Here is a 116,269-nt window from a genome sequence, read left to right as displayed (position 1 = left end):
TATTGTACCAAGTATTAAATTTCTTCTCTTCACGCCCTTTACAACTCCCTATTTTTTCACACAGTAAAAATAAAATGTTCAGAGAGGCTCAGACATCTGGAAATGATAGAAAAATAAGGATATATGCTGACAAAAAATAAAATAGAGTACGATATTTACTCAAATTGGGAAGTAACTTAACCTTTGAAGCATCTCCCTATTTTTTGGTAAGGAAGAAATCTCGGAGCGCCTTCCCTTCCAAAAGAATAAGAAGATGCTCAAAGCGATGAGGTAGGGATGTCAAGATTGACAAGCTATAACCTTGAGATTTTTGTCCAGCGATAGATATGTCGTTAGAGATGACTTGAAAAATCTTGGTTCTGCCACCTGTCTGGTTGGTATTTTACAGATCGGAGTTCGAATTGAGTTTGCGATCAATATTGGCTTGAAATGAACCATACTTCTGGTAGTAAAATATTGTCGTTTGAAACAATTCATCAGATTCAGAACCCCATGGCTCACTAGGGGGTTTGTAGGGGTTCGAAATACCGTTTTCCCGTTTTCAAAGTTTTGCTTAACCCTGGAATCCCGAAATTTGAAAAAATAATAACACCGTCACACCGGTTTGTAAAGGTTAAAATACCGGAATAATGACAAAATGTAAGGCTAAATACCGTCATCGTCCGATTTTAAAATACCATTTTCCCGTCACTTTTTTCATCAAATCCCGTAATGCCGTACTAAAAAAGGGCCAACCCTGTCACACCGTAAAAGTACAACCCCCCCCCAATACAACTTTCCAAACCACTCTCATGCGACATGTATTTTTATAAGAACCTTTTATAAGGACTATTCTCACGGTCCTGTGTTCAAAGAAAGGCACACTTGCTTATCTATCAAGAATTTCTTCCCGTAATCCCCGGACCCCAAACAAAAGTAGCGTCCTTTTGATTCATTGATATCTCGTAAATCGTTTGTAAATTTGGAAATAAAAGTTATTAGACATATGTCTGGGATATTATTGATATTTGACTTGAAAAATATCAAATGGTTTAGTTTCCATCGGATGTGAACATTTCAGAAAATGAAACGTTTGTAATTTATGTAACTTATGTTATGAGAGTTTTTGATTATATTTTGCAGCATAAAAACGCATAATAAATGAACGAAAGTATAAACAACAAAGGAATCGAAACATTTCATTCTAATTGTACTGTCCAGTTTTCGATATAACCCTCGAAACCAGGGAAATGTCTAAGTGATAACACCCTTTTCACAGAGCCACTGGGACCCCTTCTCACTAAAAGAAATGCCATAAATATCTCCCCGGTGGAAAAATTATCCCCAAACTTTTGTCCTCACTAAAAATAATCAAATAAACCAATCTTCACTGCAAAATATTATTTTTTCCCATCCCCACTGAGTTTTCTGACTTAAGAAAAAAATAATTTTAATACCCAGGCATAAAACATGTGGGAATATCAGTCCCCATCAAGTTTTGGACCGTTATTTTTACCCCCACTGGGTGAAAAAAATCCTACCGTGTCTGTGAGAAGAGAGTGTGTGATAGATATGGAAGTGACTTTTAGACAAAAGACTCTAAATCTCACGTATCAATTTAAACAAATCCAAAATGTGACGCAATCCGAAGGTTTTGCTTTTACTTGATTGAGAAAGGTTAAAAATTTACTCTAGCTTTTTGGATTTTTTATCATTTGATTGATGTTAGTATGGTATGAGGACATGTGAAGAAATTCAAAGAATTTCTTTCCAACTGTCTTCTTTCAGGAGATTTGAGTGGCAGAGCAGCAATTTTTTTTTCCGTACATGGACGGGAGTATCATCGACGGTCGGGAGTATCTCATCTTGACAGTCGGGATTACATCGACGGTCGGGAGTATCTCATCTTGACGGTCGGGAGTATCTTAAACTTATCTTAAATTTTGAAATATCGACCTGACCGGGGTTCAAACCCACCAGATGAAAGAGTTTCTGATCAGAAACCCAGCGCGCTATCTGTTGAGCCACATTCGCACAGCAGAACTCAAAATTTGGAAATACTTATAGAATGACAAAAAAGACGGGGGTAATGTTATTATAATATGGGTAAAATTGCCCCTTTTTTAACCCTGCGGGGCCAAAGGCGCAGAGTATGCACCCGGCACAGTGACAAGCCGTTACTAGCAACCTTGACCTAAGCAATTCCAAACAACAAAACTAAACAACAAAGATGAGATACTCCCGACCGTCAATGATACTCCCGTCCGTGTACGGAAAAAAAATTTGCAGCAGTCCTTATACTGCTACTATGTATTTTTTTTATGAAAAGTACAATTTCCAGGTCACAATAAAAATAACTATATTATATACTAGCCATAGCTTTCACTAACTGCCACCCGCTAGTACAAATGCTTGTAAAAACTAATTAATGCTAATTAAGGCTTTTTAATGCTTTATAATTATAACAAAAGTTTGGAAATGATTTGGTAATAAAGTCTGTCTCGAAATAATTTGCAGCTGGAGAAAAAAATGGCTGTAAATTTTGATAGAATTCGAATCAAGTTGCGGTTTTGTGCTTGTTAAAAAGATATTCGTGAGTGGAATATTATCAAGTAAAAAAATTGAGAAAAAAAAGGAAAAGGAAAATGAAAAATGAAGAAGAAAAAAATCAACTTCTTGTAGAAATGTGGTATAATTATCATTTTCACAGGAGTGACTCTTCGATCTTAGATCATCATCACTGTGAAAAAATTTTTCAAAAATATTCATTTAATCAAAAGATATCAAACAAAGTTTATTGCTGGTTGAATCGACAAAAAGGCAGTTTTTTTCGTTTTTTTTGTCGTTTTTTACTACTTTATAGAGTCAACCAGCAATAAATTTTGTTTGATATCTTTTGATTGAATGAATATTTTTGAAAAATTTTTTGACAGTGATAATGATCTAAGATTGAAGAATCACTCCTGTGAAAATGATAATTATACCACATTTCTACAAGAAGTTGATTTTTTTCTTCTTCATTTTTCATTTTCATTTTCCTTTTTTTTTCTCAATTTTTTTACTTGATAATATTCCACTCACGAATATCTCTTTAACGAGCACAAAACCGCAACTTGATTCGAATTCTATCAAAAGTTACAGCCATTTTTTTCTCCAGCTGCAAATTATTTCGAGACAGACTTTAGTTAGAATGATTCTTCTCAACAGCATTTTCTTTCAGATATTAATGAATAAGCTAACATAAATGAAACATATTTTTTTTCTAAAAATGTGAATTACTTTTTACAAAGAATAAAATACGAATCTTAAAATATTCATTAGGAAAAGTCTCCAGGTAGAATCAATTACAGACAGCTACTTTACATAGATACTAAATCAGTCAAAAGACATGCAACTATATTTATTTCAACCAATTTAAAATATAAATGAAACATAGTAGAACCAAACAGCATAAGAAATGTTGTAGCATAAGAAATGCTATGAGTCAGAAACATAACGAGCAGGAACCAAGAATTGACAGGTAACAACGTTCTTAGGAGTTTTTCCAACGGTTTAACAAAGGATATCGTGATCCAAAATTGTTTACATTAAATGGATTTACCATTAATCTAGAAGCTGTGACAGCGTCGTGTAAAGGATGGAAGATGATGGACTACATGGAAAGTATCAGTAACGAGGCAATATTGATGAGAGGCGCAGGTATTAACAGGAATACTACATTCAGGACTTTTCCAACGTGATAAGGGATCCATGGACAAAATTGTTTACATTAAAAAGATATGCCAGTTATCTTGCAGTTTAACAGCAATATCGTGTAGAAGGATGGAAAATCATGATGTAACGTGGTAATAGTAGCAGTAACAAGGTAATATTGCGTTGTCAAGGTAAACGAATCCACATTCATAAAAAGCTTAAAGGGAAAATAAGAAACATGAAATTAGATGATATATGGTGAGTGTACTGAAATTCCTCAAAACTACTTCACAAAAGTTTCTATCAATCTTTGATAATAATTTCCCAAATAGTGCCTGGTAAGGCAGTCGTCGAAAAATTGTTCTATTCGCATCATTTTCTGCTGATTTTCCGGTGCGGAGATGCGGAAAAAAATCCGGGAAAACCAATTTGTTCTTTCAAAGTATAGCTTTTTTCTCAATTGCTCCGACGACCATCGAAAAATATGATTTTGCTCGCGACACCACCCGCCCCTGAATTACTGACGTGATTTAAAAAAACCTGGGAATTTTTTTGACCGCCCTCCCGCCCGCACAGTTTTAAACAACCACGCGAACAGAGCATTTTTCGTGACGCCTAAGGGGCCGTCGACAAACGATTTTCCTTTTTTTTAACGGCTTCTGGCCGTAAGGGGTGGGAGGCGAGGGGGTCACTGCAATGCCGTTAAAAAAGTTTAAAAAAAAGGAAAGTCTCACTTACAAATTTCATCAGTCCAAAACGTAAACATGTGAAGAAGGCTAAGACCAAAGCAACCACGACATTCACTTATTCCCGATCACCATTAATGCTTCGGAGAAAAATGACTGTACGAAAGTCGGCATTTTTCCCTCCGCCTCGTTGACTCCTTGCTCACCCATCGCCCTGACTTGCTCGGGGCTTGGAGTTTTCAAATTTGAAGGCACGGCTCAAAACCACATGTTTTTTCCGTGCTAAAAAAAGAACTTTGGATACGAATCGAAAGAACATGGCGGCCATGGACCGACCAGTGAAAGTATTTACTTTTGAAGAATTTCTTGGCCGCACGTGGGGGGGGAGGGGGTGAACCTTAACGGCCTCAGGCCGTTAAAAAAGGAAAGTCGTTTGTCGACGGCCCCTAAGTATCAACAAGAACACAGGTTAAACATAAGATTATTAAAACCAAGTCTTATAAAAGTACACAAAGAAAAAAATATTTGTACTTACTGTCGAAGTACCATAACACAGGATTTTTAAGCATTCTTGTTGGGAGTAGAGTATGTTGAATGACGATTGTTGAATAAATCTAGTTACAGTGGAATTTCGTTGCCAATTCAACCACCAACAATAATCACTTTTGTCCATATTCAATCATTGTTCTACTGTTTGGGTCGAAAAATGAATCAATCTGAATGTCTAAGACAGGAGACAGATTGTATAATTTGACTGTCAGCAAATTCACTGATTTATATCTCAATTTTTTGAAAAAAGTGAATGCAATTCGACTGCTGGACTATTGCTCGAGAGCTTTCAGGACGGAAGGACATCTTTAGAAAATCAAGATGGCCTAACTCAACTCATCGAAAATGTGCATAGAATTACCTGCGTTTGAAAACTTAATCCACAAATTAACGCACGACAGAAAAAAACAAAAAACCCCGAAAGGAAAAATAACGAAAAACGTCCGCCGCGCATTTAGCGAAAGCTACTTGCTAGTTTGGTAAGCTATAAACGTTGCCGGATAATTACGGAACACTAATTAACCGGAAGACCGATTACAAAACAAACAAAAATTGAGATTCCTGTCCCATATCCTTGCGTGAAGCTATGTAGGCCACCCTACGCTTCGCAAGCTCGCTACGGGCGGCAAATATTTGTCACAAGAAGATTAGGGCGAGTCTTTGTTATAGGAAAAAAAGGTTTTGTTGTCTATTTTTAGAAGATCGTCATCGCAAAAGTATTGCGTGAAAGCCCGGGGGGGGGTACTAGGGTTGGCGAATGAGGTGTATGTGCGGACGGGACCTCCGAAAACCGACCCTTAGAGAGACTGATTTTTGCTGAAAAGGTGACCCTTAGAGAGACTTTTTGAAAATTTTTTTGATTTTTGAAAAAAGTCATACCCTTAGAGAGACTTTATTACAATTTTTTCTCTGGAAATCAAAAGATTTCCTAAAAATCCTGAATTTTCAAACCCTTAGAGAGACTAATTTAAAACTTTCAGATTTTTCCGACGCTTAGAGAGACTTTGAAAGGTGAAAAAACCGACTCTTACCGTCCGCACATATCCATCATCCATTTTTACCTCCCCCCTCCCCCCCGGGCGTGGAAGCATGGAGGTATAAAGAAACAGGAGAAGTATGCTATTGTAACCAAGCTCGCCCTACGATTAAAAAAGTTACTATTACTTAAATATTTGGACTAAAAAAGGCTTGTAAACTTGGCAATCTCGTCAAATAATAAGCTTTTTCGATCAATGTTTTTTAAGGTGAACTCTATTGCTTGATACTTTCCTCCAGAATTCTCCAGCGACTTTATGTCTACAAATTGAGTCTGAAATTGTGTGTTCTTATAAAGAACTTTTTATTTTCTGGCTTGAGAAAATATCTTTTCAAAACAATATTGAACGGATAAAGAAATGGAACATGAACTTGTGTCGTGGACAAAGTTTTATTTAATTTTCGTATATTAAAAGGCTAGAATCTTCAATACTGATAATTAGAATGTTCAGAGCAAACTTTAGTTCTACACTTCATCGGGTGAGCTTAGAATTTTTTTAATACATTTTATAAACAAGAAATTAAAAGGCTTTAACGACCAATTATTGGCACATTCAACTTCTGTTTTTCTTTATACGTCCATGGTGGAAGGTAAGGATTGATCATATTATCGAAACATCGATATTATTATTAGCTAAAAGCATATCTTTTTCGGTGGTTTGTCCATAGAGGTATAAAGAAAAACAGGAGTCGAATGTGTCGGTAATTGGTCGTTAAAGTCTTTTGATTTCTTTTATGGTAAAATGTATCAAAAGAAATTCTAAGCTCACCCGATGAAATAAGACTTTTTAATAGAAATCAAGTTTGCTCTGAACATTCTAATTATCAGTATGAAAAATTCTAGCCTTTCAATATACGAAAATTAGATAAAACTTCGTCCACGTAACAAGTTTATGTTCCATTTCGTCTCCATCCGTTCAATTTTGTTTTGAAAATATATTTTCTCAAGCCAGAAAATGAAAAGGCATACTTGACTAACAAAAGCGTACCCATCTTGTCTGGGTATTCTTCGCCATTCGGGGCTTATTATCAACTTTTAACTATGTCATTCATTTTTACTCTAGCAACAGGTATAATCGTTTTTAAGACATTGTCTTATCTGTCTTGAGATGTTTAAATTTTCTCCTGACAGTGCAAGATTTAGATTACGGAATTCCGCCGGACCGCGACAAGAATTTTGCGGTGGGAGGCCTGAACAGTACTTTTCGGAGATTGTTCGTTCCAACCAAAATATTTTCAGATGACTGTGACTTACACACAGGGGCCATCGAGCCCGACTGAAGATGTGGCACATCAAAGACCAAATCTTATTCCTCTCCGATGGGGAGTTGACTCGCTTCTTAAGAGCTTTAGCCTGGGCGGTCGCTAATACGCCATCGGAATATTAGTTAAGACATTGTCGTTCAAAGTTCAACTCTGACGCAAGTAGGTAACCTTTGAGACAAGCCACATTTATTTGTAGTAACCAGTACCATGCTTTTACATCCGACAAACAAAAAATTATTTTCATTAAGTTAATATTTAGTTGAATAATTTTTTCCTTGTTTAAGTCTGGACATGTCTTTTGATATTGCCCAACTTATGGGGCGTTTAATTTTATTGTTTTCGAGATCTGTTAACCTTATTTGGAGATTGCTCTATCATGACACAAAAGAGGGTTATTGTCATGCAAATGAAGCCCATTCTTTCTCACTGCAAATGAAATTTAGATAATAAATAGGGAACTTTTGAAGGTTTTAAAATCAGTTTTCACTAATTCAGTAAGTGATTCAGCTGTTATCAAAATGGTCAGAATTGTGCTGCTTGTCGTATTTCTTGTCATTGCTTCTGGTAAGTTCATACAACCTTTGTAATTATTTGACATTTTCAACGGATACGATCTAATAAATCATTCTCTATCCTAGGCATCTGACGAGTAGACGTTTTTTTATAAGAACAATTTTATAAAAACAAGATGCTGAAAATCGATCAAAATCTTGAACCTTAGAACAAATTAAGAACAATCTGGCAATCCTTTAATATATAATTGAACACGTTTAGGTTTCTTTTGGTATAAGTTTTACCTTTCACGAAAATTAATTTCTTATTTTGAAGCTTATGAGTTGGGAAAACATAAGTTCGAATCTTCAAGATTATTATTTTTTGGCTTAATTCTTTAGATATACAAGGAAGAGTACAAGAAAAACGTATTATCCATGGAACCGAGGCTAAACCAGGTGCATGGCCTTGGGTCGTCTTACTGCAAATAAAATCACAAGGCAAAACAAGTAACTGTGGTGGCACTATTTTGTCCAAGACTTGGGTATGTCGTAAGCTTAAAAATTCTAATTATAAAACCCAAAAAATTATGGTTTGAAATTATTACACTTACATTCCCGGAAAAAGGTTGTAGACTTTTCAAAAATACAGGAAAAATTTCAAAATAAGCTCTGAAAACCCATTTTTACCAGGGCCAATGTTGTATTTATTGGATTTGGAGGGTTGGGTGACAAGTCCAGAAGCCAAATCCACTCGACATCGAAGGAAATGCCATTCGTGTGCCTGAAGTTCACCCATTTTCAAGTATTTGGAAGTCTGAATATCACAAGGACTAAAGCCATAGGGATTGCTAGCAAGCCTGTATGTGTCTTCTGCCAAATAACCACTTGTGGTTCATTTGGGGAATGTCCAAAGTGTTAAAAGGGCTTTTTTTTGGCACTATTGAGTAATTTTTGAAAAGTCTACAGACCTTTTGTCCGGGATTGTAGAAATTGGCACATAATGAGAGTTATCGTTGAACCTAGTTTTAATTGGTGGGGGAAAGAGACGACCTAGTCAAGGAACCAATGCCTTCATCTATAATTAACTTAACACTGCTTTTTCTCTTTTGGAATTTATGAATTTTGTATATGAATTTTAGAAAATTTCTGTATACTTTCTTGAAACTTTAAACTTCGCCAATTTTGAATATGAATTCAGAATTTTCGTACCCAGACGGCACACGACGTCAAAACAACGTCCATTTGACATTCATAACGTCCAAATAACGTTATTTGAACGTTAAAACGACATTGTGTGCCAGTTGGGTATCTTCCTGGAAATATAAGTTACAGCCAAAATCAAAATTTTTTCATAGATAATGACAGCCGCTCATTGCTTTAAAAGTAAACCTGCTGCTTCAGATATCCTGGTAGCCGGTGCACAAAATATCAAAGTTCATGAAGAGTCACAACAAAGAATTACGGCTAAAAGATATGTTGTGAACCCAGGATATAATCCCCCCGCTAAAGAAGCAGACATTGCTTTGATCGAACTATCGACTCCCTTGAAATTCAATAAACGAGTTGAACAAGCTCGTATTCAAGCAAAAGACGAGTATCCAAGTCTGGAAAAGACTTGTTTTATCGCTGGTAAGGCCTTGGTATTTAGGTTATTTTAAGACCAACATTTTAACTTTTCCCATTGTCCATTGAGGCTGAGTTAAAGTCAGAATTTTACTTTGTCAGACGATTGAGAAAAAGTTTGATTCACTAGATATAAATTGGCATTATATTATGGCTCACTCTCGAATTTCTCCTGAAAAGTACGCAATAACTACAATTGACGCTCTCGATTTCGATTTTCAAGGAGAATTAGATTTTCATCGAATAAGCAAGCGTATCGAATGTTTATAAGAGTTTTTTGTTCACGGTGACTTTCAATATTATCGAATGATAGAGCGCATCGAATAGTAGAACGTCGGAAACAATCAAAAACAAATCGTAAAAATTTTACTTACGCGCTTAAAAAAAAGAAAGAAAGAATCGTGTTTTTATTCTTACGGTATATTCTAAGGTTAGGATCCAACCCAGCCTAAATCTAGCATGTGATGCATACCTCGAGTAAAGATTGGGCATTTATTTGAAAACTTTTAGCGTTACTGGGGTATGATTGGCAATTTACAGGTAAGATGCTCTAAAAATTGGCATTCTTAGTTTCAGTTGGCAAATTCCGTGGTATTCTTAGCATATTCTTAATTTTTGCCCAATTTCATCATAAATATTCTTATAAAGTATATTCTTTTTTGGATAGGCTGGGGTCGAACCAGCGTTGATCCAATTGTTAGACCTGACACCTTACAAGAAGCACAACTCCCAATCCTTCCAGAACGTTTAGCCTTTGAAGAATTTATCTATGCAGGATTTAAGGACGGTGACACGAAACCTAACGCATGTTATGGTGATTCTGGTGGTCCATTGATGTGTAAAACAACCTTTCTTAGAAGATGGGTTGTTCAAGGACCAATAAGTCATTCGAGTGTAGGAGATTGTATGTATGATACTGCAGTTATACCAGTGGCCAAGTATTTGAGCTGGGTTAAACAATTCGTTAAAGATCTGAAGACTCAGAATTGATTAATATGACATGAAATGAAAATGAACCTACAGTCATATGATTGTTTATACTTTCTATTTTATGACTTAGTTGAAAGATTGAAAGATTTATTAAACATCCACGGTTAAAACGTCAATATTAACTTTCTATTTTTACCCAAATCCTATTTTGTTTAACGTTTCTTTGGCAACTGCAGAACCTAAATCCTCGCAGTATTGTGGTGTATTTTTACAGACATATTTTGTTAAGGAGTGAGCTAAAGGATCAAAGCTATTTCATCTCCAACTATTAAGAAAATTAGATTCGGCTAAATAAATGTCATTTCGAGATATTGTGAATAAGTTACAAATATTTTAATGCTTTACACACCCCTGTGTCACAGACCCGGTGGACCCCCCACCCCGGTGGAAAAATAGGTCAAAAAATCGTCCCCGGTGGAAAAAATATCCTACAATTTCAACCCCACTGCGAAATTTCTCTATGATTTTATCCCCATTGAAAACTGAATGTAAAAAATTGCACTCCAAAACCATCCCCGCTGGAATTTTCAAGCTGGAAACAATAGATTTTCTATCCCCATTGGCATTTTGATAGAAATTTTCATCCTCACTCAAGGAAAAAGTTCTACCGGGGCACTGAGACAGGGGTGTCTTCACGAACCCTCACTCATTTCACAAAATAGTTAAAATAAGAAAATATTAAGAACGGGATCATCGTCTCTTAGAATCTGTCTTTTGCAACAAGACAAACTTTATGCTTGAAACTCAATGAGTTAAGAACATCCGAACGCTTAAATTTTTTTGGGTGTTCCCATGAGAAAAACGTCAACTTTTCCGTCACTTTTAGACATTTGAAGTCCAAAAACCACTAGGAAAATAAACCTACAAAATTGGCGGAATATTCAGAAAAGAAACAGAGAAATAATCGCGAAAATTGGTAAATTGTAATCAGAATCAAGTCTATCAAGGGAAATAGACGCAAAGAATACCGAGCATGATTCTCTGTTGAAACCGAAACGACTTATGAAACAAAATTTTCTCAAATGAACACCGAGAAGCTTGCTCCTGTTATTAAAAAGGTTTTAAGGTGTTTTTCCACTGACGGCTTAAGCTTACAGGATTAACGAAACGTGTAATAAAATTCTGAATAGCCCAAAATCATTCCTATATGGATGAAAAAATATTAATAACTACAACTGGTCAAAATTTTACTTGACAATCTTGAGATTTTAAGGGGGTCCTCGATTAGCGACCCCCGTTTATTGCTCTAAATAGCCTGTTATTAGCGGTTGAAGACCTTTTTAAAAATCTTTCCATTCCTGCTGAAATTTCAGAAAATATCATTCTTTTATTTTAAAAATTCAGTTTCCTTATCAACGAGAAACAGCTCTAAGAAAAGGTTCCTTAACGATCAAACCACACATAGTATTTCAAAGGATAGCGTATGCTTAAAGATTTACTTATTCTCTTGAGTTGAAAAAATTAGATTTTAGGATGTTTTACTTATCTCAAAATATTAACCAAAATGGAAATTTTTCCCTTTTTTTGATTTTTGAACTTATGAAAGAAATGTTTTAGCAATAGATACTCTGAAACTGTACACTGAAAGTTTTTGTTCAATGTTATTCGCTACTTTCACGATTGCGTCTTTATTTTTACTATTTTGGCCTTGTCGTCTAAGTGGAAAGCAAACTTCAATCACTAAAAGATGTCCTTGAAATTTAAGATTTTTGTTAAAAATTATAGAAATTTTAACCAGCTTTTCTGTTACTTTTACAATACCACCTGTCTACTTTTACGACGTTTTGAGAGTTATCCCGTCACATAGAAACACGAAGCGTATAATCCAGTACAGCAATGATGAAAAAGGGGGCTAAAGGGATCCCCTTATAGAGCGCCGGTTTTATTTCGAAGAATTCTGTCTCTCCCTCTGGTGTCATCATAGTTAGCAGACGTATTTTCGTACATGATTCGGATGGCGTCTACTGAGGAGGGATACCGTATGCCTCAAGGATCAGAAACTTTGGGTAATTGAATCGAAGGCTTTTCTGAAGTCTATGAATGATATGAAAGCTTCCTTCTTGTGATTTTTGAGTCCTTCGACAATGTGACGGAGCGCTATAGAACGTGAGCAGCTGTTGATCTTTCTTGTCTGAATCCGTCTGGTTTGGTCAAGGTACTTTGTCGAGAACAGGTCGGATTAGATTCAGTAGGCACCGATTGTACACTTTGGCAACGATCTGGGATAACGAGATACCACGATAGTTGTCAGTCTTGGTGAAATCTCCCTTCTTTGGAACTGGTATGAGTGCAGAGAATCCCCATTCTTTAGTTTAAGTTGATTTATTTGGAAAGTTTGGCTACAGAAATGGTGTAATTTTCCTCCCATCTTTTGAAGTTTCCAGAATTCCGGAGAGGGACCGTTTAGACTAGGGACTTTTCCATTTTTTAGTTGATGGACAGATATATTAACTTCATCTTGAGTGATGGTGGAAACTGAAATTGAATCAAAAGGTTCAAATACCTTAATCACTGGGTTTAGAGTATTTTGATCACGAGGTTCTGCATTTAGAAGGTTTTTGAAGTGTGTTTCCCAAGATTTTTTCCCGCCCTCACCTTCGAATAATACAATTACTGCGGGATATTTTTCCGTTAAGTTTTTTAACGAAATCTCATGCTTTATTTTTGTGTTGATGCATGATAAATGCTGGAATTTCAAATGACCGTAGGATGTTGTTTATTCGATTATCCTCACATTTATCGGGGAGTTGTGCGCAAGTTGACTACTGAGTAGTTTGAATATTTTTAGTTGCAGATCTTAGGGTTGCTTTTTTGAGGCAGCAGTAACTTCGTGATGATCGACTGAGTTTGATGGGATGCTACTTGGTTTTTGGGGAAGTTTCTTCAACTTTGGGGCTTCAGGAAGATCGTCAAACTGCCGGGAACTGGAGATATCGATTCAACGAGCGAGATTCTGGTTCAAGGGAATTGATTACCAAAATATCTTCTTCGACGGGGGAGATTGAGACCGCGTACGCTGAGTTTAACATTCACAGTGACCATTCGATGATCACTATATGCCTGGCATGCATATTGGTTTCTCTAGCTCTTTCGAAATAAGATAAAGTCAATTTGGAAAAGTGATTCGTTTGAGTAAAAATAGGTCCAGAGCTTTGAATGGGTTTTTTGGAAATAAGTGTTCCCGATCAAGTTTGAAGGTTGCGCAGATAATTCGATCGTTGAATGGAAAGAAGTAATGAGAGAAGTTTCAATTGAATACTGATGCCAATAATACTATGAATGGCTGCTGGGCAAAATCAAAAAGATTCTAAAAATGGGGGGGGGGGCTGTACGGGTTCGAAATTCCGTTTTCCCGTCAAAGTTTTTGCTGAATCCCGGAATCCCGAAAATTGAAAAAAATAATAACACCGTCACAAAGGTTTGTAAAAGTTCAAATACCGGCAAAATGACAAAAAATAAGGCCAAATATCGTCACTGTCTGATTTTAAAATACCCTTTTCCCGTCTTTTTTTTTGTCAAATCCCGTAATACCGTACTAAAAAAGGGCCAATCCCGTCACACCGTAAAAGTACAACCCCCCCTAAAAAGGGTGCCACATTATATATGCTTGGCAACCCCAGAAAATATTCCTCGACTCCCACGCTGGGAGCGAGAAAATTAAGCCATTACTTATTTCCTTATCCAATCCAACAACGCGTGACCCACCACACAGTAAAATCCAAAGCCAGATTTTGAAAAACATGTTGCGCAAGAATAAAGAATCTAATTGCGGCTCAAATAGAAAGGTTGAAGATTACTCTCCGCCCTGCTTTATGTCTCCCGCCCGCCGAACTACCAATCTCCCCGCCTCACCCCTTTACTTACACTGCTTGTTCTTCGCCCTGCCTCATCACTTCAGAGGTATGTTTGACTTTTTCATCACTGGACTTTCTAAAAGGAAATTATTTGAATGTTACCATTCTGTATTGAACAATACTTTTCATATTCTACACCCTAATACGGGGCCCCCCAGCGGTTTGCGTGAATGCGTGAATGGGCTTTTTTGGTTGCGTGAATGCGTGAAAATCGAAAAAAAATTACGTGAATGCGTGAATTGAAAAAACTTGCGTGAACGCGAAAATCCATATTTCTATTGCGTGAATGCGTGAATCTGCCCTGTTTTTTGCGCGAACGCGTGAATTTTTCCTTTTCACAGTTTGTAGAAAACCCCAAGGTGCGCACCTATTCCAAATTCAAGGGATGCCAGGTGAAGGTGTACAAAAAAATCAGCAACTTTCAAATTCTCTATTTTATAAAACGATTCATGATTTAGATGCGCTTTCTAGCAATCTAGACACCTTAAATTTCCAGATTTTTTCGCTCGGGCCAAACATGTATTGGCCCTCGAATCTTAAATAACTCTAATTTGCCCCCTTGAAAGTGTTTGTTTAAGATAAAACCATGGTTATGCATGATGAGTGATCCAGGGCCAGGGCCAGCCAGGGCCAGAGCCACTGGGGGCAGGAGGCGGCCATGACTTCACCACGTTTTTGCAAATAAAAAGAAACTTATTTCAAAGAAATTTTTACCCATGATGTAGACTTTCGATAACCTGATTTCTTGGCAAAATTAGTCTGAAATGGAGTCGTATTTAAGCACATCAGAGGGTTAAAATAGAAATTTTCTCCTGTCGGCGCAAAACATGGTTGCGCCTCCTTAGTCACTATGTTTTCGGCCCCTCCACGTTAGGAAATTAATTCGCGAGCCCTGATTAAAACCTTTCTTTTTAAATTTTTTTGATCGCTTCGCTCGCAACAAATGTTCATTCTTTTACCTCATTTTACAAGCTATCAAGCGATCGTACCTTGCCTCTAACGAATTTAGACTACATTCTTTTTCAATGGTGTTAAAGAGAGCATTTTTAGCCAAACGCGAGTGACAGAAATGCAAAAATTTCCTCTCTGCGTAAACCATGGTTGCGCCTCCCTACCCCTGAGCTAAGCATCATGGTGTCATACTCGAGTTTGTTTGACCTATTTTTGATAATGCTTAAGCTATTTTTTGTACAAAAATTCGCCTGCGGCGCATATCTTTTCACTTACTATCGCGATACGTTAACTGCAGAAAGCTTCACCTTTTCAAACGGATCGTACAAGTTAGAAGAATCAAATATTTTGCGTGATGGCAAGTGATTAAAGTTGAAAATTACGTAAAACGCTTTCTATTTGGGGGCTTCTTTGACGCTGCCAAACACGGGTGTTTTATAGTCAGGTCTACAGGAAAAAAATCACTACTGAGTTAAGTTTTTCTCAAAAGTGCATGACCAGATCCGGTCGAATAATATCTCGAGTACAGCCTTGTCATACTTTTTTATGCAAATCGAACGTTTTACTCCATAATGGCGTAAGTTACGTAAATTACGTAACTTAGCGAAATGTGCAAGACCTCTATTTTTGACATTTTCCCCGATTTTTTCCGAAAATTTCCCCATTTCCCAAAAAAATTGGGTTTTGCGTGAATTTCGAGAAAAACTTGCGTGAATGCGTGAATTCATGATATTCATGGACGTAATCTTTTATACGGAAGCACCCGAGATAACCCGGAACTAGTGGCAAAATTTGCCACTAGTCTTCTGTTATTTTGCCACTAGTTCCGGGTTATCTCGGGTGCTTCCGTATAAAAGATTACGTCATGAATATCATGAATTGTGAAAAAATTTTGCGTGAATGCGTGAAATTTGGGGCCGCTGGGGGGCCTCTAAACGCTTCCAAAAAAGGTATGAACACCTCTTGGCGAGTGCTATTGGTGTTTGAAAAATAAGAAAATCTGGGTCTGGACATGCCTTAAAAATGCCTGAGCCCGCCCGCCGCCCCGCCACAGAACGTTAAGCCCCGGCTCTCATTACAAAATTATTACCATGGGAAATCAAGCTAAAGCTGGTGTAAGAAGGTCTTTATTTAAACCTTTTCACAAAAATTACTTTCGTTTTTCATTTCAAATGGCTTGCTTGCTTGAATCGAAAGACTGACTGCTGGACTGGCTGGCAGGACGATCAACAGATCAATGATGTTGATGAATGATATAAACGACATAAAAGTATCAGTATCAGGTATTTTTTTAAAGAGGGATAATTTTTCCTGTCATTAAAAAAAGTTCATCTTTAAGAAATAGACAATAGACCTTTGCTGCCTTCTTCCTCTTAATAAAGCCAAATAACATCATAGTTCAATAAGCACACTAAAGCGAAGCGCGAAGCGAAGCAGTCTAGACTTAATTGTACTTTATCTATATCATCAGGATTAGTAACTAGGCTAGTCTTACCTCTTTTATCTTTCCATTTGCTACTATAGACCTTTTCGCCTTTCCATCCGCCATATTATTGAAATTGTATGCAATAATTATGGTGGCCGAATTGTCGTGGTGAAATTACCTTAGAAAGTATGCAAAACATATGCAAAAAGAAAGTATTAATGTAAAACGTACATGCATAATTGGCATTATATTAAAGTATAATCTTGTAGAATAGAAGAAAGATTAAATTTGCTTCTTTTGAAAACTAGAATTAATCAAATTCGCTCATCTCTTTAGAACAAGCACTTCAAAAAACCATAACATTAGACATAAACTCAAGCTGAAAAATCACCCGCGAAGGACAGAAATATTCCTTATTCGGCTGACGGTAAATTATTCTCATGGGAATAGAACCGTCAGACGATCAAATCAAAACATTGATCTGAACCCGCTGAATGTGTGACGTCATAATTCAGCATAATTACTGCTTTCAGTTTGCGTGCTTTGAAAGTTTGATGTGTGTACTCCGTCTTGGTGGAATTCTTTAATGGCATGTAAACAGAATATGCAATGTCTTTAAGAACAAATTTCTAAAAGGCTTTTGTTGTTCTGTAAATATTTCTTTTTGGATTAAGAAATCTGATCTTTTATTCTTCTAATTTCTTTATAAGATGCTTTTTTGTCTTTTTAATCTTTATGTAAACTTGCATATGTTTTGCATATTTTCCAACTAAATCCAACCACGGCTTTTTCGTTCCTCTATTTTTGCATACAATTCAAGATGGCGGATGGAAAGGCGAAAAGGTCTATACAAATGGCTATTCCATTTTTAAACCATATACAGGGGTTTTGACGAGCTTTTCCAGGGGGGGACTGAGCCTTGATTTTCCAAGGGGCTTTTGGTCATTTTCAGATTTTCCAAGGGGGTTATTAAATGTTAAAGGTTTCCAGGAGGTTCTCTCCTCCTAAACTGGCATCAATAGTCACTTTCCAGGCCCTTTTTCACAAAATTTCAATTTCCAGGGGTGTCAACTCCTAATTTCCAAGGGATAGTTTGTTATCCAAAATTTCCAGGGGGGTTAGTGAAAAAAGTTTCTCAATACCCTTGTACAATTTTTTTTGGAATAGCCCAATGCTGACAACTTGATATTCAACACATTGGCAAGCACCAGCAGTTAGGAACATTTGGCGAGTTCCTGTTTGTACTTACGCAGCAATAAAAAAAATCATAACAACACTCATTAAAAAATGGCGTTTGTGTCTTTTCTCACTTTTTTTTAGCCTAGACGATGTAGCCAACATAGTAAGTACTGTGAATGGTCTAGCCTGGATATCCAAGCTCAAAATTTTAGAAAAAACAAAATTTACCTCAACATACAAAGTTCTAAAATTATAGAGCTTGGTCTCCCTAGAGAATGAAAGTGAAAATCCATGTTTCCTAGCCAACCCAGGGCAGCAAAACAGAAATTAATAAAAAGCAGTCTTACAAGATCTAAAACTATTTAAAACATCCAAAGATTACACCAAAGTCCATAAAAAAGTTTGCATGCATTATCATGACCAACCATGTTTTCTTGGAAAATGAACTCGCCTCTGTTTTCTTTCTTTTCATATTTTCATGTAACAGAAAGCCCTATCTTCACTAGCAAATGGAGGACTATCCTATTTTTTGCTTTAGAATTTATTATTTTTGCTCCACGCGTGTAGATTGGCCCTTACGGTTTTAGTGAAGTGAGCGCAAGCAAGTGGACTGCATTCTCTTAAAAAGAATGCAAATCGCTCTACACAGGAAAAATTTTTCGATTTCCAAGGTTGGAAATTTCAAGTTTTCTTAGTTGGAAAAAAGATAAAATCCAATGGAAAATCCAACCTGAAAATGTGGGACATTCTCCAAGGTTGAAAATTTTGCATTTTCCAAATATTTTGCGTGATGGCAAGTGATTAAAGTTGAAAAATTACGTAACGCTTTCTATTTGGGGGCTTCTTATGACGCTGCCAAACACGGTGTTTTATAGTCAGGTCTACAGGAAAAAATCACTACTGAGTTAAGTTTTTCTCAAAGTGCATGACCAGATCCGGTCGAATAATATCTCGAGTACAGCCTTGTCATACTTTTTTATGCAAATCGAACGTTTTACTCCATAATGGCGTAAGTTACGTAAATTACGTAACTTAGCGAAATGTGCAAGACCTCTATTTTTGACATTTTCCCCGATTTTTTCCGAAAATTTCCCCAATTTCCCAAAAAATTGGGTTTGCGTGAATTTCGAGAAAAACTTGCGTGAATGCGTGAATTCATGATATTCATGACGTAATCTTTTATACGGAAGCACCCGAGATAACCCGGAACTAGTGGCAAAATTTGCCACTAGTCTTCTGTTATTTTGCCACTAGTTCCGGGTTATCTCGGGTGCTTCCGTATAAAAGATTACGTCATGAATATCATGAATTGCGAAAAAATTTTGCGTGAATGCGTGAAATTTGGGTCCGCTGGGGGGCCTCTAATACGCTTCCAAAAAGGTATGAACACCTCTTGGCGAGTGCTATTGGTGTTTAAAAAATAAAGAAAATCTGGTCTGGACATGCCTTAAAATGCCTGAGCCCGCCCGCCGCCCGCCACAGAACGTTAAGCCCGGCTCTCATTACAAAATTATTACCATGGAAATCAAGCTAAAGCTGGTGTAAGAAGGTCTTTATTTAAACATTTTCACAAAAATTACTTTCGTTTTCATTTCAAATGGCTTGCTTGCTTGAATCGAAAGACTGACTGCTGGACTGGCTGGCAGGACGATCAACAGATCAATGATGTTGATGAATGATATAAACGACATAAAAGTATCAGTATCAGGTATTTTTTTAAAGAGGGATAATTTTTCCTGTCATTAAAAAAAGTTCATCTTTAAGAAATAGACAATAGACCTTTGCTGCCTTCTTCCTCTTAATAAAGCCAAATAACATCATAACAATAAGCACACTAAAGCGAAGCGCGAAGCGAAGCAGTCTAGACTTAATTGTACTTTATCTATATCATCAGGATTAGTAACTAGGCTAGTCTTACCTCTTTTATCTTTCCATTTGCTACTATAGACCTTTTCGCCTTTCCATCCGCCATATTATTGAATTGTATGCAATAATTATGGTGGCCGAATTGTCGTGGTGAAATTACCTTAGAAAGTATGCAAAACATATGCAAAAAGAAAGTATTAGCCAACATAGTAAGTACTGTGAGTGGTCTAGCCTGGATATCCAAGCTCAAAATTTTAGAAAAAACTAAATTTACCTCAACATACAAAGTTCTAAAATTATAGAGCTTGGTCTCCCTAGAGAATGAAAGTGAAAATCCATGTTTCCTAGCCAACCCAGGGCAGCAAAACAGAAATTAATAAAAAGCAGTCTTACAAGATCTAAAACTATTTAAAACATCCAAAGATTACACCAAAGTCCATAAAAAAGTTTGCATGCATTATCATGACCAACCATGTTTTCTTGGAAAATGAACTCGCCTCTGTTTTCTTCTTTTTCATATTTTCATGTAACAGAAAGCCCTATCTTCACTAGCAAATGGAGGACTATCCTATTTTTGCTTTAGAATTTATTATTTTTGCTCCACGCCGTGTAGATTGGCCCTTACGGTTTTAGTGAAGTGAGCGCAAGCAAGTGGACTGCATTCTCTTAAAAAGAATGCAAATCGCTCTACACAGGAAAAATTTTTCGATTTCCAAGGTTGGAAATTTCAAGTTTTCTTAGTTGGAAAAAAGATAAAATCCAATGGAAAATCCAACCTGAAAATGTGGGACATTCTCCAAGGTTGAAAATTTTGCATTTTCCATGGCTTGGAATTTACGTAAATCCAGGTTGAAAAATCCAAATTTAACAAGGTTGGAATTTTTTTAAATTCAGGTTGAAAAAAGCCAAAATCCAAATTTAACAAGGTTGGAATTTTCGTAAATCCATGGTTGAAAAAAGCCAAAATCCAAATTTAACAAGGTTGGAATTTTTTAAAATTCAGGTTGAAAAAAGCCAAAATCCAAGCTTAAACAAGGTTGGAGTTTTCGAAAATCGAGGTTGAAAATGCCAAAATCCAAATTTAACAAGGTTGGAATTTTTTTAAATTCACGTTGAAAAAAGTCAAAATCCAAATTTAACAAGGTTGGAATTTTTTTAAATTCACGTTGAAAAAAACCAAAATCCAAATTTAACAAGGTTGGAATTTTCGTAAATCCAGGTTGAAAAAAGCCAAAATCCATATTTAACAAGATTGGAATTTTTTAAAATTCACGTTGAAAAAAGCCAAAATCCAAAAAGTGATGGCAGAGATGTGGAAAAGACAAGGTTTTTGTTTTTGTGAACAGTCACTCGCTAGCCTAGGCTTGATGGCTCCCGGTCAATCTCTCGTTATTGTTCGCACAGATACGTGGTTGATCTTAGATCACTCACACAGCTCAGCAGGGCGCTATTTGAAACTATGACACAAGTACCCTATGTGCTTCACTGTGCGAACTCACTGCGATTGACCGAGGCCACTCCGAAGAGACGCCTCACCTGACGGAAACTTACAGCTTGACTGCTCACATTATAGCCTAATATCTAGGTTAGCTATATATCAAAACAGTTTTGAGCGAAAAATCGCTTGTGGTTTTCCCAAGGACATGCGCATAATATGGTTAGAAAAACGTAATTTCCACATGGATTTTTAACGTTTTACAAACTGTTTGGAAAAACACAAATTTCCAACCCAAAAAGTCTAGTTTTCCAATCGAAAGATTGGATTTTTAACGTTTTCCAAACTGTTCGGAGAAACACAAATTTCCAACCCAAAAAGTCTAGTTTTCCAATCGAAAGATTGGATTTTTAACGTTTTCCAAACTGTTTGGAGAAACACAAATTTCCAACCCAAAAAGTCTAGTTTTCCAATCGAAAGAGTTTCAATTTCACAAAAATGTAATTTCCACATGGATTTTTAACGTTTTCCAAACTGTTTGGAGAAACACAAATTTCCAACCCAAAAAGTCTAGTTTTCCAAGAAAGGGTCTCAATCTTAGAAAAATGTAATTTCCACATGGATTTTTAACGATTTCCAAACTGTTTGGGAGAAACACAAATTTCCGACCCAAAAAGTCTAGTTTTTCAACTTGAGGTATCAAATTTACTAAAATATGTATTTTCACATCGATTTTTGACCTTTTTTTCCAATTCCCAAACTGTTTGGAAAATAAAAATTTCCCACCCAAAAAGTCATGTTTTCCAAACCAGCCTTGGAAAATTGTCATTTCTACATGGGTTTTTTTCACTTGATTTTTCAAGGGCATTGGTTTATTCTACGAAACCTATGGTTCATTTACGTTTTTCAAATCAGCTTAAGGTAATCGCTCAAATTTCCAACCTTCAATTATAAAACCAAAATTTCCAACCCAAAAATATTGAATTTCCAACCTTGGAAATCGAAATTTTTTTCCTGTGTTAGGGAGACCAGGCTGTAAACCAGAACATAAAATATCAAAAACTAGACTGTGAAATAGTTTACAGCCTGGATATCCAGGCTATGAGTGGTCCTAAATCCGACAGCCCTGCCTAAATCCGACCTCCCAAATAACTGCTATGAAAAAAAATTCTATGTTTACAAACAACATTCTCTCTCCAAGTTGAACAATAAACTATTGCAAGAACTCTCGCAAAACAAAACATCTAACAAGATGACTATAATGTCAAGATGTCGATTATTGTGATTGAAAAAGTGTGAGTTGTAAAAATAATTACCTCTATTATTCTGAATCAGTTGCTCGTGTTTAAAATGTTAATAAGGCGACAATCACAAATATCTTCATTTCACCTCCTCGTTGGGACTAAAAAGTGAGTCGGTCGGGCGGTCGTAAAAATTTTCGGGTTTCCTTTTTTCCATCCATTTTGCCAGCCAGCAGCCAAAACAACCGCATGTAATGGGTGGTTTAAAATTATGACCTTTGAACACTATGAACTCCGACCCCAAAATGGCGCATGGGTAATGATAAACAAAATCAAAATGCTGCGAATGCGCTAGAAATCGCTCGCAAAAAATTGGCAATAATAAAATTTGAACGAAGGAAAGGTCATTGACAGAAAAAGTCCGACAAATTACCGACTCAACAACTCGATTGTTATACTCAATTTTCGAAAGTCGGCCGGGCAACGCAAAACGAAGATATTTGTCATTGCCGCCTAATTTTGTAATAAAAAACTATGTTTTGTATAAGAAGCAATTATTGTTATATATATGGTTCAATTGGTTCAGTGTATCAAATCTCTCAGTTTAGTTGACACTTTGGTATCTTCATTGCGTCACAGCGAAAGGTTTGTTTTTATTTTAGTTTGTATCTTTGAAAGACCCCATCGGATTTAGGCAGGGCTGTCGGATTTTGGGACCACTCACGGTATAGACCTTTTTTCAAAGAGGACGTCCTGTTGAATAATTATGTAGTCTATCTATCTATCTATATATTTCAGTAGTTAACAACATAAATGTTTGTTCTCCCTACATATAAAAGCATTAACAAAAATAAGAGAAATGAAATTGGTTTAATAATAAAAAATGTTTGTATGTTTATTCAATAATAAATATGTTAAAAATTCTAAAAAAAATCTAAGTATGTTTGGTTGAGGACAAAGCCTAGGTTATCGAGATTAAGAGTAACGAGCATAAGGCTAAACAAAATGTTCTGAGAATGCCAAGATACGTGGAGGCAAAGTAGTAATGAGAAGTTTGAGCCTCAGGCTTAAGTCATGAGTAGTAATTAATAATATTGACGTTCTAGGCAAACTAAAATGGTGTAAAGTTAAATCAAAAGTTAAATTAAAAGTTAAAAATTTAATTAAATTAAATTTTAAAATAAACCAGTATTGTGCTAAAAAGATTAATAAACTAACTAGAAAAAAGAGACATAGCTAAAGTAAAAATATATTTGGTAAGTAGGCAAGTGACGTCAAAACAAAATTGCTTCAAAGATGATTAAGTGAGTAGAGTGCAAAGATATATGAATTGGATAAAATAGGTTAGGGCAGGGCAATCCGATGATTAAGTGAAGTGAAAAAGAGGCCTGACGTCTGGATTTGATTTAAAAAAACTAATAATCTAATTCTTTAGAAAATAACGAGAAGTTGCATCTTTAAATTCATTCCTATCTTCCATATTCAAAATATTAGCTGGCAATTTATTCCACCAGTTAATAGATGCTGGGATAAATGAGTCCTGGTACGCAATTACACGTCCTGTATTGGTTGGTATTTATTACTATCCCGAACTGGTTTGGGTAAAATACCAGGCATAACAAGTTTCCCTCCTCTTATATCATGTAAAAGAACGACTGAATCGACTTTTCGATGATGCCCTAGAGGTTTCCAGCTCAAGTACTTCATCATTCTAGTGGGACTAGCCTCCCACCTCCAATCAGAATAAACAAACCGGGCCCCTTTTCGTTGGACCATTTCCAGGGGGGGGTCAACATCCAGATACCAGACCCATAGCCGGGTGGTGGTGTCTTTTTTTCCTTTAAAAGTCTGAAAAGTCAAGTTGGTATTGATGGGGGTGGGTCCCCCTTTTTTTAGAAAAAAGAGTTATCCTCAGTTGGTATTGATACCAAAATAGGGGGTGGGTACCCCTTTTTTTTTTAAATATGATTCAGAAAGTTGGTATCCATATCAAAATGACAGCAAAACTTTCCTAATTTTTGCCCTTATAGCTAGAAAATACCCCGGGGTACATATCAGTCTAAACAGGTTTCAATTGTATTTGTTTTGACTGTAAATGAGTAATAAGTTTAAATGACTTTGAAGTTTGTTTATTTTGGACTTTTTCGATATTTTCAAGTTTTATTTTTGATCAAGCCTGAAGCAAAAGCATTTTTTCTGTGATAGCATTTGGTAATGAGTGAATCTATTCTGTTCTAAAATTATGTACTAATAATAGCTTCTCCTAGTTTTTGCACATCAATTATATTCAGATAATATTGATTCAGACAGATTCAGATTGATTTTGCTAGCTTCGTTGGGTTTGTTTTTATTATATTGTCAGTTTTCAGTCATTTTCTATTTTAGCATATGACATTTTTTGTGTTGTGATGAAGAAAGAGCATTTCAAAAATGAGTTTTTTTGAACTTTCTCTTAGTACCCTGTTTGTGTGGGAGGGGGTGGGTTCGCTTTAAACAGCTTTAAACTCAAATTTGTCAGATTGGTATTGGTACTAAATTAGGGGGTGGGTCCCATGATATTTTGTCAAATTCAAAAAGTCATGTTGGTATCGATACCAAATTAAGGGGATGGGTCCCCCTTTTTTCTGAAAATTATGATTTTCAAGTTGGTATCGATACCAAAATAAGGGGGTGGGTCCCCCCTTTTTTTGAAAATTATGATTTTCAAGTTGGTATTGATACCAATTTTGGGGTGGTGGTGTTAACTTAGCTCAAAAGTTCAAAAGTCAGGTTTTTGGGCTATGGGTTGGTATTATAAATGTTGACCCCCCCCTGCCATTTCAAGTTGATCGCAAAGTGATTGATTTGATATAGGATTCCAAACTGGTGAAGCATACGATACGATTGGTCGGACATAAATGTTGAACGCTTTCTCCTTTATTTTACGAGAACATCCTCGCAAATTTCTTTGTAAGAACGATCGTTTTTGGTTGGCTTTCTTACAAATAGCATCGATGTGTGTATTCCACTTAAGCTTCTTGTTTAAAGTCACCCTGAGATATTTGGCATTTGATACTTTCTCGAGGTTCTCGTTATGGATTGAATAAACAGATTCTATGGGTTTGGTTTTGTTCGTGATGGTGAGATGCTTGCATTTTTGTGGGTGGAATTCCATGTCCCAGAGTGTTTCCCATTCTTGTAGAGCTGTAAGATCCTCTTGGAGAATGAGAGGGTCAGCCATGCTTTCTATGGTACAATATAGTCCAGCCATAAAAACAATGATAGAGCCATGTATAATTACTGTATCATGCATTTGTAATAATTATGCATGGTTTTATCATTGTTTTTCTGCTGGACTACATAATTATTCAACAGGGTAGCCTCTTTGAAAAAAGGTCTATAAGCACACTGTGCTTCTTTTAACTGGCTGAATATTTTTGCGTTGGAGGAAAAACTTTTTGAAACTTTCAGCAATGATTGACCACCGAAACTGTTATAATGAAAATCATCCAGCACATTTTTTATCTTCTTCAGTTAGGAACATTTGGCGAGTTCCTGTACAGCCACAATAAAAAAAATCATAACATAACTCATTAAAAAATGGCGTTCTCGTGTCTTTTCTCACTTTTTTAGCCTAGACGATGTAGCAAACAAAGTAAGTATAAGCACAGTGAGCTTTTAATTGGCTGAATTTTTTTTTTCGCGTTGGAAAAACTTCTTCAAACTTTCAGCAATGATTGACCAAACTGTTATAATGAAAATTATCCAGCGCAGTTTTTATCTTCTTACCTTCTTCATTTTCATTGAAGCACTCGAGGTTTACTGAAGTTAAGCACTTAAGAAATTCTTATAATTATTGATATTCACTGAAACACCGTTCGCTGTGCTCTGAGGTGGAGTGTGTGACGTAACTTGCGCGACAACTAACTTGACTTCTGTTGGAAGATCATATTGGGCGTTTTGGTGTTACCACCCTCGAAGCAGCGGGCGCCTTTGTCTTTCCGCAACTCTTTCCACAATTTTAGATGGCCTTAACAATAGATTCAAAAGGGCACCATAGTCTTGGAAGATAATTTGTTTTGGTCTCCGGCTTTAGGAAGTAGCAATGTTTTTGGTTGTTTTCAATGCAAAATGGTAAGAAACTTAAGTTTACAAGTGTCATTTAGTTTTTGCTGGCTTATAGAATGGCAGGATCCTGGATGGTTTCCCTAACTGACTCTTTCCACCATTTTAGATGGCCTTAACAATAGATCCTAAAGGGCGCCATAATCTTGGAAGATTATTTGTTTTGGTCTCCGGCTTTGGGAAGTAGCAATGTTTTTGGTTGTTTTTGATGGGAAATGGTAAGAAACTTTAAAAGTTACAAGTGTCATTTAGTTTTTGCTGGCTTACAGAATGGCAGGATCCTGGATGGTTTCCCTAACTGAATAGCTCTTATGGATGGAGAATGAGTGGTCGAAACATGGAATTGTGGACTGTATTTTTACTTACTGTTAAATCTTTTTGACAACAAGTTTGTTTTGATACGTCAACAGTCTGGGAAATCCTCTTAATTGTTGGCTTAACTTCTGAGATTTAAACGTGGTGCAATCACGTACGGCCATCAAAATTGAAGAATTTATTGAGAGTGCAAATTATCTATATACATGCTTATATCACTGTTTGAATGGTGCTAAGCATGACCATGAGATTGGGTAACTCGCACCAGTGGAGGCTAACATGCATAGCCCTCAAATGCGACCTGGCTGGTCTTAGTTAAATCAAAACAAAAATGGTAGAATTGCGAGCGGAGCTGCGTAGTTCATTTGTTTTGAAATTTTGCTGCTTTGATTGGTCAGTCATTTGATGGCTATGCAAGTTTCTCTCCACTGATGCAAGTGACATGGCTTCACAGTATTTGCACCCTTAACTAGCCTATCATTTAAAAAAACTTTATTTGCTTCTGATCGCTTGGTTGAAATCGGAAAGCCGTGGACTATCTTACTCAAAATTGATCGTAGAAAACGAATGTGTTTAAAACTTTTGCCTGTTTGACCATGTATTCACCCCCCCCCCCAATTTTGAAAAATCTGAACCCTCTAATCTGCTCAAGCAATCTCAACTGGGGTTGGATCATAAGAGTGCAATTGCGCACTGGCGTAAATTTTAACTGTGTAATTTAGGTCTTACAGCCTTGGGAGTCAAGTGCGCAATTAAGAGAATTTCTCAGACTGTTCAACCAGGTTTATCAATCAAACTTTATTCACCCAGTCTAATAGTCGGTTAAAGAGAACATACAGTATTTGGACTAAATGTACCCTATGCTATGCGTGACAACCAATCAGTTTTTTTAAGTTTGCTAAAAAATTGCAGTATGTGAATAGAGCAGTAAAAAATACAACTTTTCTATTTTTCCTTTTTTTTGTAAAAGTTCTAGGAATGAAAATAAAGGGATAATGATAATTGTCTGTAGTATTATCCACTGATGGTCTGCGGCACTATCATAAAGCTAGAATTACTTTGTGTACTCATCGCTTGAGAGAATGATTGACAAGTTGAAGTTTATTCACCTACGCGGGAGCTCACAGGCGTTTTCTGAGCATTCTCGGCTCAATCCTCGGAACGTTGTGACAGATCATTTCAATGGAAGTTGTTTTGTTTACAAGGCTCTTGCCAGAAAATGCTTTGTTTTATTGTCAATCATGACAGTGTCGTTATTAATTTTGTTAGATCATATTGATGTTTGTAAGTGCACTTTATAGTTTTGATTCCCATTGAAGAATCATATTCTAGTTTTTATGTTATTAGATGCTGTTTTAGAGCTTTAGAGCTAGCCGGTTAGTTCCATTTTGATTTGTATTCATAAGGTGAGATGGCCTCAGGGGTATTTATTACACATTATTTGCACTTTTTTTCATACAGAAAAAATAAAAATAAAAAACAAAAACAATCATGAACCATCATAAAGATGATAAGGCAAAAGGATAGACGAAAGAGTAGTCTTTCTTCAAGCAAAGATCCTTCCACTTATCCATTATATCAACAAAAGTATCCAATCAGACTACCGAAATTGGTACCTCAAGAAGACCAAAAGAACAGAACATCTTCTAGTGGAACAAGAAAGTTGGGTAAGAATAACATGTTTAAATCCATGGGTATGGTTTGAAATGAGGTAGGGATTTATAAGGGTTTAGAAAAATCTGTCAAATATTAACGGAATTTTTTTAGGGTGTAATTTATTAAATCCTTTAAAGATTCAGTATTCCAAAGGGCTTTAAAACCTTTGTGGCTTAGAATTCCAATATTATTGGTTAGAGTTCCAAGATGAGTAAAACACTTAAGGTTGGGCCTCAACAATTTGAGATCATATCTCAAAAAATCAGTTTGAATCTTTGCCCTAATTCTTTTCTGTTCTTATACATCTTGTAAACTTCATCAAATTATTACATTTTTATTTTTTTAATGGTATATCAAAAGAAGAGAAAAAGATGGTTGCAACCACCACATCTGATGGATTATTTGCAAAACGGTAAATTTGCTTTATAAATTAAACCTTCAACTAGGGGAAAATTACTAACATTGTAATGAATCTGACTCCCACTTAAAAAAGGCTGAACTTTGAGTCTTCTCCTTTTTTATATTTTCTCACGGTTGATTTTCTTTCGTATAAGAATTCGAAATTATTACTTATAGAGAATTATGGTATCTCCCTAATTATTATCTTTTTCATTATAGGGAAATTACTGAAAATGACAAAGAAAAGGTATAGATAAGACAAAAGTAAAGAATGATTTTGAAGAATTTTTTAATATTTGTATAAAAATAGACCATTGTTTCTAATTTTATTTGTTAGATATTTAGCCCAAAGCATTTTATATCATTCTCCTTTTCTATTTAGATTCTGAAAGAACTGGAGTGTTTACAACTTGAAGAATATCTTGAAGAAGAGGCCATAATCGAACCTTTTGATCTTCCAATGCCACCATGTATGTATTTTCGTTCATTTTGATTACTCCAATACTTCTTTTTGTAGTTGTTTTCCTTTTGTGTACAGTAATCGTCATTCAAATTAATTTCTCTTGAAAATAACATTGAAACACAAATGTCTTTTTCCATATTTTTTTATAAAAAACTAGAGACTTTGTTAACGTTAGTTTTTTAAGATACTAAAGAAATATTCAAGCCATAACTTCTGTTATCAAAATTTGCCTTATTAAAAAATATTTAAATATAAAAAATCCATTTCTACTTAATACCTTTGACAGCTAGCACTACAATCAGATCGCTAAAAGAGAAATCTCGAAAGAACTCGTTATCACCAAAGAACCGTAGAAAGTCTTCCATCTCCAGTGATAATAACAAGGGAACCACTAATGAAACACTTGATATTGATCCACGCAAAAGGTTGAAAAAGAGAAGATCTTCAGTTTCAAAACAACAAAGAACAACAGAACAAGATGAAAAAGATGAAGTACAACTTGCATTGACTCTCTCCAGGAGAGCAACCATTGTTAAAACCAGGACTGGAAGACTACAAGAGGTCACTCACTTTTAAAGTTCAAGCCGTAAACTCTTTTTTAGTCTCTTTATGAGACTTTTGACAAAGAGTTCTTTCTTTAATGATTGTTCTTGCAAAGGGGGAATTTCCCAGACAGTAATGAATGTTCCTTTAGAATATCAATAACATTATTTTGACTCCTCAAAAAGAGACTCTAAACTAAAATAAAAAAGTGGTATATGACTTAATATTTTTATGAAACTTTACTATTTTACATACTATGAAATTCTTATAAATTTATTTTTCAGACAAGGAAGAAAAGTGCTGAAAGACCCAACAGTATGAAATTTCGACCTAGAAGTCCATTCAGTGCCAAAAGTAAACATACCACAGACCCTATTAGAGAGGTTTCAAAAGAATTTATCAAAACATTACGTCAAGAAAGGGAATCAATGCAGATACATAGAGTGAAAAAATCTGTCGTCAAAGAAGCCTTGGCTGTTAGAAGACCTACATCAAGATCACCCCCACCATCGCCTCCCCCTGATACCATTGATTTACCCAGCCCTGGTGAACAGTTTGCAGATTGTAGTATCAAGCTGATGAAATGTGTCAAGTTTATAGATAATGTTTCAAATGGCAGTAAATCTCCTGTTAGTGATTCAGAAGACAAACGGAAGATGTATAATTACAGTCCGATGAAAAGAAATTCAACAGGGAAAAGCATGTGGCAGAATTTCACACTCGGTCAAGATAGGTTGATGAGCTCATTGAGTAATTACAATGCAAGGATGTCACCTTTTCGTGATGAAGATGATAATTTACATGGAAAACCAATAACATATGCTGTGGCTAAGGTAGGCTAAAGTAATTTTTTTTATCAGATATTTGAAGCTTTGCTGATCCCTTCCATTTGATTCTATAAGAAGCATTTTGTTTCATTAGTTTCGGTTTCTTTTAAGGAGTATTGCTGCACTAAGGACACAATTTGAAATGGCTGGTAAAGCTCTTTTTTCGAATCACCGAATGCCTCTCGTGATGTCTAAATGTTTCTTTTGGATTTATTAATTTAATGGGATAAATTGAATGAATTTTCACGTGATTGTAACTTGTGGATTTCATTGAGATCTAATTTAGGTGTTATTCACAAGATTAAGTCCCGATGGAAATCTGAAAAATTCTTTGCCGAGGAAAGAATAGCATGAAATTTAAAGTTATGTTTGAAAACTTCTTTTAGATATTTACTTACACTTACTATTTGCTAGCGCTAAAATTTATATACATATTATTGAACTAAAAAGATGTCAATATGAAAACATACCCCAGTAGCCTCCTCCTTTAAGATTATTAAGCTTCGCCGAAAAACTTTATACAGATTAAGTTAAAAAATACTAAAAAAGTCATGTATTCCAGTTTTCTTAGAATGATCTTTCTTTTAATTTTCCTTTTATTTCAGAATCTACGCCTATTATTGTTTGGTACACTCAGTCATTCTTTCAACATGTTGTGGCGTGAACAAACTATTCAGTTCTGTAAACCTGAACATTATGGACTACGATACTACTTGGTAACATTATTCTTTCTTGATAAGAAGAGATCACAAGTTTTATTCCATGCCAATGCTTGAACGCCAATAACAGATCTAATCGAGGTTGAAAATTTACGAGGGACGGTCAGAGTTTCCTTTATTTACATTTCTCTGTTTAAGTATGGAAATCATCTCGTCATAAATTTTGAACTTCATTTAAGAGTCTTTAAAGTGTTGGGAAAGCTACGTAACTTAATGAAAATTCTTCACTATGAAGAAAACTTTCAAATTTAAAGAGGCATAGGCAAATCAAATGTTTTCTTGAATAATATTGGTGGAAATTACAAATTGCAACCAAATTGGAAAAAGTTCTCCATGCTTTCCAATAAGTTTTCATTCACTCTTGAAGGTAATTTGGAGCTCTAGATCTTTTTATCATCAAGATGTATTTTGTCTACTAAACTTGTTGTTCGTCCCTGAACATCGTGTTCAAAACATCGTGTTCAGACTGACAAAAAAAATTTAACCTGACATGATTAACATTGTATTGATAAAAAACCTTTTTCTATGAAGGATGGTCCAACGGAATTGATGGTTGTTATCCAAGCTCATGTTTTGAAGTACCTTCTCTTCTTGAACACTGAAAATGTTGTCTCTGATCTTGCTGAAAGGTATGAAAATAAATTTAGGGAGTAGCCAATGCTATCTTAAATTTCTCAACTCTTACACGATTCAACTAAAATGTTTTTTATGTATTTACTTCAACAAAAAACAACAAAAGCAATTGTTAGAAAACTGGTAAAGTAGACTCCCTTGCCCAAGTTGAGAAAAATTTATTTCCTCAAAAAATGCTGAAATTCTGGCTATTTATTTCAAAGGCTTTCACCAAACGAATGGTCACAAGATAAAGCTCTAGCATTGGCAATCTGTGATATTCTTTGGAAATGTGGTCAGAAGAAGACTGCAGTGGTTGCTTTGTAAGAAAGTGATTTTTTGCTGTCTTGCGTTACAGCATACCTTTTATCAATTGTTATGATTTTCACGTTTTTCTTGACTTGAAAAGTAATTTTTCCAATTTCTATTTATAAAATAGAATGTAAAGCTTGAATCTTTTGTTTTTATTTCATTTCGAAAGTAGGGTTACAAAGGTTGTTACATTCAATATTATCATATACTCTGTTTTTCAGACCTTTGGGAAGTTGTAAATTTATTGCAGAATCCAAATATAAAGAAGACAAGATTACTGAAAAGGTATCATATTTTTTCAGATAAAAATTGTCCGGCTATTATCCGATTATTATCCGATTATAATGATATCTAAAAACCGATTCACCTTTCATTAAAAATGCTAAATTCGTAAAGCACCACCAATCCTTTCCGTTTTGCTTTGTAAGAAAATAAAGTTCAAAAAATGACCGCTACATAGATTTGGGTTGCCAAGGCTGAAGTGATGTTTTCCTAAATACAAAGAAATTTGAGTCAGAATTTCTGTACTGTACTGATTTCATTTTAGATGGAGATCTTCAAATTCACAAATTCTGATGTGGCAGAAAAGTTCATTAGGCGCAATTTAAAATTGGTAAAGTAGTGCAACATTGTTTCGACTTACATAATGTGATTTCAAAATTTTCAATCTTGAGTGTTCAAAATTTTCAATCTTGAGTGTTATAATATCCTGGCTCTTAGATTTTAAAGAAGAGCAAGGAAAACCTTTTAAATGAACAGTCGAAACATATTTTCCTTTATAGTTGGGCAGATTTTAACACACAAGAATATAACGGTACTTCAAACTATTATGGAGCAACTTTTTGACATTTTTTTTTGAATTTATCACATGTTAATCCATTAAAGGACATCACGTGGGCAAAAAATCAGTTTTAACCATGTATTTTTAAACTTCCTGCTCTAGCTTATTAATGTCTGTACAATTGACCATTGTTTTCTTCAATTTTTCAGTTCAAAGAAGCTGGAGGCTGCATATCATTTCTTTATTCAATGTTGTTATCAAGAGGTCTTTCAAGGTATACAGTAATTCAAATTATAAGAGAATATTAAGCCCTTAGCTCCCTCAGGCTATGTATACAGTATTTGTTATTTTGTTCTCTTCATATATCACTTCATATATCTTGTTTCAGTCTGCGCCACAATTAGTTTTATGGCGTGAGATGCTAGGCAATTTGATCTGCCTAACCAGGGTGCAGTATGCAGTGCTGACGAGTCCTAATAAGAACAAAATGCATATGCTGCTCTGCCACCCAAATCTTCTGAAAGAAGATAGTTGGACAGAAATTCTTTGAATTTCTTCACATATAACATATAGATATAACTGCCCCTCTACTTGGGGTCTGGTATAATTTCAAATAAACATATTTTTAATACATGAACTTTAGCTAGCTTTTTGCGATGAATACAGATGAATATGTAAAATACAGCGTCAATTGGTAGAGAATTTACATGTACTAAGACCACAAGAGCCCCTTAAATTCAAAACTTTGGATGGAATTTAAAGAGGTCAATTTTTGAAAAGCCTGTAGTGATTTTAATTCGTTTAAACGTATAACAAGGATTTTCATTCAAAGGTCAAAAATCGTTATACTGTACAAACTAAGACGTTTTGTTTCATTATGTTTTAGGGTGTACGAAGATTTTTGTGAACTAGGGCGTGGTCTGTTACAATCAAATGATGAATGTCTGAATTACCGGTGTCAGGTAAGGTGATCAATTTAAGTAAGGTTAAGGTTTTAAGGAAGGTTAAGGAAGGTTTTAAAAGTAAGGCGATTTGATCTTCTTAAATTAATCATATCATGGCTTAACTTTTCATCAATATCTCTTATTTTTAGTGGATAGGATATTTTAGGCTTTTTAGAACATTCATGTTCTAACAACCCATTGTAATGGATTTGTATCTATATTGAGACTTGCTAAATTCTTGAAGCAAGTCCTAACCCACTTTTGAGTTAGAGAGTCAGATTTGAACGAAAACATCATATCGTAACTTTTTATACGCAATAATTTGCGGCGACATTTTCAGGCGTTAATCAACCTTGGTATTTATGGTGAAGCAGTTCCCAACATTTTCAATGGTGAATCAGAACACTACGATATCATGAAAAATAGGGTTTGTTTTTGGTTATTGCTTTGATGCTTAGAATCAGGATTATCTTAAAAAAGAAGAGATGTTTTATCATAACTTTATTAAAGAAAAGAAGCAATTTAAGTAGGACACCATATCATAACGTATGTTAATGGATAAAAATCGCTTTCCCATTCTTGGCATACTACATCATTTTCTAGATTCTTCTAGAATAGATCTTATCGGAGTTTTTGGTTTTTCTAAAAAAGTTTTGCATTGTGGGATTGTTTCGGGAGTAGAATAGAATAGAATTCCCTCGAGGAATTTCTCAGAGATTTCTATTGTAATACTCCCGAAACAATCCCACAATGCATCACCTTTTTAGAAAAATCAAAAACTCCGATAAGATCTATTGGAAAACGCAGGAATATTATTTTCGTGGTTACTAATTTTTGCAGCAGCTAATGTTCACGTTTTTGGTTGTCCAGATGCTTGTCTGCCGAAGCTATATTTTCACCCCTAATTACCTTTTCCTCCACAGCACACCTTAGAGAAAGGGTTAAAACGAAGATCAGAGATGGGTTATCTTACACATGAAGAGTTTACTGATAAGAAAAACTACATGGTAAGTCAATTCAATTGCGCTACTGTTGCGGGGAGCAAAATGAACATTTTTTGGAACTTTGCTCAAAGTATTAAACCTTCTTTAAACTGCACGATTGTAGATATTGCGGGTTCGAAATATAATCATAGGGCTCAAAACTGTACACACAATAACAATAGACTGGGTACTTATTTTAGTCAGAGATCAACTATTGAAGCATTCTTATGTTTAGGAAATATCTTATACTTTTCAGGTCGGCAGTTGTTTAAAAACGCCATTCTATCCGATCTGGATTTTGAAGAACAACAACAAATTATGTGTGTTGTTTTCTCTCAAGAAAGAACTTCTCAGTGATTGGTAACTAACCATCTTTTGTTTGTTTGGAATCTTTTTCTTTTTTTTTCGAATGGGTATAACTGATTTTGTATAAAAAATTTTCATAATAGAAGAACAAGGAATTACGGTATTTATGATATGCATGATATGCACCATTGCAATGTCTTCCAGGGACCCAACAGGTGATTGGTTTATGTGACGTAAAGTCAATCAATACATTACTTTCAATCAGTCAGCTGTTGGGTCCCTGGAAAACATTCCAATGGTGCATATTATGAATACTGATTTTTCCTTGCCTAACTTTCGCCATTAGGGGATGCAACGTTCGATTTGCGTAATTATCTCTTCAAATTCGAATATTTTATTCCATGATCGTGGATTATCGCTAAGCTAAGTGACATAACTAATCTTTATTCTCGTTTCCAGGAAATTGGAACGGCATTTTGATCTTTATCACTACCAAGGAATCTCAAGACATGTGGGATCAGTTTCGCTAGATGTTCGGTTGACAATAGGTGAGTAATAGTAAGGAAAGAAGAATGGCTCCACCCATGCGCAGACGACACGATGATTCTATCCCAGGGAAGATACTAATTCAAAGATAGTGGCGCTTACCAGGGGAGCAATACCTTGTCGGTAGAAAATTCGTCAGTGAAAAAATTCGTCGGCAAAAAACTCGTCACTTTTTACCGACTAAAAGTTTTCCCTTTCAATTTCTCCTTTCTATAGTAGAATTAATTTTAGTTTCCAAGGTTTTCTACACATTTTTTGAGATTTTTCTACAGAAGTTTTCCCTAGCTAAAGTTTTGGTCGAAAAAGTAACATTTTAGATTTCCAGAGCTAAAGTAAAGTGTACAATTTTAAGCAGACTTTTTCAAACTATTCCACTATTCCGTAAAATACACAGATACCGTATTACCGTGTAATTTACCGAACGAAGAAGAAGAGGAGGAGAATTCGAGTCTAGAAGAAACCATCCGTACAAAGTAAGATTTATTGTTCGCAATCTTTATGTATGATTATTCATCCACTAGGGGGAAAGGGGGGTTCACGATATTCAATATTTTCGCGCAAAATATGACATTAGATTTGAGGGGTTCAATCAGATTTTCTAAACTTTTAGGGGCGGGGTTCAAGCCAAGTTATGATATTTTCTGAGAAAATTTAGCACGACTTGTCTTATAGGGGACGCTAATAAAATTTACGAATTACGGGGGATTAACAATTTTGACAGAGTAGTAGATGAACAGGTTATAAGGGTTTGTTACCGCCGAAAATTGAGTGAAAATCTGGAAATATGAAGCAATTGAAAGTTTCTTTTTATGCTAATGTTGTAATACTTTTCCGCACTAAACTGTACGATGGTTGTGATGTGTTTGGTATAAGCACTATATTATTTCATTTTTTTTCTTTATCTTTTTATTTTCAGATGGGAAGATTCCTTCATAGATTGGAACGGTGCAATCAGGTTTTGAAATTCCTTTTTTATCTTCATCCCTTTTTCCGGATTGAGTTTGTTCATACCTTAGTTCTGAGTTTGATACTATGTTTGTTCCTCAATTCAAAAAATGTGTAAAATATATTCACTAGAAATTAGTTTGTTTGCCATTGAAGAAATTTATTTTTATACTATATGCTGCTGATGACTGTTTTTAATTGAAATGTTATAAATATTGTACATAATTAATAATAGGGACTTTGAAATTATTATTTTTTGTATAAAATGGGATCATTAAAGATTTGGTTGTGAATAATATTTTTAAGTCAAGAAATAATATCAGAAAGAATTTACTAAAATTTAAGGTCTGATGTTTTGGATGAGAATCAATTGAGTAAAAAAGCTGCTACACTAAAATATATACTGGGTGTCCCAGAAAAATTTCCCCCTGTATTTGAAGTGAATACACTCATTTTTTCGACTTTTTTGAAAAGTAATGTTTGAATATTTAGACCATAAATTTTGATCTCCTTGACCAAAATTGGAGAAGTGATCCCTCAAAATTTAAGTTTATCCTTTTTCTTTTCAATGCGAAAGGATTGATTTTTTAACAGTTCATAAAACTCGAAAAAAATCACTTCAAAGAAGAGGACTTTTTTCTTGGACACTCGGTAGATATTTTATTAAGATTTCAGAGAATTTGAAAGTTTCCACTTATTTGAATTGATTGCCGTTTTGAAACGTTTTTAAAAAGGGTCTAATTGAACCGAGGGGAAAGGTCCGCCCTTTTGGGTTCTGCCCCATCGTTCTTCGTTTTTCACTACCAAATAAAAACTCACAATGACACAGTTTTCAAATTACGTAACAATTCTGTTTACTTACTGAAAAACTTATTTTTAGAGTTGATTTTGAAATTTTACTGTTAAACAAACCGATTCAAGGTCATGCTGGTTAGGTAACAAAAATTCCTACAGTGACTAATTTTTGGGACAAATTATTATTAATTGGCCTCTTGGGTTAGTTTGGAAAAAGGAGAAGAAAAAATATGATAGCTCACTAATTTTTCTTTTCCTGACTGCGCAAACCAGATTTTAATTAGGCTTTTATTTTTGAATGAAACACATTTTTAAAATTTTTGAAAAACACACTCTGGTCTCTCTGCTTCGACACTTTCCCAAAGTTTCTGAGAAACGATTTCGAGATGTTCTCTATATTTCGACAATTTCATAAATATAAGTCTCATTAAATAGATAATAGATAGAATAATAGAATAATCTCAGTAAATTGAGTTTCAAAAAGCTTAAAAACATTAAGACTGAAACGCTGAAATCAGGGCAAATCAAGACCTTATGGTTTACCAATCATTTTTAGCTAGGTGAAGCATTTAGTGTGGCCTTTAAACATGCACAAGATTGAATAATTTGAGAAAGTAAGATATCAATCACGAAGAAACCAAAAATTGACCCTAGAAATAATTTTCATCGAAGCGGATAATGTCCTCTTGAGGTTAGGTCTTTAGATTTCGATCGAAAATTCACATTGATGATATGAGCCCTCCCCACTGGGGAATGTGTCCTACTCCTTGCGAAGTAGGAATTCCTCCTCTTTCGATTTGGAACGCTTAGCTGGTTCTGTGCACGCAAGACACAGATACCATGATGCATAGTGATGACACTCGAACCACGCGGGAAAGCATATAGCTCGTCGCAGGCATGGAACAGGATGAGTGACACCACACACCACAATGTGATCGAAAATTCACATTTCCATGAAACTTTGATCGATTCAAATGATCACTTCGATGGAAAGTCAAATGTTGGTTGGCTTAGACTTTGACTAAAATTCTCACTGGACTGTAATTTTGCTCAAATGGGATCGTAACATATTCGTTACAAAGACATTTCTAAACATCGAGGTACGCTTTTACAAGTTATATTTCTGTTTCCCGGAAAACCTGAGTCAACATTATCCCAAGTTAACAAACTCCCGGGTTCACCATTTTTTGTCACAAACTGAAAACTTTTTGAATAAAACTTTTCTACAAACAAGGAGCCAAAAAGTTTCCTTATTTTCTTTGAAACTCTATGAAATAAAGTTTCGATCTTTGTTATTATCTGACCAAGTTGTCTCCAACATTACTGAATTTTATATGATTTTACAGTTAATGTTTTTTGGAAAGAAAATATAGGAAAGAAAATTTCTCAAGGAAATAAGTTTTAAATTCTAAAAGGATAAAATGAGGCTGTTTAAAATGAAACCCAAGGGTTGTTTAATAGTAATAACATATCGATTCTGTGAAAAGTTGGAACCCTCACCCCGCTGTATTTTTCTTATAAGAATATCATCATTGTTACATCAGTTAAAGTAAGAAGGTTTTTTTTTAATTTTAGAAATCTTTACGGACCCAAATGTAGAAGAAACTTGTATTGGAACACATTGAGAAAATTACCATGTATTGATTTAGTCATTTTCACTGTTAGTCATTTTTTTTTGAGTGTTATTTCACTCTTAAGTTTGACTTTAAATAGTCTTGAAAAGGCCCTTCTTCAAGATTCAGTTATAACTTTCTAGCAAGAAATTGAACTTTTTTTCTAAAAAAAAGAGCAACTGAGTTTCAACAATAAAGGTGGGTATGGCGTCTCATTATAAAATTTTCTGAAAAAAAAACTGAAACCCCTCTCGAATAAAAAAATAAAAAACTGTTGGGTTATTTTTCATCATCTGCTTAAAGAAGAAGAAGAAAGGTTATTATTTTATCTTATTACTTTCTAATACTTTAGGAGAGGATCACAATAAAATAAATTAGATGTTGAACACTAACTAAGGATTAAAATGATCAACCCTCTATGGTGGCTCATTATTTGGACCCTATACATGGGAATGGTACCATCGGTCCAGTAGCACGTCCTACAAACACCTCACCACAACCTTTTTACATACAGTGAAAGGTATACACTTAATTTCTTTTCAGTTTTTATTTCACGATCGTTTAAAGCCAATCTATGCGTATGAAGTTGCTTGCTGATCTTGAAAAAGTAATTGCAAAGTTTACTTGATCCCTCAGGCATCAGAATCGAAGACCATTCGTTTTAATTCTCATTCAACCTTTTGAATGACAAAGCGTTCTAAACTGATAGTCTACATAGTATGTAATGACTGGAAAGAAGACATTCAATTGTCAAATAGTTTTGTCAAATAAATTGTCAAAAAAATTTTCATATAACTGTTGATAAAGCATTGTTAACTGAACGGACCAGAAAACTTGTTCGAATTTAGGAGACATTCGAGTTATAGAGACTCTACTCTGTAGAGCCTACCTATCGAATTGTCGATTTTCGTCGCTTTTGAAAGTTATTTTGCTATGACCACCATTGGACCAATATTGTTGTTCTTTTTCGATTTGCTTTTTTGTTTGTGCTTTTTTTTATCAAGAACCGCAATGGTTTTTTTTATTTCTCCTAGGTCAATCAACCGGGGGGGGGGGGTACTTAGGCAAATGGAGGGTACGGTATGTGCCACCCTTAAGGGTACCTTTTTTGGACTTCCGAAGTCCCGCTAAGGGTTGGAAAAATCAGGAAATCTAATTTCAGTCCCACTAAGGGTCGGAAAAATAGGAAAATTTCAACTCTTTGGACCTACCCCGGTGGGGTGGAGGTCCTATAAATTAACCCGTGTTCGTTAGTTAGTTAGTTAGTTAGTTCGTTCGTTCGTTAGTTACCAACTTTTCTCGAGATTGGCTCATTCAATTTTTCTGATTTTTTGCACAAAGGTGCATTACTATAAACCCTCGAATGTGACGGAGCCCGATTTTCGAAAAAAAATTTTTTCCGGCCGGTAGAACCGGAAATGTCCCGAAAAAAGCGGTTTTTTGAGATTTTCTCGAGATTTTATCATTAGTTTTTTGCGATTTTTTGCACATAGATGCACATTAGTACTGCCGAAAAGGTGTCGAAAACCGTTTGCCGAAAAAAAATTTTTTCCGGTCTGTAGAACCGGAAATGTGCCGGAAATCGTCGTTTTTTCACATTTCCGTCACATTTTTTCAACTTATTTAATTGTTTCTTTACAGAAAAATGTTCTTCATGATGATGCCCAAAACTTAGTATTGTTTGATTTCCAAAAAAATCATCCTTTGAATCCGGAACTCCTTAAAAATCGCCGGAACAGGCGAAAACTGGCGTAAAACGGTTTTCCTTCATTTTTTCAACTTATACTCGACAGATTTTCATGATTTTTTGCACAATGATGTAAAATGGCAATGCCCAAAATGAGACAGAGCCCAATTTTCGAAAAAGAAATTTTTCCGGCCGCTAGAACCGGAAATGTCCCGAAAAAAGCGGTTTTTTGAGATTTTCTCGAGATTTTCTCATTAGTTTTTTGCGATTTTTTGCACATAGATGCACATTAGTACTGCCGAAAAGGTGTCGAAAACCGTTTGCCGAAAAACAATTTTTTCCGGTCTGTAGAACCGGAAATGTGCCGGAAATCGTCGTTTTTCACATTTCCGTCACATTTTTTCAACTTATTTAATTGTTTCTTTACAGAAAAATGTTCTTTGTGATGATGCCCAAAACTTAGCATCGTTTGATTTCCAACAAAATCATCCTTTGAATCCGGAACTCCTTAAAAATCGCCGGAAAACAGCCGAAACCGGCGTAAAAAACGGTTTTCCTTCATTTTTTTTAACTTATACTCGACAGATTTTCATGATTTTTTGCACAATGATGTAAAATGGCGATGCCCAAAATGTGACAGAGCCCAATTTTCGAAAAAGAAATTTTTCCGGCCGCTAGAACCGGAAATGTCCCGAAAAAAGCGGTTTTTTGAGATTTTCTCGAGATGAATGATTGATTAAAGTGTCGATATTATTTTTCTTTCACCGTTAAACATCGATGCGTTTCTTAATTGCTTTCTCCGTTCCAATAGATATATAAATCGAAATTTAAAATTATACATTACTTCCATTAAATTCTAATTATTCGTTTTATAAATAGGTAGGTCCATTAAAGTATTACTTGTTACCCCCTGAAAGATCGAAATTTGGTCAAAATTGGTCAAATTTGTCCCGCTTAGGGTCGTGAAATTCCCAAAATTTTCTTTTGCATTCTCCTTTTTAGTTCCGGTAAGGGTCCAAAGTTCGAAAGTCGGGCGGCAACCCCGTCAGCTCGCAACCCTAGTACCCCCCCCCCCGGGGTCAATCATTATTTTCTGTGTTTTTTAAATTTTTCAAATTTTTGTCGTACAGTTTATTTTTCGATTGTTGTTTTTTAGTTATAAGGGTAACTTTTCAGCTAGAAGGAATTGAATTAAAGGTTTGAAAGAAGTTCATCTGAGAAATTTCTATAAAATCTATTTAAAGTAAATGGAATTACAGTGTCCTTGTTAGAAATAGGCAATACAGGCCAATACATATTTTTGAGAATGTAATTTTACTCTCTGTTTCTGACTTAAAATATCCATTCCAACCTTTTTGATTCTATTTTGATTCCAAACTTATATTGACGTCAGCACTGTCAACTTTCCTTCTTAGAAATCACAAACGTATTTACTTTTGCTCGACGTCAAGCAATGAAAACTTTAGATACACTTCTTTATTTTATCAGCGACCCGATCCGCCCTAGTGGATAATCCGGTAACAAATATTGCATAAAAATGACCTAATTTCAAATCTCGGCTGGGCAATGCCTCGAGGATCCAAGTGGGTTCGTGAGTACAAAAAGAGGGAACTCTTAAGAGAACTCCTCTCGTTTTTACCAAGACTCGAAAAGTTCCTTAGAGGTTTATTAGTGAAATCCAGGGTAATCTAGAAATTAGGACATATCCAGGTATCTAACGATCCAAGAATGTTTCGGCAACACGGGTGGATATCTTTTTTTGTGAAAAGCGATTGATTTGACACTCATCAAGCTGATCATTAATATCTAAACTAGTATCCATGCATCTCTTACCTTTACTATGATCGATCACTTTACTTAAAAGAATATACCATGGGTAACTAGAATCATAAAGTAGGAAAGCCATTTAAATGCAGTGAATTATGTGTGCATATTTTACTTTGTAATAATGGTATGCTTGTTGATGAGGCTAAAGGTTGCCTGTAGCGGTATTTAATTATCCAAGGAAGGATCAATTACCTATAAAAATCGTGTCATTATTCATAGTAGGTTTATAGTACTAATTAAAAGGGATTAAGGATATCACGTCAATTTAGAATACTTAAGCCATTTTTCGTCATGAGCTCGTTTCGCCGTTTTTGAGATTCTGATTTACTTTTTTCAAATAAGGATCAAAATTGTTTGGAGAGTAAATGAGTTTGGTGGTGTTTCAGGTTTAGACTATTTTTATTTTTGTTATTCGGAAATTTGTTTTTTGAAATTCTGTTTTTAAGTTTTTGTTGTTTTTACTTTACTTTTGGCTGTGTGTGACAATATTTCGATCGGCTGCTGTCCTGCTAATTGTTCGGATAGTCCTACTTTTTATTAAAGAGTTTAACTGCAATTTCGAAGGTGGTGATAAATGGACGATGGTCGATGGTCGATGGTCACTTAAAAGAGAATATAATTGCTACAACGAGAATTTAGGTAGAATTGGGTAGTAGTGTCTTAAACGCTTTGAAAAAAATAACGTTCTTGAATCAAAAAGTTGTTTTTCTTCCGTGTTTCTGGATTATCAGTTATGCATAGATTTCTGAAAATGAGATTACAGTATAAAGTGTTGTTTATTTTATATTTGAATATTTCTCTTAATCCGATATCGGATTATTTGTTCACTTCGGATTATGCTAATCGCTAAACAGATCTTCTGGAATAACAAAGTCTATATTCCATAGACTACAAAGCATTTTTTTTAGTTCGTTCGTTTCGTAGCTTCAGTTTCATAGCCTGATAGGGAAATCTAAAATTTCCACTAATTCTTGAAGTTGGTGACATCATTTTAGTGGTTAATTATCAGCTTGTTCAGCAAGGGTCCTTTTAAAAGTTTCTGCGGAACCATCATTCGATACCAGTGATTTGTCAGCTATGGACTATTGACCAGTTTTAGATACATTATTGCATAATTGCTCATGAAGTAACACTAAAGTCAAAAAATCTAGTTGTTGACCTAGTAGAATTTGGCGTTAAAAATAGTCCCTCTTTAATGACGATGGGATGCTGAAAAGCGTTACGGTGACATAATCTAGATGATTTGAATGACCTAAATGTTTTTATCTATATCATTAGCAGTTCCTTGTCTTATAAATCATTTCCTTATCTAAAGTACGACATTTTTTCTATCCCTCTTTCTCTCTCTCTCTTGAAAGCCTTCCTGTGGTTCATATGATAAATTAAGCCTCCTGCAGGTCTTGGCAATTTCAATTCCTATCAAATGTTTATTAGAAATAACTCCACCACATGAGTGCCTTGAGTATCAACATATCCCGTACGGTGTTTTATTCAGTTTTTATATTTAATGAATCATAATCAAAAACACAAATATTCTAGCTTTAATTAATTAAAAACTAATTTTCTTTTCCTTGTTTTATATTTTCTAAAGCTAATTGCCAGTATGTAATGAATACCTGCTCCGTTAAGAATCACTTCTCCATCATTTGGTTTCGAGCAATATTAATATTTTTAGGAGTAGCATTTTTATTGATCACTTTGAAGCTTGGAAGTAGTTGAGTTTTATAATGCATGATTTTAGGATAAAGTGTTGTATTAATATAATCTAACTTTGTTTGTGTTATGGATACTGGCTTAGGTTCTGCTTGAAACTAGTTTAATTACAGAAAACATAATGGCTGATTCTATAATCTCAACCTTGTAAACCTTTTGGAACACAAAAATGACTTGATGTCCAAAGGTTGGATTGCTATTAAGTGATTATCATCTTTAAGTTGGTTCCATACTGTAGTCTTAAGCATTTTTAACTTTTAGGTGGAAAGATATTATGATGACGTACAAAAGCTTGATGATATGTTTAGCTCTGTCCTTGATTGTAAACATCAATATCGTCACTGCTGGTGGGAAGAGAAGGGGTATGAATTATACTTACAACTTTCTCTTTTTGTATTAAAGCATGGATATCTTTTTCCAAGACACGTCTTTCTTTTAAATTTCCCACATAGTCAAGACGGTGTAGACACAATACATCTTTTCGTTCGTAGCCGCCAATTACCGCGCGGGTATTTTTTTTCGTGTTACCACCCTAAAATCGTCCCAGTTTTTTTTCGCAGCTAAAGACAATAGGAAAAAGTGTAAAAAAAGGATTGGAGCAAGTTTAGGGTGGAAAATTAAATATTAAAGTGGCATGCGCCTGACCGCGCGACTACGACCGAAAAGGTGTATACCGCCACTTGTGAATTTCATATTTCACATGAATGGATTTTGATCAAATCGTTGTGGAAAAGTTCATACTAATGCCATTCTCGCCATCCTTAAAAAAGGTTTTATCCTTACAATAGGGGGAATTGTGTTTCGTTCATCTCAACTCCCACGTGATTTTAGGACAGCCTGTTCTAACATGCTTGTGTTCTTTCTTTATTTTTAAAGGTAGCAAAGATGTGATGGTGGAGCGAGAAATTGTAGACACCATCTTAGATGGATATAATCTTGACATTCGACCTGAGATCAAGCATGGTGAACCTTTACATGTTCATTTTGAAATGAAATTACAAAAAATCGTAAGATTGGTAAGTTCTAACACACATGTCGACTCATTCGTCTAGTAGCGTATATGGGCTGATAGGTAATAGAGATAATCCTGAAAAATCCTACCTATTTATTTCAATTTTTTTTCATTCTGAATGGATTTATGTGCAAAAAAGCAAGTTTATTACACTATCCAAGGAATCATTGCTACAATCATTTTGCTACGCAAAATAACAGAACTTTTTTTGAATTTTAAGTTTTCAGGAAGTAAAAGCTAAAATGCGCAATATTTTTCAATATTTTAGAAGAGTAAACACGTCACTTGGACTTTTATTGGTCCTCGAAAAGAGATTATACTTCTTCTGAAAAATGCCCAAGCGATTGTAAAACCTCCGTTTTGAGAACCTTTTACTCTTAGGTTCCAAATAAACGGGCCCACCCGCTTGTTATTTTTCGAAAATTTTCCAACCCCCAGACCTTATTAGGACCTCCCCCCATTTGTTAATTTTTAAGAATTTTTCAGCTTTCAAAAAAGAAGGTCCCTTATTCTGCTAAAAATAGCCTGATTTTAGCCTATATTTACCTTATTTTGGGGTTTTCGCAAATACAATTTCCAACCCCCCGGCAATTAGGCCCCCCCTGTTTATTAGAATTTTGAAAATTTTCCACCCCCCCCCTCGTTTAATCGAACAAACCCCCCCCCCATTTATTCGACCCCCTCGCCGTTTATTTGGAACCTAAGAGTACACGGGACTAGATTAAGATTGACCCAAAGCTGATTGACAGCTTGGAAAATGTTTTTGTTGAAGAAAAGAATTATCAAAAGTTTCTATCCCCACGACTTACCTTTTTAAGGCTTATGCTTCGATTTTCAAAAGTGTTAACATTTAATAATTTTAATGTTAATCAAACTTTTAGGACGTCAAACATCAATTATTCACTATCAACTCCTTCGTTCGTATGGTAAGTCTACCTTTTAAGCGGATGAACCTTACAGTGAAAATTTAACTTCATTGAATAGACCGAATCACTTTTAATACTGTTTTTTTTACATAGAATTCCAAGATACGTGATCAAATTCTTAGAGATAATGTAACAACCACTTCTCACAGACCAACTGGGACCTCCAAAATATGGCCAACAATTATCATCCAATTTTCTCCCCACTGAAGATAATCAAATACACCAATCTTCACTGCAAAATATTATATACTTAATACTTTTTTTTCCATCCCCACTGAAGTTTCTGACTTGAAAACAAATGAATTGAAATCCCAAGCCATAAAAAATATGGGAATATCAATCCCCATTGAGTTTCAGTCCCTTATTTTTACCCCCGCTGGTTGAAAAAATCCTACCGGGTCTATGAGAAGTGGTTGTACTATATAACACAGCTGATGATTGAACAACATGAACCTTCAAATACTATATAGCAAATTGTGTCTTTTTTTCTAAAATTTAACACCATAAATACACCAAGTTGACGAAAAAAATGTTCTATTGCTATCTTAGAAATGGATAGACACACAATTATCATGGAACAAAACAGAATTTGAAAACATCGATAAAACGAACGTCGGTACAGACATGATTTGGACACCTGATGTTGTGCTTTATAATTCGTAAGCAACTTACTTTTTTATAATCAGAATTTACGTTTAAGAGGTACAAGGGAATGGAATCCCTGTTCAAATTTCAAATTAGCTTCTATGAAGTGGTAGTTCGGAAGATTTTGTTCGTTTTGTTACTTTCCCTCGGTGAAGTTTTTTTTAAGACTTGTTAGAAATGTACATGACTTTTCTTGGAGATTTTTTCTTTCGTATTTCTATCCCTTATATTAATACCAAAGGTCTTTTTTCGAGTTGCATTATTTTCGAATGATATGAGTTTGGAAAGCACCAGTTATAATTCACAACTTTATCGTTCTAGCGCTACCGAAGAAAGCTTTGCTCATACCGACCTGTACAAGACGAAAGCGCTTGTTTTTCATGATGGTTTGGTGTTATGGACAGCTCCAGTCACGTGGCAAGTTTCATGCTCTTTTGATGTCACGTGGTTTCCTATTGATAGACAGGTAAGAAGACTTTCACATTTGGCAAACTCGAACCCAGTCCCTTTGTTTGCTTTCTTATGTTTCTGATAGTGCTCACGAAAGCATCATATTAGTGTGAGTGGCTCTGGGTACGATTTAGCTCTTTGATCTATTACATCAAATTTTCCAGTTTTTGACAATATTTAGATTCTTGACTCTTATCTTGGTGCAGGATTATAAATGCGACACCTGACGATTACGCATTTACTCGAAATTTCCTTACCTGGAACAAATTTATGTTTCCCGTGCGTGTTTGAGTTATGGAGACTGCACTACCATCAATAAATAGGCTAACAAATTAATGGACTGGTAATATTTGTGAAGATATCTGATATAAAACAATTTTGTTGGTGTTTTGAACCACAGATGACTAAGTTAAGACCTGTCCTCTCAATATTATTTCCTCCCTTTCAGATTTGTACACTTACATTTGGATCATGGTCATACATGAGCTCACAATTGAAATTATCTTTTTATGAGAATATCAGTCCTGGTGAAATCAACCATGGTATGTACGATTCTTTGTCAAATTTTCCATTATTGCGTTTCTATATAACAAGTACCGTGGGGACATTTGAGCACAAGGGTTGGAAACTTATTGATAAAGCCTATATTGGTTATTGGTATTTGTTTAAATATCATTGGGTCAGTTGTAGCAAAATGTAGTCTTTTACTAAAGGTCGAAGCCATCACGCTTTCAAAACTTGAAAGGACTATTTTACTGTGTCATCAACGAGCATGATTTAAAAAAAGAAGGTTACTTCCAATTGTATCATAATTTCCATTCCCACTTTCTTTTCAGAGCAATTCAGCGTCAAAAGTGGTGAATGGGAGATTGAAGATATCGAAATGTCATCTGGTACAGTCAAATACAGTTGTTGTCCAGACCCTTTCTCAGTCATCAAATATCGTTTCTCGTTGCGTCGAATGGCTTTGTACTATTTTCTATACATTATATTACCGTTGGTTTCGCAGGTATTTTTATTTTTAATGGTGTTTCATATCCCATGTGAAAATGGGGAACGGATGGGATTTGGTGTCACTATTCTGTTGAGTATTACCGTATACCTTTTGGTCATTTCCGAGAAATTACCGGAGAAATCCGATGACCGACCAATGTTGGGAATCTGCTTCATCATTGAATTCTACATTTTGAGTTTTGCTTTGGTTGTTGCAGCGATTATTGTGAAATTATCGAATAGAACTTCAACACCGCCTCACTTTTTGTTGCGTTTTTGCGGTACCAGTAAATCGATTTGTTGTGGAGCTGGCCATCAAACTACAACGAAAAACCACGCGAATAAAAAGGAATCGATTGAAATGCACGAAGCAAATGGTTATTTACATAGCAAAGACGAAGGAACGCGATTCTTACATCAACGCAAAACGCAGCCAGTTGCGGAACAGCAGCCGCCGGTTGTCGCTCAGCCGCTGGAAATGGATGAAGAAGAAATTAATCGTAAACTCTGGAGAAAGATTTGTAATAGCCTCGATCGCATGTGTTTTTATGGGTTTGGTTTTATTTCTATTTTTGCTCCTGTTTTGGTTGTTGCTTTACTGGATCATCGTATGATGGGCGTGTAGATTTTGAGGCCCGGAATAATGAAGATAGGCTGATTGTGATAGAGGGTTGGATTTGAAATTGAAATCGAGGACATGATATTCAGATTCAAAATATAACATGATTTTGATTAAATGTTATGGTTGTAATACACTTTACTCCCCGTGATTAAGATTGGATAATTACTTTCCCATAAAAACAGTACCGTCGATTGTATTCGAATATCTAAAAACATGAACATTTTTCTGAAATGATTTTGCTTTGGAACTGATGTTTCTATCTCATTTTAAATTGAGAAGCCGCTGGAGAAAATGAAATTATAAAATCCTGAACAAACGGTATTACGAAGTGAAATGTTCAAAGTATCTCAAGAAAACATTTATAACATTCAGGAAAATGATTAGTCAACGATGAATTACGTCTAAAATTAAATTATCAAAAAATTTTCTTCAATTTTAGCTTTTTCTTCATATTTTATATATACTTTTTGCCCTTCTTTATTTGGTACAATACTTCTATATTATTATGTTACATGCTAGAAATTATTTAAGAAAAAGAAAATCTATTTTACCATATTTATTTTGCATTGAATATGTAAATTTCATATATTCTATAAAGAAAATAAAGAAAAATCTTTGATTAAGACCGAAATCTATATACTAAAAGTCTAATTTTCTATGAGCCGTGGGGGAGCCATTATGGATTTTGAGATGGGGGTTTGAGAGTTACGTGACCGATTTTTTGGTTGGATGGTTGGGCTTGTGGTTGAAAACGAAAGCGAAAGTGGTCAGGGGAAGAGTGTGAAAATTAGCGTTTTTTTAAAGAAGTCGTTGCAGTGTCAATCTTTCGCAAATTTAAAAACCCACTTTCCCGTGGAAATAATTGACGTTTTTTAGTTTTTTGGGACCCTTGGGGCATAAGCTACCCGTTGACCGCAAAAATTTCAAAATTCGCGAATTGACCGTTGACAACATTAGGGGTAAAGGAACCCAATGACGTCACAGATCTGGGAAAAACTTGAAAATGCGATATCTCGAGTTTGAAAAGGAGTTGAGCGGTCGGTGACCCCTCATTGGATCGAGAATTTTATGGAGAATAAGATGGGAGGGGTTATGAGGCTTAAGTGTGACTTTGAAATTTGACTGAATTTTTAGGCGTTTTCAGTTCATGACGTCATCAAAACAGAAAAAATGCTATATCTAGAGATTGGAAAAGAGTTAGGAGATGGTTGACCCCTCATTGGATCGGAAATTTAATGGAGAATTAGTTGGGAGGAGAGACTTTCAAAAATAAATAAATTCAAATTGAGGCTTTTTGGGTCCGATGACGTCATTAAAAACGGAAAAATACAATATCTTGAGTTTGAGAATATCTTGAGTTTGAGAAGGATTCCAGCAATGATTGACCCCTCATTGGATCGGAAATCGTCAAGAGAATTTTTTTAGTCAATGAAAAAATAGTTTCAGTGAAGTGAAAAGTTTATTACCCTTTCCATGACGTCACTTAGGGGCTCAAATGACGTCACCAAACATGAAATATGCGATTTTTCGAGCTTCGATCAGTAATAAGTGGTAATATTTCGTTCTTTGGGTTTAGAACTCAATCTTATTACCCTCCCCCACCATCCAAAGGGCTTTTGATGTGTTCAACAACACTCTACTCGGCGGGTGCGACGCCGGGTGACGGCTAGTCTATATACTAAAAGTCTAATTCTCTATGAGCCGTGGGGAAGCCATTATGCATTTTTTTCCAAGTCTCTTTTTAAATCGAGCTCCGAGCGGGAAAACAGTACAGTGTTCTTTTTACGAGGCGGAGTACGTTCCTTTTGAGACACGTCACCGGAAAACAAGCTTACGGTTCCTTGCCGATCGGGAAACGTCGCCCGGTTCGGAAGCGTATTTTTGATCGTACCATACTGCTTTCTAACAGTCAAAATAATGATGGCGGCAAAAATAAACAAGTGGTTGCTACTGCACTTTCGCTGTTTTTCTTTGGTTTTTATGCTTTAATGAGTTGAATTGGATCATGATTTTGGTTTGATTGTTACAAGAAATGGTTGATGATGAAGTTTTATTATTAATCTTTCCTGGATTTGATTCTTCGTTTGGTTTGGCATGAGAGATGCAATCTCTTCTATTCTTGAAAAACAGGATGGACATTTTATCAACTTTGACAATGCTAGGTATAATTGAAAAATTAAATACTTGCAACATCAAAAAAGTTTGAACTCACTTTTTTATGATGGTTGTCAGATGGTAGATGCGGCACCCAAATGGTTGTAGTTGGATAAGAACTGTTTAGCTTTTATACAGTAAGTAAACAAGTTTAAACCTACCTGATAATGATTGAATTTCCCTTGATATTTAAAAATGCATTTTAAACGTGGAAAAGTTTTGGTTGTGAATTTAAGGACATTTTCTTGCACGTGCTTTTTAAGATCGACCGACCGCCTCACTTTGTAGACCGACCGGCCACCTCACTTTGTAGACCGATCGACCGCCTCACTTTGTAGAACGACCAACCGCCTCACTTTGTAGAACGACCGACCGCCTCACTTTGTAGACAGACCGACCGCCTCACTTTGTAGACAGACCGACTCACTTTGTAGGCAGACCAACTCACTTTGTAGACAGACCGACTCACCCTTTAGACTGACCGACTCACTTTTTAGACTAACCGACTCACTTTTTAGAGAACGACCGACTCAATTATTAGACCGCCCGACTCACTTTTTAGACCGACCGACTCACTTTTTAGAACGACCGACAGACTCACTTTTTAAACCGACCGACTCACTTTTTAGACCGACCGACCCTCTTTTTAGACCGACCGACTCACTTTTTAGAACGACCGACTCGCTTTTTAGAACGACCGACCGACTCACCTTTTAGAATCTAAATGTCCAAATTCACAACCAAAAGGTTTTTCATGTTTAAAATGCACGTTTGTTTAGATTTAATATTCAAAGATAATCGACCGACATGATACAATATATCATTATCGGTCGACATTTTCTTCCACATGTGTATAAAATGTGGAAAACTTTCCGCTGTGAATTTGGACATTTTCTTCCCCCTGTGCGTGTAAAATGTGGAAAACTTTCACTTTTGTCGGTCATAAACTTGACATTTTCTTTCACGTGCGTTTAAAACGTGGAAAACTTTTGGTTGTGAATTTGGACGTTTTCTTCCCTGTGCGTTTAAAATGTGGAAAACTTTCAATTTTGTCGTAAACTTGACATTTTCTTCCACGTGCGTTTAAAACGTGGAAATTTTTGCTGTGAATTGATGTGTTCAACAACACTCTACTCGGCGGGTGCGACGCCGGGTGACGGCTAGTCTAAGATTCTAAGGGGCTTTCCAAACTTTTTTCAGAACAACAAATAGGTCAAAATTTTAATTGTCCCAATTTTTTACCCAAGTTCTTAAATCTAGCCACATCGATTTAATTTTTTGCCTCGAATTTCTGACGATGTCTGATATTTGACCTTTTCTGAGATACCCTAGGTCTGCTTCATTTTCTTCGCTAGTTTGTCCTAAGGGGTGAAATATACCGCCCGTTGAGCTCCATTCTACATTCTACTATAATTTTTGTTGGAATCATATTTTATACAATTATTATAGAAATAGTAGAATAAAAATATTTAGTTGTTTTATTATTTTTGTTATGTTCGAACTTGATTTGCCCGTAGGATATTTTCTTTGTTTTTAATTTGAACATTGACCTGAACATCATGTTAGTTATCATGAATAACCCAAAAAAATAAAAAAAATATTTCTATGAGGCTAGTTCCTTCAGAAGCTCGAGGCAAAATAAGTCATCATAACTGGTTACACCGTTGAGCAAATCTAATGGCTCCAAACTGGTGGTTTCACTACCTAAATACTTTTACTTTTATATACGTCACCTTTGAATTGGCAAACTGTGATGTTGGACGTAAGTCATTTTTTTATTGCAGTGTCTATCAATTTTATCCAATAAAGATTCTGGCTTTCATTCCTACACCTTGAACGTTTCCCAAATTACGAAATTTCATGGTTAAGCCTGTTCAAAAAACACCCCTGTCTCATAGACCCGCTGGACCTATCGTCCCACTGGAAATAATTTAGCCAAAATTTCGTCTCAGTCGAAAAATACCATACAATATGAACCCCACTGGAAAAATGACTTTGATTTAATTCCCATTGTAAAATTTATGTAAAAAAATTGCACTACAAAATCATACCCATTGGATTTTTATATTTTATTTTATATTGGAACAAAATCTCTTTCTTTTTTTAAAAGACGGGAAGGCGAAAGATGGCAAAGATGTGATTATGGAAAAGGAGATCCACGAGTATATTTTCGATGGAATGAATAAAGATATTCGTCCTGAAATCAAACATGGAGTTCCTACACATGTCCATTTCGATATGAAGCTACAGAAAATTGTCAACTTGGTAAGTGTAATAGATTTGCAACATCATACTCTAAGGTCTCAAATAAGCGTCTTCGCGGTCATTAGATTTTGAAAAAAAAATTAAAAATTTCTTCATATAGCTGATATCAGCTAGATAACTTGATCAGTTATATATATAACTGACCTGGCGATCTAAAGTTTATCGTATGGTGTCCAAAAAAACTTGACTCGATCAACGGCAGAGCAAAATGTTAAAATAGGAAAATACGGAAGCTTTATGATTAACCCAAGTTTGATTTTCTAAGCTAAGCAGGATTAAGCTATTAGTCCTTATTAGACTGATTAGATAGAGAAAAATAATTGAAATATCCTTTGTTGATTTTCAAGGGCTAGTGTCAGCATGCGACTAGTAGTTTTAATTTTAAATCCTTTGACCGTTGTTTTGTCTAGTTGACTTTTAAGTATGACTCAATCTCATAAGCAGATTTAAGGCTTTAAGATCATAAATAACTATTTGAGTGCGTTGTCAATCAATTCAGTTCATACATTAAAAGCATAAAGCATGGAGAGTGTCCCAAAAAACCCATTTGCCCATTTTGGAAATATATGTTTTGCAAATGCTTACGAGTTGAAGTACGTTCATTTGAAAAATACACCTGTTTGAATGTCCGAATCCTCTAAGGTGATTTCCGATGAAGTTCATTATTAAACCGACAACATCTCTGATCAAATGCCAATCTCTGTATCTCCATGACATTTCCTTTGCTTGGCTTCATCTTTCTTACTAATATTTCAGTTTTTCAAAAATCGGATTATAACTCTATCCGTCTATAATCGGATTTGATAAACAAATAAACTACAAATGAAAATATTTTTCTGTTTGTTTATTTAGGATGTCAAGCATCAACAATTTGTTGTCAATACATTCATCAAAATGGTAATTATTTTCCACAAGTCCATGGGTATCTTTTAAATGCTTTTAAAGATGCTTTATTGAATTTAAAATCTCATTAGGGGCTAGAAGTGACTCCTTAGAAATGTAAGATAATTTTAAACGCTCCTTATTTGCCATAATTTACCTAGTCTGAATCGCAGACATCTGTAGATATACTTCCTTTATATCTATAAGAAATCTTTTTCGCTAGAGGATGAGCATCAGAAGCCTATAATTTACCATATCGTTATTAACTATTTAAATATTGTCAGCTCGATCTAAGATTTTAAAGCAGTATACCCAGTTCGTAACTCTTTCCATGCCTCAGCGTTTACATCAGCCTGTCTCAAGAGCTCTCATGTAGTAAGATGATAAAAAAACAAAGACCAAGTCTATGTTGGCGTGGGTCAAGTTTACGTAGGCATGGGTCTCACCACGTCTCTTCGTAAACGTGTAATAGAAAACAATTTTCGCGACACTATGAAATTTCTTCTTCTTTAGAGATGGGTTGATCCACAGTTGCGATGGAACAAGACAAAGTACGAAGGAATCGAATCCATCAATGTTGGATCCAGTCTTATTTGGACGCCCGACATCGTTCTTTATAACGCGTAAGTTTGTAATATTATAGCTTAGACAACCGTTGGTTGCTAGCCCATACCGTGCACGGTTTTTCGGCAGCAAAATAATGAAAGATCGCATGACGGGCTGTACAGATAGAGGGGACCTAGGCAAAGGAGAATTAGAGCATAGCGTAACCGAATCATTTTTCAGATCATGGAGGGAATGGGCTCTTCCAGAAAAAAAATTGTATAAGGGGGGTGGAGGATAACAATTTTCAGTGATTTACCCCCCGGACAAAGTGACTTATGGCCCCCGGACAAGGGGTTTTACCCCCGGAAAAGCTTCAGTTGACCCCCCGGACAATCCAAATTACCCCCTGACAGAGCAAATTTACCCCCGGCCAAGGCAAATTTTGATGATTTTTCTCTACCCCCTTCCGGACAATATATCCTCCACCCGGGGTGTACGACCATTTTCTGGAAGAACCCTATCACAATTCATCCAAACTTCAGATTCACCCTTGATTTGAGTTTATCAAAGAATCCGTTAAAATCTTCTGAGAGAGTCAGTACCTTCCGTGTAGCTGCAGAAAGGTCGTTGAAATTTGAAATCATCGCCATCGGCATTTTCTCTTTTCGTCCTATGTAGAGCCAATGAGGACAGTTTTGCTCATACTGATGTTTACAAGACCAAAGCATTAGTATCTCACACAGGAGAAGTGCTTTGGTCAGCACCCGTCATGTGGAGAGTGTCTTGTGAATTTGATATCACCTGGTTTCCACTTGATCGTCAGGTATGTAGAAACCGCTTTTAGGGCTCTTTTTAACCTCAATAGACCTTTTCATAAATTACGTTACGAACATCACTTGCCTCGTTTTGAAATTATTGCCATGGTGATTAACTTCCAGCGGATTTTATTAAAACTACTTCCTATTCATAAAAAAATCATGTCTCAAGAGACATAATCACCATGGTAATTGTTTGAATACGAAGCAAGTGATGTTCGTGACGTAATTTATGAAAAGGTCAATTTCGAACATTCTATCTGAGTCGTCTTGGGTAGCTCTGTAGCATATATTAGTAAAATTTTGACACAGACAAAAGTGCAAATAGATGTTTTTATGACCCTCTAATTGGTTGTAACGCAAATCGAACCTTCACAAATCAATCCTATAATGGCTCACAATAAGACAATGGTCCCATCAACTGTATCGACTTGGACCTTTTGAAAACAAAATCTTTGTAATCAGAAAGCCAACCCTATTGAAGAGGATTATGCATGCAAATTATTCATGTGAAATTTCCTTAGATATGAATTTGGACTTTTTTCTTACTGACTTTAGTTGGTTAGACATTGTAAAAACGAAATTCAAAATTTCAACTTGTGCTAATAGCGAATTTGTCAGGTGAAATCGTTAAGTAACTCTGATATGTAAATCTCCTGTGCAAGAAGATAAGCAAGTACTTCCTTTCCTATATTCCTTTTCCCAGGAATGTACAATGAAATTTGGATCGTGGTCTTACATGAACAATCAAATGAGATTGTCATTATGGTATGACGTCAGTCAATCAGTCAACGAAATCGGACACAGTAAGTTTTCATGTTATTGACACTGCTGTTTAGCTGGGCGACTAAATTTAAACACCCCTTCTCACAGACCCGGTAGGATCTTTTCAGCCAATGGGGATAAAAAGTCAGAAAATTCAGTGGGGATGGGGAAATAATTATTTTGCAGTGAAGATTGGTTTATTTGATTATTTTCGTTGGGGACAAAAATTGGGGGATAATTTTCCACCGGGGACGATTTTTCAAGTGGGAAGGCGGGTTCTAGTGGGTCTGTGAGAAGGGGGTGTTTTTAAATGTTTGAGTGAATCCTCACCCAAGCATTTCTATTGCCATTATCATGGACCTAATTTGACTCGTGTTGTTTATTGCAACTCTAAAAATATCTTGATTTTTCTTTTGAGATATAAAGGGAATTTCATTTGTTTTTTTCCAAAAATTAAGATATTTGACGTGTTTGACTATAGAATTTTGACTCTAGCTTTCAAATTCTTTCTTCATCTTTTTCAGGTCATTTTATGGTGAAAAGTGGTGAATGGGATATCAATGATGTCGAAATCAACCAAGAAGAAGTTCCTTACCCTTGCTGTCAACAACCTTTCTCCACTATCCAATACACCATCACGTTAAACCGCATGGTGCTATACTATTTCCTATACATCATTATGCCTTTAGTGTCACAGATCTTGGTCTTTTTCTGTATCTTTCATATCCCGTATGGGGTTGGAGATCGGATGAGTTTTGGTGTCACCATTCTTCTTGGAATCACTGTGTATCTGTTGGTGATATCAGAAAAGTTGCCTGAGAAGTCTGATAATAAACCGATGCTGGGTTTATGTTTCATTGCTGAATTCTACATCTTGAGTATCTCACTCATTTTCGCCTGCTTGAATATCAAATTAGCCAGCAAGACCACCCCGCCACCTGTTTTTCTGCTTCATTTATGTTCGCTTAAGGATGTATGTCATTCTGGTGGAAACGGCGTGTCATCAGAGAATTTGTTACAAATGGCACCGATGCATGGTTCATCTGGTTATCTCCATGGTGATGGCGAGTCCCAGTCTCCTGAAGCTCCGATTGTCCAGAAGAAACGTTATTCACCATCGCCAGAGCAATGTAAAGAGCAATGGGAGAAAATTTCATTGTATCTCGATCGTGTATTCTTTTATGTGTTTTGTGGAACAGCTCTTTTGATCCCTCTCATTGTTGCTGCGTCTCTTGACCGAAAGATGCTTGGTGTTGTTTAAACCTTGGTTGGTATTCTCGATAAGATGAAATTCACATACACAATTTAATTTTACACAATACGTTTTATCAACGTACATACAACACTGCTTGGATTCAATGGCAGGTCTCTAACTACTTGTCTAGGTCACACTTCTCATAAAATTGTGCCTAGTCTTTTTCTGGCCACTATTATTTGGATGTATTTGGATTCTTAGACACCAATTTGAAGTTGTGTATGTCCTGGGATGTTGTGATGAAGTTCAAGCGAAATGAAATGGTTCGAGAGTAAAAGTATTAAAAAGCCAAACCTTTACCACGCCTTCTCTCCGGAAACTTCACCCCCAGCCTTGTCGTTTTGGGAAAAATGACAGTTTTACGCTTTCCGTCATAACTTTTGATCTACTAAACCAATTCAAAAAACTAAGCCCATTCTGGAAAGCCCAACTACCCTGCTTTCCAAAAATGTTAAAAAAAAGGATTTTCCTCTATCAATGGTGACATAGTAGTCTTCTGCCTTAGAGTTGAAAAAACTTCAAAACGCAATTTGTCATATTTTTCAAAATTTTAAGTTCAGGTTAAAAAAAAAGTGGGGAAAACATTTGCGATACCATAATTTTCTGGCTTATTGTTTCCACCATTATAACTACAACTGCTAGCCAAAAAACCACAATCATACCTTTACTAGAAAAGGCAGAATTCATTTTTAGAAAACCTTGGTTTTCGAGAAAATTTCCACGTAAATCAGAGGCACGTAAGGCAGAGGCCCCTTGAGGTAATTTTTATGGGAAATATCACTAAAAACAGCTAAAAATGACTTTCCTATCATCAACTAGCATTAAAGCAATAGAAATAACATAGTATATACACTTTGAAACTCTTTGCAGCCTTATCATAAGCCTTAACTTGGGTTTCGGTGACGGTTGATGACGGCCGACAAGCCTCCAGTCCTCACCCTTAATGTACCGTCATACTAAAGAATAAGGAGGCAGAAACTTACCTCAAACACTGACTAAACTGCAAAAAAGCAATACATAACATTTCCAACCAATAAAACAAACCATTTTCCACTAAATAAACATAAAAAGTTAGTCACAGCAGTCCATGAGCTCATAATTTCCCAAAGAATATTTTGCCTGATTTTCCAGTTTGTTTTGACAGTTAAAATCGAAAGTGGGTGGTTTCAAACTATTGAAAATAGTTTGTTTACATTTCTCTCCGTCATATAAGACATTTCCCGGGATATAAAAGCGTCTTTAAGGTGGTAGGGCGGCTTTTCTTAAAACCGCACGAAAAACGTATATTTACGGCCTGCGGCTATCGCTTAAAACGTAAATTTACGGCCTCGGCGTGGTAAAGGTTAAGAAAATTGAAAAATGTAAAAGCTTGGTCCAAATACAAGGAAACAAATTTTTTTTTTAATCTTTTTTTCATCGTACGTGCTGTTTGACATTGGAAAGAATAAACGGGTTAAGATATTTTTTTTGATTTTGATTATCTTTCAATTTAAAAAGCGGTATCTAATCTTAACTAAATTTTTATAAAGAATCTATTTACAAACATGCAACTATTTATTTTAAAAAATACTGACGGAATTTTTCTAGCATTTGGGGCTAAAGGTCTGGTAATGAACGATTATTGTAAATCAGATGATCTTTGGAATTTTGGAAATTATTTAAATTTCAATCTCTTCTAATTATGAGCAAAGACCTAAAAGCAATCTGAACGTCAAATTTCAAAGTTGGTGATTCGATTGATAATCTGGTTTTAGGTTCTTTTTTAAGTTGAAATCTATTATGAAGATATTTTTATTGTATGTAAGCTGACATTGCAGACCCTACTGATCCAAAATTGAAGAAATAATATACTATGATTAGTTAATTATCTCTATGATTCTTTATCGATTTTGTTTTCATTTGCAACATCTTTGGTTTCATTATCATTTTCTATTTCATCCATATCCTCTTTAGTACTAAAGTCATTCAACAAGCTTTCCTTTTCGCCCTCCTCGTTTTCCACGCCACCTGCCCACGGTTGCACTTCACCAGAACCAAAAACAATATAAAATGATGTACCCACAATGAGTGTTAATCCAGAGATGTAAAAGACCAGCATCCAGTCACTCCGCTCCTAAAATTAAACATAAAAAAGAATCAGTATTTTTCTTAGGCTACGTCATATCCTCCTTCGTTTCGAGCGTAAAACTCCTACTCTTCGGGCTATGAGCACTGCTCTTGTTTTGAATATTGAAATTCTCCAGATAAATCGCATGCGCACTGAGGTTTTAATGAAACAATCGAAAGTTTCGAAACCTAAGCCAATCAGCTGTGTTTTAAACATTCTTTTATTTAAAATCTCTATTGATAAACATATTTTGTGAATGTTGTCTATTATGACCGTGAAAAGCACAGCTCAAAATCATATACACTCATTTCGTTTTATAAGCATACGGTAAATTTCGGCTGAAGCTCACTATGCTTAAGCAAAGCTCAATTTTGAGCCTCGACTATGCTTAACCCTATGCTTGGTAAAAAAATTATGAAGGGTGTTGTGCGCAGATTTGTAATACTTGCGCAGATTTGTAATACCTGCGCAGATTTGTAATACTTTCTGCGCAGATTTGTAATACCTGCGCAGATTTGTAATAAACTTTGCGCAAATTTGTAATACTTGAGCTGCGCAGAAATGTAATACTTCTCTGCGCAGATTTGTAATTTGGAATTGATATTTTCATTGGTAAACAAATTCTTTTCTGTGAACAAAATACATTAAAAAATACTTAGAAAATAATACCCAAATAAAGTTGTGTTTATTGAGCACATCGAATAAATAAATAATCAATTAATATTTCTTTTCTAAGCAGTGCTTTTATAAGAAATTTATCTGGTAATATATAAATTGTTTATGAGAATAGCACGAACATTAAAAGAACTGCTTTTATAAAAAACTAATCAATAACTCGTAAAATGAAAATTATTTCTTGTCGGTAATTGTTTATTTCGAAGTGAACAAGGTACGAATAATAACACGAACATATTTATTTTTTGTAAGCACTGCTTTTATAAGAAACTAATCAATAACTCGTAAAATGAAAATTATTTCTTGTCGGTAATTGTTTATTTCGAAGTGAGCAAGGTTCGAATAATAACACGAACATATTTATTTTTATAAGCACTTTGTTATGAAAAAATAATTAATGATATAAAAATATTTTTGTCAACATTTTATCATTTCAAGAGGCAGTACCAAAGTTGATGAACAATTTATAAGATGATATGATAAGAAAACATTGATTTGCTCTAAAACCACCTTTTACCTAGCTAGGAAACCTGTCCCCTCTGACTGAATTTCTTTTATAACCTTTCATAGCACCTACATTACATTCCAGCATGATATCTCAAGTGAAATTATTATGAGTTAACTTTCTTTCAAAAAGAGTTTGATGGTTGAAGCTTCGGTATGTTTTTTGTTGTTGTTAGATAGAAAAAATACATAAAGATGAAAAAAAATAAAACATGATTGAAACAATTTCCATTAGATTAAAAGATATTGATTCGTTTCTTATAAAGTTGAATGCTTATAGAAAAAATGAAAATATTGAAATTGTATTCAAAATCCCATGTTTGTATTGAAAGAACCAACTGCCGAAAGCCAATTTCCATTAGATTGAAAGATATTGATTCGTTTCTTATAAAGTTGATGCTTATAAGAAAAATGAAAATGCTTAAAATTATTCCCAATCCATGTTTGTATTGAAAGAACCAACTGCCAAAAGCCAATTTTCATTAGATTAAAATATATTGATTCGTTTCTTATAAAGTTAATGTTCATACTAAAGATATACAACCTTTGTGTGATTTTCTGATTATTTTTTAAGTCTTTTTTTCGAAACTTTTCTTCGTGGGAAACATATGCCGAAGTAAAAATCTAAATTCCAAATTATAAATCTGCGCAGAGAAGTATTACATTTCTGCGCAGCTCAAGTATTACAAATTTGCGCAAAGTTTATTACAAATCTGCGCAGGTATTACAAATCTACGCAGAAAGTATTACAAATCTGCGCAGGTATTACAAATCTGCGCAAGTATTACAAATCTGCGCACAACAAGGGGGGTAAAAAATTTCGCGCATTTTCCCCTATCTTTAATCTTGAGAGAAATGAAGACATTCTATTGTTTTCGAATGTTGTAGTTATTATAAGTTGTGTTATTTATAAGAGATTAAACAAAAATAAATTCACCAATTTTGTTTGTAGTTCTCTTCTTCATTCTTCTGTTATTTTCTGAAGTTTTGGAAATTATGATTCTAAAAATTTCTTTGGCTGAGCCTCAAGGTATGCTTAGCATATGCTTAATTTTTCTGGAAATTTGAGCTTCAGTATGCTTATAAACGTTATGCTTATAGTGTATTTACGCTGTGCCGACGAATCGAGATTCTATTCATCGCGCAATCAGCGAAGACAAAAGTAACCATGACGACCATCCAAGATCTTGGATGAGCGTCATAGTCGATATTTTTATTCCCGTCGTTGAAAACACAACTTACAAAAAGTCATCAATGCTTTGTAAAAAGAGTCAGTGATAGAGAATCATAACATAAAGTCTGTCTATTATTTCGATTCAATTAAAGTGACATTTCCATAATTAAAAGTTTAGTAATTACTGTTATACATTTGGGGATCATGTAAAAGATTTCTTTCGAAATAAACTCATTTCAACTACACTTGGAGGTTTCTGGGGAATTCGTAAATAGTAAACTGCATACTGATACAGTCTGCTAGACATTAATATGGTAATATTTGCTCTTCATCTTTGATTTTTTCTACAGTGATTAGATTGACACATGCGCGATAAAATTTCTATTATTTGTCTTCAGAGGTTACTATTTTCTTTGAAAACTTAACCTCTGATACTCAGGGTAGTCTATTATGTTTAAACCTATTAATAAGCAATTCCCGGTGGGGGTCACTAGTGGCCGCCTATAGCACTGTTGGAGTGAGACTTCCAGTGAGATTTTTAGAGTTTTCTTGGGAGAGAATTTTTGAGCAATCCTTCTAGTGCAGTGGGTAGAGTTTTGATACTTAGCGTGTCATAAGGCATGAAACCCCTTTCTAAGTAGCTCGCTCTTTAAATTTGATTTGAATTTTACATCAGGTCGGATTAGTTTGGAGTAGTTATAAAAGTTTAACAATTTTGTCTTGATACAACGCTCATTTTTTTATTTAATTTTTCAGTGAACATAAAAGAAATTCAAACAAAGAATGAATTCTTACTCCAGTTTTACTGATGATTCCAACAACAATTGGAACGATAATGTTCGGCACCGTCGCACACGTGTTCGTTATCCCAATCAAAATGGCGGCATATTGGGGTGCAATATCTAAATGGTTGACGCCAAAACCCGCCCATGCTATACCTACATGTTTAAACATAACATAATGTAAGACCAATTGACACTCGATACGTTTTGATTTTGATAGAAAGATAAACTTTGAATGGACGAATTTGAAGCTTTAAAATCTCTTCAAACTATTCAAAAATTAAGATTAAATGTGATAAAGGTCGATGCAGTTTTAGAAAATACAAAATGCTTTTTGAACAAATTAAATGCCTTAATCGAAGCATTCAAAGTTATCTTTCCAACAAGGCATTATTATTAACAATCTTTTTTTCTCAAAAAAAGCGTTTGTCAAAATACACTACTATTTTAAAATGGTAGATGTAGAGTTTTTTGGGAGGGATGATAAAATTTTATTTCTTGTATACAAACTAATAAGCTTTGATGTAATTGAATTTATTTTCAATTTTTACCTTCCAGCCCAGCTCCGAAGATGAGAAGACCCGCAGAAATTTCATGGTAATAAATGTTCGGTGCAATCATGAACGAAAGCGCACTCAAGATGAACCCTGAAAGGAGAAGTTAAACATCAGGTAAAAATAGTTTTTTCTTGACTTTCTTGACTTTGTACGACACGAATAGGATGTTGATCAAAAACTCGTATTAGATATAAAATTGGATTTCATAAAATAGACTCATTGAAAACTTAAAACCTTAAAACCAGCAGGGCTTTTCCCGGTTCGAATCCTTGCATCTTCCAATTCTTTTAGTTTCATTCATTGATAGCCAACCCATCTAACCATGAAAACGATCTAAAGACTGCCCTAGATTACTAGCCTATAAACGTAAAATATCGATTCTATCTGTCTCTGACTTACCTACACCAGTGAATACTTTACGTAGAACTGTTGCCGAAACACCTCGCCTTCTCAAACATGAAGATAGTTGACCAGAGACGAATGTTGAAAATCCCATCAGGAAATATATCAGGCTGGTGTATTGACCGGACTGGGAATGACGAGAAAAAATAATTGAAAATATTTAGTAGAGAGCAAACACTTATAGGACCCGTGACTTCTTTTATGCGACGCGACAAAACCTGGTCCATTTCAAAGAATGAAGTTTTACCAAAAAAATAACAGATACATAATTTTCATCGAACCCTGCAGCGGATCAAAGGGGTGCTCAAAATTTATGATGGGGAGTGTTTATTCCCCCCGTCATAAATTATGAATCCCCTCAGAATCACCACTGGAATCAGCGCTAATCTCTGTCCATCATAAGGAGATTATGCCGTACCTGAACGTCGGTTCAATACCAAAATAAACAGCAGAAAGAATTATGAAGAGAGACCTAAAGTTCTCTTATAAACAGTTGTTAACTTACTTTAAAAATTCTATAATTTAGAGCTTCACTCAAATATTTGGGGAAGGATGTTTGAATCAAACCGAATGCCCATCCTTCGCACGTGTGGGCCACCGCAATTGAAATGAAAGGTAAAGAAGTGAAGATTGAAAACCATGGAAGATCATCTGAAAGCTGAAATGAAAAGTTGTGTTCATAGTAAAGGTAAGATTTTAGTGTCACCTTGAATTGTGAGCTAATGAAAACGAAAGACCAAACTCGGCTTATCCCGCATGTACGGTTTATGCCGTATATAGAAGTTCTTCATGTTTTTTAAAGTTACGTAATTTCCACCATTATGGAAGCAAACGTTCGAATATGTAAAGGTGATCGCTTACGAAAATCGAACGTTTTTTTCCGTCTGACGGAAAGTTTGTAACTCAGCAAATCATGAAAAACTCTATACCTTGTTTTCCGAACTGAGGTAACAAAAGCTAGGTTTTTGTCGTCTTGGAACCAAATGGCGGACTTGTGTTTTAAATTCTATCAGCAAAAAATGATTTCTGCGGTAATATTCATAGGAAGGGACTAAATCTTATACCACACCCCTCACTAATACGCATTTTATCGCTGTCTCTTACCTTTTGTGAAGTGTGCTCTGATTCCAAACTTTCTAAAATCATTCTTCGTTCAACATTTGATATATGGTTATCGTCTTCTGGTGAATCTGATGCAAGGATCTGCCATACAACTACCCAAATTAATGCTAAAATACCTGAAAATGAAATAATTTATCTTTTACACTGGGCTTTCAGTCGTATCCATTTATTTGGAGTGAAAGAAACGTTACTAAACTTCAAAACGTTCCTGGAAAATCCTTAAAAATTTCCATATACGTGGAAACAAAACATATACCAATATAGTTGAACTCGCTACTTCAATTTCAATTTTCCATTATCTTTCTGGTTTGGTAAAAAAAATATGTTCTGTTTTCCCCGATGCAGGCTTCCCAAAGTGCAAGGGTCGAAATGTGAGAACGTGCACTGTAGGGGTGTAATATGAAAATTTTGGAAAATCTGACTATTTTCTGAAGTAAAATACACCATAAGGGTCCATTTTTCGACCAACTTACTCAGTTTTGGCTAAATTTTCTCTGCACTGTAAAGATTCAATCTTGAATAAGTTTTTTCAGTGCATACGGTAGTTTTAAGATCGGGTGCACCCCCAGGTTCAATTTCGATTATATATGTGTGATAATTTTACTTACCAAAGAAATAGAAGACCCAGCTCCATCCACAAACCTCACAGAGGTATCCAGCAAGTAGTGTTCCTGCCACCGATCCTGCATACGATCCTATGATTAAATAAAGATAGAACGGAAATTTTGAAGGAGCAGTCATAAATTAGGTGATACCCTAGGCTAAAAAACTTTTTTTTTAGTTTTTGTTTGATGGTTGTACCTGCTAAACTAGAAACCAAAAGAAGTTCCCAATTGCCCCGATTGGGAAAGATCTAAAAACCTTGTTGCCTTATTGAAATTAAGGCTGTCCAGATATAATTGGCAGTGGAAACAAGAATGCCTGTAACTTTTAATAGTGAAATATAATTCCAAAAACTTTTAATTTCACTGTTCAAAAAAGATAACATAACCACCGTTTTTAGTAAAAATTTGGAGATTTGATATTTCACAGAAAAGTGCTACCAAGGGGTATTTCGGGTCCCATATCTTCCGAAGGACTTTTCCGTTTGCCTTGATATTCAACAACCTTCTTTACCTAAGGTTGAACTACCACTAGTTTAAAAATGAACGTTATAGCATAAAAAGAAAAAAAGCTCAATATTTGCAATCGCAAATTTAACCGCTAAAACTCGCGAATTTTTCAACAAAAAATACATTCAAATATAGCGCTTTTGAATCTCTAAAACAAGCAAAAAAAAATTTTGGAATTATATTTCACTATTAAAAGTTACAGGCATTCTTGTTTCCACTGTCAATTATATCTGGACAGACTTTAGGACTTGTTTGTTGCACAATGACTTCCCATGTGCATTAGTTTGAATGTAAAGTTCAAATTCTACTGAGGGGCAAACAAGGCAATTTTTGGCATTGATAACATTTTGCTGAAGAATTCCATCCATATTTCCCTCTTACCTGAATGAGGTATGGTGACTAGAGCCGCCCTTTCCATGGGTGGCGCCCAACGACTCCATATCGAATACATTGCCGGGTAAATGCAACCCTATAATTAAAAAAGGTGCTTTATCCGCTTTAACCGTGCCAGCATGTATTTTGATTTATTGAATTGTAAACATTCTTTGGCGTATTTTGCTAGATAGCTAGATTGCCTCCATTTCCCTTATAACAGCTTATTAATTTAAAAGTTTGAAGGATATGTCAAATAAAATCAACCATTACTGTCTTTAATAAAACATTCGATTTGTGGAAGTAATGACCGTTTCAAATTCGAATGTTTTCCTCTATAGGCCATTTCACAGTCGCAAAGCGTAATGGGTAATCAGGACCACTGCGTGCTAATGACGACTTACTATTGGTCCAGAGTTTTGAAATTTTTTGAAGATTATTGCGTCTAGCCAACAGAAAGCCGTTACGGAGGCGCAATCAGTCCTGATTACCCATGATCCATTTCGACTGTGAAATAGCCTATAGTGTCTGATTTTTGTTAAATTACGCAATTTCCCAACACTTTTCACACCTCGTCATTTTTGACCAATAAAGCTCTCCTTACCTCACAAAGTCCTTCGACTAGCCGCAACACAAATAACAGCACCCAGTGCTCTTTCGCCGCCAGCGGTGTCAGGAGCGTCAAAAAGCCACTAATCAAGATGGCGAATCCGAACAAATTTTTCCCGCCAAAACGGGCGGCTATATAACCACCAGGAATTTGTGTGATGATGTAACCATAATAAAATGCTGCTAATAAATGACCTGAAATTGGATTGTATACAGATATACAAACGGCGCCGAAATATATTGGGTATTTTAATGCTTTTCAGAATTTAAAGATAGGGCGAGAATTGCAGTTTCAGTACTTCCGCTTTGTTTCATTGAATTTTTTCATTTGGGAGGGGTTAAGTTGCTTCCAGGCTATATTTTCAGCCTTATTGGAACATTTTTGAGCTTTTAGATCCTGAGATCCTATGGTCCTGAGATCCTATGGTCCTAAGTCTTAACTCTCATGTTAAAACTCTACTTTCCAACCGTATTTTAAATGTTTTAAAGCACTTAAAAATCACTTGCGGTTTTCAAATTTGAGTGAATTCACCTTTAGTGCCAAATATTACGGTTGGGATTGTAGTTTTTAATTATTTCCGTGGACACTTCTAGAATTCCGTGGACTTACATCCTGAGTAGTAGGCCTGTATCTCTTATAAGAATTTTTTATGTAGGCTAAGCAGAAGTGTTTCCGCCTAACAGAAAAGATTCATGGGCTTTACCTTGAAGTTCTCTGTTCCATTGAAATTCAGCCAACGCCTAAAAAGTAATAAAGGTGATAATAAAAACACTCAAAACTCATTGTTTTTTTTATTGTATGGCCTCTAGAATTTTACCTACACATAACCCGATATTTTTATCGTTATCAAATAAATGGGCGTTTGTAAGTTTGTCACTGAAAACATTTAATCAAGTCACAGAAAAATATTAGACTGTACTCCAACTTACCGTATATTCCGTCCCATCAGCCCTCACTCGTGTATGATTTGATGTCATGGCAACCAGCGTCACACTCAAATCAACACGTAAACAATAAACATTGAAAAACCCAAAGAAACTCAACAAAGCCAACACATAACGTTTTGGTAAGCATTTGCAAGTCCTCGATTGAAATCGAAAATCATCATTCGTTTCGAGACAGTCTTCGATGGAGGGCGGTTGTTCTAAATAACTCCTCGTCCCGCCCTCACTGTAACTTATACTCAATTTTACTCGAGCAGTATTCTTCTTCCCGTATAAATGTAAAATATCACTAGCCGTAGATCCACCATCCTCAAAAGAGTTCTGATGGTATAGAGGCTGTTTTTTAGACCCATTTGCAGTCACTCTTTTATCAACTTCCAGATTATCTGATAGTGGCATAGGAGTTTCAGCTTCTATGTTGTGAGCCTTCTGATGATATAGCGTCTTCTGTTGTTCATTTTGTTCTTCGCTCATCTTGCTCATACAATGTGGAAACTTCTCAAGTTCTACGTATCCTCAATAATATCTCTGATTTACCATGTCTATTTATTAAACAGTAGAAGTTTATTGTATGGTTGTTATTCGGGCTGTTGTTTGATTTAGAATCCTTGATAAAAATTTTATCCACTGAGATTGGATGAAAATTTACAATCTAATAATAATAACCCCAAAATACACCAATAATATCTGTATCTCCAACAATTAAAAATCACATCACAATCCTAACCTTTATTTGTATAGCGGCATTTCCATGATGCCTGCAGAGCATGCAGATTTCTATCATGCTGAAAATGAGTAAAAAATGGAATGTTCGAAAAAGTCTTGTTTTTCTTTCGAATGTCTGGATCGTGAACTCATTTTCTGAATTTTTCATTTTATAAATCTGTTATTTTTATAGCGGCTGCCTTCATCAAATCTCAAATAAAACAAACAAATTATATGCATGCAAAATATCTAGGTTTTTATCTGTAGGAAATATAAAATCTTTTAACATCCCTAACTAAATCTCCCTTCCCGAAATATCACTGCAGTGAATTTGGTCCTACCCGAATCTAGGTAATCTGACTACTGGCATTTGCCAAAGTTGACGGTCCCCTTATATTCTAAATTAACTTTTGTACAGCGCATTTATTTACTAAAATAGATAAGAACAAACTATATAAGAACATAAGGCCTCGAGTTGAGAACATTGTAAAACTTTACGGACTCTAGAACACCGAATTTTACAGGAAAATGGGTAAAAATACTCAAAAAATGGCAAAAATAAGAACATGTTAAGAACATTTTTTGGCTTGAATTTCAAAAAATTACAAAAACATCCCAAGGCTTCAAATATTTTGGATGTTCTTATAAAAAACGTGTACTGGTATCATTGGTGATCCTCGGGATGATTTGTTATGTGAGATTACAAACACCTCCACTTTCATCTCCACATGTTAAGATTGCGCCAAACACAGCAGAAAAGAACAGGACAGCAACAGGAACAGCGTTATTAAATCCAGAAAAATACTGGAACATTTCTGGAGCAAAAATAACGTACGGAAACTCAATATGAATCGATATTCCCATATGCTTTTTATGGCTGGGGATTTGAATTCCATCAATCAATCAGAAAATTCAGCGAGGATAGGAAAAATAGCATTACATTTTGCAGTGAGAATTGGTTTTCTTGATTATTATCAGGGGGGACAAAAATCTGATTTTTCCAATGGGAATGATATTTTTGCCACTGGTTCTGTGAGAATAGGGAATTAGTCAATCTTTTAGAAAATTTTGGGAGATTATTATTTTCATCAAATATGAAATAAATTTTCTCGACCCACAAACATTTCATTTCATTTCTAGAACAAAGCAATCAGTTCACTACTGTCTCTTATTATAATTTTAAATATTTGTATTTTCGAAACGGGATGAAAGACTTCTGGAATAGGAGGAGCATTTCAGACTTCGGATGAAAAGATGGTCAAACTGAAGATATTTTACTTAATAAAACAAGGTTTATGAATTCACACTTAACTATATGATTATATTGCCTACTATACCTTTAAGAAAGTAATTTCGGTGAAAATTGGCAAAATGAAGCTTCTCAAACAAACATTTGAGATTAATTTAAAAAAATATATACGAAGAAACTTTAGCAGTTTTGCCTTGAACTTGAAATTCGTCAAAATTAGGTAAAATTATAACAAATGCAAAGTGTAGTAATAAGACTTGTTTGGAACTTTTTATAACTTTTACTGAGCTTTGACCTGGCTGGGTTTATAATGAAAAATTTGTTAGAGTTGTTTTGAAAGTTATCCGAGTTTGATTTGTGTACTTTAATAATGTTAGTTGATAAATGTGAACTGACAGATGTAATGGGAAAATCAGATGTGTTGAGAAAAAACATATGTAAAAGCAGCTCAAATTTCGGAAGAAATGTATTAGGAATTTATTTAAAACTTACAATATTTTTCTTAGGAATTTTATTAATTGAAATTATCTATTTGACTGGCTGAAAATACTGGTATAGGTCTTCGAGGGTGTGGATTGATAAAATTGATCAAGAAGTGCCCTTATACTTTTTTACCAATGTAGTTTTTGAATAAATTCCTTAAATATTGCATTTTTGGAGAGTTTTTAAATGTTTTTTCAATTCATTATGAATTATTCTTAACTTTTTGAGGAAAATCATCCTAAAATATTCTTACGGTACACGTTTTTTTTTTATAAGGAACCTTAACTTTGCTCTGAGCCTGGAGTTCCTTATGTTTACAGAGAAATTCAGCCTCAAAGTTCCTTATCGAGTTCCTTATTTACATAGCTGCTAGGTCAAAGGAAACTATGAAAATGGGTGGTTTTATGGAAACATCGACTATTTCAACAAAGAACTCGGAGAATACAAGATAATTGCCGAGATAATTGCTAGTTCAAGTGAAAACTCTTACTGTTCCTTAAGATTTGTTTTCTTATCCTCAGCCTGGGCAGTTCCTTAACAATTCCTTATTTTTTGGACCATTTTCAGCCTCGAGTTCCTTATAAACGTGTTCCTTATATAAAAAAAACGTGTATTCTTAGGTTTGGATCCAATACCAGCCGAAACCTGTAAGCATGTAATACTCCTACTTCAAGCAAAAAATTGGCATTTTTGTTGAACCTTTTAGCATTTCTTGATAATAATTGGCAATTTAACGGTAAAATGCTCTAAAAATGACATTCTAAGGGTTTAATTGCCAATTTCCATGGTGGTAGTATTCTTACCACATTCTCAATTATTTGGCCAATCCATCACAAATATTCTTGTAAAGTATGTTCTTATAAAAAAAGTGTGTACAGTTTGTTTTCAAAAAATGGGCACAAGAGCATAGCGTAGCCGAGGTGTGAATACTGTTTCATGCAAAATGTACTTCTCAAGGTATTAGATCATATGCCAAAAGGAATAATGCAAGTGTTAGCAGACATATATGGTCAAGATGTTATACAGTAAGATTTGTTAACTTATCAAATGACGATTTATTTTATGCAATCAAAGCGATATTACAAGATGACCATTTTAAAATAAACATTGGAAGATGACACATGTGTAAACATCCTTGTATGCAAGCAAGCAAGCTTAGAGCGTATGGTACCCTCAACAAAATGTAATACAGCTTAGTTAGTTTGTGTTATGCTATGGTTTTGACTTGTAGATTTTATTATGGCACTATTTTTAAATGGATCCATTCTCCGCTTTTTTAGATACGATGAATATTGAAGGAACACATTTCTCTCTCATACATTCCCGTCTTATATACCGGGTAGGAAAATTGGCTAAATAAATTTCACCGATGAATCGAATACCCTGAATTTTTATCTATTGATAAATCCACTGAACGAAAGTTCTGAACGAAAGTTCAGTGGGACACCCTTAATAATGTTTCTAATCAAAATAAAAGCACGTAAAACTAGACAAGGTCACCCTAAAAAATTGGAAAGATCGGATTCAACAAACGCGTTTATGTCGCCAAGCTCAGGACTAGGTCTTTAATGGTCCTTAGCATCTTGAGAAGATTGTATTGATGTATGCAACGGAAATTGATCATCTTATCGTTCGAAACTCGAAAAGTTCTACTGTTCATCTAGCCGATTATATCGTCTTCGCAAGATCACTAAAAAAGGGATGAATTCGAAAACGGTGGTTAACTCGGGGCGGAGTAAGCAGTGGTGTAAACCGCCCTGACGCCCTGACTCTGCGCATATATATTTTCCCGCGTTTACTGACCCTCTCTAACGGACGATAGCATTGTTACTGTTCATCGTGTGTTTCCTCTTTATATCCGTCATGATTTCATGATTAATTCACTGAACTGAAAAGACACGGAACAGATCAGATTACAAAAATCCAGTCATGACAACACATAAACCATACTGCTAAGTTAAGGGTTATGTCACTTTTCCGTTCCTTTGCTTGGCAAGGAGTATAGAACAACTATCTAATTTCTTGATACTGCTTTTTTTGAATACCTTTTTCTTACATTGGATGCTCCTGAAATGAATTTTCTTTTTCCAATTAACCATTTGAGGACAGTGACCTACCTAATGTGCAGCCCTTTATTTTAAGGTTCTAAAATTGTGCTGTAATAATAAAAGACGGAATCGAAATTGCATGAAATATTAAGGTTAGGCAAAAGGATAATTTTGGACCGAAAAAAGGGACAGTTATAGTCACTGTAAGTGATCTGTTTTGGGTTTTAGATATTGTTATTTCAAGCTCGAAACCCCGGAAAGCCATTTCACGTCAACTGTGTATCAATTTTTGACACTTTCTTACAATTTTGTGATTGTGACGTCGACACATTTCTTTATTTGGAAAATACATAACGACGTGACGGAATATGAGATTCTTGAGAATTTTTTTCCTTCATTTCGTCACTGAGCGACGATTTTATAAGATAACCAAACAAAAAATATTTCCCTACAATAACAAACCACTTTATGTTATAAACAGAATATCAAAGGATCAAGAATATCAAGTGGAATCCTCTCTAATATAGTTTTTTTAAGTCAAAAGTGTTGAAACGTAACGGGTTCAATGATTTTCCAATATATTTGGAATTGGGATTTTTAAATTTAGTGTAAAGTTAAGCGTCTTAGGCTTAAATTAGGATCAATTAAATCTAACTATGTTTTGAAATTCATTCAGTCGTTTTGATCCTTAATAACCAAGGTCTTATTACTTCCGATTTCTCCTTTGAGTGCTCAAAAACTATAGACCAACAGTGCTGGTTTTCTAAGGTTATAGTAGTATTCTAAACTTGGGAATAAAATATATTTATGATGGACCAGCTATAATTGATTTCCAGGTATATTTCGATTTTTCGTTATCATTTTCAGGAGCAACTGCTATATATAATGCGAAAATGTTTGGCTATAATCCTCAGTGGATTGATAGTATTACAGAATCTTCTAACAGTTTCCTCGCAATCATGCAATGGTGAATCTATCCAAGACCTGAATGCAACGTATATCATTGGAGGTTTGTTTCCCGTCCATTATCGTGTTTCGGAAACAAATCAATATATATTCAACATTCTATCTATTGTATGGGTCGAAGCGTTTTTGTTCGCTTTACGTGAAATCAACAATATCAAAGATCTGCTACCAGGTATTAAGCTAGGATACGATATCAAAGACACGTGTAATGATGGTATGGTTGCTGAAAATCATGTCCTTGACCTGATGACAGATCGTAAATTCTTTCAATCATCACATCAAGCGTTTAGTAATTGGTACGCCCCATGTGAATGTTACGATGAGCAACAGTCAAAGATGATTGGAGTTGTTGGTAAGATATTGTTCATATTTCTTGAAGTAACTTTTTAATATCTAATTTGATTTTGGCAAGGAAGAATTGTCTTAAGCGTTATTTTACTTTGGAAACTGAAAAATGAAAATGTTGACTATCCGTAATTTGAACTCGAACAGGGAATTTTATATGTTCGAATTACAGAGAGATTCGAATTATAGAGAGTATTTTAAGAGGGTTTCTCCCTGACGGGAACTGGAAATAGGTTCGAATTATAGAGAGATTCGAAAAAAAATATAATAGAAGCTCAAATAAGCAAAATTGACTGTACTTTTAAATGAATTTTGCTTCGATCTTTTAAAAAACCTGTAGTATATTTCCTGCATTAAATTACTTTTGCAGGTGGTGCATCATCAACGATCTCGTCCATCGCTGCCCATACCCTAATTGCTGGCAACATACCACAGATATCCTATGCCTCCACCAGTCCATTGCTATCCAACTCCAGGACGTATCCCAACTTCTTGAGGACCATACCCTCAGATTTACAACAAGTATCAGTGGTAACTGAGCTTCTCCAAGTCATGGATTGGACTTACGTTTCTTTGTTAGCCACTGATGATGATTTTGGGAGACTTGCTTTAAATCTTGTCCAAGAGAACTTCAAACAGAACAATATTTGTATCGCGTTAGAATATCTGTATAGTTCCAATCTTTCCACTGGAGATTTAGCTGAGATCACTAGAGGATTGTCTAAATACCAGAATAGAACCAAAGTTGTTATCATATGGGCAACGGAGTTTTGGAATATCGAAAAGATCATCACTAATACATCTAATGATGGCCTGGACGATATGTTATGGATAGTTTTAAGCGAAAGTTGGATAACGAAGTTCCAATCAAATCTTCCTAGACGTCAGCATGTTATAATGTTGCAATTAGAAGATTTTCAAGTAGAGAGTTTTGTAGATCATATGAATAAACTATCATTTGGATCAGACCTTGGCAATATATGGATGCCACAATATTGGACAAGTCTTGGAATATGTCCTGAGAATGAGGGTGAGAGAACAAAATATTGTTACGATCATTGGATTCCCGAAGGTCGAGTTTTAGGTCGAAAATACAGTGAAAACGTAATAGCGTCTGTTTACGCGTTTGCATACGGTCTTCATAAGACATTGGATTGTAATGAAAAGAACTGCGAACAGAAACCATTTCTTGACTATGAAGCATTGAAATTGAACATCTTGGCAAATACATTTATACTACCGTCGACGAATTTGAGTATTGAATTTCAACCTAATGGAGACGTCAATGCAAACTCGTATCAAATCCGAATGTTCTCATTTGAAAAAAATGTTCTCCTTGGCTCTTGGTCTAAAACTAACAATATTCAAATCAATCAAACTGAATTCTGGCTTCATTATGATAATGAAAACCAATCTTCAACCAACATACCAGCTACTTGCTCAACGCCTTGTAAACCTGGTTTCTATAAAAGACAAGAATCACAAACATGTTGTTGGAGTTGTATACAATGTCCATACGATGAAGTCAGCTTAGGTATTGATTCGCTTGGCTGTCAAAAATGCGGACCACTGGAAATCGCCAATAAACAACAAGACAAATGCGTACCATTACCAAATAAAGAATTCTCACTGACTGCACAAACCGGATTAATAATTGGGATTATTTCTCTTGTCGGATTCATGTTCACATTATTTACGATTCTGGTATACATGATATTATGGGAAACGCCAGGTGTCAAATCCACAAATCGTGAATTATCTTTAATACAGCTGGTCTGTATTTTATTACTGTTCTGCTTTCCGGTCCTGAATTTATACACGCACAAGTCACTCTGCATTGCACGGCAAGTGATATTCGGCAGTCTTCATTCGTTAATTCTGGTCCTTGTTTTATTAAAAACTTATAGACTATTTAAACTGTTTCAACCACAATTCTTTAAGAAACACACACGTATGTTTCTAACTATTTCAGCACAAATTTTCTTCGCTTTTTTTCTATTACTCATTGAAACAACAGTCCTGGCTATGTGGTATACAGTACATCAACCAAGTATGATTTTATACAGTAGTAAAGGAGAAGGTGGTTATATTTACCATTGTGGCGATCACGAGAGTTACGTTTTATACGCTATTATCATTTACGTCATTTTACTGTCCTTGGCTAGTGGGTTTATAGCATTTCGAGCACGTAGCTTACCAGCCAATTTCAACGAAGCGCAATACATTTGGCTGGCTATGTTCACTTATTGTATTATTTGGTGTGCTTTCTTTCCACTCCATTTGAGTTCGAATAAACTTTACAAATCGACTATATTATTATCGATGAACTTAGCAAGTACTTTTAGTTTGATTGCCATTTTGTTTGGTAATAAGATTCGAATGTTGGTATGCTTGCCGCACTTGAACAATAGGTTGCATTTCACCGGGTTGGCCGCTAATGCTTACATTCGAACGTTCTCGTTACGTCAGAGTGAGTCACCGGGAAAGAACAAGAAGAAGAAGATGAGGGATAAGAAACGTGTGATCAGTTTTAGTTTTGAACTGGAAAATAATGTTTAATTTTTAATTGTGATGATATTTCCTATTTTAGACCAAACCTTGTAAAACATTAACCCAAATGAAACTTCTTGTTTTTTTCCAATAAAATTTTTGAATTTTTGACTCAACCCGCTCGTTGTTCTTATTTTCTTCAAAATTTGCCAGGTTTAACCATAGGAATAGTCCTACTAGGGGGAGCTGTTTTTGTTCGGGGGTCGCAAACTAATTTTAATAGCCCCTGAAATAATAGAGCATTTGGCATGTAAATTCCTAACTTTTATTCAGCTTCAAAATAAAAATTTTCACACCTTGAGCATTATGACATTTCTGACAGTAAGGTGTCACAAAAATTGACACATTTCCAATACGAATTTATTTTTTATGTCAAATATATCGTTTAAACCGTAATTTATTAATTTATTGAATATATAGGATATAATAAGCATTTTAGAATCAGGGAACTTTTTTCTAAAGCCTTTGTTAGAATACAATAGCTATTTATAAGAACAAAGGAAATTTTCTTTTTGTTTTTTCTTTTTTTGAGTGACGTTATCATAAAAAAATTTGTCAAAAGTTACTTTATATGACAAGCATCTTGTGTGCCAAATATTATCCAAAAAGATCGACTAGATCAAAAGTAAAGTAGTTGTACAGGAACCCCCCCCCTAGTTCTGAACCGTCTTTAAAATGAATAGGGTTAAATTAATGTTCTTGAGATGTTCGATATACTCATTTTGCCTTTCGGTTTACTTTAACTCTATTAGCCCCAAGCTTTTTAAATTTGTCTAGCCCCAGAAGGGGATAATCTACCACCCTCAAAAGTTTCAAATCGTTTCAAAAATTTTCCATCCGAGATATACACAAGGAGCTAAGGGGGCTAATAGGCTTTAAATATAGAAAATTGTATAGAAACATAAATGCAGTAGAATTATCTGTAATAAAATGAGTTTTTTAGCATTAATAGCATAAACAATCATCACGCAATACAAATATTTTTGTGTGCTTTATAAATGAAAATTGGTATCAACATTTTCAACTTTTCTTTATTTCCTCCACGTTCTTGAATTTAGTTGAACATTTACATTATTGTTGAGCGTGCATGTAGTGAATAATCAAACAAAATGTTGCAAAACTAAAGCTTAAATAAATGCTAAAATAACATACGAACAAATATTTCTTAAATAATTTTCAATATATTACAGTGAAAATTTAATGTTTCGGACTAAATTTTTAGAAATAGAGTACTCAGTCCATTTGCCTACGGGCCTAGTTGATTTTTTTAAACTTCTTCACTTGTGTTTAGTTGCTGGCGAAGAAAGCAGGCATTTTCTTGTATTTGAAATCTTCCTTGAATTCACACGCAAATTCATCATCATCAACATCTTTACCTTCTTCCACGCTCAATTTCTTGGCTGTTTTGGCGCCCGATGACTTGCCCGCGCGTTTGTTGGCGCGCTTTCTCTTCAAGTGTGGTGAAACATTACGGAGATAAGCCAAAAGGATGGCGATGAATCCGAGATAGAATCCGATTCCGATAAACATTACAACCAATGGGATATATTTGAAAAACATATCTGAGAAGATGCTGATCGGGATCATAGCAAAATGGTAGATACAGTATGGGAGGATGAGCAATTTTCGTCGGGGATAAGAAAGGGCTGAGTCGGAGACTCCAAAGAGAGTTGCAACTGATAGGATAATCGAGATCAGGTTTGCGACGATTGCAACGATGTTCATGATGTAGGCTTTATCGTGGTGTCGCTCACATGCGATCTGGGCATCGGTAGCATTTGGCAGACCAGAATCTTGGTAGTATTGTTTGGAATGTCGGCATGATTTGTGTTCAAATTCTTCTTTTGACCAGGAGAATAAAGCCCATAATTGCAAGGATCCGATAACGATGGTCAGGATCGGTGCACTGAGAGTGAGCACTTTCCGAGCTGAGCAGAAAGAAGACATTTTCACCTGAGAATAAATAAAATCTTAAACGATTATGTTTTATCAGAAAATTATTAAATTTAGGTTTTGTTCAATTTTGAGAGTAAAGTACAAATAAGTTTTTGGGTTTCTTCAAAGTAAGTAAGTTTAAAATATTTTTTCATTTCTTCCATGATGAGATAATAGTGAGGTTAAGTATACCGGGATAATCACGACGACGGACGAAAAATGTAATAGGCTAGTGGAAATACGAAATTTGATTGGTTGAAACTCACTAGCCTGTTAAATTTTCGTTCGTCGTCGTGATTTTACCGATTTACTTAACCTCACTAATAATTGGCAACGTTGTATAAACGTTAAAAGTCATTAGAGAACTTTAGATTGTAAAACGTATTTAAAAGATTTTTGATTTGAAATTTTTTACCTTTCTTCAGTAACCAGTAAAAACATCTAATTGAAAAATCGTGAGGGAAAAACAAGTCGTTTTTCGAAAATATCAAAAATAGCTATTTTGAATAGGAAACACAGAAAAAAATTGAATCGGGAAAAAAATTAAATCAATTGAAACTTATAGGTAAAACTAGTGACAAAATTTTAATTTTGAATTATTTATAATGATTTTCTCAATTTGAATTTCTAACGGTCAGCGTTGCCGTTGTTACATTTGAATTAACAAATTAATGACCACCTGTATAACCCGATAGTTATTATTGAATAGTCAATTTGAATCGCCATCTTTTTATTCATTTTAAAAACGTTAGTTTTCCGTTTTCATGTATGAAAATTAAGACACCTAATACACCTTTTCGATCGTAGTCGCACGGTCAGGTGCGTGTCTCTTTATTATTCAATTTACTCCTCCCCTAAACTTGATTCAATCCTTTTTTACACTTTTTTCTATTGTCTTTAGGTGCGAAAAAAGGACTGGGACGATTTTAGGGTGGTAAAACGGACAAAAAAATTCCCGTGCGGCAATTGGCGGCTACAGTCGAAAAGGTGTATTAAGATACATAATCAAAATCAGCAATTTTCAAATTTATTTCAAATATTATAAAAAATGACGACTGCGACAACAATCCTTTTTACGCTAACATAGGAAATCCTGATACTTATGGTCCTTTTTGAACTGATTTTGGCTCGGAACCTATCCCTTATCAATAATATTTAAGGACCTATCACTTTTCCCCACCAGATATAAACTTTAACGACAAGAAGGCCGAATTGTTTTGAACATTATCCGCTCCTCCAAATTAGGAATATGAAATTTCAAAACAGTCAAAATAGGGTTTTTCCACTCCCCATCTAACAAACTAACTTCTAGAGACTGTATCTTTCAAATCAAAATTGTGGTAGTAGCTAACATGGGAAAGGCTTCGAAGTAATCGTGATTAAGTTACTTTAATCGTAGAAATTTTAGCGAGACTAATTTTAGCGTTTTAGCGAGTTTTCCCTACTTTCGATAAAATAAATCTCGCTAAAACACGCCGAATCGACAGATCGCTAAAATTTATCCGCGCGAAATTTCTGGTTTTATTGCATTGATACGTTTTTATCAATACAAAGGGTTTCAGTGCAGAGAAATGCTAGAAAACAAACTCAGTCAATAATGTACAGTATAAACCCCCGTTCTTAGTAATAAGTTGGAGATTTGATATTCCACAGAAAAGTGCTACCAAGGGGTATTTCGGCTCCCATGTCTTCCGAAGGACTTTTCTGTTTTCCTTGAAATTTAACAAACTTCTTAATCTAAGGTTGAACTACCACTGGTGTAAAAATGAAAGTTATAGCATAAGTAGAAAAAAAGCTCAATTTTTGCAATCGCAAATTTAACCGCTAAAAATCGCGAATTTTGCAACCAAAAATACAATCAAATATAGCGCTTTTGATTCTCTAAAACAAGCAAAAACAATTTCCATAATTATATTTGACTATAAAAAGTTACAGGCATTCTTGTTTCCACTGCCAATTATATCTGGACAGACTTTAGTATTTGAACATAAAGTTATGTTTTAGGTTCTTTAACACTTTTAACAAAGAATTCGTCTTTATAAATTGCTTTTTAATGTCTTTAATCAAATCCTTTAAGAGTGATTAAGAACTTAATTGCAAAAATGACCCTATGAACTTTAAAAAGACGTTAATGATATGTTACATTACCTTTTTTTACAAAAAGTGCTAAGTTTTAATGGGTAATTAACTTTTTTGTTTCGAATTTTTTTTCAAACTCTCTGCAAAGAATTGAACTGTTTTAAATATTTCGGAAAAAGTTTCTAAATTAATGCATCAAAAGTTATGGATGTTTTTCTATGAGAAATTGGGATGAAAAATTGGTCAAAAAGCACTATTTTCAAGATTTTTAGAAGAGTTTTCCGAAAATCTACTTTTAGTTCGGTATAAGATACACCATCTACTGCAAAAAAAATTTCAAAGCTGGAATACTCTTCGTCGCAAAAGTCTTCATTTTCTTCTTCATCAAATATTTTCATTACGATTCTTAAATTTTCAGACTTAAGCTACGGGGACACGGAAACAATTTTTATGCGATTGCAACAAAAACATTTTTTTGTTGCAATCGCATAAATATGTTTCACTGTGTCCCCACATTAAATCTCCTTGATTGGCAACTTTTTTCACTCAAAGTTTTTGTTGCTGAAACAAAAATAAAATTCAAATCGATTTGAATTTTATTTTTGTTTCAGCAACAAAAGTTTCATTCTCATAAATTTTGTTTCACGTTCTGGAACCCATGCGACATGGAAACAAATTTTCATGCGATTGCAACAAAAAAAATTTGTTGCGATTGCATGAAAATTTGTTTCCGTGTCCCCGAAGCTTTATGGATAATTGGTATAACAGAAAATGTATAACATGCCATAGTTTAGTGGGCTACATCAAGTAGAAATTTATATTTTTTACGTGGCAACTATTAAAAATTCACTATGGTCAGAGCCCTAAGTTAAAGATAAAAAATACCGTGCACCGAAAACATGCTCCTTGTAAATTCATTACTAGTCCCCTAAAAAGCCGACCGTGTAGAAAAAATGGACTATTATTTATCATATATTAAGATATTAAGATCATCTTATATCCTTTTACAAGGATATTTCCAGGTAATTTAAGGTTGGTATACCTAATATTATAGGCATGTTTACACAGTACACAGAAAAGCAAGAGGTTGGGTGGTTAAACAAATTAAACGCCGAACAAAGAGAAAGTAAACGTACTTGTCAAGTCACGATGAATAGATAACACTCAAGTCTCAAGATCTAGCCTGTGGTGTGGAGAACACCTAACCTCCAGACCTCGCTCACCTGCGTATTATCGGCTTTTTTATGGCTATTGATAGCGTTTTTTAATAAGAACAAACTATATAAGAACATTAATTAGGCTGCGATTGTCGAAATATTAAGAACAACTTAAGAACATTTTATTTAAGGCTTTGCGGACTCCAAAACACCTGATTTCTTAGGAAAATGGACAAAAATACTCAAAAAATCGCGAAAATAAGAACATTGTAAGAACATTTTCAGGTTTAAAACTCATAAAGTTAAGAACATCCCAAGGCTTCAAAAATTTTGGATGTTCTTATATATACGTCTGAGTAACGTAAATTGAACACCAAGAAACAATAAAAGTTACTGATTATTAGTGAGGGTTCCTCTACTCTAGATTAGAAATTTTCTGTCAATATCGAAATTATAATACCACCATTAAAAGGGGGTAGTCATATGAGAAATTTGAAATGTCATTTTTTAAACTTTTTGTTATATCTTGTGAAGTAGTAAATATTTATCAATGAAACTTTCCACAATTGTAGCACAACTATAAAGGATATGAAAAATTTAAAAAAAATTCTAAAAATAGCAAAGACGGGGGTAATATCGTCCAGGGGGTAAAAGCTATAAAAATATTGTGTCAACCTTTTAAGAAAAGCTAAGAAAGCTATTCAAAAAATTTTTTCTGGTGAAGGTTAGTATTATGAAAGTCTCCAGAATGAGTGGAAAAATTTTTCAAAATTTCAAGCCAGGGGGTCTGGAACCTAAAATTTGTACTTTTTCAGTTTAAAAGCCAAAAAATGATTTGTTTGAAAAACTGCTTCATTCATCCTGAGGCTTACCATAATGGAAAACTACCCTGAAAATTTCAAGTCAATAGCTTTTCTCATTCCTGAGAAAAGGCTGACAAGGTGCGCGAAAACCCCTAAAACGTGTTTTGAGAAAACGGCGCAGAAAGTTGAAAATAGAGGTTTTTCTCAATTTTTCTGCGATACATAGACCGTTTTACAAAATTTTTGCTGTGGTTGACCAAAATGGATTGACACATAACTTTTAATGTTGAAAAGGTACTGGAAATACTAAATTAGTCCAAGTTTTTTGAAAAAAATGGCCTTCCACGTGCTCCGGGAATCTCCAGGTATTTTGCATCAACTCTGCGTACAACGCGTAAACATGGCTTTAAGTCAATAAAAGTGCATTTTCTCATCAAAAAACATATCACCAACAAAATATATCATCCTTGTGCTCTCTCGAATCTGTTTATATCATTTACAGTTGAATTTCAGTGCTGATCTTAGGGAAACGTGTCTTCAGGTTGAACGTCAATCATGCATAGTTTTACTTAATTTTCCAGGATCGCCTCTGGCGCCATGAGTGCCATGACTCATGAAAGACTAGATTTCCACTGGATTTAAGAATCATAATGGATACATCATTGAATGTGTTTGGTTCCTTGCTTCAAACTTTATTCAAAGTCTATAATCCATCACTTTGAAAAGTTTTTTTCGGTGTACAAGTTTTACTGTTCGAAAACATCAGTTCGCAGAATCAAATTGTTGCTTTCACTCAAATTAAAGGCTTCCAAAGCTTTCCCAGATGTGAGAAATGAAATAAAACATTCAATAATATCATAATTCAATCCAAAACAATACATAAGCTCAGTTTCCATGTCAAAAACACAGCTGACTGCCCCCAAAATGTGAATGTTTTTGCAAATACCACTTCCTGCCTAATCTTACTCACAATCAAACCCCTCCCAATAAACTGACACATTTGTTTCGTTGAAAGGCATTGTCTTGTGGTTCCGGTTAGCAGTGGTTACATGTTTCTAGTATATATAATTATATAATATAAAAATTAATAATAACTAGTTTGAGTTATCATTTATATTATGGGTTGGTCGCGTAAGTAGTTGGTCGATGGCCGTGCAATCGTTTCTTGTGTGTCTCTTTTCTTGGCACGTAGTCGGCAAGCATCTGTGTTTTGGCATATCTCGCCGGGAAAAGTTTTGGGCTGATAATCGCGTTGTCGATATTCCGAAATGTTACACGATGTTGGATAGTAAGTTGTTCCTTCCCTAATAGAGAATTTTCTTATAATTGACTTAAAAAATATTTATACGATTAAAATTTTAACCCCTATGGATGAGGACTGATCTTTTGTGATAGTCCTGATGCATCAGGTGAAAAACTCTTGCCCTAAATAGCGAAACAAGGTGTTCTCTGAGGAGCCAAACGTAGAGAACGTGCAAGAGAAAACTGTTGCGCCAAACCGAAGTTCCATCCAAATAAATATAACAAGTTTTATAACTGACAAAAAAAAAATATATATATATATATATAAAATTTCTTCTTTTTTGTGGTCTTGGCGCTTGTTCGATGGTATTGATGACATTCTTTTGTTGCTTTTTGTCCTTTGTCACGTATTGATGTAAACATGAAGAAAGAAAAAATTGGATATAATTGAAATGGTCGCAAATATTTGCTAAGTATGCTAACCAGAGTCGAAAGACCGAGTGATCTACACACGGCTTGTCAGCCCTTTTGAATAGTCCCAGACTCCATGCTTACGCATGCGTAGAAAACATGTTCGCATAGAAACGGAAGGAAAACAATTTCCAACTATCTTCGAACGTCGGAAATTTAATTTCCTGCCTAATCTTACTCACAATCAAACCCCTCCCAATAAACTGACACATTTGTTTCGTTGAAAGGCATTGTCTTGTGGTTCCGAGTGGAAAAAAGAATGGTAGGTGGTAGATAAAGAAAATAAGTAATAATCACAAGCCTAAGGATTTAGAAATACTCATTCTAGTGGCCATACTATCTTTGATATAACCGTCTCTGGCTTTTTCGGATTTCCAACGTCCGTGTTTTGATATCAATCTGTCGCTTACTCCGTTGTTGGCTGCGGCCGAGGCTCCGCCTGATCTCAAACCGTGCAAACCGTACCGAACACCTTCTTCTTTAAAAGGAGTGACAAATTTCAAGAAAATCTCTCTTGCTCTAGAATAACCGAACCCTAAAGTCTTGGAAACTCTGTGGCCTTTTTTGCATTTGAAAATTCTTGGGATTAAATAACATTGTTTGTCCTTTGAAATATCAAGTTCGGCTTTTTGCAAAAATTCTTCAAAGATATTAACTGGGCAGTACTTCGAGTTCAATCTAGCAATTGGAATTTTGTTACCTTCATGATGTTGGTCATTCTTTGACTTTTCTACGATAATTTCTAACCTGTCGGGTTTGATGCGTACGTCTCCGAGTTTCAATTCCAGAATTTCCTCTACTCTCATGAATCCGGTGAAACCTATCGTCGCAAGTACTAAGAATCGAAGATTTGGAATTGTGTGGTCTTCTCTGTATTTGTCGACTAGCTTTCTGATTACTTCTGGTTCTAATGGTTCCATTTTTTCCTTTGGGGTTGCTGTGAGTCTTGAACATCCTTCAAGGACTGACTGTAGGAATGGGTCTTCGGTTGGAGAATTTAATCCTGCCATAATATGAGCCCATCGGATACCGTAGAATGCGGAAATGACTGATCCTTTCGTTGATCTGGTGAGTCTCAGGTGGTTAAGATAAAGAGCGACGTCGAGTGGTTTTGCTGGTATTGCTTGAATTTCTGGTTTTGTTGATGTCCATTCTATCCATTTTTGCCAGGCTTTGGAGTATTTATCGTTTGTTGATTTTGCGTGTGAAGCTTCGAGCACCGTCGTTAGCGAGTATTTGAGGTTGTTAAGTTCTGTGTTCTCAAATGACTGATTCCACCAGGATTTTGTGTCTAAAACGAAAATCTCTAAGGACATGAAAAACTGTTACACAATCTAAAGATGCTCGTATCTTTTAATTCTAGTTAGAAACTCGTATTAAGTTCGATTTGATTTAATGTTCGATGTTACCATACTACGGTACCTAGGTCGTATTTGCCTCTTCATGCTCTCAGCTTTCCATACTACGGAACTTAGGCCTTCTTGCCTCTTTATGCTCTCAGCTTTCCGTACTACGGAACTTAGGCCTTCTTGCCTTTTCATGCTCTCAGCTTTCCATACTACGGAACTTAGGCCTTCTTGCCTTTTCATGCTCTCAGCTTTCCATACTACGGAACTTAGGCCTTCTTGCCTTTACATGCTCTTAGCTTTCCATACTACGGAACTTAGGCCTTCTTGCCTTTACATGCTCTCAGCTTTCCATACTACGAAACTTAGGCCTTATTGCCTTTTCATGCTCTCAGTAATAATTGTTTTTAAACGTTTGTAAGTGTAGCTAGCTTTAAATTTCTCTTATTTTATTTCAGTATACCAATCTAAAAAATACAAATTTTTTACCTCAAGCAGAGTCGCGTTGTCTCTTCTCTTCTACTATTCTGTGTTAGTACAAGTCAAAATAAGTGTCTTACTTATATTTTTTAGTGTTGTCATATTAATTAAAGTCGTAACAAGTGAACGTAAAAGGTAAAAGATAAAAGGGTAGATAAAAGAAAAAAGTTAATCACCGTTTGGTTAATTATAGTATGCAATTGATTCTTAACACGAAACGATAGCTATTAAAAAGATAATTTGCTACGAAAATGAAACTTTTAACGCAATACAATCGAATCTGGTATAACCATGAAAAATGTTACTTTTGTTTGAAATAAAAAATGGTTTTACAATCTTGAAGTCTTTAATAAATGAAGCCATTTGAATTCCATTAGGGAATAATATTGGCCAAAAATAAGCGGATCTCCAGACAGGCACCAAAAGAGTTCCACTAGCCTTGCATAATTTGAGATGTTTTATTGTAGAACCCACAAGAGAAATAGGGGGACATAGCCAATTATTATCTTTGCTCCAATCTTCTGTGAATGCGTTTACGTTTTCTGTCCCTGGGCAATAAAATTTGGAATTGAATCTTTTAAGTTTCGAATTGTTATTATCTGCAAAGCGGTCTATTGTGAAAGGTCCGAAATGACGAGAGATAAATTGAAAACACGAATGATTGACTGACCAATTGTCTGAATCGTTAACGTGAGTGAGATAATCGGCAAGTTCGTTTTCTTCTCGAGGAATCCACTTAGGACTTAAAATGATGTCGTTTTTCGTTGTTAAATGAAAAATATCAAGAGATAGTTGATGCAAATCTGTTTTTGTACTTCCTATAGTTAAAATTCTTGAAGCGTTTTGATTGTCTGTGTTAATCTGTATTGTTTCTCCTGTCAAGAATCGTGAAAAACTTTGAAGCACATATTTTATTGCTAAGAGTTCTCTGTAAGTTGAGCTTGATGATGACTCTAAAGACGAAAAACTCCCTGCGCAAACCTTTCTGTTCAATCTTTCGCATACAAAACCTCCAAAGCCTGAGTCGCTTGCGTCTGAAAAAATCACCTTTGTATGAGCTGGGCTGTGTTTCATAGAATAACCATCGTGGTTTTTAAGATTTTTTGACCAAAATTTAAGTTCGCTTTTTGTGTCTGTGGAAGGCTCGAAAAAATTATACCATGAAATTCTGCTCTCGATGTCGCGGTAGATCCCTCTAGTAAACATTCGCGTGCTTGGTCCTATTGCGGCGTGCATTGAAGAAAGGTGTCCTGCGATATATGATAGTTGTTTGGCGCAGACCAAAGCTTGCGAAAGAGCCGTATTTATCCTTTGTAGTAAACTGTTAACTTTGTTTTTAGGTACAAAAAATTTCATTACTTTTGTGTTGATCACGGTGCCTAACCATTGACCTTCTTGCCGCGGGTTAAAATCGGATTTTTCTAAGTTCAAAACTAAGCCACTGTTCTCTATATCTCTTCTGGCAATATCTGAAGCCTCGCTGGTTTCCTTTTGTGATTTCCCGCTCAGTATGCCATCGTCTAGATAGATTATAGCTTTGATACCTTGACCTCGCCATTTGCTCACGAATGGTCTAAGAACTTTTGTAAAAACATAGCATGCTGTTGACAATCCCATTGGGAGTACTACGAATTGAAAATATCTTGTTGAATTGTCTTTGAATGTCCATTGAAAGCCTAGAAATTTTTGTTGTTCAGGGTGAATGTCGATGTGATAATAACCTGTTTTTAGGTCGAAGGTAGTAAAGAAATCGTTTTTGTTCATAGTTTCTGAAAGTGTGTGCAAGTCTTCGTATTGAAATTTGTGTTTTACGACGTGATCGTTTATGTTCCTCAAGTCGATTACTAGCCTCAGTTTTCCTTTATTTTCTGCCACAGTAAGAGGATTGCAAAATTTTGGCACGTTTTTGAGTTCTGAAATACATTTGTTTTTCAAAAGTTTCAAAATTGCCTCGTCTACAAAGTCTTTGTGTTTTAAACTGCTTGCATTGTTCTTTTCGCAAAACTCTTTTGGGAATTCGTTAAAAGGTATTACGTAACCGAAATCGATAATGTTTTGTACAAAAGATGGAGCTTTTAATGTATTTCTCCAAAAATCAGAATGTTTTTTCAATCTCCCAACTACACAAATTTTGTCGCTAAGCTCGGACGAACAAACCTCAAAGTTAGTGTTCTCACTTTCCGTGTCTGTCTGGGCAAGTGTACTGTAGGTGGTCTTGCTTCCCACATATAAAGCATGCCCTATTAAAATTAGAAAAATTTTTCGTACTATAAGTATTGAAAAGCCTGTCTCTGTAGTCTCTAGAGTTATCTCTTTTCATAGGTATATTTTGAGTAGAAAATTTTTTTTTTGATTGTTCCTTGCCTTTTCTTTCTACATCGGCCTGCCTTCTAGACCTTGCCAACCTTTTTTCATCATCTTCATCGACAGCAAGTGCGTCGGATCTATAATGTCTTATAACGTTCCAACCGTGTTTTTCTCTATCAGCAATCAAAATATGTCTTTGCCTCTCTTCAAGAAACTTCTTACCTTTTTGCAAGTTGCNCAGCCATACAGAAATGAGGGCCCTAGCAACGGATTGCGATTTCCCGTTGCTAAGGAGAAAATTGTATACCAGGGCTCATAAGAAACCCAATATATCGGCAGATATTTATGCTACGGCCTTGAAATTTTCAGGGTATGTTCAGGAAGGATAAAGGATCCTAAAAAGCCCTAAATCCCGAAATTGATGAATTTTTCACCAATTTTCAAAATCTCATATGACTACCCCCTTAACGACATTTTGAGGAAATATTTCTGTAACGAAGGAATTTTTGTTTTACCATGTGTTTCTTAGCTAAATGTAAATCGGCCTTTAAATACAATTTTTTTTTAAGAGATCGAATATATTATCTTAACTTATACAATAATAAAAGCCGGAGGCATTCCCGGTACGCTATAACGAAGGAATGCGTTGTCTTTGCGGCTCTTGTTTTGAACGGGCGTCGGCAAAGTGGTATTGGGCGTGATCGGGCGGGATGGGTGCAGAGAGCTGGACCACAGATATCTGTAAAGCCCGAAGGGCTAGATTTGCAGCTTTGTTCAAAAAGTGAAGCTCATCTTTGGAAGGATTTCCTACCAGAGTCACGTGACTAAAATATGCAATTTCACCGGTTTGAGAGATGTGAAATAGCGTTTGCCGCCTACGTTTTTTGATCTCGCGCTCCGAAAACAATTAAAATGCTAGATCCTATCCATCGGCACGAAATTTAAAAAGTCAAATTTTTGCTTCACTTTTTTTTGCTGGAGAAAGCTTAAAGTTGCAAATCTAGCCCTTCGGGCTTAGATATCTGCTAAATCCGTTTTGGAACTCAGGGAAACTTAGAAAGTGAAAGTGAAAGTGAGTTCAGATCCAGGCTACAAAACACTTGAAGTCTACAGCAGTCATCAAGGTCAAGGTATTCTTTTTGTTTCCTTTTTCTCAATGTTAAGTGTTTTTTCAACGGGAGACAGTATATTTGAAGCTGGGGATTTAGTCACTGACTGGCGGGGGAGGGGGTCACTGACCTCTTTAACTCAATAACTGTTTTACTTTTGATAACTTCAATAATTAACCAATTAATTGATTGCTTCGATAGACGACCCTGCCTATGCCCCGGACAGTCCGGGGTTTTTTTGATGCGTGCCCGGGGTCCGTATTATTTGTTTTTGAGAGACTACCCCGGATAACGGTAGCAGAAACTGAATCTTTAATGGAGTTTTGGAATTCAATCTTTATGAAAAATAAAATTAGCTATGGAAAAAGGTAAATTAGTGAAAAATGTTTTCAAATATTTGATATTAGCTATAGCACTTAATTTCGCAAAAAGCAGTGTAGCTGGAACCTCGATATTCCAGGATTAGAAAAAGCTATACCTGTTATCTTTTTTTTTTAAAGAATCAACAAGCCATCAACATCGATAAATTACACACATTCCCTCAGAAACTTTTAAAATTAACTGCCATTATGACTTTCTTGAAGCCGTTCCGAAATTAACCAATCGGGTTAGGTATCGGAATTCCTATGGGAGTTCTTTTCCGAGATTTGTAAAATAGCTAAGTCAGCAAAAAAACTTTTCCCGGGGGTTTGAGGAATAAACAGAACTGTTATCATTCGTTTTTTATTCAACCGTATATTTAAATTTGCGCTAAAAAATACTCTAATAAATAAGTTAATAATATTCAAATATACTATTTGTATCTCTCAGAAAATAAACACTTACAGAACGACATAGTTTATCATTTAGACTACCCCCGTGTTTGGACCATTCTATCGTAGGCGCAAAATAGGGTGGAAACTAAGAAGCACCCTCAGTGCAAGATTCCCGCCTCATCTTTATTCGCCCGCACGAAAACGAGCTAGTCGTTTTTTTCTCGCGCGCTCAAGGGGAAAAGGAAAGTGATTGATATTCTTTGAAAAAAATACGTCAGAAACAAACCCAAAGACCAAAAGATGTATTTTGTTGTTGAGAATCGATCCTGTAAAGATGAAAAAATTTCTGCAATGCGTTTTTTTCGTAACGCTGAAAAACTCTAATTTCGATCTTCCTTAAGGTAAAGAGGTTACGAGATTTGGGCTAGCGAGGCAAAAATCGCTAAAAAACTGGTAAAATCGTAATCCTCAAAAATCGAAGTTCCAGCCTCACTGAAAAGGCATAATTTTCTTAGGGCTTTGCCCCAAAGACCACACTAGGACTGTCCTGGACCAGTTGATTGGGCTGTTCACAAGGCCCCAGACCTCCTGTCTGCTTTTTTCGAGCCTAAGGCACATTCTGAAACTTTTGATTAAAAACAGTAGCAGCTCCAAATCCTGGAAATTTGCCTGATAGCCAATTGATTTCATTAAATATATAGTGAAGATATGTAATATCTGTCATTTTAGAAAAAGAAAAGTATTGATATATAAATAACTCAAACTGATAAAAACGAAAAAAGTTAAGAATATTTTTGTTAATTGTGTGTATTTACGATTTTTTTGGTATTTTTTATTTTTTAATCATTCCGAAACAGAGGGTAATTTAGCAAAACGTTAAAGGAATTTAAAATAGTGGTATGTGAAAGAAAAACCTAATCCAAATAAAGATAGAAGAAAAGTAATAGTGGAGAAACAATGAATTGCAAAAAACTTTTTTGATAAACACACTTCCGAAGTTCATCAAAATTACATACCAAAATGGGGACAAATACAAAAGCAAACACATCAAATAAATTTAAAAAAAAAAAAAAACAAAAAAAAAAAAAAAAAAGATACATAAACAAACCAAAACCCGAAGTCCCCGACTTGTGATGCATAGTGACTTTCCACGTGTTTAAGGGCCCACACTCGTCGCCTTCGGAACACATAGTAAAAAGGAAACTGACCAGCAGCTTCCAAATAAATAACAGACAACAAACAGACACTACAACAAAATACAGTACAAAGGGCAGAAAGACACCTGTACCACTATCCACGTACACTACAGGTGAAACAAACATTTGTAACAAACACAATCTTACATAAAAATAGAAAAAATCACACAAAAACTGAAAAGAATAGAATCGTAAGTTGGCCGAGAACCCGGTTCGGCGTGCCGCGACGGGAGGACTGCACAGGGCAAAGAAAAGTAGGAAATGAATACCTCCGATGCTAATGCTAATTCTTTAGACAGAAAAAAAAAAAAAAAAAAAAAAAAAAAAAAAAAAATATATATATATACAATGAAAAATGCAAAATCCAAACAAAAATTAATAGACATTGAAACTAAACTAAAGCTATCCTACGAATCAGAGAAGAAAAGCCAGGAAAGGAAGGCAACAGAAATCAATAAAAAACAATCCTAAATTTTTTTATGCATATGCAAAAAAAGCATCGTAATCAAAATCCAAAGTTGGACCACTGCGTGACAAAAATAATTCCTTGATATATGATGCTGACCGTATTGCTAATATACTCCAAGACCAATACACATCGGTTTTCAGTGTACCATCGGAAAATGACGTCACTCATCCAACAATATGTCCAAACGTGCTAAAAGACATAGACTTTGACGAAAAAGATTTCATTGAAGCAACTCAACATTGTCACCAAACTCTGCTCCAGGTCCTGATGGATTTCCTGCGATTTTGCTGAAAAATTGCAAAGAAGAACTTGCCAAGCCACTCGCAATATTCTGGAGGAACTGTCTGAACCATGGAGTAACAGAGGAGATTCACAAAAGAAATCATATCACACCAATATCAAAGGGTGGAGATCAAGGAGAGCCATCTAACTACAGGCCAGTATCACTTACGTCCCATCTCACCAAGGTGTTTGAAAAAATAGTTCGAAAGAAGATAGTCGAATTTATCAACAACAATGACTTGTTCAACCCAACACAGCATGGTTTCCAGGAAGGGCGATCATGCCTTAGTCAATTACTCAGCCACTATGACAGTATCCTATCAAAACTAGAAGAAGGATTGGATGTAGATGCTGTATATCTCGATTTTTCAAAAGCATTTGATAAAGTCGACCACAGGATACTGCTATCAAAACTGAAATCTATTGGAATAACAGACAAACTACTTAAATGGATTAAGTCATTTCTTCAAGACAGAAACCAAGTAGTATTTGTAGACGGTCACAAGTCGTACCAGGCAAAAATTCAGGAGTACCTCAAGGATCGGTTCTTGGGCCATTATTCTTCATCATCATGATATCAGACATTGATGAAGGGACAACCAAAGCAGAACTTGCAAGTTTTGCTGATGACACACGAGTAAAGAAAGGAATCCAAAACACATTGACAGTTTTCACCTACAAAACGACCTTAACAATGTTTATCAATGGTCGACCATAAACAAAATGATGTTAAATGGAAAAAAGTTCGAGCATCTCCATTATGGAAACGGACCAGCCACCAGTTATTTCACAGGTGAAGTGAAGGAAAGATAATCCAAACCAAATCTTCAACAAGGGATCTTGGTGTTACCATGTCAGACGATGCGAAATTCAACCAACATATTCTAACCATTGTAGAAAAAGTACAGATACTCATTGGTTGGATTCTGAGAACATTCAGCTCAAGAGAACATGATGTCATGCTCACTCTTTGGAAGTCTTTAGTCATACCACACATCGACAACTGTTCTCAACTATGGTCACCCAATGAAGTTAATCTGATCCAGCAGATCGAAGATCTCCAAAAATCATTCATAAGGAGGATTAAAAACCTACACAACCAAAACTATTGGGAAAGACTACAAACATTAAAACTGTTTTCGCTGCAGAGAAGGCGTGAAAGATATATTATCATATACACTTGGTGTATTATTGAGAAGCTTGTCCCAAATCCTGGGACAATCACGTTCTATGCCAATCCCAGACAAGGAAGAAAATGTCACATACCACTAGTGAAAAGGGGGCCCTAGTCTGGCGGCGATCCAGGATCACCCTTACAATTAGTAAATATGGGTTTTTATTTTATTTTCCCATCATATGGTCCCTTGGGACCCCAAAACCAGTTTTTGCCAAGCTGGCAAAGCCGGGGAAAATTTTTTATGGGGGCTTGAAGGGGGTAGGGTCATTTTAGCCTGGGAGTCCTTAGAAAGTCGATTTTTGAAGTTCTTATTTAGCTAAAACTGATTGTGCCATCAGATAGAGCTTGAAAAGTAGATCTCCAAAATGGGGTCATTTGTCTCATTTGGCGGACTAAGTCCCCCGGAATTGGCCGATACGTCTTCAAAAATGCAATATTTTGTGCTGACGTCAGCATTTTTGAGAAAATTTTCAGCGAAAGATACCAATTTTAACAGATGCGTCTCGAAGTGTACTATCGATTAGAGGGGTCATTTATAGGGTTTCCTAGGCTAGATCATGAGATATTTGAGTTTGAAATTTTGCTGACTCAGCGTTTTTCAACGTTTTTGGCCCTTTTCTGCTGAGTCAGCAAAATTTCAAACTCTTATATCTCATGATCTAGCCTAGGAAACCCTATAAATGACCCCTCTAATCGATAGTACTCTTCGAGACGCATCTGTTAAAAGTGGTATCTTTCGCTGGAAATTCTCTCAAAAATGCTGACGTCAGCATAAAATATTGCATTTTTGAAGACGTATCAGCCAATTCCGGGGGACTAAGTCCACCAAATGAGACAAATGACCCCATTTTGGAGATCTACTCTTCAAGCTCTATCTGATGGTACAATCAGTTTTAGCTAAATGAGAACTTCGAAAATCGACTTTCTAAGGACCCCTAGGCTAAAATGACCCTACCCCCTTCAAGCCCCCATAAAAAATTTTCCCCACCTTTGCCAGCTTGGCAAAAACCAGTTTTGGGGTCCCAAGGGACCATATAATGAGAAAATAAAATAAAAACCCATATTTACTACTTGTAAGGGTTGATGCAAAAAAGCCCTTTTCGCCGCCGGACTACCCTGGCAAAAAGTCATATACTCAAGTTTTAAAGTCCAAGGACCAAGGCTTTTCAACTCGCTGCCAAAACGTCTGAGGGATCTCACTGGGTGCAAGAAATTGAAATTCAAAACTGAGCTGGATAAATATCTTTTTACAGTTCCCGACGAACCACTCGTGACTGGCTACACTATGATGAGACGAGCTGAAACAAACAGCATCATCAATATGAAAATTTACATCGGTCCTCACAGGATGGATGCGTAAAGATATTACGAAACAAGCTCAAGGTAACTCAAGGTAAGGTACAGATATCTTTGAAAAAAAAACATTGACCTAAAAGCAAAGCACAAAAAGAAGCATGCGAAGCACCAGCCAAAAGCAAAATAAACTTCAGTAATTTTACCGCCGCCATCCATTCTGCCATTTTGTGTACGTTTGCCCTGGGCCTGGGTTTTCTCAAGTAGTTTACATCACACATACTGATTGGTTGGAGAAAACAATAGTGGTTTTATGCGTGGGGATTGCGCGTTTAATTGGGCGAAATAAAATCGGTTTCAGATTCCTGAAGCCAGGCCAAATTGATAGTTTGGTTCGTGTCCACCGAGTCCGACCAACTCTAAATTTTTTAGAAAAAGTGTTTCACTTTGAGTCGGAAAAATCAAAAAAATTTTACCTCCTTTTCACATGATAACTACTATCTCTGCAGTACTTTTTTAACTGACTGCTTTGATTCTTCTATAAAGGACACAAACCAAACAATCAATTGGGCCTGGCCTCAGGAAATATATATTCGATACAATCGAAGGTATTCAATATGATCGAACAAATCGAAAATGATCGACACATATATATCATATATCATAGAACTAATCAAACTTTTTACTGACCGAACTAATCAAACTACTATTGCTTCAAAAATTGTGATTGGGTTCGATTGATTTTTTAAATTGAACTTTAATCGTTCGATGGAGTTATATTAGTTCAATTGTTTGATTGGTATGACAAGTTCGATTGATTGGGCCTGGTTTAATTTAAGGGATAAAGACGTTATGCTCCCATTGTGGAGATCATTCTTACCTCGATTATTGCTCTCAACTATGGAATCCACTTGAAAAAGAGATTATTCAATTCAGCAAATTCAAAGGTCTTTCACAAGACAAATCGATGGTCTAAAAGTAAAGATTACTGGAAAAGACAGAAAAACCTGAAGATGTACCCGCTACAATGGGGCAAAGAAAGGTTATATATGGTTACCCTATAGCACCCGTTTAACTTTTACATCATACAGTGACGTCATAAAAAGTTTTGCCTACTTCAAATTTTCACCAAAAATTTCCATAAATTGTCTGTCGCAATGGAAGACTCTACAGTATGTTATGTTTTATTCTTGACTAAATTTTCTCAATTTTTTTAGAGTGCTCACATAATGTTTTCAAAGGAGCTCCTCATATTTGATGGTGGATTTGCTTCTCAACTGGTTAAAGATGGCCACGATATTTATGTGAGATTTTGATCAATCTTTTATTTGTATTTATTCTGGAATCGATTTAACATATCAAACCTAATAATTAATACTTAACAATTTTAAAAATATCATGTTACAGTTTATTTTGCACACAACAAACACCAAATCCTTTGATTGGAAATTTTACTTTACGCTTTCCTTAAAAAATAATGAAAATAATTCATGTTTTTTTCAGGATGATCCATTATGGAGTGCAAGACTATTACATTCAAACCCTAATGTTATAAAAAGTACACATAGAAAGTGAGAGCCCTCCTTTAAACAAATATTTCAACTGTCAACATCTTACATGTTAAAGATTTAATTCTGACTGAAGTATCCTGGTTTCATCAAGTTGATTGAAAAAAACAAGTATAAACACAATTAAAAAAAAGTTTCAAAGTGTTCAAGAAATATATTGCATGAAGAAACATTTAAGCAGAAATTCTTAAATAGCACTTTTTTTCCTTGAATTGATGATTTCTAAAATATTTTCTTAAATTTTTTGAGAAACTGCTCAAATTCACTGTTTTCACTGGAGAAACTGGCGGCTTACTTTTTCTTAACTGTCTCCCTTAATCAGGGGAGAGTGCAACTCTTTACTCGGATTTCTCTTCTTACTCTTGTTCCTTGTTTTCGGTTGGTGAGCATCAAGCAGACAGGCATCAAGTACCATTTTTGAGGTATTCGTTATGATTTGGTTGGGTGTCAATGTAGATGTCAGTACCAAAAGCATAATTTGAATACAAAGTACTACTTGTATTTCTATTATTTTTTTTAGATTTTTAGAGGCCGGAGCTGATGCAGTTATATCCTCATCTTACCAGGTTTGCATAAAATTGACAAAATTTGTGTTTGATTTACATTCAACTCACTAATTAATCCAATTGTTTTGAATTTCTCTGTAACTCGAACTAAAATGTTGGTCCCTTAAGCTAGAAACTATATAGAATATATGAAACTATGCCCCGTAATTTGATTTTGAGTCTTTTTCTAAGTCTAACTCGAGGAAGAATTTTTCCTTGAAAATCGGATTGGGCTATTTCAAAAATAGTCTGTACTCCCTATGTTTAGGAGGTGTGATGTCCAGGGTGGTCGGGAAAATAAAAAATCCAGGGTGGTCAGTAAAACGAGGTCGAAGATCCAGGGTGGTCCAAAAACTAGAATTACTATTAGAATTTTTAGTGGACATAGAATTACTATTAGAATTTTTACTAGCCATAAGATGGGAAGAAATTTGCCCATAAAAAAATGACTAGAATTGACCAAAAAGTAACAATAATTAATTTTTTCTACAGGCCAGTTTGAAAGGTTTCGAGAAGTATTTGAACTGCAGCATTGAAGAAGCCAAAGAATTGATGAAACTTTCAGCAAAACTTGTGAAGGATGCATGTGAAGAATTCTGGCAAGTCCACCAAAAGTAAGGACCTTCTATTATGATAATTCTATAGGGTGATTAAAAATAAAACCACACCTCTAAACTTTTTGGCGTAACTTTTTTTAAATTCAATATATAGATACGAAATTTCTAATGCTTCTTTGCTACTAAATTTATAATTATTATATTCTGAGAATGAATGAATAGAATGAATAAGAATGAATATAAAAAAAGTTACGTCAAAAAGTTTAGGGGTGCAGTTTTTTTTAATCACCCTAGCTCTTGTCATTTGCTGTGGCCAGCATTAAATACTTGTTATGTTCGAGCTACATTTTAAGAATTTAAATGCTAAGTCTACATGTAAGATTAATAGGCACCATTTTTGCAAATCTCTTATGGGAACTTTTTATTACAAGAAAGGAGACATTCTACAATGAAATTGCTTGACGGATAAACTTTATTACTTTTAAAATGAATACGCGACAACTATTACTAATAACAATTACGAGAAGTATTGTTTTTAGTCCATATACATAATCCAGTAAAAGCACTTCGTTACTTTACAATAAATGCTAGTGCATCAATATTCTCAACTGTGGAAAGGTGTTTGTGTGCCGAGGTTTCTTGAGGCTTGAAGTGTTATTTCCAAGCAGACGCTGTAGTGGACTTTTCATAATCTACAAATATTCCTCCTCCGAGAGGAAACAATTAAATAATTTTGCAATGAAATAAACATGAAAGCTAGAATAATAACTTAGTATGTCTTATTGGAGTGAAAAGTACTTTTATTTAAATTTTATAAACAAAAAATTCCTGGCATCATTCTTGGAGTTCTTATATCATTATGTTCCTGCAGGTAAAAGTGTAACCATTTCTGACGTTCCATCAGCTGCACTGAAAGTTTTCGATTTGTTTTGAGAGAGCTCGCGTAAGAGCTCTCCATACATAGTCAAATCCATGTCTTCCATTTTGTCCAAATATTGGAGCTCTCGAAGTGTGAGTTGTGTTGTGAATTTGTTTGATAATGGGTTTTCTCCAAAATAGGAAGACAAGTGGACCCACAATAAAGACTTGACTAGTTTAAGGACAGTCAGCAAAAGGCCAAATGATGATATCAGGATACCAGAAAACATGAAGAGCCATAAAATGATGAAGTAAATCTGGTATCGTCTATTTTCACTGATTTCGCAGATGACTTTATGCCTGAAATTAGATTGACACATGATTTTGATTTGGAAAATAAAAGTTTCACAGTCAAATTGGTCAAACACAAGATGTTTTAGTGATAATTTACTACCCAGATATAAAGCTGCCCATTTTCATGCTTGAAGTAATAGATTAGGAGTAGAAACATTTTTGTTGGACTACAGTTCATTCTTTCTATTAGAATCGAGTGATGAAAATGGAAAGTCTGATTTTTCTCAAAAGAGAAAATTTTCCTCGAATTATAGAGAGCCTTTTACACGACTTTCCATCTAAGGGGACCAATCATTTAGTTCGAATTACTAAAAGATTCGAATTCTAGAGGTTCGAATTCGAGAATTTTTAGTAAAATGGTGCTTTCGTATGTAAAGAAACATCAACTATATTGAATATATTTACTTACTTATCAATATAAATTCCTCGTTTATCAGTCAAAGCTTCATGGAACTCGCATATTCCAACCGTAGGTAAAAGGTAGTCACCAGGCCTCGCAATAACATACTGGTCAATGTAAGAAAAATCAGTCGAATTTCTATTCGGTAAATTTGTATTATGTGCCATCGAGTCAGTACCGTATGTTCGAAACTTTCCATCCATCATTTTGTCAGTCAAAAGGAAACCAGTTATATTGGTCAGAATGAAGAGAACCTAAAAGGAGAAAGAAGAAAGCAGATCGATGCTTTGTTTTATCAAGAGCATTGAATAGCTGGTTAGAAATTCTTTGAAGTGCGCGTCGTAATTCTTAAAGCTTAAAAACTGACTCTAGTGTCAAACAAAGACTCATAAAGTCAAACAAATTAAAACAAAATATAAAAATTCCAGGATTATTTTTAATGTCATGCTATTAAAAATGCAATATTTTAGATGGATTTCTGATTGAATAATTAGTTACATATTGATAGGACAAACAAGCCCGTTTGTTTCTATAATGGCGGACAGGACGTAACTTGAGAGAAATCTGTGTATGATTAAACACTATCCCTACCTTCACGGCAACGTTGGCCCATACTATAATTCTCATCTTGAGTTTCGAATTGATCTGATAGTTGAAGTAGTTATTGGCGATTTTTTCCACATCTTTATTGTTCGCTCCATCAACTGAATTGACCAGTGCTATCATGTCTGTATTGACTGCTTTGTAAACCACGTAGGGCAAGTAATAAAGAACAGCTAAGACGAGGATGTATAAAGGCAACCATTGATATTGTGTGATGTACCTTGAAACGTAAATATAAGATTATGTAACAAAATATACGTGTTAGAGTCTCCATAAATCGAACAAATTTTGCTTTCCCCGTGCGAAACTTGATACTAACACCTTTTTGTCTCGATTATTTACCAACACCAGGCCGTTTTTTGCCTTTTTAGCGTCAGGCTATCAGACGCTGCCCTTCTTTAATAGACGATATCGGCTTAACGTGAAAACTCAGATTTGACCTCCGAAAATTGCCCACAATGCTTTGCGCGGAAAAAAGTTCACGGTGAAATTTTTTTCCGCACAAAGCATTGTGGGGAATTCTCGGGGGTCAAAACTGAGTTTTCACGTGAAGCCGATGTCGTCTATAAGAAATAATGGAAAAAAGTATTTTTAAAGAAAAACAGCAGAAAAAGTGCTCTTTTGCTCACCAACGGCTTCGTGCCTTTTTAGGATTTGGCCTGCCCAAAGCAAACTGATCAGTATATTGCCTCCATTAGTGAGTTTGAAGTGCTAAACTATGGAGTCATTCTGGTTAGTATCCAGATCTGGTGAGCTCTTGCTCTAAAGGGATTAAGGGATATTGGTTCATCATTGAAATGATAAAAATTTTGTTGTGCCACACGTTAAAATAAGAACGTCAACAATTTTTGAAGCCTTTGGATGTTCTAAAATTTTAGGCTTTCAAAGCCTAACTAAAATTGTTTTATTTAGTGTAATTTCCTAAGATATTTTACTAAGAAATTGCACGTTTAAGGGTCAGTAAAGCCTTGATATCGTCGCATCAAAATAAAAAAGCTTTAAATCCATTTTTTTGGAAAATTGAGTCATGACCGTACCGATGCTTCACACCCCATAAGAATTTTACTTTTCACTTTATTTTCAAGGTAAAAAAGCGTTAACTCAGAGTGAAAAAAATTTTGATACGATAATATGTCCTTAAATTTTTTTGCTTCGAATTCTTATGATTCTACATAGTAGTATATTCATCTGGTGGCTGTCGGCGGAGCCGGGAGTGAGGGAGTCTATCCCCTTTTCTATTTGCGCTAGACCTGGGAGATCGAATGCTGAGGTGGAGCGCCACACCTACTCTCAGCTCCCAGTAACTTACCGCCTAGATCAGATTACCCAATCTAAGCTACTCATCCGCTGAGTTGGCGGTGACCGGGGATCGAACCCACAACCCTTAGATTGTAAGGCGAATGCTCTACCGACTGAGCTACCCGGCCAAATGATTCTACATACTTGGTTCTTATAAAAAGCATGTACCTTTTTGTCATCGGTGTGCACTCTTCATTATTTCCTCCAGCTCTGCCAATAGTACTGCATAAATGTCGTTCTAGAAAGAAAGTTGTAAATTCTTCAAAATGTTGAAAAGTACAGTTTCCGGCAGAATGTGGATCGTCAAATTTATTTACCACAGGAAGAAATAATATTGCTTTAATTGGTTATTAAACGAAATCCCCCCCTGAAATTGAAAACTTTTTTGACGTTCCCTTATTTTGAAAACTTTTTGCCTCTTGCTCGCCTAAAAATATGGTTTCTGAAGATATTAATATTCAGCGACTAATTGAGATTACTAGCGTCTAGTATTGATTCCAGAGAAACAATCATCATTCACTATAACCTGATATATGACTCATTTGTGACATGAGTAAAGGACAAAAAAGTTGATAACAAAATATAAAATATTTCAATGGAAAAATTTGATTAAAAATAAAAAACTGACCCCCCCCCCCCCCGAGGAAAAAGGATTTTTATTGTTCATTTTTTCTTTTCCCTCTCTTCGCCAAAATTTTCCAACCCCCCCCCCCACCCTGCCGGCACAAGAAAGGGGGGTGGGAACTAAGCTGTAATGAAGTGGCCCCTTTTTGGAATTATTTAAAACGAATATAAAAAAATTGGATCCAGAAGTTTAAGTCTTTATTCTTTAATTTAATCTTGTCCCTAATTCACTCTCAAGCCGCCATGTAATTAAGGAAGACTCAGGCCTTCTTAACCCTCTCATAAATTCATCAATTAAATTATTTAATTATAATTGATAATTACATACCACCTGATTTCATTACACCATCGTATCCAGTATACTCAGGAATTCCATAATATGCAGACTCATTCAATCTTGCATGCATCTCATTGTAAATATAAAATCCTTTGATCCAACATGTCTCTTCAACAAATTGCTTCAGTTGTGCTACTCGGCTTGTGAGCATGCAATTGATCTTGTCATTCAAATGAGTATAACCCATCATGATGGACAAGACAATTAAGAATTTGGGCATGAAACTTCGAGTGTACTGATCACTTCTCGAATCATATTGAGTCTTTGACTTCCAAATTATTCCCCACATTTTCCGGTGGATGGTTTTGTGTTTTTATTTTCAACTGTGATAGAAACTTTAGAAGATATGCGATCTATACCCTAAGTTAGACGGGTGACAAAAAATAATTAATTTTAAACAAAAGTACTTGCTTTATTCAATTTCTTAATTAAAAACAGTAACAATCTTTTGCTTATAATATAAACTTGATAAAGCGGGGATTAATATTGACATCCAGACTTTCTTTATCAGAAAATCATGCACAGTATTAAAGGATTGTATTTTTTTTGTTTTATGTTTTGCTTTTAGAGACCAGGCTGGAACAACATTTCCAGGTGAGTGGAATATTCATAATAATGATAAAAAAAACGAGGGTAAATTATATTCTGAGCCATGCTGTTATAACAAATAAGAATTGTGACGTTTTTCTTATTGGGCTTTTCCAGAAAAAAACCGTAAACCCCCTGTTGAGGAGGTCCATCCCTCTGTGGCTGGAAATGCTGTAACCCCCTGGAATTCCAGGCAATTTCAGGTTTAAACCCCTCTGGAATTCTGAATTTTAGTAGGATTTAAAAAGCTACCCCATGGAATTCCAGTTATTTTTGACCGATTTTTGTATCTCCCTATGGAATTCCGCCACATATCAAACCTTACCCCCTTGGAACGGAAATGGACCTCCTCAACAGGGGGTATACGGTTTTTTCTGGAAAAGCCGCATTTTCTTGAGACTTTGAGTCAGAACATAAACGGTCTGATGTAACAGAAGTAAAGTATTTTCGGGAACACGATACTTCAAGAGTGCTTACCCTGATATTCTGAATTTCTCATAACCTAACGTCGATAGACCGAAACAAACAAACAAACAAACACAGGTTAATTGTCCAAATAACAACAGCTTCGTGGAATATTTACTTTCCAACATAGTACCTAAGGGGAAAACTTTTTTTTTCCTACAGAATTTTAAGTATATTAAGTTTATTGTATTTCAGGTCGTCAGAAGCCGTTGGCAGTGGCGTCACTGGGTCCTTATGGAGCTTGTTTACTGGATTGCTCTGAATACCGAGGTGATTATGTAGATACTGTTGCTGCTGAGGTAAGTTGAATACACTCAATCATGTTTTGAATCTGAATTGCGAAACTGCAACCTAACTATTGCTTGCCATTTAAATATGTTGTGTTCATAATATGCACTATTGCAATGTCTTCCACGGCCCCAACAGCTGATTGGTTGAAAGTGACGTAAAATCATTCATTACCTCATTTACACCCAATCAGCTAACGTGTCCGTGATGTAATGTCAGAGTCCGTGATGTAATGTCAGAAGACATTGCAATGGTGCATATCATGAATTGTCGTGCGATTATACTGAAATAGGCTTAAAGTTTAATTTTCGCTTTTCATATTAGCATAAATGAATTTAGGATGACGCTTGAATGTTCTTAACTTTTTTGTGACTCGCACGAAATTTATCATAACATGCATGATGACGTCATCAAATTGAGATTTTTATTTTATTTTTCTTGCCAAGTTTCATGATTTTAGTTATTACACCTCTAGATCAAATTTTATTCATAACATCGACCTCTAACGGATGGACGGATAACTCATTGTTTCAAAAACAAAGCGCGGCTTTATCCTTTGTGCAGGGAGCGCGTTGCCGCCAAAAGTTTGAATTTTGGAGATTTTCAACATGGCGACGAAAAAAAAATTTCCGACATCTCCTGCATAACAACAACTGCAGCTGGAATATCTTTCTTTGTGCTTATGCTATCGCTATGGAGTTTTTTTCAAAGGATTCAAAGATTGTTGTTGTACCAATATCCAGAAGGAATAATTCTCAAACTTTTTATTCATCGAGACAAACAAACCGACACTTGCACCTTTGAAAACCCGACAGGCTCTCATTTTGAAATTGTGGATGTCAGAGCTGGAGCAATATCTTGGTTTTCCCTGAATGAATAGGATTGCTGCTTCGAATGGTGATAGATGAAGAGTTTCTCGAAAGGATTGAATTGGATCCCACCCTATTCATGGTCGAGGGGCTCTATTCATTTTATTTGAAAATCATGCTGAGACAGACCGAAACGACGTCGTTACTAGGCTGATTTGCCTCTATCATCTCCTGCAGAAACTATGAAAGTTGGAACTTGAATTTTGTGTATCCATTCTCCTATCTAAAGCTAGAGATTGTATTCAATGAACAAATAAACTCAAAAGACATCTGGAAATGGAACATGATGTTTTGCAAAACATATATCTTATACATTTGGTGTGTAAGAACTGCTGCCAAAACACGTCGAACATCGAATCACTCTAACTCAGAAATCAACTCTACAGCACACAACCCGTGCGTTGAGCTAAACTAAAGAAAAGTTAATAAATCCATTGCAGTTGCATACTTCAGATAGCAGAGGGGTGAGTTTGTGTTTATTTCTACCCCATCTTGTACTATGTTACATTCTTTGGTCATGTTTTAGCTGTGATCAGTGGTCCTCTGTACTCTGTGCTTTATTACTGCTTTTAGCACCTGATCATATTAATTTTTTAATGAAATTTAAAGTATTTTCCAACTCTATAAAGTACCACAATAACACTAAAAATAGTGGAAGAGGGAGGCAGATTTCAGGTTGTCAATGGAGGAATATTAATCTATATACTCCAAAGTGAACCTGCCTCTGAAAATCTCTAGATATAAACTTTTAGTCATCTTATCGTTTGATACACACATATACTTATAAATTTTTGTTTCTTTTTTCCTACAGACTGACAGAAAGACGTTGGGCGTTACGAACTAGAATCATTGGATCCATGTATGACGCAATAAGAATCTTAGCCAACAAGGCCACAATATGCTGGATATCGATTATTATGATTTCATGATTTTTGTGTTAACAATTGGTGTGTATGGTACAAGCTTGTGAAACTGAATAAAACTAAATCAAATTTTTATCAGAAATCTTTCAAAGCAAGTCAGTAATGTTGCTAGGAAACTATGACAGTACAACACTAACAGATTGAGATGAATTAAAAGATAATATGCTAACTAAAGGATCCATTTTTGAACAATGAATACAAATGTGAAATGACAAGAATATGATACTTGCATTATCGCCCTGCCCTTTGGTTAGACAATCGGGGTCGAATTGCACTACAGTGAAATGATTTTTCTCATCCTTTGTGAGACTGCTTGATATTTTTCTATTTTTTTATACAATATATATTGAGATTTATAAATTGTAACATAGAATTTTATTGAAAGGTCCTTCCTTGAATTTCTTAAGCAGATTTGTAACTCTCTAGTTGATTAAACGTACCCATAGTACTAGGTTTGTGAGGTGACCGGTAAGTCATCTTTTCTCAAAATTGATGATTTTCGTGATTTTTGGACCCTTACAGAGACTCAATTTTCTTTTAAAAGGTTTTTGTACCCCTTTAAGAGACTTTCGAGGGTGTAGAAAAGGGACCCTTATGGCTCACACATACTCGGCACCCATTTTGCCTCTCCAGTTTTCAAAATCTGTCAGCTATTCAAATTGTCTGCTAACATACTTTGGGATGATCTCAATTGAAATTTTAAAAAAAGTTCTCTTTTTAGTTGACAAAATTGACATGCCCTTGTTATCTTAAATACTTTGGCTGAAAATTTCTGAGTTTAAGTTATAAAGTTGTTGTGAAGTTTTTACAATTTTAGAAGGCCATGTGATGATGTTTTCACCTTTTCCACCCTTTTTGTAATAAGAAATTTAACACCTTGCTGTTATTTCCAGGGAGTAACTAGAATTTTTATTTGTCACTTTAAATTGTCATTATTTTTACTTAGGTTTGTTGTGCCAGTTAACCATTGTCCTGGTAAATATATTTCATACTTAATAATAAAAAAAATTATGGATTGTTTTTAAGTGAAAACCATGAAATCTGAGCTTATTTCTCAACAGGTTTGATAAGAGGCTTCTTATCGTATGCTTATGCTTGCTACCTTTAAATCAATTCTGAACTGAAGTAACATTTCTTCATTTACTCCAAGCCTTGATTTTGGAACTTATATCATAATACAAGTTTATGATAGTACCAAAATTTGGGCAAACAAAAAGGTTTTAAAATGCATGAAAGTTGAAATTAATATCCTTTTTATTAAATTATTAACAATTTTAGCTTAGGTTCAAAAATGGATATGTTATTTAGCCTGTATAGTATTGTGCTGCCAAGGTATGATTGAATAGAAATAGAATCTACTGAAAAATTAGAGAAATGTTAATCGAACTCGTCCTGCTATATAAAGTAACATTACCCAAAAATATTCAAAGGGATTGTCGTCATTCTGAGAAGACGACATTGATTGGTCTTTAAAAAAATAAGATGATACACATGATTCAAGTCATACATGAAGCTGTAATTTATTGTCAGTTACAATTAAGTCTCACCGTGAGATCGGGTAACTTGCATCAGTGGAGGCTAACATGCATAGCCCTCAGATGAATGACCTGGCTGGTCATTAAAATACAAAGTTAAATCAAAATAAAAATGGTAGTAGAGTACAGCTGTGAGCAGAGCTGTTTAGTTCATTTGTTTTGAAATTTTGCTGCTTTGATTGGTCAGTCATTTGATGGCTATGCAAGTTTTCCTCCACTGATGCAAGTTACCCAACTTCACGGTATATCAAATCATACAATTTACAATTACACATGAAGAAAAATTTCAATTTCAAAACATAAATTCAGGGTCAATTTGGAATAAGATGCAAACAATTTAAATGAACTTTTCTTGAAAAAAAAACAACTTTAAATTAAGAAATAATGGAAACATTTTTCAGTCCAAATTATAATAAGCCATAGTAGAAAAAATAATAATACCTTCAATTTCAAAAATAATACAATACAAAGCCATTTTCAGCCACTTGAAATAATTTGAACTTTTGATTAACTTAATTTCTTTTTAGTAAGATGAAAAACAGCTAGAATTATATATTCAACAGTATTCAAGGATTTGAAGATACCAGATGGCAACAACTTAAAACCTAGTGACTGTAAAGAACAAAGAATGCACATATATGAATTTTTGCCCCTTTTGTTGTGGAACCATATAATGAGTGTTTCTACCAGCAAACAAAATATAGTACCAAAAGCCTGATGATGATTTTTCATTTTATTGTGCATATTATCGGTGTTTTTTTTTCTCGAGGAATGTCGGTCAAGCAGTTCATAACTGTGTATTTTACTAGGATCATCCACCACACTAACATGGTAACCGAACTCAATTTTGTCGTTGTCTATATATACAGGTGGAAAATGGAGTTGCACGTTAAATTCAGTTTATTGCCAATTACGTTTTATTTGAAATCCAACATGATAATTTTTCTTCTTGTATGACAATGGTTAAATCCAGGTGAGAAGTTGATCATAAGCTCACAACTAGTAGACAGTAGACAAGCATTATTTTCACACTATGCGCCACCACCACAGACTTCGTATGTTTCATCTCAACACTCTACGTTCATAAAAAATAACATTTGTTCCAGCTCGTATTCTGTGTGAATGGACACGTGTAAACAGGATGGACACCTCTGTGTGCTGTGAGGATGAAGAACCTGAAAATGAAGACAAAATTTTGTGAGTGAAAGTGTACTGTTAGCAGAAGCTGTGATATTATAGATGGAATTCCTGATTTGTTGAAGTTTCACATATATAATAGTGTTTATCTCAATGAGATAGAAGGAAGATTGATCATGCATGATAAACCCCACCTTCACAAATCAAATGTATGTAAACATTCAGATGTCCCTTCAGATATTTAGATACTGGAGTGACGATCTGTATTTTATATTTATATCATTAAGTTTATGATACAAAAATATGCTAATACATAGATTATCAAGTTAATTTTATAAAAAAGAACACACATCAGACGAAAAATAAACAAAACATCTATCTACCTTTCATAATTGTATTAGAAACTGGGTTTGAAGATGATCATGGCACTCTCTTTTACAGGAACAGAATTTGATGATATTCATTGACAATTCCATACAATTTTCAGCTTCTTTCCTTCATGAGCTCCCTTCCCTGTTTCCTTCATTTGCAAGTTGTTTTTTATTTTTCTACCCGACATCCAGGAGAATTACATCAACTGGGTTATCGAGACCTCGAATTTTTCTGATGCAATGATCACGTGGTCATTCTATTGATTCGGGAACAATAAAACCAACGCGCTTGAAAACAATGAGTTATCCGTCCATCCGTTAGAGGTCGATGTTCATAACTTGCGGATAAAAACTCTCCCCCCCTTTGAGTCTACCAGACTAGTTAAAACCGTTCAGTCCCGGTATTGATACGGAGTATCCCCAAATATTGGAAACTTTAAAGAGATTATCAGATGATTTTTGATATTTGGCTTAGAGATACCTTTTATATGGTCCTAAGAAACACCTCCAAAGTTTTTGACCCAATTATTTTCCAAAGCTAAGATATTTGACTTTGAATTTTCAAATTTTTACTTGAAAACAATAGAAATTCAACGTCTGAGATTGTGTAAAGATTCATTTTTAGAGATTTCAAAAGTCAAATATCTCAGCTTTGGAAAAAAATTGAGTCAAAAGATTTGGAGGTGTTTCTTAGGACCATATAAAAGGTATCTCTAAGCCAGATATCAAAAATCATCTGATAATCCCTGAAGTAATTGAAGTACACTAAAAAACAATGAATCGAATGTCTTTCATCGAGACATCTTTTACTTTTAACACAATTTTATCTACGAAAACCGACACTTACAAACAAGTCCTCATTCCAAGATATGTATAGTTAAATTTTTTTCTGAAAGCTGGCTTATATTTCCCTCTTATCAATAATGCTCAGTTCAGTATAAAATGATGTCTTAATTAACTTCTAGATAATAGCTTATTGACTTGATTTTCCAATTATGTTATTATTATTGCACTAATTTTGGTATCTTGTGGAAACCACTTTCGAGGGAATTGACCTAATTACGCTGGCATGGTTTTCATATGGTAGCAAAGAAAATTGCACACTTCAAGCAATTCAGCTTTAATTATTGCGGTTGGCGAGGGAAATCTCTTGCCATATGAAAAATCCCAGTACAACATATAAGAAAGAAAGGTCAAAGGCCGAGAAACGTAAAGCAAAAACAATTTCACCACCATGCTGGTTTTCTTTTATATATCCTTTCTTGTTTTAATCTTAAAAGCAAATATGCAGTATTTCGGTCTCGAACATATTAAAGGGGATGCGTTCAGTCTTGATTACTACAAGCCATTTTATAAAAAGGCTTGTTTTTGTTGACCAAGATACATGTTTTTTTTATAAGAACAAACTATACAAGAACACAAGGCTTCGATGGCCAAAATGCTAAGAAAAAGTTAAGAACATTTTAAGGCTTTGCGGACTCGAAAACACCCTATTTATAAGGAAAATGCGGGTCAAAATGGTCACAAAATGGAGAAAATAAGAACATTTCAAGAACATTTTAAGAACATTTTTAGGCTTAAAATCCAAAAAGTTATGCCAGCTTATCTGGCACCCAGATGGTGAAATTTTCATCCGACACGCTAAAGCTCTGAAGGTCGGGAAAATTTTCAACATCTGGAAGGTTTAGATTACGGAATTTTGCAAGACCGCGTCAAGAATTGTGCAGCGGGAGGTCTGGTAACCCAGCCCTCGGGGATTGGCGGGTCCAATTGAAATAATCTCAGGTTTACGCGCAAGGGTAGTTGAACCCGACTGGGGATGCGGCACATCAAAGGCCGACTATCCTTCCTCTCCGATGGGAAATTGGCCCGCTCCTTTAGAGCTTTAGCGTGGACGGCCGCCAATCCGCCATCGGAATATCAGATAAAGGAAAGGCGTGAATTTCGTCCGAAATTGAATTTTTTTAAAGTCATGTCCGGTAGGACTGGATCTAGGAGAGATCTTGGAGTACTGCGATCCTTATTGTCCAGTAAATATGATATCATAATACTGTTTTCTCCTATATGAGTTTTGATCACCTTTCGAATGCCCTACTGAGTTATAAACCTATCTCTATCCCGATATTTTGATCGAACGGGGTCGAGGAAAAAGCCGTCGTACAGACAAGATAGATATATAAAAATATTTCAAACAGTGCCGACTTACCTAGACTAGAGTCTACCTCTGGCTGAACTTTGGTTTTTGATAATGATAATTTATGATGACGCTGAGTCCAGTGAAGTAGACTTGGAGCATTTTACGAGGTCGCCATTTTGAGAGAAAATAAAAAAATCCAAATAACAAAAAAACTACTTGGAGTTGAGAGATGTAATTAAAAATGATAAACAAACACATACCAATAACAGATTTGCAATCCCTTATTCTTGAATAAAAACATTGCTTTATACTGTTTTTACCGTCCAAAAACAACTAAAATCTGCCTAAGCAAAAGCATATTACCATAAACTACCGGGCCACTTAATCCAGTCCAGTCTATACCCTTACGGAAACTAAATGCTCGTATTCCATTGAAAACGAATATAGAATGCATTAAAATAGAATAAAATTTTATTTTCGAAACTTTGATGAATTTCTAATTCATTGGGTATCAAAATGTATTTAAATTCTAGACTTTAAATTACATATAAATGTATAATAAAAGATTACGTTGAACTTGAGCAAAGAAAATACAATTCAAATGTTGTTTCAATTAAATTCATTTTCCATTAACTTTTTTAAACGTAGTAAAATTATATTTTTAATGTGAACCACGGATTCACTAAAATAAAATGCAATTCAGATGCTCTCACAAATAAAATGCATTTTTTATTCCATTTTTTAAACGCATTTAAACTAAATTTTTCGATATGCTGATGAATTGACAAAAAAAATGCAGTTCGAATATTTTAACAAATAAAATGCACTTTCCATTCGATTTTTTAAACGCATTGAAACTAAATTTTTCGATATGGTCACGAATTTGATAAAATAAAATGCAGTTCAAATAGTTTTACAATTAAAATGCACTTTCCATTCCATGCTGTTTCAATTTTTTTGCTGAAATTCATTTTTTTTCTAATTTTTTAAAACCAAAAATTAAGTAAAAAGATAAATTACATAGTAAAGATAATGGTACAGGGATTACCAAAAATTTCCATTTTCGCCTATTTGAATTCATTGCAGAATGGAGATTTTTCGCAAGCTTTCAAATAAAATGTTACCAAAATTCTTGAAACTTAATTGAAATCCCATGTTCTTTCTTTCAGTGTAACATTCTATTTCAAGCTAACCTTTTCCGCGGCTAAGTAAAAGACCCAGCGTTTTTGTAATCTTAAAACCTTATTTACCACAAAAGAATGCGGCTATCGCGAAATCGCACCCTTACAATGAAGATCATCATCGTCAAAAATAAGGCACGCTGATGACAGTACAGTATTTCGCCATCAATTTTAAATCTTTAATCCATGTTTATCATGTTTGTTAAATCTCCTCCTTGATTAACTCTCTCCAGCTGTTCACAGCTAGAGGAAACAGCCCCTAGAAACAGACTCGGTGGGACCCCTCCTCACTGGAAAAAGCCGCCAAAAAATGGTCCCGGTGATAAAAATACCCTGAAATTTCATCCCCATTGAAAAGCTACAAGAGCTCTCATTGCCGCTGGGAAAAAACATTGAGACACTGAGGCCATCCTCACTGGATTTTTGAGCTGTAAACATTAGAATTTGAAATCCCCACTCATTTAAAAACAAGCGGTTTTCGACTCCCATTGGCATAGCTCATTTTATCTTCACTGGCTAAATAATTTTAACAGGGTCACTGAGACAGGGGTGTCAGGAAATGGATCTGAAAAGAATATATAATATTATATGTCATTGAATATGCTATTTTTCATGAGTTAAAAATTACAGTTCATTGTGGTAGGTTTCAAAATTAAATTCTGTCAGAAAATAAATAAGTACTTTTCAGGAGTTCTGTCTTTTTGAGAGCACGACCAGTGCACGAGTTTAAAAAAAATCAAATACAGCTTTTTGTGCACATAAGCAGGGCGGCTCGGGAAATCATTTAAAATTTTGAAATTTTAGTGACCCAGCCCCCAGCCGCCCTCACGATTAGTAAAGAAACTTTTTTTCTCTGAAGCAGATAAACTTTCGTTTCAATAGGTTTTTTATCGGACAAAAAGTGAATATTTGTCTAACAACAAATACTTTAGATATTCGAAAAAAACTTGGAAAAGCGAGCGCGTAGCAGCCATTTTAACATAACATAATATGTTAGCTTTTAGTTGCAAAAGTAGCGCATGATCCTGAAATAGGATGAATTTTTCCGCAAATTATGAACAAAAGTTTTTGATGTTATTATTATCACATATCATAGTATTTCACAATAATGGCGCAACTTTCTTTCTGATTCTAATCATAAGTTTTTTGTCTGACAAAAAAAATGAAAAGCTAGGGTCTAATTTTTAGGGTCTTACTTGTAAAAACGAGACTAGCACAGTATTTCCATGGATTTGTAAGTTGAGTTAGTTCACAATAATAAGGACAGAAATCTTGTTTTATCACAAAGAAAATATCGTTTTTGATGTTTGATTTATTCTTCAATGCAGAAGAAACTTAACCAAAATTGTAAAAATTTGTGACGATTTTTTTAAGGTTCAAAATTCTTAGATACGTTTAAAATACATTTATTTTTTTCGAATAATTTTGGGTAATTGCTCTGCTCCATTGATAATTGTAGCAAATTAGTTAGCTAAATTGTTTTGTGTATTGGCGGTTTAGTTTGATTAAATTACGAGCAATTAGAACACAAAAGATTTGAGAAAATTGATGTTTAAAAGTTTTATTTTAACAAGCCAAGTTGTCAGTTGTGTCAGTCACATGTCCGTCAGGCCATGAGCTATGTTAGGAAGAGTCTCTTCTTGGCTTAAATTTAACAACTTCAATCTTATTTCCAAAATTTATCTATTAATATTTATTTTATTTCTAACTTTCAGGTAAAACCATAATATACCGACGGAATACTGACACACAATTGAAGGATGATTAAAATCACGATACCGCAAACTAAAGACGAAGACGCCATCTTATTTTTCAATTTTTTAATTTTTAATCTTTTATTAGAATTTTCGTTGGAAATTTTAACTTTAACTTCTGTTTATTCTACTAAATAAAAAATTCCATTTGCAACTCAAACGATTAGATTTGTATCCTGTATCTCAAAACGCAGTTAATCTGAGTGAATATTAGCCAATAACCCATCGAATACAGCTCAACAATGTATACCCCTTACAAGCATCGATAAACCTCGGAAAATAATCAGAAAATGCCCCGATAAAATCCCTATAAGGACCCGAATACTGGTAGTGGTATTCTTACAAAGAAAAGAAAAATAATGCATTACAAATTCTCAATTCTTATGAAAAATCTTTCCTATAAGAAATATTTCGGATATTGAAAAGGCATTTTAAATTTTGATTTTCAATTCATTTGAAATCTTGTCCGCTATTTAAAGTGCATTTTAATTTTGACGCCGTTCATTAAAAATGTATTTATAATTTTCCTCAATTCTCTTTTTCATGTTAAAAATGTATTTGTAATTGTGAAGTATCAACAAATTATAAAATTGTTCAAAAAAGTAAATGCATTTGAAATAAAATCCTAATGAATTATATATCCTATTTTTTCAAATGTTATTTCAATGCAATTAAAGTGCATACTGTATGCTATTCCATGATGCATTTTATTTACAAAGTTTTTACTCTAGCAATGCGATTTAAATTCGTTTAACATTTTTGTCCAGGTCCAGGTTTCACTAAATTTAAATTGCAATTAAACTCAAATTTCAATGAAAAATTCGATGCATTTAAAACGCGTGGAACTTCCATTTTTCATTGAAATTTGAGTTTAATTGCAATTTAAATTTAGTGAAACCTGGACCTGGACAAAAATGTTAAACGAATTTAAATCGCATTGCTAGAGTAAAAACTTTGTAAATAAAATGCATCATGGAATAGCATACAGTATGCACTTTAATTGCATTGAAATAACATTTGAAAAAATAGGATATATAATTCATTAGGATTTTATTTCAAATGCATTTACTTTTTTGAACAATTTTATAATTTGTTGATACTTCACAATTACAAATACATTTTTAACATGAAAAAGAGAATTGAGGAAAATTATAAATACATTTTTAATGAACGGCGTCAAAATTAAAATGCACTTTAAATAGCGGACAAGATTTCAAATGAATTGAAAATCAAAATTTAAAATGCCTTTTCAATATCCGAAATATTTCTTATAGGAAAGATTTTTCATAAGAATTGAGAATTTGTAATGCATTATTTTTCTTTTCTTTGTAAGAATACCACTACCAGTATTCGGGTCCTTATAGGGATTTTATCGGGGCATTTTCTGATTATTTTCCGAGGTTTATCGATGCTTGTAAGGGGTATACATTGTTGAGCTGTATTCGATGGGTTATTGGCTAATATTCACTCAGATTAACTGCGTTTTGAGATACAGGATACAAATCTAATCGTTTGAGTTGCAAATGGAATTTTTTATTTAGTAGAATAAACAGAAGTTAAAGTTAAAATTTCCAACGAAAATTCTAATAAAAGATTAAAAATTAAAAAATTGAAAAATAAGATGGCGTCTTCGTCTTTAGTTTGCGGTATCGTGATTTTAATCATCCTTCAATTGTGTGTCAGTATTCCGTCGGTATATTATGGTTTTACCTGAAAGTTAGAAATAAAATAAATATTAATAGATAAATTTTGGAAATAAGATTGAAGTTGTTAAATTTAAGCCAAGAAGAGACTCTTCCTAACATAGCTCATGGCCTGACGGACATGTGACTGACACAACTGACAACTTGGCTTGTTAAAATAAAACTTTTAAACATCAATTTTCTCAAATCTTTTGTGTTCTAATTGCTCGTAATTTAATCAAACTAAACCGCCAATACACAAAACAATTTAGCTAACTAATTTGCTACAATTATCAATGGAGCAGAGCAATTTACCCAAATTATTCGAAAAAAATAAATGTATTTTAAACGTATCTAAGAATTTTGAACCTTAAAAAAATCGTCACAAATTTTTACAATTTTGGTTAAGTTTCTTCTGCATTGAAGAATAAAATCAAACATCAAAAACGATATTTTCTTTGTGATAAAACAAGATTTCTGTCCTTATTATTGTGAACTAACTCAACTTACAAATCCATGGAAATACTGTGCTAGTCTCGTTTTTACAAGTAAGACATAAAATTAGACCCTAGCTTTTCATTTTTTTTGTCAGACTTATGATTAGAATCAGAAAGAAAGTTGCGCCATTATTGTGAAATACTATGATATGTGATAATAATAACATCAAAAACTTTTGTTCATAATTTGCGGAAAAATTCATCCTATTTCAGGATCATGCGCTACTTTTGCAACTAAAAGCTAACATATTATGTTATGTTAAAATGGCTGCTACGCGCTCGCTTTTCCAAGTTTTTTTCGAATATCTAAAGTATTTGTTGTTAGACAAATATTCACTTTTTGTCCGATAAAAAACCTATTGAAACGAAAGTTTATCTGCTTCAGAGAAAAAAAGTTTCTTTACTAATCGTGAGGGCGGCTGGGGGCTGGGTCACTAAAATTTCAAAATTTTAAATGATTTCCCGAGCCGCCCTGCTTATGTGCACAAAAAGCTGTATTTGATTTTTTTTAAACTCGTGCACTGGTCGTGCTCTCAAAAAGACAGAACTCCTGAAAAGTACTTATTTATTTTCTGACAGAATTTAATTTTGAAACCTACCACAATGAACTGTAATTTTTAACTCATGAAAAATAGCATATTCAATGACATATAATATTATATATTCTTTTCAGATCCATTTCCTGACACCCCTGTCTCAGTGACCCTGTTAAAATTATTTAGCCAGTGAAGATAAAATGAGCTATGCCAATGGGAGTCGAAAACCGCTTGTTTTTAAATGAGTGGGGATTTCAAATTCTAATGTTTACAGCTCAAAAATCCAGTGAGGATGGCCTCAGTGTCTCAATGTTTTTTCCCAGCGGCAATGAGAGCTCTTGTAGCTTTTCATGGGGATGAAATTTCAGGGATTTTTATCACCGGGACCATTTTTTGGCGGCTTTTTCCAGTGAGGAGGGGTCCCACCGAGTCTGTTTCTAGGGGCTGTTTCCTCTAGCTTGTGAACAGCTGCGAGAGAGTTAATCAAGGAGGAGATTTAACAAAACATGATAAACAAAGATTTAAAATTGATGGCGAAATACTGTACTGTCATCAGCGTCCTTATTTTGACGATGATGATCTTCATTTAAGGGTGCGATTTCGCGATTAGCCGCATTCTTTTGGGTAAAAAGGTTTAGATTACAAAACGCTGGGTTTTTACTTAGC

General features: G+C 35.0%; 10 protein-coding genes across 11 annotated transcripts; 6 read left to right on the top strand and 4 right to left on the bottom strand.

Moving 5' to 3' along the window:
• The first annotated feature begins 7,707 nt into the window (after positions 1–7,707).
• LOC136803073 (chymotrypsinogen A-like) lies at positions 7,708–10,429 on the top strand. Its single transcript, XM_067059823.1, has 4 exons — positions 7,708–7,772; positions 8,102–8,244; positions 9,058–9,331; positions 9,993–10,429. Exons 1-4 carry the CDS (start codon positions 7,727–7,729, stop codon positions 10,313–10,315), a joined length of 786 nt encoding a protein of 261 aa, XP_066915924.1. The 5' UTR covers positions 7,708–7,726; the 3' UTR covers positions 10,316–10,429.
• Positions 10,430–28,145: 17,716 nt separating this feature from the next.
• On the top strand, positions 28,146–37,058 carry LOC136802970 (probable ubiquitin carboxyl-terminal hydrolase MINDY-4). Its single transcript, XM_067059701.1, has 19 exons — positions 28,146–28,353; positions 28,703–28,754; positions 28,961–28,988; positions 29,124–29,211; positions 29,491–29,765; positions 30,032–30,580; positions 31,180–31,290; positions 31,825–31,922; positions 32,130–32,228; positions 32,439–32,502; positions 32,765–32,830; positions 33,208–33,272; positions 33,885–33,960; positions 34,283–34,369; positions 34,866–34,949; positions 35,182–35,285; positions 35,691–35,779; positions 36,172–36,250; positions 36,694–37,058. The coding sequence occupies exons 1-19, from the start codon at positions 28,194–28,196 to the stop codon at positions 36,737–36,739; spliced, it is 2,220 nt and encodes a 739-aa protein (XP_066915802.1). The 5' UTR covers positions 28,146–28,193; the 3' UTR covers positions 36,740–37,058.
• Positions 37,059–39,578: 2,520 nt separating this feature from the next.
• On the top strand, positions 39,579–49,203 carry LOC136802969 (neuronal acetylcholine receptor subunit alpha-6-like). The gene is made up of 8 exons (XM_067059700.1): positions 39,579–39,650; positions 44,619–44,719; positions 45,234–45,373; positions 46,251–46,295; positions 46,845–46,954; positions 47,262–47,406; positions 47,839–47,932; positions 48,227–49,203. Exons 2-8 carry the CDS (start codon positions 44,632–44,634, stop codon positions 49,006–49,008), a joined length of 1,404 nt encoding a protein of 467 aa, XP_066915801.1. The 5' UTR covers positions 39,579–39,650; positions 44,619–44,631; the 3' UTR covers positions 49,009–49,203.
• Positions 49,204–50,898: 1,695 nt separating this feature from the next.
• Positions 50,899–59,429, top strand: LOC136802998 (neuronal acetylcholine receptor subunit alpha-3-like). 2 transcript variants are annotated; one of them, XM_067059746.1, is made up of 7 exons: positions 50,899–51,296; positions 53,270–53,424; positions 54,277–54,321; positions 54,820–54,929; positions 55,531–55,675; positions 56,374–56,473; positions 56,957–59,429. In XM_067059746.1, the coding sequence occupies exons 2-7, from the start codon at positions 53,302–53,304 to the stop codon at positions 57,691–57,693; spliced, it is 1,260 nt and encodes a 419-aa protein (XP_066915847.1). In that variant the 5' UTR covers positions 50,899–51,296; positions 53,270–53,301; the 3' UTR covers positions 57,694–59,429. The 2 variants fall into 2 exon arrangements, with proteins under 2 accessions (XP_066915847.1, XP_066915846.1); XM_067059745.1 differs by lacking the exon at positions 50,899–51,296 and adding an exon at positions 51,308–52,921.
• Positions 59,430–59,444: 15 nt separating this feature from the next.
• Positions 59,445–68,830, bottom strand: LOC136803063 (sialin-like). Its single transcript, XM_067059815.1, has 11 exons — positions 68,034–68,830; positions 67,808–67,844; positions 67,099–67,298; positions 66,504–66,591; positions 65,619–65,705; positions 64,993–65,126; positions 64,394–64,546; positions 63,886–64,015; positions 63,481–63,582; positions 62,943–63,085; positions 59,445–59,800 (listed from the first exon to the last, which is right to left on the bottom strand). Exons 1-11 carry the CDS (start codon positions 68,529–68,531, stop codon positions 59,558–59,560), a joined length of 1,815 nt encoding a protein of 604 aa, XP_066915916.1. The 5' UTR covers positions 68,532–68,830; the 3' UTR covers positions 59,445–59,557.
• LOC136802990 (extracellular calcium-sensing receptor-like) lies at positions 64,506–76,510 on the top strand. Its single transcript, XM_067059738.1, has 3 exons — positions 64,506–64,576; positions 73,401–73,851; positions 74,215–76,510. Exons 2-3 carry the CDS (start codon positions 73,419–73,421, stop codon positions 76,401–76,403), a joined length of 2,622 nt encoding a protein of 873 aa, XP_066915839.1. The 5' UTR covers positions 64,506–64,576; positions 73,401–73,418; the 3' UTR covers positions 76,404–76,510.
• An 800-nt stretch (positions 76,511–77,310) lies between these two features.
• On the bottom strand, positions 77,311–78,824 carry LOC136803006 (uncharacterized). The gene is made up of 2 exons (XM_067059754.1): positions 78,745–78,824; positions 77,311–78,347 (listed from the first exon to the last, which is right to left on the bottom strand). Exon 2 carries the CDS (start codon positions 78,339–78,341, stop codon positions 77,682–77,684), a length of 660 nt encoding a protein of 219 aa, XP_066915855.1. The 5' UTR covers positions 78,342–78,347; positions 78,745–78,824; the 3' UTR covers positions 77,311–77,681.
• Positions 78,825–84,374: 5,550 nt separating this feature from the next.
• LOC136803062 (integrase/recombinase xerD homolog) lies at positions 84,375–85,397 on the bottom strand. The gene has a single exon (XM_067059814.1). It carries the CDS (start codon positions 85,395–85,397, stop codon positions 84,375–84,377), a length of 1,023 nt encoding a protein of 340 aa, XP_066915915.1.
• A 3,914-nt stretch (positions 85,398–89,311) lies between these two features.
• Positions 89,312–97,257, top strand: LOC136803008 (uncharacterized). Its single transcript, XM_067059756.1, has 5 exons — positions 89,312–89,344; positions 95,713–95,799; positions 95,999–96,066; positions 96,584–96,629; positions 97,101–97,257. Exons 2-5 carry the CDS (start codon positions 95,725–95,727, stop codon positions 97,224–97,226), a joined length of 315 nt encoding a protein of 104 aa, XP_066915857.1. The 5' UTR covers positions 89,312–89,344; positions 95,713–95,724; the 3' UTR covers positions 97,227–97,257.
• Positions 97,258–97,942: 685 nt separating this feature from the next.
• LOC136802968 (innexin shaking-B-like) lies at positions 97,943–101,989 on the bottom strand. Its single transcript, XM_067059699.1, has 5 exons — positions 101,632–101,989; positions 100,848–100,917; positions 99,369–99,600; positions 98,787–99,031; positions 97,943–98,383 (listed from the first exon to the last, which is right to left on the bottom strand). The coding sequence occupies exons 1-5, from the start codon at positions 101,927–101,929 to the stop codon at positions 98,023–98,025; spliced, it is 1,206 nt and encodes a 401-aa protein (XP_066915800.1). The 5' UTR covers positions 101,930–101,989; the 3' UTR covers positions 97,943–98,022.
• Positions 101,990–116,269: the final 14,280 nt, after the last annotated feature.

This window comes from Clytia hemisphaerica, unplaced genomic scaffold (genome assembly GCF_902728285.1).
Source record: "Clytia hemisphaerica strain Z4C2 unplaced genomic scaffold, Clytia hemisphaerica genome assembly, whole genome shotgun sequence".
Lineage (NCBI taxonomy): Eukaryota > Metazoa > Cnidaria > Hydrozoa > Leptothecata > Clytiidae > Clytia > Clytia hemisphaerica.
Note: the sequence above shows the minus strand (reverse complement) of the source record. Positions and strands in the feature narration are given on the sequence as shown.

Coding starts and splice junctions, on each gene's coding strand:
- LOC136803073 (XM_067059823.1), top strand. CDS start 7,727: ATGGTCAGAATTGTGCTGCTTGTCGTATTTCTTGTCATTGCTTCTG. Junction 7,773..8,101: donor ATTTCTTGTCATTGCTTCTG/GTAAGTTCATAC, acceptor TTAATTCTTTAG/ATATACAAGGAAGAGTACAA. Junction 8,245..9,057: donor CTATTTTGTCCAAGACTTGG/GTATGTCGTAAG, acceptor ATTTTTTCATAG/ATAATGACAGCCGCTCATTG.
- LOC136802970 (XM_067059701.1), top strand. CDS start 28,194: ATGATAAGGCAAAAGGATAGACGAAAGAGTAGTCTTTCTTCAAGCAAA. Junction 28,354..28,702: donor TAGTGGAACAAGAAAGTTGG/GTAAGAATAACA, acceptor GTATATCAAAAG/AAGAGAAAAAGATGGTTGCA. Junction 31,291..31,824: donor ATGGACTACGATACTACTTG/GTAACATTATTC, acceptor TTTTCTATGAAG/GATGGTCCAACGGAATTGAT.
- LOC136802969 (XM_067059700.1), top strand. CDS start 44,632: ATGATGACGTACAAAAGCTTGATGATATGTTTAGCTCTGTCCTTGATT. Junction 44,720..45,233: donor TGCTGGTGGGAAGAGAAGGG/GTATGAATTATA, acceptor TTATTTTTAAAG/GTAGCAAAGATGTGATGGTG. Junction 45,374..46,250: donor TACAAAAAATCGTAAGATTG/GTAAGTTCTAAC, acceptor TCAAACTTTTAG/GACGTCAAACATCAATTATT.
- LOC136802998 (XM_067059745.1), top strand. CDS start 52,837: ATGGCTCCAAACTGGTGGTTTCACTACCTAAATACTTTTACTTTTATA. Junction 54,930..55,530: donor GACATCGTTCTTTATAACGC/GTAAGTTTGTAA, acceptor CGTCCTATGTAG/AGCCAATGAGGACAGTTTTG. Junction 55,676..56,373: donor GGTTTCCACTTGATCGTCAG/GTATGTAGAAAC, acceptor TCCTTTTCCCAG/GAATGTACAATGAAATTTGG.
- LOC136803063 (XM_067059815.1), bottom strand. CDS start 68,531: ATGAGCAAGATGAGCGAAGAACAAAATGAACAACAGAAGACGCTATAT. Junction 65,706..66,503: donor AGTCACCATACCTCATTCAG/GTAAGAGGGAAA, acceptor ATTTAATCATAG/GATCGTATGCAGGATCGGTG. Junction 63,086..63,480: donor CTTCGGAGCTGGGCTGGAAG/GTAAAAATTGAA, acceptor TTAAACATGTAG/GTATAGCATGGGCGGGTTTT.
- LOC136802990 (XM_067059738.1), top strand. CDS start 73,419: ATGCGAAAATGTTTGGCTATAATCCTCAGTGGATTGATAGTATTACAG. Junction 73,852..74,214: donor AAAGATGATTGGAGTTGTTG/GTAAGATATTGT, acceptor TTACTTTTGCAG/GTGGTGCATCATCAACGATC.
- LOC136803006 (XM_067059754.1), bottom strand. CDS start 78,341: ATGTCTTCTTTCTGCTCAGCTCGGAAAGTGCTCACTCTCAGTGCACCG.
- LOC136803062 (XM_067059814.1), bottom strand. CDS start 85,397: ATGTCCTTAGAGATTTTCGTTTTAGACACAAAATCCTGGTGGAATCAG.
- LOC136803008 (XM_067059756.1), top strand. CDS start 95,725: ATGTTTTCAAAGGAGCTCCTCATATTTGATGGTGGATTTGCTTCTCAA. Junction 96,067..96,583: donor ATAAAAAGTACACATAGAAA/GTGAGAGCCCTC, acceptor TATTTTTTTTAG/ATTTTTAGAGGCCGGAGCTG. Junction 96,630..97,100: donor TTATATCCTCATCTTACCAG/GTTTGCATAAAA, acceptor TTTTTTCTACAG/GCCAGTTTGAAAGGTTTCGA.
- LOC136802968 (XM_067059699.1), bottom strand. CDS start 101,929: ATGTGGGGAATAATTTGGAAGTCAAAGACTCAATATGATTCGAGAAGT. Junction 100,918..101,631: donor TGGTGTAATGAAATCAGGTG/GTATGTAATTAT, acceptor CTTTCTTTCTAG/AACGACATTTATGCAGTACT. Junction 98,384..98,786: donor CGAGGAATTTATATTGATAA/GTAAGTAAATAT, acceptor ATCTAATTTCAG/GCATAAAGTCATCTGCGAAA.